This window comes from Sciurus carolinensis, chromosome 10 (assembly GCF_902686445.1).
Source record: "Sciurus carolinensis chromosome 10, mSciCar1.2, whole genome shotgun sequence".
NCBI lineage: Eukaryota > Metazoa > Chordata > Mammalia > Rodentia > Sciuridae > Sciurus > Sciurus carolinensis.
This window is the reverse complement of record NC_062222.1, coordinates 90,877,707-91,021,885: the sequence shown is the minus strand read 5'-3', so window position 1 is coordinate 91,021,885 and position 144,179 is coordinate 90,877,707. Positions and strand designations below refer to the sequence as shown.

Here is a 144,179-nt window from a genome sequence, read left to right as displayed (position 1 = left end):
CTTAAAACACCACAAATCAGTTTTCTGTCTGATTTAAGACACTTAAAATTGTCTTTGTTTAAGTTTTATACTACAGGTGTTTCTCAACAAAAATGTTTATTTAAAAACTACTGAGACAGTTTTTTTTAATAGTAAAATAGCTTTCTGTCCATTCTTTACTCAAAGATTCCAAAAAGTTCATTATTCTATGGTTATATATGCCTGCCATGATTTAATAATACAAAATTGAGTATAACAATCCTTATTAAATTATTTCAACTTCATATCTTCATTCTTATTAATGAAAAAATTAGAAACTTATGAAATTATATCCATAATTTTGGTGCTTAAAACAGATCTCAAGTCTTTCTATCCTTTCTGAATGATCTAAATGTGTAATTTTTTTCTTTAGTTTTTTGATGTTGGTTGGTCTTGAAGTATCTTCCTACTTACACTCAACATTACATCGAAATTAGAAATATATATGTATATATACAAATATGTATATGAATGCCTCATCTTCTTAATTTCTGATTTTCACAAATCTGTAATATAAAATGTATTAGTTCATTGATTATCTACAGTACTGCAATAGTCTTTTAAATATAGTCTTATATTAACAATTTTTTACACTAATTCAGGATGACTCTTCTAATCATGTTATTCTGCTAGAAACCCTACAATGTCTTTTTACTGCTTTAGGATATAAAAAGCAAAATACTTGTCAAAAACTTTCAGTACATTTAGTCCAGGCTTCAGAATCTTCCCTATTCTGTTCAGTGCCTCTAGCCTCATCTAAGCTCTTTTTAATGTGTCTCTCTATTGTTCAATCAAAACGCAATGATAATAATAGTTGAACTTAAATGTGAATGCTTTTCCCCATCTTGAGCTTTGTAACTCTTCTTCCTGGAACCTAAAATCCCCTGCATCTATCTTCTTCAGATCTGTCTTGACCTACCTAATGCCTACTTAGTCTTCACATTTAACATATATTTCAGTTTTCCATAATGTAGTTATACATTGCAATTTAATTTAAATTGCTTATGAATATTTGTATGCTTTAAAAAATTCCTCAGAGCATTTGACATATTTACTTTTTGTTTTAATTATTTGATTAATGTTTGTCTTTCTTCTATACCACAAACTTCATAAGAAGTGGAATTTTGTTTCTTTTGCTTAAGATTTTGTTTAATATAACAAAGGATGGTATTGTCTACATTTTAAACTTTAGATAATAGTTGAATAAGTAAACTAAAATCATTGTGTAATACAAATGTTAGTTTTTTCTCATTTTTGAATAATATAGTACAGCAAGATATCCAGGATAAATACAAAACAGTACCTATTATTATATTAATCAAACATATAATGCATTATAAAACATCTGTATCAATTTTGTTTAGAGATACAGAATTCATATCAGGATATCAAAATAAATAAAACTAATACTAACATTTTTAAGTGATTCACCTAAGGTCACAATGTATAATATACGAAATAATGCCCATACTAAGCATTCAACAAATAAATTAAAAATGGATCAAAATTATATTCTCTGTAAGTGTAGATAGTTTAGGATATAGCTTTGACTCAAAACAGGATATTATTTTAAAGAAGATTTTCATTAAGTTATTTATTTTGCAAACTTGATCCTTGGGTAGGAGCATGCATTTTCTTCCCCTATAGCATTCCTTAGTGGAGTAGTCCTTCCTATGGTAATGAAACTTTCTCAGCTGCAAACCTACAGCACCCAAACCTGCAGTGCTTCAGATCTCTCTTTTCATTGATGAATGAGGATCACAGAGGTTACAGGGGATACACAGCTCATCAGAGGAGAGAAAAATGAAATGTTTTTCTACCACCTCATTTATTCAGGCAAAATATTGAAAGCAAGGTGAATTCCAAGAGTACACGCTGTGTACAAAGAGAAAGCATTAGCATCAAAGGCGCTGTGTAGGAAAGTTGGAGCTAAGAAATAATGAATAATCTACTAGAACTACAATATATAAATTTTAGAAGATATGCTATTAGTTTCTGTTTTTTCTTATTTAAAACAAATTCCATATATTATCAAAATTGATAAGTCCAAATTTCATGTTACTATCTCAAACATAAATAACTAAAGTTTTAGGGTAACTCCTAATCCTTATAAATGGAGTTGCAATGGAGATCATTGATTATTTGCTAATATTTAATACAGATTTTTATTGTTTATTAATTTACTTATTTATCCAATTAACATAAATTGAATACTGATTGTATGTCAAGTTTCATTTTTGGCACTAGAAAAGAATTAAATTTCCATTTTCATGATTTTGATATTCCATGGGAGGAGAGTGACATCAACAGCAATAAAAACATCTGGAAATGACATAAATATACTAATGTAAGTACAGTCTGCTGTACTATAGATGAAAATAAGAAGGAAAAACAAAGAGGAGATATGAAGAGTGACAAGAGTCTGCTTTTATTTTAGGCTGCCTACATACTGGTGACTTTAAGAAGGAATAGCATTTGAACAGAGACCACAATTAAATAAAGAAAGCAGTTAGGTAGCTATCTGACCAAAGAAGACTATGGAAAAAACAAAAACAAACAAAAAAAAAACCCATGGAAACCTTTCCTATCTCCAAGTAATACTATTGTCAGTTGAAGGCAAAGAAGCCATCCTGGTAGGTGACAGTAAGGCTGGAGGACAGTCCCAGGGACTGAGTTCGTATGAGTGACAAGAAGCCAGATGAGTCACAGCAGACACTGGACATGTTCAAGATGCGAGCACTGTGAATAAACAAAATTCATGTTTAAAAAGTTCATCTGTCTTTGTATCATAGGCTGTGGCTTATAGTTATTTTAACAGGAGACAACTGGTGAAGATGAGAGATTACAGAGGTGGGGAGAAAGAAGTGCTGAAAAATATCAAATTTAAGATAAATTTTGAAGAATTTTCTGATGAATGGGCTGTAGAATGTGCAAAGGAGGGGTTTCAAAGACAATTTCAAGATCTTAGCTTGACAAAATAAGCATCATCTGTTAAGAATTCTTTTTTCTAAAAATGCTTGTGATAATTCTCTTTAAAGACATCACATACCTTTTTTGGTCTAAGTCATGTCATCTTCTTGGATTACCAATAATTGCTCCTTACAGGTAATTAGTTTTTCTTGTATTCTCATTAGAAACCAATGAGTAGTATTAAAACATCAATATTTTTCACATAGTGCTCTTCTTTTCTGTGAAGAAAGTAACTCTGTTTAGAGAAGGCTGTCTGAGAAAAAGATCTATTTATACCCAACTAATTCATGCCTTACTCTTTAAGTAAAAGGGAAGGCAGATAGAGCTAAAGTGACAGTATCTGGCAGAAGAAAAGTAGAGCTGTCAGCAGCAAAGAAGACGTGGCAGAAGGTCTTGAAGCCAGTCTCATGAGCTTCACCAAGAGCACCTCAGGTAAGTCTCATGGGATGCTTGGAGCACCTGATGAATCACTAGACAGACACTGCACATCCTGTGTTGATTTATGTTTCATTCAGTTAAATATCAGTAAACGATCTATTATGTGCTAAGTCATCAAATATCAATATATTTCTTCACCTTTTGAACTTGTAGTCTAATAAGAGGTAAGCAAATACAAAGGGTCATCAACAGTTAATTTTAATATAATTTGCTAAGTAATGAGTTAAGTACATTCACCATCTCCTATTTTCCTATTTTTCTTTCTTTATATTTTATTCATTTTCATTTTCTGTAAACATTCTATGTGACATTATTAATCCTTATATACAGTCCTCACAATTACAGTGGATAATTCAAGAATTATATATCTGTGGTTGAGTATCATTTTCCCTTTTCTGAGGCAGGAATAATCGTAGTTACATTTCATTAAGAGAAGATGGAAATCTCATATTAATAAGGAGTCATTACCAGTCAAAAGTTGGTAAACTAGAGCTGGGTATTTGGCACATGCCTGTAATCCCAGTGGCTTGGAAGTCTGAGACAACAGGATCACAACTTCAAAGTCAGCCACAGCAAGTTAGTGAGGCCCTAGGCAACTTAGAGAAACCCTTTCTCATAATTAAAAAAAGAGCAGGGCAGGGGATGTAGTTTAGTGGCTAAGAATCCCCAAGTTCAATCTCCATCACTCTCCCACAAAAAAAATTGTAATTAGGAGATAGCAAGAATAAAAGACCAGAATGCAGGAATGGACATAGGATAAATCCCTTTGTCCTTTACATCCCCCACATGCTACTGAAATGGGACTGAACAGAGGAGAGCATATATCTTCATATGTAAACATACAAATGAGGATTATTGCGGTGGACATTTGGATTATAATAAATAAAAAATATCAAGTTATTGGGAAAAAAAGAGCCATTATTTTAACTGTTTCTCATAATAAGCTATTCTGTTTTTTCATGAATATTTAAAACAAAAATTTGTCTTCTGTTTATTCTGGATTTGTCTTACAAAACATAAACAATATCATCAAAATGTGAAAAATTGAGTATTCTCACCTGGGTAGTACAGTATCATATTTTTATTAATTACAATAATCGCAGTTATAGTTACTTAATTTTAGATTTGTTATGTAAATGTTTATTTTTCTTGCTCAATTCTAAGATCTATAATGGCAAAATTATATTTTACTTGGTTATCATTGTATTATTTGTACTTAGGTACCTGCAACATAGGAAATATTGAATGAATACCTGTGAATCAATGGATGGATAAATTAATTAGTTAAAAAATATTATAAGATTGACATCACAACCTCCATTTTGCAAAAAGACCCAAATTTTAGCTCATTTATATTTATGTATTTATTTATTTTTGCATAGAGCTTTATTGGTTTTGATAATTAGCTATGTTTAGTTTTAATATACATGTTTTTCTGGTTTTCATCATTGACAAAAGCATTTCTGAAAAGTAACTAATACAGCAAAGTCACATTTAAAACTGACTTAAAAATTCAGACCACAAAATTATTTCATTCTATATAATGAGTCTGTACCATCTTTGAATTTATAGACACAGTAAGATATCATCAAAGGTAACAGGGTCATTTAGCTAAAAATAATAATAGCAACAATAATTTGTTGTGTCACCATGGAAGTCAAATTGCCTTGCATAAACCATTATTAATTTTTTTCTTTTTTTCTTTTTCTTTTTGGTACTAGAGGGATTGAACCCAGGAGTACTTAACCACTGAACAACATCTCCAGCCCTTTTTATATTTTATTTAGAAACAGGGTCTTGCTAATTAAGTTGGTTAAGGCCTTGCTAAATTGCTGAGGCTGGCTTTGAACTTGTGATCCTCCTGCCTCAATCTTCTGAGCCACTGGGATTACTGGAATGTCCCACCATACTCAGCTATGCTATATAATCTTACTTTTACTATAATTTTCTATTGTTATCCAAGACTGTCATCATCCTAAGTGCTATTTTCAATGAGGATAAATCTAGTATTTATCAGTCACTTCTTTGTCCTTGTTTTAAAATAAATTTTTATCCCTAAACTATTAATACCCTCTAATTTTCCTACCAACAGCATAGACCTTGTCTGTACTGTATGGCTACATGACAACATGGTGGATGCCACCATGGCGGGAGCTCATTGGAGAGACAGAGCACGGCACACGATAAGATAAAACACAGCAGTCTGGGGGTGGGACTAATCTTACCCTTTTATAACAATCTGTTTTTATGGGAATTAATCCAGTCCTAGAAGACAACATTCACAAAAGACAGCATTAGATCATTCATGAGGATTTAACCCCCATGACCTAATTACCTTCCAGTAGGCCCCATACCTCAATATCACCTCAATACAGCCACACTGGAACCAAACTTCTACTACATGAACTTCTGAGAGACAAATCACATTCAAACTACAGCACTAAGTTATACTTACTTTTTAAAAATCTCATTAAGTTCCTTGATAATTTCTCCCTAGTTATGACTCTTTACAACCCAGTTCTTCATAAATGTAATGGACCTCTTGTCAATATGTTTAACCTACTTGCCCCATCGCGGTGGTGTTTTGTCTATTGAACTATTTACCAACCTACATGTAAATAGTAGATGGATAATTGCATTGGCAGGCAACTACATAAATTTGTAGTATTCAAAGACTGCATCACTGTCCTCTTATTTTGAGCAGATGAGCTTCCTCTTTATGTCTTCAGAAAAAGACGAATGAAGACACCAGTCATTTCTTCTTGTTATTGAAGCTATGTATTTACTTTTATCAGCTTTTTCAAACTTTTGCTTGAAAGAAGCATTTTTCTTAATGTTGGATTGCCTTATACCTTTGTCCTTCTACTCTGTCTTTGTTTGGAATTCACTAAATAAATCATTTATTTTACATGCATAGTAACTCTTCTGATATTAGTAAGGAATCTATCTTGGATATTCTTCTCTTTTCATTTCACATATTCTCTTTGTCCATTTCCAAAAACTCAACATGCATCTACATGTTGACAATTCTCAATATATGTTGTAGCAATGCATTATTGCCAATTAATCTATCTACACACATAAAAATAATTGATACTTATACTTTCTTAAATTTATCTTCTTAATAATACCTTTAATTGAAAGGCCCCATTATTGATTAAGTGGTTATTATGTTTGAACTTTCTATGGCTAAACTCATTTGCTAAGATTGCTTAAGAAGAAAATATAAGGTGGGTGGCACAAAAAACAGGATGCATTGTCTCAGCTCTGGAGGCTAGAAGTCCTAAATGGCAGGAACAGCAAAGATAATTTCTTCTGGCTGCCACTATGACAAATCTGTTCTGCCTCTCCCTGATTGTGGCTTTATTGATACATGCTTTTTCTTGGCTTGTAGAGGCATTCCTTTCTATCTCTTCTTCACACAGTGTTATTCCTACGTATAATTCTCAGTCTATATTTTCTCTGTTTATAAAGATTAAGGTCCATCCTAATGAGTTCTTCTTAATAATTACTTTATCAGTGATCCTATACCCAAACAATGCCACATTTTTAGGTGGTGGCAGACTTTAACTTATGAACTTTAATTTATGGACTCTAAATTATGAACTTATAATTCAACCTGTAATAATGCCCTTCATTATTTTACTTAATTTATATCTAATAATTCATTAAGTCCTATAAAGGTCTAGAATTCACATAATTTTCTTTATCCCCAAAGACCTTTCCCTAGTCCACAACACTCTTGCCTAACTTATTATAATAGCATCTGACTTCAGTCTTACTCTTTTACCACCAGCATGAAATGCATCCGCTGTGAAATAAAAACCTGTTACATTCTTCTATTTTAAATGCTTTTTATTGCTTCCAATTGCTTCAATTATGGTTTTCAAAGTGTTTGCTGTAATTTTGAAGCACATCTTCCCTAAAAGGTATTTATACAAACTCCAACATGCAAAATTTATGCTCCAAATATATAGAACTTATTTATATTCCTCTGCTATATCACGCTGTGTTGTCTCTTTATCATCCAACCTGGTATTTCCATTTCTGTATATTTTTCTTCCTATTATTCCTTACTTGGTTAATGTGTAATTATTCAGCTCTCAATTTAGATTTTGCTTCTAGAAAGTTTTCTCAAGTTCCTCCTGTTCTAATTAGATGCAACTTTTAGAAGCTGTTGTAGAATCCTACATTCCTTCTGCCTTTGCACTTTTCGGTTTTTATTGAAAGTTTGACAACCTGTCTCCTTTACCAGACTGCAAAATTAAATGGGAGTAGGGGCCTTAATATCCTTTATTTCTCATTATGTGAAAAGTTTATTGACTATTTTCTCAGTGGGTTACAGATGTAAAATAGTCTTATTTTTCTTTAACCTGCCTTCTAATGTTTTATTCACTCTTGTATCTGTTTCTTGGGAAGATATCATTATCAGATATAAGAATACATATAATTTTTTAAATTATTACTTTCTGGGATTAAAATATATGGTGTATAGAACATCTATATCCAATTCAATGATTAGTTTCTCCTTCCCCATCCACCACTACATTTTAATTCCCTTGTTTTTCAGTAAGATAGCAACGTGATTGATATTTTTCTATTCTCTTGGTTCTTTCAGTCTCCAAAACATGTGTTTAACTCCACTGAGGTAGGGTACAGGTAAGTGAGGATTAGAAGAAATGATCAATTTTTAAAATTTATCCATTCCTGTTATTTTTATTGCATTTGAACTATCTATCACTAAAAGAACATCTATGCCTTCTGGGAGATATGCATTTAAATGTCACTTTTCTAAGGGCTACATGTTTGCTTGTTTCTCTCCCCAAGGACTTATAATGAATAAAAACATTCATATATGTCCCTTACATAAAAATTATTTATTTTGTTGGTCACTTCTGACAACATTCTCAACTCCTGTCCTTACCAGTTATAGAATATAATTGCTTGCAGACACATTTCTTAGCCCAGCAGGCTGCTAATAAAAAGCAAAGGATCAGACTGTTAAATCAGATTCACACAAATAAGAGATCTTATCAACAAAGTTTTGCTAATTAATTAAAGAGTTCGAGTGATCAAAATGTATAAGCAAATCCCAGAAAAGTTCAGCATATTGAGTGTTTTTTCCCAGGTTTTCTTTCTTCATTGAACACATGGCTTCTGGTTTGTAGTTAAAGATGATGTTGCTAAGTAGCTAGATGTTCAACTTTTCATCACTGTGACCAAAAGACCCAAGAACAACTTAAAGTACAAAGGGTTTATTTTGGTTCACAATATCAGAGGTCTCAGTTCACAGTAGCCCAACTCCATAGTACTGAACTCGAGCTGAGACAGAACATCATGGTGAACACCTCATATCTAAAGCATAACAGATGGTTGTTATAGACTATGACAGGTATGAAACATTTCTATACCCTGGTACTAAATTGATGTGAGAGTTTACTAGGAGTCATGCTCATAAATCCAGATATTCTGTCCTTTAGGAATGTATAAGTAGTTCATTTACTCCTAATCATGACCACTTTTCCAATTTTTCACTCTACACTCTTACTTATCTAAGTAGGACTATAGTTTTATGTATGGGTAATTTGCATTACCCATACATAAAACAATATCAAACATTTTTTGATTTGTCTAGTAGACCTTCACATATCCCCTGAAGTTGTCTTGGCCCATCTTTTGCGATTTAAAAAATTCAGTATTTGTCTTATTGTTTTCAGTACTGGGAATCAAAATCAGAAACTTGTGTTTGCTAGGTAGCACTCTGTCACTGAGCTACACCACCAGTTATTTTTCTCTTTATTTTAAGACAGGATCTCACTAAATTTTTCAGTCTTCCTTCAATCTAGCAATCCTCCTGCTTCAGCTTCCCGAACAGCTGGGATTATAGGCATGCACCCTCAAAATTATTTTGTTTTTTTATTTGGGGTTTCTCTATTAGTCTGTTTCTAATACATTATAATAAACAGATATATTAAAAATGCACCTATTTTTAAACTATGAATTCCATCTCTATTTACTCAGCAAGGCCTTCTAAAATTGAGCAACTTTTTTGTTGTTGTTGAAGTTCAGTTTACCATTTTAATTTTTTTATTTTGGTTCTGTGTATTGAGTTTTTGCCTCTAATGTAAAATTATTTTGAAGTCAAATATTTAAAAAGTCAAAGAGATAAAATAGCAATAAACAACCAGATAAAGAAATAAAAAGGGATCGCTCAAACCCCCAATAAAAGCAAACACAAAATAAAATATAACAATTCCCATATACATGCTCTGAAGGATATTTAAAAAGAGCAGATAGCCATAGGTATGTTATTCACTTAATTTTCTATTTATTGCTTTCTAATTCTATATTAATGCCTTTGGAAAGCTGAGCAAAAGTAATTCCTTGTGTAACATAAATTAGATTAATTTTAATATATATAGGTAATACAGGCTCAGGCATGGAAAATATGGAGGACTGTACCAAATGAGTCTTGGGAAAAATAATTTGGCTCAGATTGTAGGGTGTTTCTATTTAGAATATTATTGTAGAGAAAGCCAAAATTATTTAAAAGTTTGCCTGTCAGAAATTAAACATGTTTTTATTATTTATATTTGATGTCAAAGAGTTATCAACGTGATCAAAGGCTCTTCTTATTATTGGTTATAATCACTCAAGAATTCTTAAAAAAATTGTTAAATTAAGTCCAGCAGTATATTTGAATAGCATAATTTGAAAGCATGTGAAACTAAGTTTAAAATAGAATAAACTGTCCCTGAAAATGAATTAAAGTGTTTCTTTCTGGAAACATTCATTTATGAATATTTAAAATATATGACAAAACAATGATTGTGTTAGAAATTACTTCTTCTTTACATAGTCTGGCTGAACTTTTTTAACATAGTCACATGGCTATGATTTTTTTTATCATAGATTTTAGTTATAGGTTGAAGATTCATTATTATCTCATTGTCTAAATTTACTGTATGTTTATTGCATGCATGTTTTATATGACTCATGAAAACCATGTTCATTTCCTATGTGAGTGTTAGTTTGTATCTTGAAATATACAAGTAATAACAATAGTGAGTGTAATCACTATTATATCTTGAAGAATTTTTTAAAGTTGAGCATATTGATATAAATTAAATAGCATAATTCAGTAAAAACTAGACTTACTAAAAGTGACTTTATCATCTTATGAATTAGGTTAAATAAACTGTTTAAACATTGTGTTTAGTGTTGTGATGATATACCTTAGATCAACAAATTAAAGGAAGAGAGAGGTTTGTTTTGCTCATGGTTTCAGAACTCTCAATTCATGATTGCTTTGCCAGTTGTCTTTGAGCCTTCATGCCTTTGGCACAATATATCATGGTAGGAATCATGGTAGAGGAGGTCTGTTCACCTCATGGTGACTGGAAAGCAAGTGAGCAAGAGAGAGAGAGGTACAGAGAGAGAGAAAAGGGGAAGGATTCTAATATTCCCTTCAAGGATGTGCCCCTAAATTCATACAATTAGGCCCACCTCTTAAAGGATCCACTACCTTCCAATACCATTAGCATGGGGATCAAGCCTTCAGCGCATAGGGACAGTACCGATCCAAGCTTTAGCAAATACATTTACTTTTTCAGATATAATGTATGTCTTCTGCAGTAACCTTGAATAAAGTAGTTTAAAAGTTGGTATGATTTCAACAAATCTCTGTGATTCTATGTAAACATCTTTGGAACAAATAAACTTGTCATACTGTGATAAAAAGCAGTTTACAAGAATAATAGTGAGGTAGTATTTCTGTTTTTACTTTGGGAGAAGTAATGAAGCACCAAGATTCTATGAAAAATATGCACATTTTTCTATTGTTGGTGTCACTACTGGAAATAATGTGCTTAGAACAATCAATGTTTCAGAAAGCATGTACACTCAGGGTCTGGCAGATGTTGGTATAGTAATTCTTTGATGTAAGATAGATTTTCTTAGCTTCCCTTTCTATTGTGTTTCCTCGATGTGCATGTTCCTACAAGTATAAATAGTAAAATTATAGATTTTCTTTTAAGTCAAGCGAACATTTTTTAAACATGCCATGACAGTAACTTCATCTCTTTAAAAAAATGCAACAGAACTGGAAGTAAAGTAAAGAAATTGAACAGGTATCTTAAAAGGTCTTGAGCAGGGCATGGGGGACAAGTATATAACCCCAGTGACTCTGGTGGCTGAGGCAGGAGGGTTGCAAGTTTACAACCAGTCTCAGTCTTAGTGAGACCCTGCCTCAAACATAAGAAATCAAAACAGGCTTGGAAAGTAGTTCAATGATAAAACACCCCAGGTTTCAATGCCCAGTACCCACCCCCAAAATAATGGCCAGGTGATTTCACTTAAAGTTTCTACCGAACACAAGCATATTTCACAATCTTGTCCAAAAAACAGATTTCCAATTGATTTTATTATGCTAGGATTTCCCAAATATCAAAACAAATGATAGTACAAAAGAAAGCTATAGATCAATATTTCTTATAAATTTAAGTGAAAAATATTTAGCAAATCAAATCCAGCAACGTGTAAATGAGTTATAACATTGCTATCAAGTTGGAAGTATATGAATCTGCTTCAACATTGAGAGGTTATTCAATGTAATCCAAGCCATCAAGGAGCCAAAGAATAAAAATTAAATGATCACATGAATTGATACAGAAAAGAAAATGAGAAAGTCCAATACCAACTCATAATAAACACTCTCATCAAAGTGGAAACAGAGAGAAACTTTCTACACATGATAAAGAGCATCTATAAATGACAATTAACTTAATATTTAATATTAAAACCTGGACATGTCCCACTGAAGTCAGAAACTAGTTAAGAATATAGAATCCTATAAGTACAGTTCATAGGAGTACTGAAAGTTTTAGACAGTGATGAATTTTTAATATACTTTTCAAGAACAAACATACCTAAAAAAAAAGTTCTAGTCACTTTATACAGAGATCCATGGGTAAATATTGAACAATGATACACCCTCAAAAATAATCTAATTGTTAACGAATAAGTATTTTAAAAAATTCTGCTTGCTATATGTCTTTGTGATGGACTTGCAAACTTCTTGTCACACAGCACGTTCTGAGAGGGTCACGTCTCTCTTTTCTAGCCCCTCTTCATGCTGTCAGGGAATTTTTCCACCTATGGAAGAAATTGCTGGAAGCCATGCACATTTGGGCCACTGCACAACTTAGGCCCATGGCCTGCTTTCCCATAAGCTTTGGTAACCCCTTTAGGTTCTCAACTAATGCCAACTGGGCAGAGACAGTATTCCAAATTAAGAAAAACTTGCAGCAAACCTGGGCTTTAGGCAGTTTCTTTTGCTGAAATGGCTGTACCAGTTATAGGTTAAGGAAACACACTCAATTTGCATAGAACTTCTGGAGAGAACTACTACAAAGCAACAGGCACATAATTAGGTCATGAAAATGAATAAACACTTCTGCAATGTGCAAACATTGACACATGTCCACAAGCATTGATAGGAAGTTAGAGAGTATGACTTCACCAGACAAGGTAAGGTGCCTGAGTATGTCCCCAGGGATAGAGATATGTGATCTTTCTAAAGGTTCAAAATAGCTGATATAAGAGAAGCCTGGCCAAAGAAACAAAACAAACTAGAAGAAGAAGTCACTTGAACACAAAGGATGATAGTAAGAGAGGAAGAAATCAAACACATGCAAAAAAGTTCTTAGAAGATGATGGACAAACTATTAGTAGTACATTATTATCCATCAACCTTGGATACAAACTGGTTAAAATAAAAAAAATTTAAGGTGACTGGATAAATAAAGACAAAAGAAAAAGAAAACCTTTCTGCTGCCTATAAGAAATTCATTCTTACCTTTAATGAATAAAAGTACAGGGATAGAAAAAATAATTTCAGGTAAATGGAAAGCAAAATAGAAAAAAATATAAAGGAGGAACAAATACCACTACATAATTATAAAATATTCAATTCAATTGTAAACATATACACACCCACTGAAGCATCTAAATTTGTAAAGCAAATATTAATAGGTCTAAAGGGAGAGACACAGTAATAAGATAATCATAGGGGAAACTTCTATACCCCACTTTCAACACTAGAAAGAGAATCCAGATACAAAGCCAGTAAACATTGGATTTAAAGTGCACTTTAGATCAAATGGACCTAACAGACACTTAGAGAACATTCCATTTAACAGGTTTCAAAATACACATTATTCTCAGCATTATATAAAACACTCTCCAAGACAGATGTGTTAGGCTACAAACAAGTCTCAATAAAATTAAGAAGATCACAATTGTATAAAACTAGAACTCAACAACAGGAAAAACTGAAAAGTTTACAAATACATGAAAATTAAACAATGTGCTTCTTAATAACCAGTGGGTCAATGAAGAAATTAAAAGAGAAGTAATAATTAATGAGACAAATGAAAAATTGAATGCAATATTAAAAGACTTGAATACTGAAAAAACATTCTAAGAAGTTTATAGCTATAAATGTCTACATCAAAAAGAAATAAATATTCAAAGAAAAAATTCTAATGATACATCTTAAGGGGCCAGAAAAACAAGAAAAACCTAAACCCTAAGTTAGTAGAAGGAGAAAGTAATAAATATGAGAGCAGAAATAAAGTCATGTTTTGGTTTGGATTTTTGATATCTCATAGAAAGTTCTTGTGTTAGGTAATGCTAGGTGTTCAAGTATGAAATAATTAGATTATGAGGACGGCAACCTCATCAGTAGATTAATCCATTGCATGGATTATTAATTTGAACAGACTCCTGGATGATAAATGTAGGCAGGTGGGGCATGACTGATGGAAGTAACTCACTGGGGCTGGCTCTTGGACTATATCAGTCCCTGGTTCTCTCCTCCTCCTCTTTCTCCTCCTTTTCCTTCTTCTCTCTCTCTCTCTCTCTCTCTCTCTTTCTTTCTCTCCTTACTGTTCACTTCTTGACTGCCATGAGCTGACAACTTTCCTTTGCCATATCCTTCCATTATGATATTCTGCCTCCTCACGGACACAGAGCAATGGAGCCTACTGACCATGAACTGAACCTCCTAAATGAGAACTGTGAAATAAACTTTCTCTCCTCTAAGTTGTTCTCTTCAGGTGTTTTCATCACAGTGATGAAAATTTGACTAACCCAAATGAGACAAAGAAGCACAAGAGATCAACAAAGAGTTGGTTTTCTGAAAATATGAGCAAAATTAACAGTTACACTAAAAGGAGAGAGGATTCAAATCGGAAATGTAAAAAGAAATTATAACCAATGCTACAGAAATACAAATCTTAATAAGACACTATTCTGAATAATTATAATAAGCAAATTGGATAATTCAGAAGTATTGGATAAATTCCTGGGTGCATACAACTTACCAAAATTGAACTAGAGAGTAATAGAAAATCTGAATAAACCAATAATGAGTAAGGAGCTTATATAAGTAGTAAAAAGCTTTCCATCAAAGAAAAGCCCTGATGATTTCAGTGTTAGATTCAGTGTTAAAGGATAACTAGGGCTAAATCTTCTCAAAATATTTTTTTAAAAAGTGAAGAAGAGGAAAAATTTCAAACCCGTTCTCTGAGCTCAGCATTATCTTGACACTAAATCTAGACAAGGGCACAACAGCAACAAAAAAAGGAAACTACAGGTTAATATCCCTGATGAACACAGATGCAAAAAATCATAAATGAAGTGCTGGCAAACTGAATTCAACAACATATTAAAAATAGTATTCACCAAGACCAAAGAGATTCATTCCAGGGATGCAAGGATAATTCAACATATACAAATGCATAAATGTAATACATCACATTAAGAGAATGAAGAACTAAAGGTGTATGATATTTTCAATTGATGCAGAAAATGTATTTTATAAAATACAACATCACTTCCTGATATAATTTAAGAAACTTTAAGAAAGGTATAGAAGAAATGTACTTCAACACAATAAATATACCTCCACACACCAAAGTCCATACATGACAAACCCAGTGCTAACATTAACAGAACTTACTGAAAGAAGAAAACATGGGTTTTCCTCAAAGATATGGACCAAGATAAGGATGCATACTTTCATTACTTCTTTCAATACAGTCTGAAAGTCCCAGACAGAGAAACTAGGAAATCTCTTTTGGAAACCAAAGTTCTCAAAACTGAAAACAGAAAAACTATTTTTTTCTTGTTTGCAGATGATATGATCTTCTGTATGGAAAATTCTAATGACTACACTGTAAAACTCTTTGAACTAACAAATTCAGTAATTTTGGGGAGTACAAAATCAATATACAAATATCAGCCTAATTTCTAGATCTTAATAGTGAATTATCTGAAATAAGAATTATGAAAATAATTTTATTTATAATAGCAACCAAAATATAAGATTCTCAAGAATAAATTCAACAAAGGAGGTTAAAGATTTATACAAAGAAAATGATAAAACTATTAAGGTTCTCCTGGGGAAACACAGTGAACATATATCTATGTGTATGCTTATAAAAGGTGATTTATTAGACTGGCTTACAAGGTCAGAAGCTGGATAAACCTATAGTGGCTGCCTGCAAACCAGAAAGCCAGAGGAACCCGTAGCTGCTCAGACCAAGAAACTGGAGCTTCACAACAATAGGGACCAATGATACAACTGCAATCTAAGACTGGAGTCTTGTGGGGGAAAAGAAGAACAAAACAAAACGGGAGAATTGCTGATGAGAGATCACACTGGAAGTGGAAGGTCTGGAGTTCTACGCACGTGGACAATGGCAGCAGCAATAGATACAAGAAGAATCGAGTTTGCATCTGCTGATGCTACCCTCCCACTTCTGCATTTTCATTCTACCTGGGCCTCCAGTCTATTGGCCAGTTCCATCCAGGTTCAAAGCAGGTCTCCTGCCTCAGTATTTCATCCCACGAGTCAATGGTCCCTGGAAACATACTCAAAAGTACACCCAGAATTCTCTAACTTCTAAGCATTTCCTATCTGTCTCTCAATCCAAACAAGTTAACAATGCAGATTAACCATCATAAAAACAATTATGAAATATTAAACACAATAATAAATGGAAAGATATTCTGTGTTCAAGGATTGGAAAAACTACTATTGTTAAAATGCATATACTACCCTAGTGTTCTACAGATTCAATGCAATCCCTATCAAAATAACAATGACATTGTTCATAGATATAGGAAAAATCATAATGTTGGTGTGGATCCAGAAAAGACTTCAAATAGCCAAGACAATCGTAAGAAAAAAGAACAAAGAAGAAAGCATCACACTGCACACTTCGAAGTATATTACAAGGGTACTGCATAAAAATACACACATATATAAATGAACAGATATCCCAGAAATAAATCTACACATTTTCAGCCAGCTGACTTCAACAAAGGTGCCAAAAGCACACATTGGGGAAAAAAAACAGTCTCTTCAATAAATGCTGTTGGGAAAATTGGACACCCATGTGTTGAAGAATAAAATTAGATTTGTATCTTTCACCATATAGAAAAAGTAACTCAAAATGGATTAATGTCTTAAATATAAGACCAAAGCTCTTCCTGTGACCTGCACAGTGAATAAGCAGTTCACTGCAGGTTGTGAGCCAATTAAGAAATTAAAAGTCTTAACTAATAATAAAAAATTAAGACAAAAGACACCAAAATAGTTTAAATGTGGAGGCCCAGTGGATGGATTGGACCTAATGGGTCTGATCCCTAACAAAGAGAAAAAAAAAAAACTCCAAACTTTTATTTTATAGGAAAACACATCAAAGGAATTTATTGTGAGAAAGTGTTCTTCAAGGTAAACAAAAAGCAAAGTTGAGAAGGAACAGGCTAATTGGAGTTTATTTACACAGTATCTTCTCTAGGCTCCGGACAGCTGGTATCTCAAGGCTATTGATCGTGCCCCAATTTTTTTCACTCCAGGGCAGCAGGTATCTGAATTCAAAGCTGTGTAACCCACAAATTCCATGCCAGGCATGGAATCTGCCCCATTAAAAGTGACCACCGGCAAATGGGTGTGTCTTTCAGCACTGACACAAGGAAAGATTCCCGTAGGCAGCAGTCTCGCTGTCCAAGGCTATGGAGTTCAAAGCAATGACTTATTTGCCACTCCTGACACAAAGGTACTCAATGACTTTGATCAAAATATTACATATTAAATTAATTGTAGATCAGAAAATATTTTTTATTTTATTATAATTTATTCCATCTTCAATATACTTTTTTATCATGTACCTCTAATTTTCTAACTTACACTGTTTCACCCTCCTTAAAGAAATCTTTTAATATTAGTTTCAGTAAGAGTCTGCTGATGAAGAATTTTCAGTTTTTGTCCATCTGCAAAAGTCTTTATTTCTTCTGCACTGTTTAAGGATAATTTTACCAAATATAGAATTCTAGGTCATTCGTTGTTTCACTTTCAACTCATTAAATATATTCCACTCTTCTATTTGCATGGTTTCTTACCAAAAGTTTAATATAATCTTATAATTTTTCTTTTATAGGTAAAGTATTTTCATACTTTTCTAACACGCCCCCAGCTTTTTTTTCCTCTTTATTTATTTATAATTTGAATATGAAACCCCAAGGTATAAATATTTAAGTAATCATTTGGTGCTGTCTGACTTTCATAGAACTATGATATTGTCTGTTTTTTAATTTGTAAATTTCTCCACCCTTCATTTGTTGAAATATTTCTTCCACTTAATTATGTCTTTATTTTTACTCTCATTTTCTATTTTTAAGGAAAATTGACTTTCCCCTGCTTACATATGAATAGTCTCCTCCAGTATCAACAGTCTCTGCCAGGTTGATATAATTGAGAATATGCGTTAACACACAATAATCACTCAATGTCATGTCCATAGTTATGGATCACTCTTGGTTTAGCACATTCTATGGATTTAGATGAATATATAATGATATACAACTGTTGTTATAGTATTACGAATATTTTCATTGCATCAGTAGTCATCTTTCCTCCATCCATTAATTCTTCCCAACCTCCTCAACCATTAGCATCCACTAATCTTTTTATATCACTGTACTTTTTCCTTTCTAGGATGCCATCTATTTGGGAACATGAAGAATTCAGACTTTTCAAAGTAGCTTCTTTTACTTAGTAATATGCAAACTAAGTTTCTCCATGTCTTATCTTGATAGTTCATTTATTTTTAACATTAAATAATAATTCACTCTCTAGATAGACCACAGTTTACTCATTTATTTACTGGAGGACATTTTGGTTGTTTCTATGATTTAGCCATCATGCTTAATCTACTGGGAATATCAGTGTGCAGATTTTAGTGTGAAAATAAGTTTTCAAATTCCTTGAATATATATCAGAGGGTGCAATTGTTAGAGCCTATGGTGAGTGTGTTTTACATTTGTAAGAAACCACCAAACCACCAAATGTATCAAATGTTTTTAAACCACTTTTTATACCAACAAGCTAATAAAGAAGAGTTTTTGCTCTACATTCTTGCCAGCATTTGCTGTTGTCAGTACCAGTTTGTGTATATTAACCACAAGTCTTATAACCTTGGTATAATTGCTTCTTAGTACTGTGACCTTTCTAAAATAATTATTTTGTATTTTATACAAAGATATTCATGTCATTAATAAACAGAGAAAGTTTTATTATATCTTATCAATCTGTATACCTTTCACTTTTTTGTTATACTATATCACTTAAGACTTCAAATATTTTTGAAAAGAAGTTATGAGAAAGGATATCCTATCTTAATTGCTAAACTTAGTGGAAAGACTCAATCTTACCACCATTACATATGACGTTAACAATAGGTGTTTTATAGTGTGTTATCAAGTTGAAAATATACTCCCTATTATTACTTTACTGGGATTTTTTTAATCATGAATGGAATCTGGAATTTTTTCAGCAAAATGATTTTAATTTTTAACATTTGCTTATAATTCTTACTAGAGTTTTATTCTTTGTACTTCTAATACTTTTGTGTGCTCTCTTCTTTTTGCATTATATCTCTTACCATATTAATTACAGTCATCTGATACTTCTCAAATCTGTTATATTTGAGATTGGTTCTTATGTTAACATTACTTCTTCAGGATATGATTTTTTTCTTGCCTTATAGCATATCTAGCAATTTCTGTTGAAAGTTGTACATGAATTTTTGGTAATAAAACAAACATAACAGGAATCAAATATGAAGTTTTATGTTTATTGATATATATACTGGGATTGAACTCAGGGGCACTCGAGCACTGAGTCTCATGCCCTGACATATTTTGTACTTTAATTTGAAACAGGGTCTCAATGAGTTGCTTAGCACTCGACTAAGTTGCTGAGCTGTCTTTGAACTTGAGGTTTTCCTGTCTCAGCCTCCAGAGCCCCTGGGATCACAGGTGTGGGCCATTGTGCCCGGCTCGACTAATATTTTTAATGTGTTTATTTTTGCTTCAGATATGTGGGTTGGGGCTTCAAATCCCTCTGGTGTCTCTCTTTTATTCTTTCTATCTTTTAGAGTCCTGTTGGGTTGGGTTTACCTAAGAGCTAGTTATTAATACTGAACAGTATGGAACAATAATATGTTGTTATTATCCTACAGCATGCTACATTTTTGATACTGTGATAAAGTCTACTAAAGCCTATTATATTAAAAATCACATTTATATCAATACATGTAGAAAATGTGTTTGACAAAATCAAACACCCATCACCCATTTGTTAAAAAAAGAAAAGCTCAGCAAACTTGAAATAGAAAGGAACTGACTCAAATTGAAATGTATCTACCCAAAACCTGCAACTAACTTCATACTTAATTGTGTAAAACTAAAAGCATTCTCCTTGAAAATAAGGAACCAGCAAAGATGTCACTTCTTACAATTCTTTACCAATCTCTTACTGGAAGTCCTAAGTGAAAGAAACAAGACAGGAAAAGAATACAAAAGATATATAGGTTGGGCAGGAATATATAAATCTTTTGTTGTTCCATGATAACATGATGATGATTGGCTATGTAGAAATTCTTCAAGAATCATCAACAACAAAAATCTCTTGTAATGAATAAGTAAGCATAGCAATGCTGTGTGTGTGTGTGTGTGTGTGTGTCTGTTCAAAAGATCCTCCCATTTGCCACAACATGGATGGACTTGGAGAACACTATACTATGTAAAATAAGATGATCGAAGAAAGAAAAATATTATATGAGCTCAGTTTTATGTGGAATCGATAGAAAAATAAAACTGGCTACTACTTGATGAAGGAAAATGAGGAGATGTAAGAAAGATAGAGGTCAAATGATAGAAAACAGCAATAGCAAACATGCGGAATGAACAAGTTTGGATATTTAACATCCAAAATGAGGACTTAAGTTGATAAAATTATATTAGTGATTTTTGATAAATAAGTAGATTTAAGCTGCTCTTGTGACGAAAATCCACCTTTGTGAGGTAATGTATACATTATTCTGTTTCACTGCAGTCATCATTTTACTGTCCATATGTATTCTATATCATCATTTTGTAAACCCCAACTAGACAAAATAAGCATTCTTAAAAAGTCAGTTGCTTTCATATATTCCAGAAAGAATTAAAGTGAAATTTGAAATGAAAACACAAAATAGTTTACTTTAAAACTCTAAAAGATAAAGACCCTAACAAAACACACACATGATATATATAAGGATGACTACAAAACTCCGAGAAAAAAAAAAATCAAAGAACATTTTAATAAATTCAGACATAGCCTTTTTTCTTAGAGAAACATTTTTGAGATATCATTTCTTCCTAACTTGATCTATTCATTATGTGCAATCCCAATAAAAATCCCAGAAAAATATTTATGGACATTGGTGAAATGCTTCTAAAGTTTATATGGAAAGATAAAACTCAAAATAACCAGCACAATGATACAAAAGTACAAATTTGAGGACTAATAGTACCCAAGATCAAGATTCACTATAAAGTCAAGACAGTAGGGTGTTGGTGAAAGAACACAAAGATAACTGATCAGAAGAGATAGAATAGAAAGACCCTCTTATGAAATATCTCCATTTCATAAAAATATGTCAAATATGTCTTTAAACATGATTCAGAATGCTATAATAAATATAAAATTAGGTCTTAAAATTAAATAACAAAAATAATTTGATTAAAATGGTTAAAATATCTGAACAAAGGCTTCTCAAAGTAGATGTAAGGATGGCTTAAAGCATATGAAAGGATGGTGGGCATCATATTTTTTTTCTGAGAAATACAAATTGAAGTAACATTGAAATATCTCTCTACACCTATTAGAAAGAATAAAATCTTGAACACCAAATGTAGGTGATGATATAGAGCAACAGAAACTCTCTTGGCTGAAGGGAATGCAAAACAGTACAGCTGTTTTGAAAGATAGTTGAGGTATGTCTTATAAAACTAAGCATACTTTTACATATGAGCCAGCAATCAATTTCTTTACCTCTACTCAAAAGACTTGAAAACCTCTGACCACACACACACACACACACACACCAAAAAAACAAAACAAAACAAAAAAACCCCACAACTTTGTATTCATGTTTATAACAGTTTTGTCCATAAAAGCCAAAATTTGGAAGGAACTGAGCTATTCTTTCACAGATGAATGAATATTTAACTGTAGAATATCTGGGCAATGGATCATTGTTCAGTGGTACGAAATGAGCTAGGAAATCATGAAAAGACAGGAATTTTATGCACACTAGTAAAGGAAAACAGTGCAAAAATTCTACATATCATGTTTCTATCATACAGCATTCTGGAAATTAAAACTGTGGTGATGGAAAAAGTTGGTTCTTAAAGGTTTGGGGAAAAGAAGAGATAAATAAGCAAAGCATGAAGGATTTTTAGGGCAACAAAACTGCTGTGTCACTACAACGATGGATATACAACACCTTAAAATTAATTTAAAATGCATATAATGTACAATATGAAGAAATAATCCTAGCCAGGTGTGGTGGCACCTGCCTGTAATCCCAACTACTCAGGAGGCTGAAACAGTAAGATAATAAGTTAAGGGCCAGCATTGAAAACTTAACAAGATCATCTCAAAATAAAACAAATAAAGGGTTTGGAGATGCAGCTCAGTGCTTGTCTAGATTATGTGAGGCCATGGGTTCAATGCCCAGTATCATAAATTTAAAAAATCCCTGGTGTAACTATGTATTTGGGTTTTAGCAATATTTCAATACATAGCATATATTGTACCAAATGTACCAATCTGGTACAGGAGAAATTACATGCAAACTAATTTCAGCTCAGTTTTGCTGTGAACCTAACATTATAGCTTTTCGAAAGATAAAGCCTATTAAAATAAAGTATATGACAAATACACTTCACTACTGAGAAAGTTTTAAAGAACACTTTCTATACATATAATTTCATTAATAATGAAATATAAAGATGTCAATATTAAAACTCAATGGTTCTAATAAAAGTAATATAAATGTTACTAATAATGTTATTTATTAGAATAAATATTTTTAATTATTAAATATCATAATATAATATAAAAATCTAATGATTTAATTAATAGCATTAAAGGTGAAATATGCATTTAAATGATATGAGTTCAGTATATAAAATATCAACTATAGAAATTCAGCACTGTTATAAGTAAATTAAATTTCATTACATCAAATCTACAAATGTTAACTTTATTTATTTATCTATTTATTTATTTTAAGCAAGTGAGCAGAATTTTTTTAAAAAGGAAAATGAGAGAAAAGTTCAGAACTCCCAGTACAACATGCCTGGGAGGGGCAAGAGTACCCCTTTAATTATTTTTTAAGCAAAATTTTTATAGTTTAACTTTCTCAAATTATTTGCATCAACATTTTCACAGAAGTTTTCTTAATATGACTATTTCTTCATATCTTGAGAAAAGGACGCTGACTGCCCTTTCTTCTAGACATTTTTCATCAACCTTTATATTGGAAAAGCCTTGGAAAGTAGAGACAGCATCTACCAATAAGTAAATGACCAACACACTAACTGCATGGTCTCATAAAGACAGTGTCTCCAACTACAGCAAAACCCAGACATACTTCTCATTCCAATCGTTTAGGATTCCCTAAAACTGAATCTTCTTTCCTGTAATCTAATCTACTACATTCGGGTTGCATTTGTCCTCTTAGCATTGTCCTCTGGAAACTGGGTTATGGGAAAATATTAAAAAGCGCCCATGCTTTGGCAATTGTTATTACCATAATACACTTCCCCTGACTGAGAAGTCATGTGTTCTACTAACATGCAATAAAATGTGTCATGATAACTTTTTGGCTTAAAAATAGGTAAAAAACTTCATACCCTTTATATCTACTGACAATTTTATGGCAAATTAATTATATTTATGAATTTTTTATAGTTACAAAGTTAATAACACAGACAATTAAATCTGTAAAACTGCTTTGAAAAAATATACAAGCCATGTGTAGAAAGCATAGTGCCATATGATCTCAGTCATATGGAAATGTAAAGAAATTGATCTTGTAGAAATGTAGAGGTTATCATAGGTCAGGAAAAGTAAAAGAGAGGGAAGGATGGAGGAGATTGATCAATGAATGCTATGTTACAGTTATATAGGAGTTAAAGCAATTTTGATATGCTACTACACAGAAGGGGGAGTTTAGATAATGATAATATATATTTCAAAAGAAAAGAAAAATGTTTTTGAATGTTTTCACCACAAAGCAGTGATGATGACTGAATGGATAGATATTTTTTTACCTGATTTATATATTATACAATATATACTTACGTGAAAACACCATATGGTTTCCCATAAGTATGTGTGATTTTTATGTATCATTAGAAAATAAATTTAATTTAAAAACTGAAAAATGTATGCTATATGGTGAAATGAAGATTGAATACCACAGAATAGTATAATAACATTATTCAATGTATGTATAAATTTGTACTACTAAAGACCAGATGGTACTAGGTTAAGGCTTAAGGCTCACACTACTATGGGCCCTCTATTCCTAAAGGGGACTCACATTCCAGTAGTTATATGTGATGCTAGTTGAAATAGAAGTCTGGCAGACTGGAGTTTATGATTTCCCCAGCACTGGAGCTATTTCAGAGCTTCTACCCACAGACAGGTCTGAGAATTGGGGTTGTTAGGATCCGCCCAGTGTGAGGTTTCACCAGTTTAGCACTAAGTTCTTAGGCAAAGTTTTGTGCTTAACTAGCCTGTCTTACCTCCAGTAAATGAGTCTTACATCATGCTACATTGCCTAAACTTGGGATGGTGTTAGGAAAACAGACCCTTAGTCATCTATTCTGATGATAAACTGTGTCATGCTGAATCTCACAGCCACAAAGATCTGCACAGTCTCTGGGGTGCACTGAGTCCCATTCTGAAGCTAGTAGTACTGCCAGCCTAAACATGAGTCTATCCCATTGGGATGCAAGTCTCTTCTGCTGGTTACCTGGGCAGTTCTAAAGCTCAGTCTGTGAATGTTGGTAAACATTAACTGTGCAATCTTTACCACCAAGGCTCGTGTTAATCTGAATCACAGGGACCTGTGCAATCACAGGAAGTTGGTGGTTGTTACCAGGCCCTCTCCAAGGCTGGAACTGATGCTGTAGAAATCCCAGTCTGTCCTGGAGGTGCACAGGCCCTCCCCTGATGCTGGAGCTGCTCTAGAGGTTTTCTTGTGCTCTGACTTGCATTGCAGTGGACCTGGAACTAGGCTATGAAACAAAACCCCAGTCTAACTTTCCTGTCTTGCTTTCCATGGGGTGGAATCCTACTCCCCACTTTGCCAATCAAGGTTGGAGGAGGAGTAACAAAGGCAGTCTTCCTGCCATTTGGCCTAATGCAGTTCTAAGGGCTTTGCCTGCAAACATTATCCTGGCAGTATGGGTCATAGAGCTATGCTTTGTGCAGTGTTTCAACAGGGCAGTTGTGGTACTGAGGATCAAGTCTAAGGCACAGATTAATTCTCTCCTCTCCCCTCAGCCGGAGGCACATCTGACTGCACTGTCTGTCTGTCTGAATTTCTTGGATTTGTGGAATGAGTGATGCAGGCACTTTTCTTCTTGTCCTCTTCAATGTATCTTTGTGTTTGTTATACTAAAAGCAGGCACTATGGTCTCTCACCTGATTTCCTTAGCTCTTGTGCTAGTACTTTGGTGCACGAACAGTTGTTCAACTTGGTGGGTCTGTGAAATCCTCATAGGATTTCACTCAGCCACCAACTTTCTCCACCCCTTCTAAAGCTCCTAAACAATGGAAGGACAAGATTTAGAATTTAGATTTCCCCTGATAGTCTTCATTTTTTACCACAGGCTGGGAGAATAGCTAGTAGGCATTTCTAAAGCTTTTGAACAGACAATTACTTATTCTGATATCCCAATGTTATTGTTTTACACCTAAATAGCAGATCTTATTCTTAAGAGCCAATTCCATTTAAAATTACAAAGGGCATGTCTGAACTTTTGACACAGGCATTTTTAAAACTCACTGAAATAATTATTGCTATAAAATTCACAAGCCCTGATGCTTTTCCTGTTTAGAATTTTTAAAAGCTTGCTTTCTTTCTTTGTGTGGAGAATCCATTCATGTTTAGTTTCTTTGAATTTTCATTACTATTAATTATACCAGTGCAGTATAGACACATCTTTTCTGGTGCGACAAGCAAAGAGTGAAATACTAAATTTGAGCTTGATTTTTCTTCTGATTACTTGTTATGACTGTATTTGTCATATTTAATATGATGACAGTTATTATATTGAAAAGAATCTCAACAAATGTATTAATCAAGACTCTGTGATTACCTATAAGTCTTTTGTGTAAAGAGAGACAAAGCATATTATGATTCATTTTATTGTTTTTTTTCTTTTTCCTTAAACAACTGAATGGTACTTGTGTGCCTTTTTGAAAAGTAAGACCTATAAAAACAGTGTCAAGCATAATATCCTCCAGCATATTTCCTTTGTGTTCACTACATAATTGAACTTATTGAGAAAGATACAACTACAAAAGTTTAATTCTGTTTGGGTGACATGTTATTTTGCATCACAATGTTTCAAATCAATTTTTAAAATAAGAGGCAAATAATGACAATTACAAAGAATTTTTTCCAAAATGCCACAGAGGATAATCCCTTGGACATTTTGTAGTTTTGATAACGTAAGTCAAAATATACTAAATTAATTGAATGAGGTCATGTTGTGTATGCATTTGGCAGTTCAACTATCTCAAGTTCTTCTACTCCAAATATTAGGATTTCTATCACTCTTTAATTTTTCTTTATAAAATACCTGGTAACTGTATGTTTCTCTCTCTCTCTGTGTATGTGTGTGTATGTGTATTTCTAATGAATTTTCAGTCAAGCTTACAAAAATGTGTCAGTACCTGGCAGGCCATTCAATAGATTATAAGTAGAATGTACTTTAACATTTACCCATTAAATTTACAAACTATACCTTAAGTCAGGAAGTGCCTATCAATATTTAATCAAAAATAATCTCTGAGAATAGAAGTGAGCTATTTACTTTTATTTCACCTCCATTTTATTCATGCTTCTTTTCTTTGTTTTTTGTTTGTTCATTTGTTTTCTTTAGCATACAAACATTGACAGCTTCCTATGGAAAGAAACAGAGATGGGATAACACAAAACTGATCTTAGGGAGAAACAATCCAGTAACAAGTATTATTTAAAATGTCTCTCCCTATTCATAGTAACAAAAGCAACTATAATTTTGCTTGTAATATGCTGCAAGCAAGACTTCCAAAGTTTTCCAAATTCATAAACCCATTTTTGAGCTTGTATTAGGTTTGGTTCTGTAGCAGGAGAGCACAGGGCCAGGATTTTTGCTTAAGAAATGTATTAAGGGAGAGGCCTCAGGAGAAGTTGAGAAAAGGAACCAGGTTGGTCGACCAGACCAAGAAACTAAGCAAAAATATGACCTCGAGTAATTTCAAGCGAATCCTATGGGAATAATCTGAAGTACAAAGTATATCCAAGAGTTATGCCCACCTTCAGAACAATTTTGTGACAATGGATGATTGGCTGAAGATGTACCAGTATGTATGTGGAATACATCCTTATAAGCATTATAGTTCCCATTTGGCTACCAGCTATTCTTCAGGAAAGGCAAAAGTTATGAGTTGTCATTAGACAATAATTAGAGCATCTGGGATTTGGTCTATATAAGGTGATAGGAATTGTGCTGGGCACCACTAACATGCACTCCAGCCCACATCCTACATACGATAGAAATAATTGTTTCAAATACTAAGTGACAGAGTCTAGGTCATGCTTTGCCAGGTTTATGGGCTTATGGTTAGAAACAGTTCTGAGGGTATATGCTAGAACAAGATTAAAGAGACCAGCTTTTGACTCTGCAACTCCAGTTGTTTTTAAGGTCTTAACTGACACTGAGGTGCTTAAAACATATTATTATCATGGTTCTCCAGAGAAGCATAACCAATAGAATATATAGATATAGGTATAGCGATATAGATAGAAATATAGATAGATATACATTTGTGTGTATGTGTGTATATATAGATAAAAATATATATATTAATTTATTAGAGTAATTGACTCACACAATTTTGGATGCTAACAAGTCCTATGATGTGCTATTTGCAAATTAGAGAACCAGGGAAGATGGTACAATGAAGTCCAGGTTTCAAGGCCTAGAACAATGGAATCAGGGGAGTTGATGTAATTATGATCCAACGACTTTTGATGTAATTCAGTCTGAGTCCAAAATTCTAAGAATCGGTATATATAAATACAGACTATTTTCTTTTTCTGTTTCTTAAGCTTTTCCATCATTCCCCAAATAAACTTTTATGCCATTTAAAAAGTCATTTTCCATTCTTCCCATTTCTATCCCTGTTTCATTAATCTGTTTCTGTGAATTGACTTATTATGGATATTTCATATAAATGGAATCTTACAATGTGTGACTATTTATGTCTGGTTCACTTCATTTAAAATAATCTTTTCAATGTGCATCCATATGATAGCACATGTTCTTGCTTTACTCCTTTTTGACTGAATACTGTTCTATTTTTTTGTGTATAGTGCAATTAGTCAATCTATTAATGGTTGATGAGTATTTAAGATGTTTTACCTTTTAATTTATTGTGGATAGTGCTTCTGTGGACATTTGGGTACATTTGGGTATATTTCTAAGAGAATTTCTGAGTCATATTGGTAAATCTGTTTAAAATTTGAAGAATTTCTAAACTGGTTTCCCATGAGCATGCTACTTTATATTCCCACCAAAAATATACAAGGATCCAATTTGTGTGCATCATCTTCAGTTTTATTTTATTTATTTATAATTAATACTATTAATGTGTTGCTGGAATTCAAATCTGGGATCTTGTATATGCTAGTCAATTGTGTTAATATTGAGCTACATCTCCAGACTCTTATTTTCCATTTTTTAAAATTATAGCCATCCTAGTTAGCATGAAGTGGAATTTATTTGAGTTTGATTTGCATTTTGCTAATTACCTATGATGTTGAACATCATTTTGTGTGTACTTTGGTCATTAGTACATCTTCTTTGGAGAAATGTCTACTCAAATTATTTACTCCTTTTATAAAATCTTCAGTTATTTGCTTTTGTTGTTGTTGAGTTGTAAGGGTTATGTAGGTATTCTGGATGTTAGACCCTTATAAGATACATGATTTACATATATTCGTCCCATTATGTAAATGGAAAACTTACCTATTTTGCTTTGTCAGTCTTTCAATTATTTTTTTAAAAATTATGATTATGATGAAGTCTAATTTATCTTTTCTTATTTTTGGTCTAGACTCTTGGTATCATATAATTATATTTAGATGTCTTTATCTGCCTTTGGTATCTGGGTAATGCAAGCCCCAAATAATGAAAGAGATTTTTCTATTTTATTTTGGAAGACTTTAAGGATAATTGGTCTTAATTATTGATCTTTGGTAGCATTCACCATTGAAACTACCTGATCTTGGCTTTTCTTTATTAGGTTTTAGGATTCTCTAAAATGAAAAATGGGGCCAATAGAAGTTAGGCTATCTATCTATCCATCTATTGACAATTATTAGGAATTGGATGGATGGTGCTATTATTTATTATAGAGATTGTGAAATTTTAAGATCTATAGTCACAAACTAGAGACCCAGGAGAGATGATGCTATAATTTCCATACATGGTTAAGGGTCTGAGAACCAAGAGAGGTAATGGCAAAAGTTATAGCTTGAGTCTGAGTCTGAAACTTCTTTGTCCTATCTTAAAGACCTTTAACCCAAGAGAGTAGGTTCTCCCTCACTTAACCTTCTGTCCTCTTTGGGCCTTCAATGGATTGGATTTGGTTTACCCACACTGGAAAGGGCAATATCTTCTACTGAGTTTGCCAATTCAAATGTTAATATAATTTGTGAATGTCTTCACAGACACATCTAAATTGTGTTTGACCAATATCTGAGCACCCCTTGGATCAAGGCAATACACGAAGTTAACCATCACATTTAGGATAGTGTTGTTGCCTTTCAGTGGTAAGTTAGATCAATGACAAGAATAGCAATTAGACTGGTCTTGGTGAGACAGAGGTCATACTGTCAAGTCCATGCATGACTTTTATTTCCTCTACTATTTCTATTGATGTGACCCTCAAGTGGCTAATAATTGTAATGTGCTAATGTCTTGTCCATTTAGTTATTTAGGGCCTCTTCTGCAACAGGTATTTTCTTACTGAAATATTCTTGTGATATAAATATTCTTGCACTTATTTTGCTCAACCTCATTGCATTTCATTGTCTCTTCTTCAGAGTCCTTTATTCTTTCAATCCTGATTCTTCAAGGTCATTTTTCAACCCATTCAATCATTCATCCCTGGGCATTGATGTCCCTACCTAGGGTCATTTCTTTCTTAGCAGATAGTGGGTTATTGGAAATACAGTCTAAAACTTTACATTGCATGGTTTAGCCTCATCTTTGTCTTCCAGAGTTACTATTATATAGGGTTGGAAAGAAGTAGAGTTCATTTTTGAGGCATCTTTTAAAACACATAGCTGATAGTTTAGAGAATCAAGCTCTGAATATTTTATTCTTTTAAAATAAACAATAGAAATTTATTTCTCATAGTTTTGGGGACCAAGAAGTCCAAAATCTTTTTTAGCATTTTTGTTATTTGCTCTTGTTAAATATACATGACAATAGAGTATATTTTGACATATTATATATACATGGAGTATAACTTATTCTAATTAGAATCTCATATCATAAACAACCACAAGAGTGGGATTGTAATTGGATATTTTATTCTTAATCAGCCTTAATCAGAAGAATTGTATCATAATATTATAGATTTGAGATGTGGAAGAAATTTATTTACAATAGTGTAGGGAACTTGGACATCTGAACCCCTATGTATGGCAATTTCTGTTTCACTCCAATATTTTACAATGTACTGCTTCTGGGTCTGCTTGACTTATAATTTGTGAGGTCAAATATTATTCAGATCATAACAAGTTTTTTGTCACGTGCTGAATTGATAACCCTTTGCTAGATGTTCAGGTTCTACCAGAGTCCATTAACTTACAGGATTTTATTTTTTAAAACAATTTATAAGGTTCTTCACTATAAATGGCATAAACTTCCATGAAAATTTGATGGGGTCTTTTCTCTGACTCTCTTATGGTTTTCAAATGACTGTATAATATCCTTCTGGCCTATTCAGTATCTTTTCTGTGCAGATTCCTTCTTCCATGGGATATAGTAGACTGATTCATCATGGTTGTTTCAATGACATGTTTCTCAGATAGATGTCTTTCTTCTCTTAAACTCTATCAAAACTAAAATATTTCCATGTCACCTTGTCAGTGTGACATGTAGTATGCCCATCTCAAAATACGTTTAGGAAATGGGGAAATAGTTACTTGTTAGGTCCATAGACTCAGAATGCATAATGTGATAGACCTTGACCTTTCCTTTATTAACTGACCTTCTACTTCAACAAGACCATAATTGCGTTCTGGTGCCCTCAGTGTCTCAGTACATTGTGTGCTGCTGTTACAGAAAAACAAGGAGTAGGTCATTTATAATGAACAGAAATTTTTTCGACTCACCATCTTGGGGGCTGAGAAGTCCAAGATTAAGAAGCAGACATCTATGTGAAGGCTTTCTTATTGCATCATCCCATAGCAGATGGGCTAAGGGAAAGCATGCAGAGAGCAAAAGGAGGATAAACATACTTTTATAAGCAACTCACACCTCAATAATGGGATTAGTCTGACTAATCATCTCCTTTAGTCCTTACTTCCCAATTTCATAGAGATTGTTTCCATCACATTTTTTTTTTTCAGGCACACCTTCAAATCATGACATCAGATATTAGAGATTAATTAATTAGACACTCTAACCACAAATTATTTTTTTTAAAGGGAAAATTTTTCTTTTCCATTGTATGGCTATCTGAATCCCTCTGGAAGAACTAAGGGAATCATGATCCCTATTCTTTTCTGGTTTCTCCAGGTTTGTCTCTTCAGTCGTTGGGTTCTTGAATCAGCAAACTTGGTTAGGGTTAGAAATCTAGCAAGAGTTCATCATTTTTTATTAGACTAACTGACATAGATCTATTTTCATCAATGTTTTATTTTTTTTTAAATGCAGTCTTATGTTGGTTGTCCATGTATCTGTCTTTTAGCAACACTGTATTCTTTTATTCCTTCTTATATGTCCATTGATGCTAGATATTCTTGTCTTCTTTTCTAAATTTTTGACTATTATAGTGTCCATGATTTATTTTACATACTTACCTGAGTCAGCATAGAGATAATGGTCAAAGGCATGGAACTGAATGAAGAGAAACTTAAGCTTGAATATGGTCTATCTCATTCACTAAGTGCTTCATTCTTAACTAACTCAGCAATTATTTATTAGTTAAGTCATCACTTAATTTTTTGAATCCTTAGTTTACCTAACTTTAAATTTAGAACAGATTGTCCTAGTTCAGGCTGCTCTGACAATTGTACCATAGACTAAAAGGATTAAACAACAAACAATTATTGCACCAACACATCCAGCCTGTGGTGAGGGCACACTCTTCCTGGTTTTCAGACATTCCTCTCATTGCTATTGTTTCACATGTAGGAGCATATACAGCTCTCTTCTTATAAAGGCACTAATCCCTTTCGTGAATGATCCATCCTCTGAGTCTAATTATATCCCCAGTGCCTCATCTCCTAATACCATCACACTGAGACTTAAAATCTTATTGTTTGAATTTGGTGAATACAAACATTCAGTCCATACCCCTAGTACATAGTTCACAGAGTTATAGTGAAAATTGAATAAGTTCTTAGTACTTAAATGCAATTACCCATATATATATATATATATAATCTTTTATTATATAAATATGTTTAAATGTGACTTGATTTGAAAGAAAATTTATTAAAATCTTCCATGTATCCAATACAGATTCAAAGTTTTAAAAGACCACAGAGAAAGAATGTCTGGTATTTTACTTTATATATAGGAAGATTTGTTACTTTTTTCCTTTGTAATGGAAAAATGTCTGCAACTTTCTTATTGCAAAAATAATTACCCAAGTCTTTCTCAATTTAAATAATTTTATTTTCCTGTAACAATAAATCTTGTTAAATCTTGAGTCAAATCTTTATTTGATTTATGAAATGGATGAAATCTTGAACACTATCTTTCCATTCTCAATGTGCTAATGAAATAATACCTGTCAGAGATGAAATTTAATAGCTTTTCTGATTTTAATTATTTCTTAATAATGAGTCCATAAAAATACAGTAATAATCTGTAATTTGAAAAATGTATCAAATATCTCTGAAATAATTCCAAAATTATATTTGAAATAGATTGTTATTAGGTAAAAGGCTAACGCTTTCTCTTATCTCTTCTGTGAAGTTATTTATTACTTATATTTTAAAATATTTTTTAGATAGGTATGCTTGTTCATATATGTTCATGTTATTTATTTTCCAATAATTATTTTTCTTCTCAAACTACCTCAGTGTGTGTTGATACAGAAAATATAAACTCTTTCTAATATATTATCTCTTCACTTTCATTTTATTTGCTATTTTTAATATTTTAATGACTTAATGAACTAGAATATTTAATAATTTCCCTTTTTAGACTCTATTTTCAAATCTAAATTGATGCTTTTTCTGTTATCTATGAGTTAGAAAACTAGTTCTAATTTTAATGTATTTCAGTTTTTTAAAAAAGTTATAGACCTTTTGTCATCACATCCTCAATAATGCCTTTTGCATCATGAGTGTAAATATGTTTAAGCTACACATTACTGTAGTGTTTTTAGCTTTAGATAAGTTTTGTAAGATAGAATACAGCTAATTAAACTTCTTTGACCTTGGGAATATGATAAATAGGTTCCACTATAAAATATTACATGTAAAAGACACAGCACTTCAGTCAAGATTAATTTTGAAATTTTATAGTGTTATAAACTTGTTCAGATACATTGTCTTGCAAGTACAGAATAAAGTGGCAAATGTCAAGGTTGACAACAATATCTGAAATATTTGTTTGGTTTAGATATTGCAATTAAAAAGGAACATTGAAAATTATCAGAATTGCTTCAGGAAAGAAAACATGTTGAATTTTTATTAAAGGTTACATACTAAAAATAAAATATTTATGGTAATCCACTTAATATGCAGAATATGCTTATTTTGATATATATCATTTAAAAGGGTTAGATTTGTTCTATGTGATTTATAGAATGGAAGTAGAACCATCAATAGGGGGTTAGTGTTTGGCTTATCAAAAAGGGTATTGGAAGAGATAATCCCAAAAGTGAAGGTCATCATACAAGTTGTAATAAATACCACGTTGCACTATTTGCAAAGATTTGCTAAAGCATTCAAACAAAATGGTAGTTTTTATTTAAAAAATTGAAAAATATTGTTAGATTATGATAGGCTTGACTCTGTCTTCAAATAAATTTCTTATGTTTAATCTTAATCAAGTTAATTACATTTAAAAATTTATTTTACTTAAGAAGCTCAGAGTAGTATTTACTTATAATTCTTACCAAATATTTAATAAAAAGTTTCCACATCATTTATTCGTTTGAATCTTTCACACACATTTACTGAGTATTTCATGTGTATCAAGTACTAATGTAGGTCCTAAGGACAGTTTTGAATGAGAAAGTGGAGTTCACCACAATATTCTAGTAGAGAATAAATGCAAATTAAACCAAACACCAATGATATAAAATAAGAAATTTTGCAGTAAGAAAACTTTTCTTGGTCATTGTCCATTAGTACCATTTAATCGATAAATAAATAATCCTGTTTTAGTCAATTTTATGCTGCTATAACAAAAGACCAGATAATATATAGGAGACAATGATTTGTTCCTTACAGTTATGGAGACTGAGAAGTTCAAAATCAAGGATCTTGCATCTGTTAAGGACCTTCCTGCTTCATCAACCCATGGCAGAGTTGGAAGGATAAGAGAGGAAAAAAAGGGAACCAAAATCAGTCTTTTGTAGTAAATTCACTCCTGCACTAGCAAACTTAATCTATTCATGAGAAGAGAGAACTCATGGTCTAAGCACCTCTTAGAGTCCCACCCCTTAACACTATGGCATTGGGGATTAAGTTTCCAACATATATTTTTTGGGGATATATTCATACAGTAGTAAATTTCACTATTGTCTGTTTTAAAATAGTACCAGATCAGGAATTAGAGCTACCTAAAACCGAATTTAATATGTGGCTGTTCAATTAGCAATTCAGAAGGGTTTGATCATTACATCTTGGATGTTGAGATGAGTGCCATTCTGTCATTTTAAATCAGTCTAGCACTCTGAGTTGCTGTTTCATTAGCAAAGTAAAGTACCTTCAAAACAATCTCTTTTAAAATGTAATTTGAATTGTTTAAAAGGTATGTCACTGCTTTCCTAATATCCTTCTTACATTTATCAGGATTCTCCAGAGAGACAGAATAGTGTGTGTGTGTTTGCCAACATGTGCATGTACATGCAGAAAAAATAATTGAAAGAAAAAAAAGAGAGAGAGAGAGAGAGAGAAAGAGAGATTTTTCAGGAATTAATTCACACAATTGTAAAAGATATCAAGTTCAAAATCTGTAGGATAGACTGGCAGGATAGAGACCCAGAGAAGAGCTGATACGTCTACCTAAAACTAGTCTGCTGTCAGCATTTCCTCTTCTAGAGAAGTCAGGATTTTAACCTGATTAAAAGACTCTCCCTCATATTATGGAGGGTGATCTTTATGTTCAAAGTATACTGATTCAAATGCTAAAACTAATCTATCAAGACCAATATTTGGCCAAATAGCTGGGTATCAAGGTCTATTCAAGTTGATATGTAAAATTAACCATCACAGTTAATAAACATCATTTCAAAATGTCCTAACTCTTTCTTTATTGCCTTAATACTGAAAATACGTTTTTTATTACCTCTTCAGATGTAAAATTACTTACTTGTGATTTTCTAACGTTTTCCTTATTTTTCATTTGAAGAAAATAATTCTAGTCCATTTTACTGAGGAAAAAGTCCCCATGATGTACACCTTTTATCAGAAAATATAAAAGTACAAACAGAAAATAAAAAGGTTTCTTGCTTTGTAATGCTCTTTGATGGCTCAGGTAAGAGATTTATTTGCTCATCCTCTTTTACTATTAGTTTTATTCTAACACAATTTTTCTCTATGGAAGGAGAAAATAGCCATGGTTATAGTTATGGATAAAACTCAAATAGTGTCATTATGTTTAAGACAGAAAAGAACTCCCCTCATGCCATCCTCATTGTTGAAGCTTTACTTACTTGGCAATGCAATATGTTCTTTCTTCCCTAATGTTATATGCATACATTGGCTACTACAACAGGTTCCCTTCTCCCACCCGCTGCCATAAAAACACACAACTTTTGTGTCATTTTCACTATAATTGTGATATAATTCCACACTCATGGAAAAATGAGACATGTGTTTGTAGCCTTGATAACTATCTTCATATTCTCTGCATTAATGATGTCACAAAATACACAATTATTATGTTACCTTCCATTTATTTTCAAAACATTTTGAGAATACATCTGCAAGTGAGCACACAAGAGACTCTCATTAAAAGTATTTGCAGACAAAATATTGACAGTAAAAGTTATCAATAACACTTCTCTTTAATAGTTAACCAGTTAATATTCAAATTGTAAGATTTGCAAATGACTAAGAAATTTGTTATAGTTTCCACAGTATCTCTGGGGACATATCAATTACCATTTTGAAAATGTTGATAAATATTAATGTAAAATGCAAGCTAAATAAGACATTGTAAAAGAAGCATGGTTTTAAATTGGCCATGCTTTGTTTTTAAAATGTTTTTAATATTCCCTGCAATCTCAATTCCCACTTCCCATAAATTTTGGCTCTTCTTGGGAAAGAAGTACTAAAATATAAATCAGAAATTGTCTCTGAAATAAAAGATTTACTTTGAAGAGCTTCAAATTATTCACCAATGACAAATTTTAAAATTATCATTGCTAATTTACTTGGGGGTCATTACCACGCTCCTTTCACATCACATATCATACATACCTCTCTTGTCTCATGCACATAGGCCAGAATTGAATGGTTGAGAATTTCAACAAATATTCAATATCATGAAAATATCAAATGTCAACACCAATTACTCCTCTTTTTAAATTTATTTTTTAATTTGCAGACCATTTACATTTGCATAATAAAAGCTATGATTTGACAGTAGCTGGGGATTAGTTAACAAGCTATCCACTTTGTTATAGAACTGCAAAAAAAATTGTTTAATTCAGTAAAATTTAAAAAAATCAAAGAATTTGTTGTTAATCAAAAAATGCTCTAGAGTGTCCTCTAATGATTTGACACACATACTTAACTTAATATCCCATTTTATTTTCACCTTGGAAGTAGAATACATCTGCTCTGCTTAGTTACACAAAGACCTCTGAATGGAATTTCCAGAACTGTACTTCTTTCACTTGTATTCAAAGCAAGTCCCAGGGGCAGTTCAGATTCAAAGGAAGATTCCAGTATCTGATGGAAGAAGGGACAAAGCTGTAATGCAAACACATAAACAATGGGAAGAATTTTTGTGAAAATCCTTGGAAATAATTTACCCCAAGTAACATGACAAACCAGTGAGGAAAGGATGATGAAATGTTACATATATTTTTTGGAACTGCAGAATAAACAATATTATGACTTACATAAGAGGAGTCCCCCAAAAGCTCATGTGTTGAGACATGAAAGAATGTTCAGAGATGAAATGATAAGTTTGTGAGAGAAGTAACTTAATCAGTGGATTAATCCACTGATGTAGAGTAACTAGGAGATAATTGCAGGCATTTAAGGTATGGGTGGAAGTGGTAAGTAAGTGGGGTCATGCCCTTGTGGTTTGTATTTTGTCCCTGGTCAGCAAAGCTCTCTGCTTCTTAGTTGTCATATCCTGTGCTGCTTTCCTCCACCTCTTCCTTCTGCCATATGTTTCTGCCTTATCCTGGACTCAGAGCTATGAAGTTTGTTGATTGTGAACTGAAACTCTTGAGACAAAATAAACTTTTCCTTCTTTAAGTTGTTCTTGTTAGGTCTTTTGTTTATAGCAATGAAAAGACTTACTAAAATAAACACCTATAATATTTAACTTAGATTTATACTGAACATCTTATATCTATCTAAATCATCTATGATAATGCTCCTTCTAATTAAATATTAAACCTAGAAGTGAATAAAGTGATTTTAAAAGATGACAAAATTTTTTAAAAAAACTACCAAGAACTAAAATTAAAAAGTTGGAAAATATTTGTAAATCATGTGAAGATGAATATAGAACTTCTTGAACTTTCAAATATCATTTTTCAGATCACTAAGTAAAATGAAAAAAAATTGCAAGTGATATGAATAGAGTTTGTAAAATGTAAAATAAGCATTCTTAAACAAATGAAAATAAGCTCAGCTGCAGATATAAAAATAGAAATGCAAATCCAGTTACACTGAAATACATGTTTTATTCCTCACACACTGACTGGAACAAATGTATGGGGAATCTCTTGTATTATTTGTGGGAGTGCAAATTGGTGAAAGTTCTCACAAGAATTATTTGCCAATATCTATCAAGTTATAAATTCTCCTTACTCTGTATTTCCTTCTCTTTTAAAGACAGATATGCAAGCATACACGAAACCAACCATTTAACAAATCATGATCCTATTTTCAAAATGAAAATATCACAATTTGTTTGTTATACTTTATAAAATTTATTTAACAAGGAAAGTAGGATCCAGAATATTTTAAAGCATTTCCTATAGAAACGTGTATTGTCAATGGGGAAAAAAAAAAGGTAACTGTTGAGATTTATTTCTCTCAGTCTGGGGTTTTGGGTAGTTTCTTTTGTGTGGGGAAATTCTCATTTAATATTCCATTATTTTGATTTTCAAATTATATATATGATTCAAAAGAATTAAAGGAAATTGCTTTTAGTTTTCAGTTTTTATTATTCAACTTAAAAGAAATGTCACATCTATGTTCACTCTCAGATGGAATAAATTTTGTATGAATAAGAACATTTTTTATCACTAATTATTACTAAGATATTCAAGACTTGAACAAGATTTGAAATTATGGTAAATAGGGTCAATTGCATGTATTCCATATAAAAATTTGTGATTTTGATTAGTTATGTGATTTATTCTTATCATGAAAGGATGATAACCTATGTGCATATATAATTACATGACCGGTATGATTCTACATCATGTACAATCAGAAGAATGAGAAGTTATATTCCATTTTATATGACGTATCAAAATGCATTCTACTGTTGTGTAAAACTATTTAGAACAAATATAAGAAAATCAAAGAAGGAAGTATACAGTAGTAATTAAATGCACACATTTGTACCCAATCCAAAGGAAATAAAATCTGTATGTTGAAAAGATATCTGCACTCCCATATTCACTGAGGCAGTATTCACAATAGCAAAGAAATGGAAACAACCTCAGTGTACATTAACTGAAAAATGGATAAAAAAAATGAGGTGCATATACACAACGGACTACTATTCAGACATATAAAGGAATGAAATCCTGACATTTACAAAAAACATAGATGGAACCAGAGGTCATTATTTTAAGTAAAACAAACTAAACACATATGACAAGTAGCACATGATCACCCTGATGTAAAATACAAGAAAACTTTCTCATAGAAGTGAAGAATAATATTGTGCTTACTAGAGGCCAGGGACACTGGGTGTCCAGTATGGTAACTAAAAATAACAACAATGTACTAGGTGCTTCAGAAATGTAGGAGAAAGAATATTGAAAGATTTTACCACAAAAATGATAAACATCTGAGGAGAAAAACTACGTACATATGTATCAGACATTATATGGTACCTCTTTGTTGTGTATGACTTTTATATTTTATTTTTAAGTTAAAAAATCAGACATCTTAGTCTTTGAATTGATTTTGTAGTATCAACGTACCTGCCTTTTTTTCCATGTTAAAGTACAAGTAATAATGTATCAACAGGTTAAAAGAATTAAAAAATACAGTTTATATAAAATGTGTGTCATGTGGTATGATGCTATATAGAATTGTACACTCAGTTAGTTTAAGTCAATTCATACTGTGATTACAGATGACCCTCAGTTTAAGTCACTTGAAACCACACCCATGTCCATGTCAGGGACATGCAGATCTCAGAGCAGAGCCAGAAGACAAATATAGAAACCATCCAATGGTTCCTAAGTATCATGAAAAGTTACACAAATTTTCTTGGCCAAATCACATCATATGGTATAGAGGGAAATATAATCTTTCTTTATGGGGAAATCTGGTAAGTGATAAGGCATGTTAGGTAGTGGCAGTAGGGAATATTCTGACAATGAGACAATTTGCTATTCCCAATCAATAAATAATTATTTTATTACTTTGCTATATATTTTAGAATCAAATGCATACTTTAAATTAATAACATATAAATTCTTATTCTAAACTTATTCAGTTTATCTCCTCAATTCTTTTTAGAGAAAAAGGGAAATATAAAATAAAACAAATAGAAGGGTGAGACTTTTCAAAGTCTGTCTTCTAAATTGGCAATGCAGTCACATAAGATTAGTGAATAACTAATTCTGACTTGAACTTTGCAAATGTCCCTATTGCATAAGAAATACAGACTTATAAAAACTCCTAGCTATGAAAAACGTACCTGTCAAATTCATGAATTTTAAGTGAAATACAGTTATAGGTCATGTCTCTGGTGTTTTGTAAAATCTACTATTTAATATGCATGAAATAATGAGAAAGGAAAATAGTCAACTGACACAGTTACACAATGCATAGAGAGATTTTGGTCATTGAGACTCCCAGGATGTTTCAAATGAATTGAGGCAAATACAATGCTGAGCAGGTAAGTATGTAAACAAAACTTTAAAGGTGTAGTTTCTGAGTATTGCTCCTATTCTTATGCTTAAACCCATAATTAGAAGTGGTTGGTTCAGCTTGGTTGTGCTACCATGATCCCTGATTTTCTCCTACTCTATAGTTCTATATAGGGTTCCCTTACACACGGAAAACAGAAAGTAAAAACTCAATGTTTTGACTTTGTGAAGAAATATAAATTGCCTTCTGGTACTACTTTTATCTGTTTACATTTATTTTCCACCCTGTCTCATTAAGACTTCTCTCAGGGCTTCTAATTTTATTTCTGACTATTAGGTCAAAGAGTATATCAAACCTCCCTTATGTTTAGTCTCTACATATCCCAGCAGATCTTATTTATCTTACCATTCTGTAATGACAGTTGTTTATGTTGTATTATGCAATTTTAAAATGAATAAATTACATATAATGCCATTCATTTGAAAGCAGATCATAGCAAAACAAAAAATTTACTGCTTATGACTTTTAAGTATATATTTTTTCTTGCTGTGCTTTTTGCTTTACATTAATGAGAATATGCTCAACTACAAATAATATATAACTCAAACTGCTCCAAAAACATATTAGAATATGTGATAGCAAGGTAGCTGCAGTAATTCTGCTCTTTACTTTCACATATAATGCGTTTCATTTTCTGAGCCTTAACTAACAGAGCAAAAAGATTTGCCATTATTTCTTAGCAAACACCTGCATTAGACACATTGTTTTTGATCACGTGGTCATCATAAGCCAATCATTTGCAAGGTGAATGGAACTACCTGTGCACTAATCAGAGCCACTGCAGAAGCTGAACATGGAGACAACTTTAACTGAACATATGGTGGGATTCTGTAGGGAATGAAGAAGGAAAAAGGCATGCAGGATGCATGAACAAAAATAACCACTCTAACATTTTTTTAAAAAATATTTCTTTTCTTTTACTCCCTTCCATTACTATTTTTCTTTTAAATGTTTCTACAGTAAGGGGAAATTATTATTATGAAATGCATTAATTTAAATATTTCATTGTATAAAATGTTTTCAAGTACATATTTTATTGAAAGTATCAATTTTTACTGCAAACAACTTTTTAAAAGAGCAATATACCATTTTCTTATACTGTGTCAGAAGAAGATATGTCTTTGATAGTAGAGACAAAGTCATAGCATTCAATAAAAGAGAAGGATAAATGGGTTGGGGCAGTGGCTCCATGGTAGAGTGCTTGCCTAGCATGTGTGAGCCACTAGGTTTAATCCTCGGCACCACATAAATAAAGGTACTATGTGTTAGGTCAGATGTTAGGGGCAGTTTTGGTTCGTGGATAACTCCCAGAAAAACGCTCCGCAGACACAGGTCCCACAAGAGGAACTTTATTTTATCGCGCCTGCTCAGGAAAAAGGGGAAAGGAAAAGAAGAAAATGGCCCTCAGTTATCGGAATTGCGCGGGCTGGGAGGAACCAATCGCGGAGGAGAATTATTATAGACTGACTGATGGACCAATGGCATATTAGAACGTAATGTGGAAGGCAAGAAGATTATGGCAACGTAAGCCAGAAATTCCTGTTAACCGAGAGGTGGGCGTAATGCAGATTGAGGGGTGGTTGGGAGGCCGGGTTCCTGTAATGGGAGAGGCGGGCAGTAATGTAGATTGACGGGTGGTTGGGAGGCCAGATTCCTTACACTATGCCCATCTACAACTAAAACAACACGTATTTTTAAAAAGAACAGTATTAACACTATATAACATTGACATTAGAAAAGATGTGGTTATTTCAATGACAGTAACACAAATTTCTAGAACTATTTTCTTTTTTATTTCATAAAAGAACCAAAAGTTCTCTAGATCAATTATTTTTTTCTGATACCACTTGATTTGTATCAAATAAAATATCCAAACAAAACATTACATTTTGTCTTTTTTTCCCCAGAGTAGACATTCAGGGCTTTTTAAATGAGGACTATATATAATATGCAAATACTGAACATAATTCAAAAAGTACATTATTCTAATACTATTGCTAAAAGTAATGTATAAATTTCATACTTAAAATATAATTTAAATTAAATATGAGCTGTGACAAAAAATCATGTCAAAGAAAATTTATTGACCTAACACTTCATTATTCTTCCTTCAGTTTTTGAGTTAGTTCATGAGTTAGATGAGAATAGAAGATATTATGGATCCTGTTTTGCAGGTACATTAACAATATGAGATATGTCACATTCATATGACAGGTAGCTGAAATAATGAGAATTAATATAATCTTACTTTTATCTGACATACTTTTAAACTCAAGAAGGGATATTCATGAGATAACTCAATTTGGTTAGTGTAAAACAGTGTAAGTATCATAAAATGATCAGTAGTTGTTATGGTTAGATATGGTATGTCCCCCAAAATCTCATGCCTGAGACAATGCAAGAAACTTTAGAGGTGAAAACTTTATAGGTGAAATGATTGGGTTAAGAGAGTCTCAACTTAATCAATGCATTAATCCCCTGATGAGGATTAACTGGGTGGTAACTGTGGGTGGGTGGGTGTGACTGGAGAAGGTGGGTACCTAGAGTGTGCCTTTGGGGTTTATATTTTGTCTTTGGTGAGGAGAGCACTCTCCTCTCCCTTCCCCTACTTCTCTTCCCTCTCTCTCCTCCCTCCTCCTCCTTTCTTTCTGGTGGCAATGTCCTACACCACTTTACAACTCTACTCTCTTCTGCCATGATGTTCTGCCTCACCTCAGGTCCCAAAGAAGGAGTCACCATGGACTGAGACATTGAAAATCATGAACCCCCAAATAAACTTTCCCTCCTTTAATTATTTTTGAAAGTTATTTTGATTGCAGTTGCAAAAAAGCAGACCAAACTGTGGTTATATTTTATCATTTTGAACTGACACTTTTTCATGGTGAATTGAAAGAAAAACATTTTGTTTTATGGGGACTATGTAGTTTACTTCTAAGAAGGTAAATGCCGAAAAGATAATTAGTAAAAAATTTTTCTTTTTAACAGTCTTTTCCCTATTATTGATACAGGAAAGACTTTAAATAAAAAGAAAAGTGAGAAAAGGTATTCAAAAGGAAGTATAACCACACACACACAAACATTTTGAAAAAAAATCATCTTCTACATTTAACATGTTTTCCCCATATTATCCAAATATGCATGTTTGGATCATCCCTTTTAGCCTTACATCATGACTAAAAATATACTAAGGGCATTTCCTTTGTCTTTGGTACTTTTAAAACAAACCACATCTATGAAATAGGATATTTAAGATAATTCAGATTTTAATTTTATATTTTATATAACTATTTCATGTAACATCATTTTTTGTGTCCATCTCAATAAAATAAATAATTTCAGAAGAAATGGGTGAAATACGAATCATTTTTTGTGGAACTAAAAATCAAAGTTTTTTTCTTATAGCATTCATGTCAATTGATTCATTTGCATAAATTTCTGAGATGGCTTTATTTCATATACCTATGACAGTGATAAGTATTTTCACTTAAAAATATAAAATTTTGTGTCATTTATTTTTGGTGAGAATGAAAATTATATTGTATATTTACTTTCTAATATTATTACTTTGGATTCTATCTTCATATTTAATATATATTTTGTTTGATACTTTTATTTATTAATTATTAATTATTAGACATTAATATTTAACTTAGCAGTGATAAAAATTTGAAGTTATTTGGGAAAAGACAAATTAAAAAAAAATCATCTCAGAACTTGAAAATTCTCAATAGAGACTTTCTCCTCATTTCCCATGATATATTAGTGGAGGATTTATTTTTGAGAAAAATATTTATTGTTGTTTTTCTCATTTGTATTTATTTTTCAAGATTTTGCCTAAAGCAAAGGATAACTTTTTGCTGCATTTACAAACATCAGTTAGATTACTAATTTTTGAAATTAGTTTATAATTTCTGAGAAAATGAAAATAATTATACAAATTCAATTAAAAAGAAATAACATGAATCTTGATAAATCAGGAGAGTTACTAAAATTCCAAAATACAGGTGTATTACCAATAGAATTATTCATAAGGTCAATTGTGACACAATCTTCATTTGAAAAAAACATTTAATTCAAATTAATTGTTATAAACCATTGTTACATTTTTATGTAGACAAATTGAGAAATATACTTCTGTCCATTAACTTTTTAGATGAGATAAAAATATTTAATATCATTAAAGTTTACATTTATTATTATAGGCAAGGGGATACTAATACAGTATGGAATTTTACAACTGATTAGTTATGAAAATACCCTGTACACTAATTGTTGAAATTACTATCCTTAATATGCATAATTTTGTAACAACAAAGTATTGGTATTCACTCTTAATTATGATAAAATGTTTTAAGAAATGTGTATGCTTAAGCACTCTTTTTAATTCAAAGATTAAAGATTGAGCATGCTTCTCTACAGTCTGCAGCCACATTTCTATTGTTATTTTATATTATTTTTCCTTTACAAATTCTAGTATATATAAATATTGAAAATAAAATGTATACTTCAGTATAGAAATATATAAATAAACTATGTCAGATGGGCATTTTGGCAATTACTCTAATAAGATTATTTATTTTACTACAATGTCTAGAATTTTAAAATCCTTCATTTGCCAGATTTCTTTCCTGTAAACATTCTGAATAGTAATTTTTCTTTTCAAATAAAGTGTTCTAGAATGTGATTTGGAAGGCAGCAAAAAGATAACATTGTTATTGTAGAACAGCAAAATATTGGTAACTTATTTTTTAATTTTACAAAATATTTTTTTAAATGTATGTGTTTTAGCACTAAAGGACTTTAGTGAAAAATGACATTGTCATAATTGTTTCCTTAACTGTTGAAACCCAGGTTGTGGGGGAATGTCAACCCACAAATTGCAGGGGCCACTATGAGCAGTCAAGTGTCTACGTTGCCATCATTCTAGGTACACAAAAGGATGGATAGGGCACCCTCATCCCTACTTTGCTGGTCATCGGATCATGATTGTAATACTGTTTTCTTGAATTTAAGACTCCCAGTGGTTGTATTACTGATTGCCAGTTTTTCGGTTCTAACGTCCAATTCACTATAATGGTATTCCGTTAGTTCTACAAATCTGCTTGTATACAATATGCATGAAGAGATCATATGTCCTTTTATATTTGTTATTTACATAATATCAATGTATTATACTAATTGCTCTTTAATTTCATAGTAGATGTTTCTTCTAATCATACAAAGCACTTTCAAATAATTTCATGATATATATGGAACCAATGGTAGAACAACATTTTAGTCATACTTAAATAAAGGACCATATGATTTTCAGCCTTTCTTAGCCTCAAGATTTTACAAAAACCATTCTTAGTATTTTGCCAGTTACTTATGAGAACTTTATTAAGTGGTTTCTCTAAGTAGTTTTAAAGAGTTTCATACCTAAAGTGAACATATTCAGGGTTTTGTTTTTTCTCTTTTCAGGCTGGTCTTCAGTTGTCAATCTCACTGGAAGATTCTTTTCCATAAAAATTAAAGTCATACACAGATTCCACTCTCATCTTCTTATGGACACCTTGACACTTGAATCTCAGAATTCCTAACTTAGACTCTGGATGAGAGTGAAGACCAATTTCTTGGCTATAGCTTTGAGCTTTTCAGTGGATTTGTGTGCCTTCTCTATTATTTATCCCCAATTTCCTGGTGTGTTCTTGCTGTTATTTCTGGTTCACTGTGGCAGTGATCTATAGACACATCTTCCATTGCTGAAGTCAATGCTGATCTGTTATTTCCATTTTGATAATCCATAGATTCCTCAAAGACTGTATTTTCCAAATGAAACTGATCAACCTGCCATCCCATATCAATATTCAGCAGCTAAGATAAATTAGCATATTTCAAGTAACATTACCACCATTCATTTCACAGTCAGAAAATGTTTTACTATCCTTCAGCCCATGTTCTTCATTCATCACTTTTCATACACTGTTTTCATTTTGACTCCTAAATTCTTCCCTAATCTATCAATCACTCCCTTCTTCATGATCACAATTCTAATTCAAGTATCAGTGAACTCAGTTCATTGATTCTTTCTGTCATGTGTTAACATTTAGAATCCATTATCTTAGGTAGAATGAATATGTTAACCTGGCCATTTTACTATTCCTGAAAGTAATTAGAATTAATATTTATGGCATTTGAAAAATGTATTTAAGGAGCTGTATATCAATTTGTACTACTCTTAGGTGCTTCATATATTGTGGTTTTTGGCAATCGTGTATAGTAATTTAAGGTTTCCGTTGTAATCTTTTATTTAACTTAATTAATGGTGACATTTTACCTTAATTCATTTTTCTTTATATTCTTTTCAGTATTTATCAATAAAGGAGTTTTTAAGAAAGAAACTGAATAACCACATCAGTCCAAATGTGCAGTGGCACATGCCAGTAATCCAGCTACTCAGGAGGCTAAGGCACCAGCATCCTGAGTTTGAGGCTAGACTGGATAAGTTAGACTCTAACTCAACATAAAAAAATTTAAAAAGCTGGAGAAATAGCTCATTGGTAGAGGGCTTGCTTAACAAGCTCATGGCACTGGTTTTAAAAAAAGTATTTATTATTCTTCACCTACTTTGAATGAAGTTAAAATTAGGTATACTTAGAATTATTAGGGAACCTCTATTTCTTCATTAATTGTTTCCATCCTTGTTGTTATTAGTTTGTACTCTTATTTGCACTTCTGCATTTTTTCTACCAGTTATTCAGAGATGTTTGCAAAAAGACAATTACCTCTTTGAATTTTATTCAAATAAAAGAGAACAGATATATTTTTTCTTACAATTTTCAATTTATTTCTTTCTTTAAAAATGTCCAGTTGATGGATCATATTCAAATTATCAAAAGGCCCAAAATACACAAGGCACGTTCATTTTTATGACCATCATCATCATCATCATTATCATCATCATCAACATCATTATCATCATTATTTTGGTACTGAGTATTGAACACAGAAGTGCTTTACCACTGAGCTATATCCCTGGCTACTTCTTTCTTTCTTTCTTTCTTTTTTTTTTTTTTTGAAACAGGATCTAAGTGGCTGAGATTGGCCTAGAATTTACAATTCTCCTGTCTGTGCCTCTCAAGTTGCTTGGATTACAGGCATGTGCCACCACACCCAGTAAACTGTGTTAACTTTATTTGGCTTAATACTCTAATTAATATGCAGATAATATAAGTTTATGCCTATTTTATTAAATCAGTGGTGAGATATTTCTAAATACTCATTTGTAGAATCAAACTTAAGACAATTTACTTCATGGTATATTTGCAATTAACATGTCTTTACTACTCTATGTTTCCCATGTATTTCAAGATATAAGCAAATGTTGAGTATCACACTGAAGAATTACATCAAAAGGTTAAATGAGAAGACGATATGAATGAATACTATAGTATAAGGTCACCAACTTTGAAGGCAAACTTAATCAGAAGTCAAACTCTGTAATTTTCTTTAATTATATACTTGGACAATTTTGAATATTTTTCTTATCCTATATTTCCTCAAGAATGTATACATAACTCATGAAATTGTATTAATTAAATAATATGATATATGTAAACATCTCAGCTTTACATAACATTTCACAATATTAAAATATGAAAGCTATGTATATCATTTGAATTAATGTCAATATTTCTGAATGTGTCAATTTGATTTTGAAATTCTATTATTAGTTAAGTGTGGTAGAAAAATGTTACTTTTATGCATACCTACAAACCTAAAAAATAGCAGCAAAAAAACTGAGAAAAAATTAGAGAAAATAAACCATAGTTTGTCTACCTGTACCTAACAAGCTATATTATAAATGTAAAAAGTTAATGACATTGGTTTGCATTATGTATGTACCACATAGTAAGCACAAAGGATGACATTAGTTGATATTAGTATATGTTTTAGACCCTAATCTGTGTGTATTTTACACCAAAATTTATATTCATTCCAATATCATTCATCATTTATCAAATATCAAGCTGTCTATGAAAAACTGTGTAATGATAAAGAATTAGCAATGATATGCTTTTATAATTCATTTGCTTTAGTCACAGGTGCAATATTATTGTAATGAATTATTTCTTTGGGTTTTTAAAGCAAAGAGTATTTAAAATCCAGATGTGGGCTTTCACTAGTATTGGAAAAATATAATGCCTGTCCTTAACTTTGCAATTTAAAGGTTTAATGAGCAGTGATTATTACTTGCTCAAATTTCTACATTTTCAAAGACTATGCCAAAATGAATTCCTACATCTGTTCTATAGTATTTACTAGAGCTTGGGGGTGTTTATAATACTTAATCACCAGTATTTCTCTAGTCCTTTTTACTAAAAATCTATACCTACTGATTTTTGTACAATCTAGCACATTTAAAGAGGCTCAACAGGAAAAACAATTTAAGGAACTGCAAATTAATCAGTGGGAGGCAAATTTATGCTAAATCATAGCACCGAGTATGGAACATTAAAATTATCTAGCTTATGTCATTATTTTAAAGCAAGGGATATTGAAGACCAGAAATATTAACTTCCTTACTGCAGGTTACATAATAAATTAGTAGCTGAGACTTTCAATTATTCAGTGTATTTTTCTCTTTTAATAATTATACAAAATTACTTATTTTGACATATAGCATATGATATAACAGATATGAATTGGGTTGAAAAAGATACTGAATCTTCATACCATGCATTTCTTGCCTACAGTTCTAAAAAGGTATCAGTAAATAGAAAAATAAAATGCAATTATATTTTTTATTTTAAATTTTATTACATTTTCAAGGGTACATGGTTAAAAATAAAGCAAAACAACTGAAGCAACAGGAAGACAAAGGAAGTGAAAAAAAACAGGGAGACAGAAGCACACTTCTGGAAGGTTTACTGTATGATTAACTCCAGGGTTGTGAGCCACAGTGAGGAGTACTTACAAGGGTAGAACTGGTTATAAGTTATAGTAATTCAAGGGCTCTCAGGTAAAAGAAACATCTTCCAATGAGACTCATGTACAGGCAGAAGGCAGTTTACTTTAAGCAATATTTTTATGCTTCCATAGTCAGCTTTTTATTAATCTTAGACCACATTCATTGCATAATTCATTCCTTCTTTTATAGGACACACATTTTTCTGAATTTTAATGTAATTATAGTACAAGTGATTTCTAAAACTTAATATTTTGTTAGACTGAAATAAATAAGAAATGTATCTACAGTAGATTTACCCAGTGAAGGGTTTATTTTTTCACCCCGGAAGAAGTATAATGTTAGCTAATATTGATCTGTATAATTACATCAATGAACTGGGCCCTGTCTTTAGTGAGGGACTTTTATCAGCATAGTTATAGTATGTGTGTTCCGGGAAGGGCAAAAAGATAGAATTTAAGGTCAAAGGTGCAAGGTGCATGCCCTTTGATTCAAAAGGGTGTGTTCTGTAGAAGCCTAGTTAAGTAGGCTCTTCTCATATATCACCAGTCAGGGTTATTTATACAACCACCTATAAAAAAGATATAGGCTGATTTAGTTAATATTTTTAAGCTTGGTACAGTGATACAAGGAACAAAGTTTATGTTTCATTAGAAATAAAGAAGACTGTCATTGGTAGGTGATTAGTAGTATCTACCACTGACAGCCTCATAAGGAGAGAAGCCTGGATTTATGAGTATTTTTGGATAAACACCTAAGAACCAAAACCTAAGCACACTGGAGGCCATGTTAATCAAGTTGAACTTAATTTTACTGGCAATAGAGTGTAACAGGCAGAAACGATACACAATATCATTACATTGTCTTCTGTTATCCTAATCAAAACCCTTCTTATTTCACAAATCACTTCAAAGATGTAGTTTCCTCTTTGATTTGTTAATATAATAGGGCATTGTTCCTTACATATTTAGTTAAAATAAAATATATTAGAATATATATAATATATAACACATATTCATAGACATTCATTTCTATGACTGAAATTGAAGATAATTACTACATTAAGAAAAGAGTATGAAGAAATATTAATGGGACAGAAAGACATATTAACTGATGTGTATAGATGAAAAGTTTTAAAAGTTAAAGTGAAAATTACAGATTATTTAATAATGCTTTGATATAGCATTATTTAATTTAATAACTATTAAAAAGAAAATGTTTTGTACTTATAGATTAAAATGTATTTAAACTAAAAAAGTTTTCTATTAAAAATGCTAGAAAAACATAGTATATTAAAATATTTTTTAAATAAGAAATAAATAGAAAATAAAAATTACAGATTTAATAAAATAAAGCAAAGAGGGCTTTTTAAATGGCCAAAGAACTAGCTCTTTTTTGCCAAATTTACTTAGGAAGATTAGAATTTCAAATGAATTAAAATGAATAATAATTCCAGAGAGTGTGTTTAAAATGATAGTAATATATGCAATGTTATGGAAATAAGTTGAAAAGTCAAAGTTAAACAGTTAAAGAAAATAAATATGTCTAAAATAAGAAATAAGACACTATTAAAATAAAGACCTAATTACTGGAGAAAAATTAATTTGGGATTCAAATATCTATTTATCAGCCAACCTGATTCAGGAAACATTCTGGAACCCAAACATATGAGTTCAATTGTATACTCTTCTTTACAGAGATAATCCATTTTCTATTTTAAAAAGAACATAGTCATCTAATACAGACATTGTATAGATGTGAACATCTACTTTATTCGTTTTACAAATTTTGTGTCATGCAAATAGTAAACTCTCAGAGTTTGGGGCCAAGAGAGAAAATCAATTGACCAAAATATTTGATTAGTATTTTGTCAATAATATTTCTAGCATGCTAATAATGATTTAACAACTTTATATATGACATCTAATCCAGCATAGTTTAGAAACAAAAAATGAAAACTGGATCTAAGTAAAATATATCTGCCATGTTAAAATGATTTAATTTAAAGATAATTTTAATATGTTAATTTTATAAGGCAATATTAATATTATTCAGTAGTTTAACAGGTTAAAGTGCAAAACAACATATAAACACATACACCTGTTAAAGTTATTTCTAAAAACAATGGTACAATTTTCTGATCAAAATCAATCTTGGTAGCTAGACAAGGTAATATATATTCCCTTCACTTGGTCATAGCTTTCTACCTTATGCATCTCTCTCTCTTAATAAATTCCATGTAAAAGTCATGGGTGACTGATAAAACTAACATTTCTTGATGTTGTACTTATGCCATAAAATTACTTACATTAAATAGAGTTTGAGGTAATGGCCTATACAATGGATTAAAATATTTTTAAACTTTCAGGAAGTACGGGACAAAGTGGTTTTATTTTCAAACAGTATTCATCTATTTAGAATATCAGAGAATATTAATTTTGCAGCATAAAAGAGATCAACCCTCAATGACAAAAATAAAATTAACAAAAACAATATGATTGATATATTGATATCCAGTATGATGACAACATAACATACATATATTAATAATATATATCAACCACACAAACATGACATAGAGAACAGATATTAACATCTGAAGAGTGGATACCTCAGGAGAAAACTGAGGGTGGTGACCAGTTAAGTTTTCTTGAACCATCTCAAAATGAACTTGTCAACAAGAATGATTTGACCAGAACCGGCAGAACTGCAGAACTGCCTCTTTCAGTTTTCCTCATTTCCAGTAACTGAGTTAACCACCCATCCACTTCATATAAACACCTGGATGACTTAGTTCCTTTACTTATCTACTGATTCATTAAAAAGACTACATTATTATCTATAATGTGTACTGTTTCTCAAGAAGGGCATTTGCCTACTTCAAGGCAGTTGTACTCTATTCCCTCTTCTTCAAATTTTCCTACTCCCAGCCTTAATCCCTTTTAAAATTTTTCTGTGTATTGTTATCTATTCCATGAGGTCTTTGCTGGCCACCATGCTTAAGATTGAAAGAGCTGTTTACTAGAAACTCCCTGCCTCCATTTGATTTCTGCTCTTTCATAGTTTTTCTGACATCTAACCTGCAATGTACTCTTCTTAAGTTTTAGCTTGTCTTTCTCCCCTCAGGAATGTAAGTTCTACAGCCAAAAGAAGTACACAGTATGTACTGTGTGCTAATGTAGTCTTTGTTCCCAAACATAATTTTAAAAAATCCAGTCATGCATTATTTTTCAATATAATCATAGGTTTTTAAGATGGATATAAGTAATTTTAAATTTTTCTTAGTGTTGTTCTAGCTTTTATTTTCTATGGAATATATTTTAAATTTCTTAAAAAGCCCAGTACTTTTGATAGTCTTAAAACTCTCTGAGCCATGAAAAGTATAAACCAGAAATTTATAAAGTATATTGAAAGGGGAGTTAATGCTTCTTTGGAAACCAATTGGCAAAGATAACAATTGATATTATGATTTTATGCAAATCAACTCACAAGCTATAAACACAGATATTCAAACAGTATTTGTTTCTTACAACTTTATAAGCACATTAAAGTCTTATATATGATTATCAATGAATTATCATTAAACAATCTGAACTATTATAAGTCTAGTATAATAGTATCATGAGAAAATGAAAGACAAAAGAAAATTTATGAATTTCCTTGTGTGGCTGTGTGAGGAAACTAGAGAGAGATGTCTTTTTTAATCTTATTTTTAATCTTATTTCTACTGAAATCTTTGATTTATCCAACACTTACACAGATAGTAAGCTCATTATCAAGTATAAATTGAAATCATAGACACTGGAACAAAGTGAAGGTCTATAACCTGTCATCAAAGTCTTTTCATACAAAGTATATTTGTCCTACTTGATTTTAGTGAGCCTGAAAATATATTGACATTTTTCTGTTCATTTTCTTTTCCCATAAATTACAAAATACCTTATCTGTAGCATTCTTAATTATTCATTAACTGGGATTTCACCTTAATGTTTGTGAAACTATAAAAAAGTATGTACTTGAGGTTGAATGAATTTGGTTTTAAGGTACTTTACCATAATAGAAGTAGGAAAATTTTGTGTCTATGGAATATGTCAGCCACATGAATTATTCCTCAGTTAATTCTCTATCTTCAATTCTAAATAGATAGTAATTTCCATTATGACAAATTTTCAGAAGGCAGCTATTCTTACATTAAAATAATTATTTTAAATATTAATTATTTATAATATAATAATTATAATATTATTAATATAATTATTTTAAAAATTATAATATTTTAAATAAATAGGGGAAAAATTGTGCAAGTATTTAGTGAATAAATCTAAGCTTCACATGTGCCTAACAACACTATTCTGAATAAAACTGATAAGGGTGGCATCCATGTGAATTTTAATACAAGTGTATTATTATTATTTGATAACATAGCTTAAGGTAAATTATTTGACAAGTATCTATGAATATCAGAAGTACAAACAAAAGTTTATCACAAGGATTTTTAAAATGTCAGAGATACTCTTTGATCATTATACTCTGTTTACATTATAAATACTGTGGTGCTCTTTGCTTGTTGACTTATAAAATGTAAGAGATTATTACCTAAATAGAAGAGAGTTTGTAATGGAACATGCTGTTGGGGTAGAGTCTGGGAGACCACAAGTAGACCTCAGAATGCACTCTGACATCTACTTTGCTTCTCAGTTACATGACATGTGTGAAATTAAAGCTCTTAATGCTGAACATCATTTTCCTTTGTTTACTTTGGAAGGAAAAGAATAATCTTTGCTGTTGTTTTATAAACTAACTCTTACCATACTTGGAGTTTAGTATTCCTAATTTATCTTGTGATTATTACAATAACTTAAGATGCATGTAGTTGTCATTCTTAAAGTTTAAAATGGAAATGTCAGAAACGTCATGTGGTTCAACATAATAGGTTTTGTATTTTTTTCCTGTTATCTGCACATTTCCATATGTATGTAATTGAGGTTCATAGGCAATGTTATGAGTATGATTTTATCATTGTCAATAATTAACAATTAAGAACTTAGAAAATAAAAATGACCCGCTTTAAAAATGTTAAATTTCACTTTATTTGCTAAAACATAATCTCCTCTGCCAGTTAATGAGACAGTGATATTCAGTATTAAATCCATTCTTAGAAGAGGCCCAAAGTGTCTAAAGTTGACACTAAGTCTTAACTTCAGAAGATTACTATGTAGTTTTCAAAAAATAAAACTACTACTTTATGTTATTTTCCTAGGTAAGTTATACTACATAATACTTGATGCTGCAACTTGCATGACCATTAATTCAGGAAACTGAACCAGGTGGTGAGGGGATGAAGAAAAAACAGACACACAAAGAGAGAAAAAGCTGGGACTCAGTGGTTCACTAACAACCCCAATAGGGGTAGTGACCCTGAACAAGCTTGGTATACTTATCATATAGGTTTAATAATTAAAATGATTTATTATGAAAAAGTTTCAAGATAAACAGCTGAGACTGAGGGTATATAAACAGCCCAATTAGAACTATTGGCTTGCACCCATAATTCTCTACACGGGGGCAGCTAGCATTTGAACCTAGGTCATGAACTGATAATTCCATGACTGGCACAGAACCTCCTTTTGAACAGGACATGACCACCTCAGCAGGCAGTCTAAAATTGACACCTTTGTGCTGAGAGTTCCCAGGAGGGGCATTGCCTCTGTCGCCAGACAGCTCAAGGACCATAATTCATTTGTCCCTCTCAACAATTTGATGCTAATTTATCAGAAAATAAATTCGTTGGATAAGTTAAATTCAATTTTGACAAATTTCTTTAATTACATGCTGAAAATTAAAAACTATTTTCAAATATGATTAGAACACATAATCATAATTTTCATATTTTTACATATTTTCAAATAAATTTAATATTTTAACATTTTTAAAACACAAAAATAAATCTGTAAGAGGGAGATCAGCATTATTTCCTCAGAATAGTTTTAAATATCTTAGATAAGTGGATTTATATACATGCATATATATGCACATACGAATACACAAATACACTGTTATTAAAGTTTGCAATAATGCAAATGGGCATTTCCATCATTTATGTCAGACAATAATTGAAGAAAATGGTAGAAAATTATTTTAAAACTGTAAAAACTATTTTAACATGAATACTAAGCAAGAAATACATTTTACTTTTTTAGTTGTAAAGCAGACCAAGGAATTAATATTCAGATAAAGTAGAGTCATCACTGTCATTAAATAAATTGGCTTAATTGGTGGTATAGCAATTTAAATGACACACTCAAAGTTCTCATAAATTAGAAATGCATTCTTATGAATAATAAAGACATTATCCAATTCTTTCTTGCTATTTTATTCCCACAAAATTTGCTTTATAAAAGATGAACTTAAAACTCTTTTCTTTGATTTTATAATGAAGAAAATTTGTTATGTATGAAGTGCTATTGTGCAAATAAATGACACTTCATCGTGAAATTTTATGGACACATTCAAAACACAATTATTTAAATCACATTAAATAGTACATGATTTATTTTTCTAAATTTTTGACATTGCTATTGTTATGTGAAGGCTATTTGCTAAACAGAAAACTGCATAGAGCAAAAATTTTAAAATACAAAATATATAGAATTTTAAGGAATATAATTTTGAAAACTTCCCATAATCCACAATAAATATTTTCATAAATTGTTTATATAAGCTCTGCAGCATTAGCCAATAAAAATATAATGTATGTCACATATGTAATTTTAAATATTCCTCTATACATGATATATAAAGAGATAGTTGAAATAAATTTTGGTGATATATTTTATTTTACTCAGTATATACAAAATATATATCATTTTGATGGCTAATTGTATGTCATCTTGACTGTACTAGGATACTCAAATATTTTGTCAAACATTATTCTGAATGTTTCTGAAAAGGAAATGTTTAAGATGAGATTACCACTTAAATTAATGGGATTTAGGTAAATATTGTTGCCTTTCATAATGATTGGTGGGCCTCATCTAATCAGATAGAGGTCAGAATAGAACCTGTTCCCTCAACAACAGATAGTCAATGACTCTTCCCAGGACTTCTAGGCTTCTGAGCTACCCTTCCTATTCTGGACTTCACAGCTTACCATAACTACGAGCCATATGCTCACACAGGTAGGAAAATGGATGCTCACCTATACACACACACATATGTGGGTATGTGTGTACAGCCTATTTTTTCTGCTTCTCTGAGAAACACCCACCAATCCCATACATAGTTATTATAAAATATTGAGTTGTTTTGCATTCCTTCTTAATACGGTTATCAAATTCTTTTGTGTAGTTAAGATTTATAACATATCTCAATTCAAAATAGCCACTTTTTAAATGCTCAATATCTGCATGTGACTAGTGGCTGCTGTAACAGATGGCTTAAAGCTTATCTTTGTTTCTCCTTGTCTCCATTCAATATAACTATTTCTTTAGCATACTTGTGAAAATATCATTTTGATATCTATCTAGTATTCTATTTATCCTCTGTAATAATTTTTATTACTTAAAACTTCTCACTTTTTAGTTAAAATGTTGTTTTGGCATCAAATTTTGTTTATATAGTTTTGTTTATCTCTGATTTGTGCAAGATAAATTCTTAGTAATAGAATTTCTGGGAAAAAGATTATCAACATTTTTAATGTTATTGATAGATATTGAAAATGGATGTCAATGACCATTTTCCTGTAACTCTTGCAAGACTATAGGTTCAAGAATATTTATAATTGTTCTGATATTTAATGGCTTCAGATTACTATAATTGTATTAACATGTTCTGAAATTTGATTGGCAAATTACCGTTTAGTAGTTTGATACACTAGCTATTATTTGGTTATGGCTATCTCAGACTTCATCGCACATAAAAATTGCCTAGGATTTGTGTAAAATGCAAATTCCTGGGCCCACCAGCTACAGATCTTCATCCAAAAGGAATGAGGAACTCTGTAGGCAAAAGAACTGATAAACTCCTATTGTGTTAAATGTAATTTAATGCACTTTCAAGCTGTTCCATGGAAGTCAGTTTTTACTTCTCAGTGTTAATAGAAATGACTAGTGAGTCATAGCAGATGCTTTCAGGGAAAACAGTGCTATTTTTTTCCAACCTTCATATTTGCAGTCTTAAAATGAAACCTAGTTTAGGCTAATGCTAAGTCACAAGCTACATTTAAATAAATAAAATAACTACATCTATAAAAATTGAGAACCTCAATTAATTCCTTCTGATTCTTATCATTTTGAAAATTCTTGATTTTGTTTGAACCTGAAGATACTTCCGTAAACTGTTTCAAAGTCAGGCTTTTTTTTAATCACAAGACAGTTTTCTTGTGAGATTCACATAAGAAGGCAAATTCTTCAATTGCCAACACTGCATACTTATTTAATAAAAGGTTGGAGAAACTATGTATTTTTGTTTCTGCTTTGCAATTATTTAAATATAACATTATTTATTTGTATTTGCTATTTCCAATTTAGTAGTCTAAGTAAAAAAACATGAGTTGAGTTTCTTAAAAATTGTATATAATTTTTTATCTATTCCACATATACCAAACATTGAAGAGAAACTACCTTTGATAATGATTCTTAAGATTTACTGAACATTTCTTTTGTAGGCCTTTGTCTGGCTTTTCAAGTACCATTAAGCTGAATAAAGTGTAGCTATTATGTACATTTTATTTCTTCCCAAATATTTCCCTACAGACATGCATTTTAAAGTTGGGCTGAAATGTTGCAGAATCTCCTTAAGCATTATTCTTGGTCAATCTTTTATCTGGAATGCTTTTTATTGGGTAGTTTTGTTTTTATCTAGTCCCCCCCTTGCATTGTTCTTATATATGTTTTTTATTATCTGTTCCACCACTATTTTCTACACCAATTAGTACCACCTGGATGTTTTGTTTGATAGCTACTTTTAAATGTTCTACACAGGGTAAATGACTACAAAAAGAAGTGGGAAAACATCCTTATTATAAAAGCATTACAGCAATTCTGTACGAAGAAAAGGGCAATTTAGTCATTCTTTGCAAAGATTTTTTTTTTACAATATGTGGTTGCAGAGTAATGTTGATTCAGGCTAGTTAAGAGGCTCAGGCCTCAGGTGATAACACAAAACTGCACAACCTCTCAGCCACAGATGGTTTCTCAAGCTCATAACACATTAAATATTTACATATATGTCAAAAAAGATTTTGTTATTGCAAAATAGCGGCTTTTATCATGTCCTGTTTCTAAAACTTCTCGGTGCTTTTTTGTTCTTTACTTTGCAAAATATATAAGTTTTTGATTCAACAAAGGCTTTTCTAAAAAATTTCAGCAGAAACAGGAAAGAACAAAAACTGACAACTTTTCAGTTACAGTCTACACATATTTAAATGTAAATGTGTATATGGAATAATGGTAACAATGAATCTAAAGATCATGTATATCATTAAATAACAAATAGAACTTAATTCAACAGGCAATGGGAAATATTTAAAGATTTAAGCCAGAAAATTGAAATGATTAAAATTGAGTTTTACAAATGCTAATCTTCTAATTCTAATATTCCTCCTCTATTTACAAGTTAGAATACATTTTTTCACTTACTTTTAATTCACCCCTTAGTATCAAAAGTAAAATAAACTTTCTTCTTCTTTTTTCTTAGTTTACCAATTTTCTACATTCCCAAATCCTTCCCTGGAAGAAATTGTGGTTCACAAGCACACTATGGACTATTTAAGATACATGCTCCCTGGATTTTTCATTGCTAAGTGCAGAAGACAAATTTACTAGCATTTATTAGCTTAACATTTTCTATTTAAGGTCAGATGTGTATATATTTGACATTTGTTTGTAGTTTTAAAATTGGAAGGATAAAAATGTAAAAATTTTAAAGATGGTTGTCTTTTGAGAAGAGAAATTGACTGGCAGGAGGAAGGAAAAGCTAGACTTTTTAAATATCGTTTGTTTCCAGCATTTGACTTGGAATTATTGTAAATTGTTACTAACTAAACAAGTATAATAAATACTAAGGTAATTTCTAAATATCAAAAGCAAACAAATGAAGGAAAATGTGTACTAAGTGGTGCACTAAACAGAAAGGGAACACTCCATGTTTTGCTAGGAAAGAATACAATGTTCTGCATTTACAATGGTATAAAAACAAAAAAAAAGCATTCAGCAGAAATTATTTTGAGTTATAATCTTTTCTCCAGGTTATTCAGGTCCAGCAGTACTTCTCCCAATACTGGGTATCAGCAATGAACTGCAGCTCCTGGTGAGCCATACCATCATCAGGATAAATAGGTGAAACTCTTCAGTATGCTGTGTTGCAGTAGGTTAGGTGCACAAAGAAAATTTTGAATGCATATTTTCAATGTATGATGTCTATCATAAAGCAATCTCATTCTAAGTAAAAGAAAATATTGACTTTTATTATCAAATGTGTTTAACAATTTTATACGTATGCTGCAACCTAAAAAATAGCATCTTTTAAATAGGAGAATCACATAATTGAAATAAATCAATTAATTTATTTCTGATTTGATTGATAGGCAATGGTTCATTTATATTTCTGTAACTCTTCTAATGGACATAGGAATTCATTTATTTGTCTTGTTTTCCATGTAGCTTTCAGTAGTGCTGCAAAAATTCTATAACAATACTTTTTAAAATTCTGCTAATGATTGATTTTGACAATATTAGACATACCAAGAAGTCCTTCAGACTTATTTTTTTCTTCATGAGACATGCTCCATGAAATTGTCTGTCTCCTCTCTGATCTTATAACTATCATGATTAATTTTACTTACCAACTTGCTTCCTATACTGTTTTGATTTTCTTTTTAAGTTTACTTCTTGCTTTTAGTGTGACTTTTCTGGTAAATTACTGAAAAAGGGACACTTGTATTCTTATATTTTTGAAAGATCATAGGCTTTTAGGATCATAGGGAGACAGATTTTCCAGGTATAAAATTTCAATTTGAGAGCTGGGCACCATGGCATATTCCTGTAATCCTAGCAACTCTGGAGGCTGAGGCAGGAGAATTTCAAGTTTGAGGCCAGCTTGGCAATTTAGCAAGACCCTGTCTCAAATAAAAATGAGAATGTAGCTCAGTGGTAGAGCACCCGTGGATTCAGTCTTCATTATTAAAAAAAAAATACAATTTGGAAATTATTGCTCTTATAAAATTTTGAAAATATTGATTTATTCTTCAGCTATTAAAAAATCTGGTATGCATATTCAGCTTCATATATTTTGTATGTTATTTGTAATGTTTCATGAGTTATATTTTAGACCATCTATTTGAAAATGGAGTTCTGAAATTTTATTTAGATGGGACTTGGTATGGCTCCTCTTCCTCCCATCCCTTCATAAGCCAGATGTTTTTAATTTAAAACATAAAATAAAAACAAAATTTTTCTGGGGAAAATTATATTATTTCTTTGAATCTATCAATTTTGATTTTATAGGCTTTACTTTGGGGAATATTAAGTAATCATACAATGAAATTCAGATTTTCATCTTTTTTACTAGTTTTGAATTTTTTTGTATTTTTGTATTAGCAAGTATGCTTGACTTTTCCTTCAAATTATTTATGGAACTTTGGAGGCTTATTAAATATCCCCCTTCCACCTTTTGGCTGGTACTTTTAGATCATATCTTTCTAATCAGTTTCAATAGTGTCTGTCATATATATGATACATCTGTACATATACATATATACATATATATATATATATATATATATATATTTACACTTATAACTTTCTGTTTTCAATTCCTTGTTTGGTTGGTTTGTTCTCTTATTTGAGCTTGTCTTTCTCTCTGTGCATGTGTGTGAAAGATAATTTTCTTTGAATTTATTATTCTTGATTTGGGTTCCAAAATTTATATTAAGACAAAGGTTTTCATTAAATAATGGAAACTCCTTCTTTAAGAGAGAATTGCTGAAATGATGATAAGTTTTGCAATCATGGGTATTTTAGTTATAACAACAATCACTAAAAATTATTTCTTCTCCTCTCTTCCTTCTCCTTTCTTCTTTTCTTCTCCCTCTTATTTCTTCTTCTGACAACGTAAGTTCCTGTGATTCTTCCTCTTCACTGTGGCGGAAATTTTTTTATTGTGCAATTCTATCTTTGAGAAAGTATTTTCCTCCTTACCCTTTTTCTGTATCCCTTGTTTCAGTGAAAGTTTCATTTGAGTTTCAATTTCTTTATGTAATAAAGCTTCTATCTTCTTCAGTTTTGAGTCAGTTTATTCCTACAGATAGATTGGACACTGAAAGACAACTCGGTGTGTTGATGGTTTAATTTTGAACACTCCTGCTTTCTTTATTACATTCCACCTCAACCAGATCTATTGTATTGTACTTTCTAAGTCTGAAACTGTCCTTGGTTATGTGGCACTTATTGGTATACTTTTCATTTACATCCCCTTCTATTGGCAATTAATATTTGGCTTTTTTGAGTTTGCTATCACATCCATCTGCTGTCCATCTGTCAATAACTTCACAGACTTTCTTTCCCAAATATTTTTCCTTCAGGTTTATCCTTTTTCTCTATTTATATTTTAAATGGATTTAAGTACAGAAGAAAGGTAAAGATAATGAGCAAAGTCCAAATCGATCATTTTATCTGATAGTGGTATCTCTCTTACTTACAGTTCTTGGTATTGTAAGATTTTTTTTTACTCTTACAACACTTCATCATAATTCTTCAAATTTTGAAATTTTCTGTAGTTATTATAAGGAAGGAATCTAGGAAAAGTCATTGTAAGGATATTACAAAATGAGTGCTATTTTTAAATTAAGTTACTCTAACTTACTCAGTTAGCATTGTTACCTATCAAAATACCAGAACACAACATTTAAAAAGAACAACAGCTTAGTAGCCCACAAACCTAGATTCTGATTTTGCATGAGCTTCATTAGATGTTCTTTCTGGTCTGGGCTCAGCTCAGCTATTAAGTGGAACCTCAAACTAAAGACATTAAGATGACCAAAAACCTCAGGTGTCCTCCTCTTTGTAAGCTCATCTTCCAGCACGATAGCTAGGGCTTCTTTACATAGTGATGGGAGAAACTGAGTCGCAAGAATGTAAAACTCCGATAATTGAGCCAGTTAAACTATTTCTATTTAATTTTAGGTAGAGGAGATTGACCAAGGTGTGCTTTGCCACTGAGTTTTTTTATTTTTATCCACGCTTTTTATTCTTATTTTGAAACAGGGTCTCATTAAATTAGTGAGACTGCCTTGAATCTGAGCTCCTCTTCCTCACACTCTGAGTGGGATGGCAGGCATGTGCTACTATGCTCAGCTCCATTACGTTTTCTACTGTCACTTGGCCAAAGAAAATTACAGTGTCGAGCCTGGTCTCAAAGGGTAGAGGAATAATGTCCACCCTTTAGGTAAGGTTTTTCAGAGTCACATTACAATCATAAGCAAGAACATGATGGCAGTTTTCGCAAACATACCACAATGATTACATAACTATATTTTCAGGCAAATACGTTTCCACATATTTTATTTTCAGGAGATTGGTATTTGCATTAAGATCTAGTTGAATAATAGAAAATCATAGGAAATGTTTATTCACAGAAAACCTGAAAATTGATCATGGAGGCAATGTGCCATTCACTTTTCAGTATGGATGGAGTCTACAAGTGCAGAGGGAATTTAGGTTCTCTATCCTAAGCATAACACGAGACAAAGGTGAGATATGAACTGACTAACTTATAGGAAAGCAGGTAACAAGTTTCTTCCTTGGTAACATGTTATAAATCTTGTTTTAAGTATTTGTGCAAATGATCAATGTAAATAAAAGAAAATTCTATGCTCTTCCATTGAAAAATTTCCCAAGTCATATTTGAGAAAGTAGCAAAAGATTCAAATGAAATACATACTTATCTACAAGTTGCAGAAAATAAAATATATCAAATAAGCATAGAAATAATATGGTTGTATATATAAAAGTAATTATGTTCATGTTACAATATATTTTTGTTTTGTCTTTTTATATTAAAACTGATTTCCTTAGGACAATGTGAAATATACATCAGAGAGAGGACAACCAGATAACCAAGATATAATTAACTTTTAAGGATACAAAGATTCTGGAAGTATAAAAGAGGATCAGATAAGGCAAAGTGACTTTTCCTTAAAATGTTATGAAAAACACTATAATGGTATGAAAGATCAGACATATAAATATTCAGTTAATTTCAAAATCAATCTTCAGTTAGCTGCAGAAACATAAGACTGAGATATTCCTCAGAAAATATCACTACAAAATATTTTAATTACTGAGTTGGTTTTGGTGCAGCAACCAAAGTGATACCAACACTCATTTAATAGTGATGAACTAAACTTTCAATATGTATATTGGTTTTCAATTTAAAAATTACAGAGGCAGAACAGTGAAATATTTAAGAGATATAATATGAATTGAAATGAAATATGTCTGTCTTGTTAGATGCATAATCAAAATAATGTTAGATTTTATAGAGTTAAGGTTAATTCTTTTTACTATATTCAATATGCCTAAAACATTTCCTGGCACAAAATAAACACTAATTATTGTGAAATAATAAATAGTCAACTTTTATGTATATGCACACTCTTTGACTTTTTAAAATGTATCTTATCAGTTAAAACTTTTTCAAAACGTATTAGGCAGACAAGTAAGTATTGCCAATTCATTAATGATCAGTTTCAGGTAGAACTTGAAATTTAACATTGCTCTTTCCTATGTATCTATTTTAGAATTTTCTGTGTGATCTGAATCTACATAACCATTCTTACATGCCATCCCTTTAATTTTCCATAGAGCATATGGAATAAAGCTGCGCTTATCTCCTGGTACTTCTTTTTTAACTTAGCAAGATACAGCTCATCTCATCCTTGAAATTCTTATCTCTTGATTTATGGATTCTGAGGGGAAAAAGAATTTGAGTTCTTAAAAGTTTCATAGTTTTTTAACTTTATTTTTAAAAATTATAATTGATATGCCTTGTTTAAAAACAAGCTGAACATTTTGAATAATAATATGTAGTTACAAAAGGATGTATATATATGTGAAAATCTCAGCACAATCAAAGCAAGGTACATACCTAATATTCCCCCAAAATTTCCACTTCCCTCTTACTATTCCTTTCACATTCCCAGTCATTAATCTGCTTTCTGTCATTATGTATTAGTTTGCCTTTTCTAGAACTTTTAATTTATTATCTGGAGTCCTCTAATATCTTCAGGTTTTAATTTTTTTGTGTTTTATTCATTCCATCTTAACATTGAATGCTCCTTTTCATACTAGAACTAGTGTAACCTTTAATATTTGTCATCTTGACTTGAAAGTGTGAATAGAAAATAAGTTCAAAAGAAAAATGTATCACTTTTTAGGTCATGTATGAGAGGTGAATTAAAAGTAGATTCGTAAAGAAAAAAAAAAAGATACTAGAATATACCACTTGCAGAAATCAAAGTTAGAAATCCTCATTATATTGATGAAACAGTAGAGTCTGTGTTGAAGAAAATTTTTCTTTATTATGAAAATGAATTCATACAGGTTTCTGCTTTTCAATAAGATTGAGGTGAGATATACATATCAATCAGAGAACCCCTGGAGAGCACTACTGAAATTTTTGCAGTTAAGTTTCATTGATTCCATAACTTGCTAGTTTCTCTATATCCTAATGAATCAGGGAAGCCTCAGGAGATTTCCAAAATGCTGATCAACACGATTGTAAAGACTTTAAAGTTCTAAATTGTCTGATGTGTATCTTTCATAAAGAAATTTTAAAAACTTGTTATCCAACAGTGACTGTGTGTGCACGTGCACACACACAACACATTCATTGTCCTTTAGGTTTTGGAATAGCTCCAAATTATTTATGCCAAAGATGTAAACCCTATTTGACTAATGACACCTGTATGCAGCTAGGTCCTGATCCAAACAGGACACCTAATTATGAGAAATAAAGTGACCATGAAGTCAGAGTTCCTATCAAATGATTAGTGATGCAGACCAACAAATTGTTGTAAAGCTTGCTGGGACCAGTAATCATCTAACTGACAGAACTCACACACCCAGAATTAATCATCAGCAGAGAGAGTAAACATAGGATGTATGAACAAGTGACAGGGATTGGGACTTTACACTACTCACCACCTCATCTGTTAGCCTGTTACTCTTGGATGCTGACAGAAAATATGAGATTCTTACACAGAGAAAAAGGACTTTAGTATTCATTGCACAACTAGCAACATGAAATCTATGTTAGCACTGACATCCTTATCCCCACAAGTCCAGGAGGGCCTACGCAGAAGCAGCAGATGCAGACTGTGACTACATTCAGTATCACAGTGCAGAAATACTGATGGGGGTATTCAACTCTTTCAAAGCAAAGCCAGTTTCTGTTCAAGAAGAAATATTACCTCAGCTTTCAAGGGCTTTTGTTGTTATTGTTGTTGCAAAAGTAACCATGAGGAAAGCCACAAGCGAAGAGTGGTCATTGCCTTGCATTCTTGACATATCCAGGAGAACATTCCAGAGCGTGAGTGATTCATGGAAGATTTTATCTCCCTAAACCAGTTGTTCAGTACACTACATTATTTGTGTCAGGTCACGTTTACTCTCACTTGGGGAAGTTCTTTATGACTAGTTGATAAAGGGAGGGAAAAGGATGAGCTTGACTCATACCCAAACTGGTTGCCCTTTTGGATGCAGATTAAAAAATGAACTACTAGTCCAAAACGGCTTAATTTAGTTATGCATCTGAAAGAGCAGTCAGAAAAATCCACATAATGGGCACAATTCCAAGCAGTGCATGTGGTCATCCACTTGGTATATAAACAGAAGTGACATTAGGTAAGACTGTACACTGACTCATGATCAGTGATGAATGACTTGGCCCACAGATGAGTGACCTGAAAGAAAAAAAAAAATTAAATTTTAGCAACTAAGAGGTCTACAGATAAACATACACATGATCATGTGAAAAGTGCAGTAAACCTGATATTTGTATCACATGTTAACATCTATTATAGAACATTCAACACAGAAGAAACCCAAGTCAATACAGTGACTTGACTAACTGATGTTAGACAACTTCTGTCATTCTTTCCCCACTCACAGAGTACAATGTGTTCTGAAACAAGGTAGACATGGGAGTAGGGATGGAAAATATTTGTGGGTGAAAGATCATGGGTTCATGCAACCAAGGTTAAATGGTGTCCTCCTTTCCCTCCATCAGCATGGCTACATGGAGTCCCATTTTCCATCTATCAACATGGATAAATGTTCAGCACTACCTGACTATAAGTGGTTTTCAGTGATTATTTGCATGGAGGAGATAATGATTTATCTTGTGTGAGTGACACATATTTGGCATATCATTTTTCCTACAGAACCTCAGCTAGCACTCTGAGGTGCAAATGTTTGCTCCAGTAGCATGAGATTTCTCAGAAAACAGGAACAAACAAAAGAACCCAATACACAGGAAAAGAGTTGTTGCAGGAAACAGACAAGGAATCAATTGACTTTGTAATATCATATACTACTTGGAAAATTCCAGCCTCATAATGATATAATGACCTTTTGGAAGTTCAGTTAATAGGCAAGCATGTACATAAGTGTCAATGAAGTTGTATTGTCTTCATCAAGTATATGTTATCTGTCTTAAAAAAAGAAAAGGCACTTTATATGGATTGCTCCAGGAATATAGTTTGATTAGGAGTAACCCAGGTTCCAAAATACCCAGGACCCATTTGGAGGATATGTGTTCCATCTTCCCATAAATCATAATCTTATGGCTTAGTATACTTGGTTCTTAAAGAGATAACCAATCAACCATCTCTAGTCACTGAACTTTGAGCTACTGTCTCTACCTGGTCATTCTAGGAACCTCATTGTACCAAAAAATTAGCAGTCAGTGGACAGGGTGATTTCCTGGTAGAATTTCAGGAAGTAGGTAATGAAGTTGCTATTAAATAATGGGGACAGAAAAAAATGCATCTGAAACACAATTGATCCACTGAGGCATCTGTTGATTCTGCCTTATCTAATTTTGATGAAATAAAGTCCAACAAAATCAACCTGAGGAAGCTTGATGACCAGGAATTTAAACATTTTAGGGATGGACCAAAAGGGTGTACCACTAAGAGCTACTTGGTTACAAACATGTGCTTGGAGTGATGGCTAATCTACATCAACTTGATTGGATTAAGAGATGCCTAGAATTCAAAGATTTATGGATTTACTGAGAAGGATGTTTCCAGAGTTGATTGGCATGTGGGATAGCAAACTAAGGGGAGGACCACCCTGAATGTGAATGGTGCAGTACAATAGGCCCAGATGGAACAAAAGGACAAAGAAGGAGGAAGCTCCCAAAGATGCAAGATCTATTCTTCAGCAGGTTTGTCCATTGCTTCCTCCACTCCCTGGCCAAGGACATTGTTCCAGCTTCCAATATTGACTGTGATTAATGATCCTTCAGGAGTTCTCAGGTCTTCCGTCTTGGACTGGGGCTGCATCGTTGGTCTCTCTGGTTCTAAAGCTCCAGTTTCTTGCCATGAGCAGCTATTGGCTTCTTTGTTTCGCCAGCCTTCAGACGACCACTGAAACTATCCAGCTGATCATGTAAATCAATATAATAAATAATCATATATTTTCCTACACTGTTGGTTCTGTTCTTCTTCTAGAGAAACCTAACTGATATGGTTGGTATAAACACAAGTAACATATGGCCACTGTGTATTGACTGACCCCTTAATTGTTTACTACTTTACTGCTGCCTAAGACCTATTAGTTCAAAGACCATTAGGGCAAATACAATTTTTTCAACATCAAATTGTTTTAAAAATAGCCCCCAAACAAGCAGATTTTGTATCACTGAGAGCCTACTGATTTGAATATCCCAGGAAAGCTCACATAGCAGCTATTGCCCATTAATGAGTTAAGGTCTCAAAGTGCTGCACCTGCTATTTAGAGCTCTCTGACCAAAAGACAGGGAGTTCAGGATTACCCTACTGCATGACATTATCTAGATACATAATCCCTTTATTCCATTTTTATCTCCACCGTTTTCCTACCTTCTGGAACATGGTGCCCACATTGTAAGCATCTGGACTATTTCATCCTTTAACAATTTGTTTTCTTGTGCAAATTTGCCAAGCACAGCCTCTTATGGTCCTTTGAAAATGAAGCATTCCCCAGTCCTTCAAACTGGAACCACATACAGTGCTAAACTCCAAACAAAAAGAGGATCACTTAGATGGCATAGCTTTATGCTTAGAGGGAAGATTCACCACTGTTAATCCAGAAGGCAGAGCTTTAAATCAGAGGATTAAAGTCAGATGATGATGATAGTGATGATTCTGCTTCTTTCTCTTCCTCTTCTTCTTCTTCCTCTGAATTCTTTATGAGTGATATTTCTTTAACAAAACCAAATACATAATGCAATCAATTTAATAACCAAAATATAGCATATATGAATATGTCACAATAAGTGTCATTATTATGTATAGTTGTGATGCAGTAATAAAAACACAGTAATCGAGAAGAGTGCTGGTTGCCATGGCACAGCTCTGTAATCCCAGTGGCTCATGAGGCTGAGGCAGGAGGATCATGATTTCAAAGCCAGCCCCAGCAAACGTGAGGTACTAATCATCTCAGTGAGACCGTGTCTCTAAATAACATACAAAATAGGGCTGAGGAGGTGGTTCAGTGGTTGAGTGTCCCTGAGTTCAATTCCTGATGCAAAAAAAAAAAAAAAAAAAAAAAAAAAAAAAAAATTAAAAATAGTACAGAGGATCATTCTCAGACTTAAAACCTAAGCTAATTTTCTCAATTTCAGACTTCTTTGAATCTGGTGAACCATTTCTTTCTTTCAGTCTCTGTTTTGGGGAAGAGGGATGTCTATCATCTCTAGGTCTCAACATTGTATTTTGGAAGCAGATAGCTTCTTTTCTGATATCATAGGTCTATAGGTAGGTAATAATTCTCACCATACTGGATCATATCCAGAGAATTACCCATACTTAATTCAGATGGTTTAGATAATGTGATTTGGATTTTAAAAGTTATTTTTAGGTGAGATTTTTTTAGTTAGAGTTGATGCTGGAATTTTTTAAGTTTTAAGAAATTGTGAGGTGAATATATTTTGCATATTTTGTTATAAATTAAAGGGATGGATACAGAAAGCCGAATACATGCAGTTGTTTGAAAAGCATCCTCCCAAAATACATGTCCATTTGGATATAGAATTTTACAGACATGATTATGAGAAACAGCAAATTGAGATCATACTGTTAGATTAAGCTGGGCCCTAACTAAGTTCGTAAAAGATATCCTCACACAGAAAAGGAGACACAGAAACACAAGGAAGAAAATCATGTGAAGGTAGACACAGAGATTAGAATTAAGTTCCACAGACCAAGAAATTTCAGAAGTCACTAAGATGTAGAGGAGGTGAAAGAAGGATTTTCCCTTGTGATCCTTTATAGGAAACCTAATTCTACCAACATCATTATTACTGACTTCTGGCCTCTACAACTTTGAGAGTAAGTGCCTGTTATTTTGAGCCATTAAATTTGCGGTTTTGTGCTATTATAACTCTAAGTAACTAATGCAGGTCCACAGAAAGGCAAAGTAAGGATTAGGGAAATTTCCATGTTTGTCACAGAGAGGTGATGGATCTTGTTTGCTCTCTTTAAATCAGTTGCAGAGAACAATGGTAGTTTTTTGATATTAATGTCACACTTTTAAGTCCACTCAGTACCTAGGAAACAGTTAATGGGTTTAAGGACTGCAAGGGAAGACCTTAGTGAAAGATATTATGCCCAACCCTGATTTCCTTTTTAGTACTGAAATAATCTTGGCTTCAATTTAAGACCATTGTGAAAACCACCTCAGGTATTGAACTCTTCAAAAGATAGAAAAGCTAGATTTAAATTTTCTTAGACTACTTTTAATAGTCATACATTTTTTTCTTTGAACTAATCCATATAGAAACTTGTGTTCTATGATTTTAATATCATTTCATGCAATTTTAATAATTTAAAAATTTTAGTAGAAAACAATTAAGACATTATTCATAATGCAATTATGAATACATTTATGAATAATGGCAGTATTTATAAACTTTTCTTTTCCCCTACTGATGGTGGAATATATAGAGAATGTTCTGATTTTGAACCGTTACTTCTTAGTAGTGCACCTAAGAAGCAGTAGTCCTATTCACTGCAGTCCTCTTTCTAAATACTTGTCTATTGTCCAATATGTGGCCTTTGGGAAATTATGGAGCCATTGAGGTAATGTTTAATTTTCAGCTGTGACATTAAGAATTTCAAGTATTTCAGGAGAGGTTCTCTAGGTTTGTTTGGAAGAAGGAAGACAAACAAACTCCTATTTTTTTAGCATAATATTCTATAATCTTTCTCTCTGTGGATTCCTGCCTGCTCCCCAGGAAAATAGTCTGTGTTAGTCTTAATGCCTGTTGGATCTTTCATTGTCATAAATTAATTGGACAGCCTATTTTGAGTATTTTATAGAAACTATCATAAAATATCCCATGCCACTATTAAATTTATATTTTAGTGGTAAATTCATAAGTTTATGTGTTAAAACATAACAATCAAAACAAAGACACGTTTGGTAAAATATAGGTATTTCTAACATTGAAGAACAGTCTTAACTATATATTTGTAAATGGATATGATATTTCTCTATTTTAAACAATTTTATACAAAAATATAGTCTCTGAGGAAAATACTGTGTTGTCTTTGGACTAAATCATAGGTTGAATTCCCCTAAGAGATCATCTGGATCACTGAAGCTTTAAAATGTAGGCAAATTCCCTAAAAAGAATTTGGGGTCCCTAGAGTTTTAGAAATGATTTTTTAAAGGATTTTATTTAACTGTTTTCTGAATATACACCAACACATGGTAATAATAATAATTTAATTTTTATATATAATTTCACTTTGAGTAAAACTTTGTGATAAACTAAAAAGAAACAACTGGAAATATTTGCACTTGTGATTTTAGATCTGAATTCCATGCCACATTCAATGGCAGATAACAAGAGAACTAATTATTATATACATTTAGAATAAAGATCAGAATATATTGTTCTAGATATTAGAAGACTATTGCATATCCCTCACTGTAGTCACAACTGAAAAGGATATGGGGGTTACTATCAAGTCAATTTTCTCACAAAGATGAAGAACACAAGTTATTGAATAGATGAACTCATTCTGTGAGTTAATAAAAAATATATATAACATGATCAAACTACTAATATTTCATTATCTGCTTTTAATGTTGTTTTAATTAACCTTTTGTTAATACTCAGTTAATCTCTATCAGAAATTTAATTCAAAGATTGGGTTTAGGTTCTTATAACCCAATCATTTCACCTCTAAGCCTTCTTAAATTGTCTTACACATGAGTTTTTGGGGACATCTCAAATCCAAACCATAACAAATGTACATGTTAAGGACAATAAAACTTATTATGACCATTAAAAATGATAACCTATGTAAAATAATTAGTTCAGTACCTGACACACATGTAGATGTGGAAATTGTCTTAAATTAGTTACAATCAACTTCTTATGAAATATCTGGCAGGCAAAATGACTAAGGACTTGAAAACTTTGATGATATGCAAGGCTTATAAAGGTTGTGAAATTTTCAAGAAGAGTTCAGAATAATTAAAAGTTTTTAAGTTCATAGTGATATTTTTCCTAAAATATAAACTTATTGTTTAAAAATATATTTTAGGTAAAAAAAAAAAATTAAAGATGACCTTACCATGGAAAATAATTTTATACCAGAGAACTGACATAAAAGTCTAGCTATGGAGACAAAGTGGAAAATGATGAAAAATATGGGCTACATTTTATTCAACAGGGAACCAAAACAATACACTTAAAATGCCTATTGGCTATGAGTCATGACAAACTGCTTCCCCATCCATGAATCAGTTTTAATGTATGTGGTTTACAACACCATGTAATACAGTGCATACTTCTGAAACCCACTTACCTTGTGAGTTTTAAAAATGTTAATTTATGACTCATTCAGACTAATTCATGAAACTTACACTTATCCCATCTTACATTAAAATAAACCTTACATGTATGTGGTTTTAATTTTCACTTACTTTCTTGTTTCTGATGCATTAATAAAGCTACTGTGGCAGTTATTTTCAACTGAAGATCTGTAATATAACAAAACTCTCTTTTGCTCAACCAATTCTAACTGAATTGGATGGAGGAAATAAAAACATATTCATACTATGAAAACATCGTCTCAGCAATTTCTCTGAAGTCAGGTGGAATGAATCTACCAAATGAAAGAATGTGAGCCACAGCTGCTGCCCCAAATTGATCTATTTAGTAGAACATATCTGTTTAATTTTTCATGATGGATCATGACACAAAAAACATCTTGACATGAACTGAACTTGACATTTGCCAAATTAATTTCTCATTTTCTCTCCAGAAACAAGAAATGTTGTTAATTTGCAGCATATTCACATCATACACTAACATTTATGTAATTATATAACATATGGCAAATGATAAAAAAGGTCTATGGGACATTGTATTAAAATGGTTATTAATTCAAATAAGACTTAACTATTCAATTTCATCTTGGTACCTGTATTTGTGATTCTAGCAAAATACATGGTTTTGAGTATTTTAATTATTCTTACTTTTTTATTTATCTAACTCATCAGTAAGTTTGTTAAATTTTATCAACACACAAATAAATTCTTATATTTCCATATTTAATGAAAGTATAAAGGTGAACAGTAAAAAATAATATAATTAAAATACTTTTAGAATATTTTGGTTTTAGTTTAAAAACATGTTACTAGATAAGAAATACAAAGGCATTAGACCAGTTTTTATTCAATTTTGTTTGAGGACTGGGATAAGTGTTAATTCAAAACTGAATTATATTGGTAATTGCTAAGAATGAAGTAAAACAGACATCTTTGCATAACTTTTTAAAGAAAGATATTATATCCAATGTTCCATTAAAAATGTAATTCTGGGTGTTATGTGGTTTAAAGATACAAATAAGTATGAAATAAGAGGAAATAAGTGTGTGATTTTTTTAGGTGGGAAATGATATTCTATCTATGGATTTTACTGAAAATACAAATATTTTATAGAAAGAGTGAGGAAATTGAAGAGTTAAATTTTAAACAAGTGATTTTCAGATACTGAAATTTGAATTTTCAAAGTTAAAAAAGCCATGTGTTCAGTTAGTATGATTCTCAAGGGAAAAAAGTATGAGAATACTATACTGCATGGTTTCAGTAACTGAGAGTAGGTAGGATTACTTAGGTAGAAATAATGCCTCTTTATTTTATTCTGGGTGACACAGTCTCTCAGATTTTCCATTAGCAATTTTGAAGCTGTCCATTTCAGATACCTGAAATTACATGCACTAATACGCATCCTGTAACAGTGTTTTATTGGGTGGTGGGTATTTTGATCAAGTTAAACCAAAGAATTTCCATGCCCAAATACACTGTTTCCAAGAGATTATACTTGAAGATACACTGTCGCAAAAAAGTGTGTTGCTTCTTATCTACTTTATCTTATGGGTTTGACTCTAAATAACCTAAAATTTAGTTTGAGGTAAAGTAATGCAAATGAAAAGAATATCATTTGGCCATATCAAAATATCTTATTTCTCTTTCAGACAATAAATAAGTAGGTTTTAACAGGCCAAGTGTTCAGAGTTTGGATCTGAAGTTTTCTCTAAAAGTTTATATGCTAAAGCCTTGGATTCCATTCTATGGTGTTACAGAAAACTGGTGGGGTCCAGTGGAATAAGTTAGGTCATTGGGAGCATGCCCTTTCAGGGTATATTGGGACTCTGGCCCTTTCCTTTATCCCTCCTGTCCACATTGCAATAAGCAACTTTGTTTTACCGTGATGTTTGACTCACCACAAGCTCCAAGGCAAGGGAGCAAAATAACCACATTCTGGAACCTCTGAAACTGTGAGTCAAAATACATCTTTCCTCTTTTTAAGTTGATTATCTCAGGCATTTTGTCCAGCAATGGAAAGCTAATGCACATAACTTTTTCTATAAAACAAGTCTAAACTGTGGAAAATTATTTACAAAGAAAGTTATGTGTTAGCATTTGTAAATAAAGAAAAAAGAACTGAGCCAAAAACAGAAAAGAAATACACTCATGAAGAAGAGATTGAGATTTATGTTTATGAGAATTCCTATTTGAGAGTGTTTCCTAAACTACTGATGTCAGAGAGAGTTGTATATTCAAGCAGAATGTCATGGTTTTATTCCAAGTATAGAAAAATATAGTAGTTTGAATTGCAACCAAAGCTGAAAGGTAAAGATAAAAATCATAAAAGAAAGAAGCTAAGATGGAAAAGCAAAAGTATTACGTAAGTTACCCAAATCCTTGACTAACTTTATAAACTATACATTTAGAGAGAATCCAAGGAGTCGGTAGACATCTTGAACTAAATGAAGATTGTGTCTGCTGTCCACTGAGAGGGATAATTTAATTTTGAATTTAAATCTAGCCAAGATAAAAACTTATTAGCATGGAAATCAACACAATACAGGAAAAGATGACCGAACATGTTATTAATCACAATATCATGGTTAAAAATAAAATTAAAAAATAATAGGCTTGGAAAAAATGGGAATATTAATGTATCTTAAGCAACCTAGAGTTAAAATTAAGCATTGTCTTGCAATGTTAAAATTACAAGACAGGAATATTAGAGTATTAGAATATTAGACAAGAATATTAGAGTATATCAAATGTGTATTCAACCACTTGAAAATAAATATGACTGTAATTAATGAATAATAGGAAATATTAGCAATGAAAAAACTAATCATATAACTTATTAAAGACACAGAGCAGAGGACAGAAAGAATGCTTCTGAGTATTCCAGAATAGGACTGATAATAGAACAGAAAAAATATCTGAGCCAAATATTGACTATTTCTCAAATTTGACTTAAAATATTTTAGTTTATAGATCTAAGAATCTTAGCCCAACTCAAGGAGGAAAAACCACAAGTGAAAAAATATACCTGAGTTAATCATAGTCTAATTACTCAAAGCAGAAAAATCAATAAACTTTTTTACATTGCCAAGAAGAAGTGTGTGTGTACATGTTTGTGTGAATACACACACACAAGCACATGCACGAATACACATTCTACATAAAGGAATAGTCATACCAAGGAGCCTGACTTCTAATCAGAACAATGGGTGTTAGAAATTAAAAATATTAAAATAGTCTATTCCTAAACTACAAGGAAAAACCTCAGCATTATATATCCAATAAAATGACTTTGCAAAGATAAAGATAAAATACAAACATTGTCGTGTAACTCTTAACAGTAAAAATTATTCCTGGCAGATTTGTACACTGTAAGTTACTTATAAGGAAGTTTTTCAGGCAGAAGAAAAAAATAGGTGAAAATTCAAATCTTTGAGAGTAAAGAAGAGCAGTTGTTGTGACAAATTAAAAATCACTATACCACATTGTTATTTTTATAATGTATGTGAATATGATACTAATATATATGACAATAACTACACAAAAGACAGGATGTTAAAGGAAATTGTATTACTAAAAGTTTCTTAAATTTTAAGTGAAGTAGGTAGTAAAATACTCAATAGATTAACACTGCATAGAATATGCCTAAATTAATCACAGAAAATAAAGTATGTACATATGGCTTAAAATTTAACAGAGTAGTTAAGATGCAATATCTCTTATTTATCTAGAAGAAAAAGAGAAGGAGCAACAGAGGAACAGAATTTTAAAAATGGAAAACAACAAAAAACAGTGAATCTAAAACCATCTCTGTCAATAATAATATTAAATTTAAATGCATTAAACTTTCTAAATAAGATAAAGGACCTAAGTTGGGGAAAGGCAACTTCTACATTCAATTTAGTGTGAATATCATTGTCAGTTCTCATTATTCACTGAAATATCTTTCATTCTTCTTATGGTGTTCATTGTTAAAAATGAGTAATACTGCAGAACTTATTTCGTAGGATGAGTTTGTGAATTATGTTAATGCATGGAAAACTTGATGAAAACCTTGTGGCAGATATCAAATAATTAATATTTGCTATTATTATTAAAATAATATATTATTCAGGTTTATTCAGAGAAACAGAACATATATATATATGCACATCTTATTGACACATCATATTACATATATATACATATATATGTGTGTGGGTGTGTGTGTATATATATATATATATATATAGAGAGAGAGAGAGAGAGAGAGAGAGAGAGAGAGAGAGAGAGAGAAATGAAGAGCAATTTCAGCTTTTTCACTTCTGTGACCAAAAGAACTGAGGAGAACAATTTTAGAGGAGAAAGTTTTTATTTTAGGGTTTAAAGTTTGAGGTCTCAGTCCATACATGACTGACTCCATTCCTCAAGCTCCAAGGGAAGGCAGAACTTCATGGCAGAAGAATGTGGCAAAGGAAAGCAGCTGGGAACATGGCACCAGGAAGCAGAGAGAGCTCTGCTCAACAAGAACAAAATACATACTCCTAAGGTATGCCTGTAGGAACCTACCAGCCACATCCTACCTGCCTACAGTTAACATCCAATTAATCCTTATCAGGGTATTAATACCCTGATTCAGTTAAGGCTCTCATAACCCAATTACTTCACCTCTAAACTTTCTTGAATTGTCTCACACATGAGTTTTTGAGGACATTGTGTATCTAAACCATAACGGGAATGGGAAGAAATCTGCTTTAAGGAATTGAGTCACACAATTATGGAGGCTGGAATTCTAAAATGTGCAAGCTAGACAGGTTGGAGATTGAGTAGGGAACCAATGTTTCAGTTGAAGTATAAAGAAATTCAGCAAGCAGAGTTTCCACCTTCTGGAGTGAGGTCAGTCATTATTCCATTATAGTCTTTACCTGATTTAATTATGCCAATTTGCATTGTAGAAAACTATCTATTTTACTAAACATTCACTCACTTAAATTTTAATCTCCTCCAGAAAACACTCTGTGTGACCACACTACCCAGTTATGTGTACAAAAATAAATAAATAAATAAATAAATTATCACAACTATACACTATTTCTTTTGTTGAAGTAGTTTTTCTTTGTAAGGAAAAGTTTCCATCTTTTGCATTTGTCCTATTTGAATATGAAGAAGCATTTGAAGCATCTAACTCTCCTATAAATAGGGATAGAGAAAAAACAAAATTCTTTATTTCAATACATTAATTTGTCTGTTCAGTTGTTTAACCCATGAGAATTACTCTTAGTTTTTATATTTTTATTAGAGTTTAATAGTCATACAAAGTATTTGGGTTCATGTCTACATAATCATACATGAATGGAATTCTACTTCAGTTAGTAATTTCCCACTTTTCCCTAACTCCCTACTCTCCCATGTTCTTCTTCCAAAGAAACCACCAGAATTATTCTACACCATGTACAAAATTGGTTTTATATTTTTCAATTCAAGTGTCATACTGAATATATTTGCCAATTGTAATGTTATAACTGACATTATTTTTTGTTTGAAATGCTGAAATATACTGGCAGGATGCCACTATGCACAGGGGCTAAGTCTTTGTTCTTTTTAACACAGTGATGCATATGTCAGATGTCAGAAGGAAGGATAATTGTATTGGATTTAAAAAAAAAAACATTATACATAATATCTCAAATGACCGTTTGGAAAATGTAACAAATTCATATTAAGATTAGAACAAGAAATCAAAATCATAATTTTTCAAAATTATAAAGTATACAAAATTTAATAATAGTTTAAGTTTAGTAGATGAAGTATTCTAAGTTACATTATATTTAAATTAAGAAAAATAATTGTCAGTATAAATATAAACATCACATTCTTGTCACTCAAATATTTGAAGACATTATTATTACATTTAAAAGGAAAATGACTTTAAGATGTCTTAAGTTTAAGTAAAATAATCTATGCCTAATTAAATGTAAAGCTAGCTTCTCCCAAATATTATAAAGTGAACCTCTTTCAATATTAATTTTCATGGTCCTTAGAGTTTTGTTTTGAGCAAGTTGAATTGAACTTTTTTTCCATCATTGCTTAACAGACTTTGTTTTGAATCTTACTTAACAATCTTGCCTGAAGCCATGTAACTTTAAAGCTTGATTGCAACAAGAAGTATTTAGTTTGCAGGATATGATGGAAGAAAACAAGCTGTTAGCTTGGAGGCAAGAATTTTCAAAGAGCCTAATTAGTAGAACTGAAAGTTGTGTTTTAGCTTCAAAAACTAACAGTACCAAATTATTAGCTTTGAGTTGAAAAATTTAAGATGAACTCTTGAACTCTCCTGTATTAATGAAACATTTTTAAATATTAGATAATTATTCACTCTATATTCATTACATATACAAAATATTGTATATATGATTTTATATATATTTATATACATTATATACTACATTATATACTACTATAATACATCACAGTTATAAGATAGATAACTTCATGCATGTAATCTGGCTACTGGTTATATATATATATATATTTTATAATATATATTATTATATATATTATATTATTAATATATATAATATATATTGTATTATTTATTATATATATTATTTATTATATATATTATTTTTTGGTACCAGGGATTGAACTCTGAGGTGCTTAACTAATGAGTCACATTCCCCAGTCCCTTTTTCTTTTTATTTTGATACAGGGTCTCTCTAAATTGCTTAGGGCCTCACTAAACTGATGAGGCTGGCTTTGAACTTGGGATCCTGATGCCTCGGTCTCTTGAGCTGCTGGGATTACAAGTGTGTGCTACCATGCCAGGCTATTGTTTATTTTTTGTGTTAGATATTATATTTTGGACTTTAGCCATATTCATATTTAATAAATGGTAAGAGAAAAAAAAATTGAAGAATCCACTAAACAATAAAACACAATTTTTTCTGTATACATATACTATATCACCTTTCTTCAGCTTAAATTGTATTCAAGAATGCTTATAGTGATCCTTTGTCAATCAGCAAGATCTTGAAAAAAAATTGATGATCTTTCACTAGCCACCTGTATAAAGGTACTATTACTATGTCCTTTTTTACTTTTCCCTCCCTTCTTGTTTTAGTCAGCTTTTTTGATTTTGTGTTCAAAAGACCTGACAAGAACAATAGAGAAGGAAAAGTTTATTTGGGGGCTCACAGTTTCAGAGATCTCAGTCTATAGATAGCCAGCTCCATTCCTTGGGGCTCCAGGGAGGCAGAACATCATGGTGGAAGAGTGTGGAGGAAATTAGATGGAGACATAGTACCAGGAAACAGAGAAAGACTCTACTTGCCAGATATACAATATATACCCCAACAGCTCACCCACAATGACTTACCTCTTCTAGCCACACTCTACCTGCCTTCCATTACCACTCAGTTAATCCCTATCAGAGGGTTAATTCACTGATTATGTTAAGGCTCCCTGTTATGATTTAGATGTGAGGTGTCTCCCAGAAGCTCACATGTGAGACAATGCAAGGTTCAGAGGTGAAATGATTGGGTTGTAAGAGTCTTAACCCAATCAATGAATTAATCCCTGATGGGATTAATTGAAGTTCTAGGGTGTGACTAGAGGAGACTGGAATTGGGGTGTGGCTTTGGGGTATATATTTTGTATCTGGATAGTAGACACTTTCTCTGCTTCCTGATGATGCCAGCTGCTTTCCCCTCCATTCTCTTCCACCATGAGATTCTGCTTCACCTTGAGCCCTGAGGAATGCAGCCGACCTTCTATGGACTAAGACCTCTGACACCGTGAGCTCTCAAATAAATCTTTCCTCCTCTATAATTGTGCTGGTCAGATCATTTAGTCACAGCAGTGAAAATGTTGACTAAAACTCCCTTAAGTCAATCACTTCACCTATAAATCTTGCATTTTCTCACACATGAGTTTTAGAGGGACATCTCATATCTCAAGCATAACATTTCTCTACTTCCCATCACCAGCTCAAGAGGACATAAATATCATTTTTTGAGCTTGGGAGCAAAAACCTTGGTTATCATGCAAGGTTGGAGTTCTACATAACTTAATAAGAGAAGTATTTCTATATCAGATCTGTCACAGTGCTTCGTCTTTAATGAGGGATTTGAGAAGAAAGTCAGGAGACATTGGCAGCCAAGAAAGTAGATCCACACAGAGAGGAACAGAGAGAAATAGTGCAAAATGGAGCACTCTTTGCCCTACTCCTTATTTAGGTGCTTGGTTTCATCTCAGGATGGAATGTTAAACAATGAAGGATGCCAACTGAAGCAGAGGCTCTCACTGTCTATGTTCTTTTGGTCCTCATGATTTCTCTGCACACTGGCCTGACTTACCAACTGCCAGCATCTGCATTTCATCACCAGGAAATTTTCTTTTACTGGCAAAGTCTATTTTTCTTATTTGGACTAGTAGTCAAATATTGATGAACTTTTCATGACCAGGAGGAAGTCCTTAAATACTGCAAATGGGCCTTAGTGTCCTGCAGAACTCGGTCATTTACATACAGTAGTAACTTTGTTAAAAACTGACTTTAAGAATTTCTCTTCATTAACCTTTCTTTTTTTTTATTTATTTATTTATTTTTTTTCTTGTCTAATTCTGGATTGCATTTGCTTTCCATGAGTATTTTTTTTTTTTTACATTTACATAGGGTAATGATGTTTATTTTATTTTTCCCCTCCCCCCAACCCTCCCACCCCTCTTTTCCCTCTGCACAGTCCTTCTTTCCTTCATTCTGATATTTCTTTGGATCCCTCTCAAAGAAATATCTTGTATACTCCTCTTATTTCCGGAGAATGCCAACTAAGAAACTGATTTCTACCCTATGTCGTAAAGGATATATTGATGTTTTTCTGGGAAGGTGAAATTCCTGAATTGAATTCCTTAGTTAATTTGATACTTTATTTCTCCTTCCTGAATCACAAAGATGTATTTAAACCTATCCTGAAGCGATGCGTAGTCTTATCACTGAGATCTAGCCAATGATTAGTGGGCATACATGATTTTCCCATTCCCAGACCATAATTTTTGTGGTAATCACCTACATAATTCCATGGTTTTTTTGTATCCTTAAATTGAAATTTTGAATAATCAATTTACTTAAACTAAATTGGATAACAGCAAGTTGTTTTTGTTTGTCTATGTCTTTAATCCATTCTTTTGTCCAATAATTATTTGATAAATCTGAGACTTGGGTTACAATTAAGAGCCTCCAGATGAAACAGAAAACAATTCAGACAAAAGGTAGAAAACAAACGTAGACATTTGTTCAATGTGTGGAAGTATAATGCAGTTTTCTCATTGTGACTAACAGGTTGGTTTTTTGAAGAAGGCAGTTGAGAAGGCCTTTCTTTAAAAGTAAATATTTCAGTGAATACTCTGAAGAACAAGAAAAGTTAACAGTACAATCATCACTTTGGAAAAGTATTCTGTGCAAGCAACCAATCCAAGAATCATAAGAGTGAGAAGCAGTAAATAAAAAACTGATAAGAAGCCATTATAGCTGAGGTAGTGGAAAAAGAAAAACAAATCTAATGGAAAATGAACTCAGTGAAGAAAGAATAATGCAAGGAGTTTGAACTTTTATTCAATGGGAATACTTTTGGAAGGTTGTAAGAAGTTGAGTTCAGTATACATTTATAGCAGGTTATTCCAGTGTTTGATGGAAAATGTATCCTAGAAAGACAAGGGCAGGCACAGACAGAACGATCACAAGTTAATACAATTAAAGTGACATAAAATTTATTCTAAGGTAACTGTTGCCTAAGCAGAGGTAGGTGTTTCAAGAATATATGTTTAGAAGATTGTTGATATAAATTGCTAAAGGGTTCTATGTGTATTCACATGGAAGTAGAGGAATCAAGGATAAATTCTAAATTGTAAGCTAAAGCAACAGGATGATGTTGTTACTACTTAGTGAGGTGAAGAAGACTGTTGAAGTAGGGGTAGGATAAAAATCAATAGCTTTACTTTGGTCATGTCCAATTTGTAAAATTAGCATACTATAGTGACACGGTCACATCATTGTTTATAGCAGCTCAATTGACAATAGCTAAGCTATGGAATCAATGAGGTGTCCTTCAACAGATGAACGAATAAAGAAAATGAGGTACATATACACAAGGGAACATTACTCAGCCACGTAAAAGAATGAAATTACCCACATTTGCCAGTAATTGGATGGAACTGGAGATTATCATACTAAGTGAAATAAGCTAATCCCAAAAAACCAAAGGCTAAATGCTTTCTCTGGTATGTGGATTCCAACTCACAATAAGAGGGGCATAGGGAAGAATAGAAGTACTTTGGATTAGACAAATGGGAATAAAGGGAAGGGAGGGGGAATGGGAATAGGAAGTTAGTGGAATGAATTGAACATTACTATCCTATGTGCATATATGATTACATAACCAATATAATTCTACATCATGTACAATGAGAAGAAAGAGAAATTATACTCCATATACATATAATATGTCAAAATACATTCTACTATCATGTATAACTAATAAGTACAAATTAAAAAATATAAAAAATTTGTGTAGGCTATTATTAAAAGAGGTGAGCCCAATTTTTTTTTCTGGTGAGGTGTTGGAAAATTAGCATAAACTCTTTTATTTGGATGTGGATTATTAGCCATAAATTTTCATTAAATATTATTAACAACCATGTATTCATACTGAGTCAATAATAACTATAGGACAAAAATTATCATAAAGAAATGCTAATATATATTTAGAGTTTCTGTATCTTACCTGAACTTACATATCTGAAAAGCTTTGAATAGAGACTCTTGGGAATGAGATTTAGAAAATTAATTCTAATTAATCAAGTAAAATGTTCCTACCATTCTTATCAATTCTTTATGCTGAATACAGAAGTTTGAACTAATTTTCCTCTTAGACTTTTTAAGGTAAGCAGTAACATAACTGACTTTCCTCTTACTCAAAAGTAATCTAAGATTTTATTGGTTAGAATTGCAATGTTCACATATCCAAGAAGGCCATGTGACAGAAAGGTTTCAACAATTTATATGTTATTTTCATTTATTACTCAGTATATTCTATGTTACTTGTCAAGTAAAATATTATTTGTCAAAAACAATGCAATTTTATGTAGGCATGCTTCCTAGGGATCTATAAAAAATAGAAATTTATTTTAAAGAAAAATTTTAAATAAAAAATTTATTATGATATGTTAAAAGGTATCTAATGTCTAAGAATTTAATGTGATGACAGACATTTTAATATCAGAGGGTACATTTAAGGATGCATAAAGAGGAAAGTTCATCAGATTAAGTGTGTTTCTCTCCTATTTGTGGTAGACTAAGACTCTGTAAACCAAATGTGGTAGAATGATATCATTAAGGTCAGTAGTAAGTGAAGATGGTGATATATACACTATTTTTAATTTCAAAAAAATTTAAATTACTTTTTACAGTAAGCAAGACAAATATATAAATGATTATCATCAATAATGTCTCTTTTCAAAACAAAATCCTTTACAATTTTAGTATTAAGGAGAAGAAAGAAGCAAGATGTGACAAGAATAGAGTCAAACACATTATGAGGAATTGTAACACAGTTTGATAGCAAAAAAGAATTGTGTCAAACAGGAACCTTATCATTCCAACAGTGTGGGTTTTCAGATATTTTTAGTATTCAGTGGATCTAATAATAGAGGCATTAGGGAAGAAACCTTCCATTATTCAAGAGCCTAACTTTTTCTTGTTTCTCCGTTGCTTATTTTTGTTCCATAGGCAAAGTTTAATGTGTTTTTAAAATACCTGAAGATGTATATATCTCAATGAAAGTATATGTGTGCTGTATCAGTTAGGTGTTTACAAATAATTAGAACATTGAATGAAAAGACTATCGTTCTATTAATTCATTTGATTTCTAAGCTTTGTATTGTAATTATTGGTTTATAGAAAATCCCTTATACATTTTCCCTTATTTATCAGCTCTATTTCATTACAGGAGTTCTCAAAACAATGTGTGTTTTTTTCACATTATGTGATTTAAAGACACTGAAAACATAGTATTGTGGATATAGAATGAATGATCATTTTTAAAGAAAAAATAATATAAAATTGTATTATAAGCATTGGAAATATGACAGAGAATAATACATGTATATATAATGAGCAAAAAAATATACAGTGAAAATTATAAAAAACTGAGCCTGAGTTGATTAATGCAGATAGATGGGGGCTTAGAATGTGAGAACTGGAGAAAAATAGTCATTGAGGATAGCAGCTCTGAATTGGTTGGTTTTTGATGAAAGGTGCCTGAAAGGTAAGTCATCTGCTACCTCTAGGAATTAGCTAACCCAGGAAAAGGTGAGCGAGTTCAACACTGTCAGAGTATAAGAATATAGGAAGTAAAAATCATGCTTATCAGAGTGAAGCACTGAATATAAGGTCATATCTAAAATAATGCTTTCTTAGTTTTTAAAAAATATTTTGGCAACTTTTGTTTAAAAACTGACCTACTCAGAGATATCATAAGGTACTAGAAGTGAACAGATCTCACTTTGAAAAGTAATTAGGTATGACCCAGAGATATTTCAAAGTGTATGTTTTATGCTTTGGAAGTCCTATTTTCAGTATAGAACATACACAAGACATATATGCAATGTTTAATGACTACATTTAATTATAACATGTATTAGATACCAAATTATTATCTATAAATAATTTTATAATTAAAATGATCAATATAATGAATTGAATATAGGAGTTGAAAATGAGTTATAAAAGAATACAATGAGTTTTAATAAATACACTTATGTATATGTAAAAGCATAAAAATATTTGGAAACTATTCATATTGGAAATGAGTTTAAGTATATTTCGAGTAGAATACAGAAGAAATAAAAAGAATTTGAAGGTCAGTGACTGCTCAAAATGTATAATCAAATTTTTTACTCCTTCGATTATGTAAAGCTTAAAGCACTTGTGAAAATAGTAATTATACTCAATTCTTCTTAGTAACAATATGGTAGTATTTTCAGTTATTTTCTATATCATCATTGCTTTTTCATCTATATTCAAAAATTAAAATGCATACATATATCACACACAATTGTAGACCAAGATCAAAAACCAAACAATATGTAAGATTCAGCTTTTGAAGATGTTTAATGTACAATGTTTAAGTTGAGGAACAAATGCATTAGCCACCTTGTCAAAAATGTGGTGTGGCAACGTGAAAGATGGATGGGATAGGAGCAGAAAGAAAAATTATTGCTAAATTCACAGAATTCACATGAATCACACAAACTAATATCTTAAAAGAAAAACATTTTTCCTTGAATTTTGCTATTATAAAATCATTATATATATAAATATGTATTTATATGTATACTTATAGAACTAATTTCCTTAAGAGCTATTATGTGTATATTTCATATATATACTTTAAATATATAAAGAATATATATATATTTCATATATATAAAAAACTCATCTCCTTATTAAGGAGAATGTCAGTATACATACACAGCTAATCCCTTATTAAGGAGAATGTTAATGTCCTTAATGTAAGTAAAAACTATCTTGACACGGGAAGTTAATTTTGAATAAAAAATTATTTTAAGGATAAAATTTTAAAGCAAGTTATTTTTGGAAGCATTCAATTTGATTAATATCCAAGAATTTTTCCCATTTTCTTTTCATTACCATTTATAAAAAGTAAAACTAGTCAGGCACAGTAAAGCAAGCCTGTAATCCCAGTGACTGGGGAGGCTGAGAAAGAAGGATCACTAGTTCAAAGCCAGCCTCAGCAGAAGTGAGGTGCTAAGTAACTCAGTGAGACTGCTCCTGAGTTCAATCCCCAGTACTATCCCCCAAAAAGTGAAAATAAAACAAAGAAAAGAAGATTTGCATATTTAAAACAGACTGGAAGCACAAAGAGCTAAATATTCTTCGATTCTGACTGAACTTTTGCATTTCTAAAATTAGTTGTGATCCTTCATTTACTAAAAAGTAATGGCAAAAATTGTAAATTATTCATTAAAATGATAAATGCAGCCAGGTGCAGTGACACACACTAGTAATCCCATCAGCTTGGGAGACTGAGTCATGAGAATTGCAAGTTCAAAGCCAACCTCAGCAACTTAGCTAGACCCTAAGCAACTTAGTGAGACCCTGTCTCTAAATAAAATATAAAAAGGGATGGGGGTGTGGCTCAGTGATTAAGCACTCCCTGGGGTTCAATTCCCAGTACCAAAAGAATAAGTAAATAAAATGAAGTGATAAACACATGTAACACATTGAAAGTAAAAAAGCAGAGCTTTAATTAACAATTTAAATAAATAGAATTTACAATAATAGAAGACAAAAACAAATCATAAATAAAAATGACTATTTTCTAACGCTACCAGAAGACATAGTTTAATATATATGAAAGACATACATCTTTAGTAAAGATAAGTTACTATATTGAATAGTTTCAAAGATTATAGTTTCATTGTATAGACTTAATGAAATATTGTTCAGTCAGGATATAAAATGATATCCTATCATTCACAGCAAAATGGATAGAACTGGAAGACATTATGTTAATGAAATAAGTCAGATGCAGAAAGACAAATTCTTCATGTTCTCTCATATGTGAATGTAAAAAAAAGTCAAAGTCAATCAGAATGTGTAATACTGATTAATAGAGACCAAGAAAGGAAGAAGGAATAGTGGGAGGCTAGATAACAGATACTCAAAAACACATAGGAATAATGATTTCCAATGCTGAGCAGTAAGTTCACTACAGAACAGTGTGAACACTATAGAACAGTGTGAACACAATAGTTTACAATAACCTACTGTGCAATGGATGAGTTAATAGAAGATAGCAGCTTAAAACTTCAAATACAAAATAATGATAATGAGATGGAAATATTAATTATCCTGATTTGATCAGTACATGTTATATACATATATGGAAATATAACATTGGTCCTTATATATGTATGTCTATTATGTCAATTAAAAGATTTTTAAAAATGTGTAGGAAGATAAAATTGTTAATTATCCTGATTTAATGATTATACACTATATACATATATCAAATTATCATACTGCACTCCATATACTTACACAGTTAAAATTTATTTTTTTTAAAAAAGATAATTTCTGTGTTATTTTTTTTTCACTGTGATAAAAATACCCAACAATAATAACTTGGAGGAGGAAAAGTTTATTTTATATATGGTATTAGAGGTTTAGTCCTTGCGGGGGCTGACTCCATTGCTCTAGACCTATGTGAGGCAAAACTTCATGGAGGAAGGGCATGGTGGAAGAACACTGATCTGTTCATGAGAGCAGGGAAACAAGAGAGAAGGGGCAGCAGGGCAGATGAACCCTTCCAGGGCATACCCCCAGTGATCCACTCTTCCAATTCTTTCCTCCTGCCTACAGTTACCACCTAGGCAGTCTGTTCAAATTTGGATAGACTGATTAGTTTACATGTATCACAATCTAATCAATTCACCTTCAAAAATTCTTGAATCAACACAGGAGCTTTCAGAAACACCTAATATTCAAACAATAACATTCTATCTGTGGCCACCAAAAGTTTATATTTAAGTTGTAATGCAAAATTCCCTTAGTCCATCTCCAAGGCTCCCACAGTCTTAACAATTCTAGCATTGCCCAAAAGTTCAAGTTCAAAGTTCCATCTGAGACTCAAGGAAACTCTTGGCTATGTGCCCATGTAAAAATCAAAAGCAGATAAATGTATCCAATATATAGCGGCACAGATAAACACACACCCATTCCCAAAGGGAAAAATAGGGACAGAAAAAGAAGAAATGGAACCAAAATTAGACTGAAACCTCATCAGGCAAACATGTTGCATAAAATTACATACTGAATTTAGGACACGTGGCAGTGAGATGTACTCTCGAAAAATACCCTACCCCTTGGGACTTACTGCTTTTAGCCCACATGTCTTCTGTTTAGCCTGGATTCCTCCATAGCCAGCAACTTTTGTCAGTAGACACTTCATGTTTCTACCAAATCTTAATTCCTAGGGTCTCCATTCCAATTTTGGGTTTTTTTTTCACAGTTTTATGCATTGCCCTTTGAGGTAGCCTACGTGTATTCTGACCCTAATAAACTTTGCCTCGTTCCACAAATCTTCCTTTGAAATCTTGGTGGAAGTCTCCATGATTCCTCAATTTCAGCATTCTGCTTTCCTGCAGAACCAGCACCATCTGGATGATGCGAAAATCTACTACCAACTTTCACAATGCTTGGGTTCCCTTAAATCATGATTGCAGTGGCTTCTGAATACCTGGATGGGTGAGCATATTGAAATAAATTCTGACAAACCCTTTTGCAAGCATGACTCCCCAGTGACCTCTTCTCAAAGGCATTAGCTATTCTAATATACTACAGCCTGCAATGGGTGTGATCTTGCAAATTTCTGAGATTCCTTAAAGCTACTTTTTTTGTTTGATTTGTACAAAGTACTTAGTATCTCTTCAGTGGCCATAATCTCTTTAACAACCACATTTTTCTTTTCCACATGCATATTTTTCTGGTCCAAGTACAAAATTTTAAAAAACCTTAAGCTTTACTTTCTGCTCCCAACTCTTACTGTAAACCTGTCCAAATCTGCCAACAGTATCCATGTCACTGACTGAATACTATAATACATTGAAATTTCCTTCACCAGTGTAATTAGTCCATCACATTTAAATTCAACCTCACACAAAGTTTCTGGATATGGGAAAAATGTAGACAAGATTTTTGCAAGAATATACTATGAGTGTCCTCTGGTCCTGTTTCTAATAACAATTTTCATTTCCCTCTGAAACCTCATGAGCACAATCTGCATTTCTATTGTCATTTTGGTTTTCTGAGCTTCCTTGAGAATAACACATTAAGCTCTGCTTGCAATAGTCTAAGAAGTTTCCAGTCTTCATCTACAAAACTTTCCTAATTCATCCTTCCCACAAACCAAGTCCAAAAACTTCAGGACCACATGGTCAGGTTAATCACAATGACCCCACATCTCAGTATCAATTTCTTTGTCAGTTTTTCCTTGCTTGTAACAAAATACCTAACATGATCAACTTAGAGGAGGAAACGTTCATTTTGACTCTCAGTATGAGAGGTTTAGTTCATTGTGAATCAACTCCTTTGCTCCAGGTATATGGTGAGGTAGAACATCAAGGTGGAAGGAGGTAGTGGAGTAGTGTGCTCTATTCATGGCAACAACAAAGCAGAAAGAGGGAGAAGGAGCCACCATGGCAAATGCACCCTTCCAAAACGTATGCCCAGTGATCCAACTCCTCCAACTATTTCCCATTCATTCAAACTTGGATGGAATGATTAAGTTACTGTTCTGATAAACCAATCAGTTGATGGCCACAGTATCATTTTTAGTTGGACAGGTATGTAAGTAATACAGTATTGATGTTACAAAATCTGATTATAAATTAAGTGTAATTAACCATGAAACCTAGAAATGTTCTTGGAAAAATTAATATTTGTAAGTAATATTTATAATATATTTGGTATCATATAAGGAAAATAAGAAATAAGAGGAGAAAAATGAGTAGTGGTTGTAATGCAAATCTTTCATCAAGAAAATGTCTAAAATATATTATTTATTTGGTTATTTATAACATACTGATTTTTTTCAAGTTCTTGTGGGTGTATATGATCTGATCAGTATCTAGTATTCACTTACATTGTGACACAAATCACCTTCAATTGCTTCTAGTTTTGTCTTTTGGAACATGTAAATGTTTAATGCCAAGTTGAGAGAGTCTAGAAAATAATACAGAAAGTTCTAGTTATATTAAAAATCTTAAAAATAATAGCAGCATAAACAACAACAAAAAATAAAACTACACATGGAAAACTCCAGAGATACTGTATTGAATAATTAAAGCTTGATAAGCAATCAAATATTTAGATCATTTGGCATCTAATTTGTGCTTATATATCCTAAACCTATACTTAAAACAGTATCTCTTATATTTTCTGTTCAAATTGAGTTGTCAAGTTATGGAAATAATTTTGTTTTCTACTTCAACTCCAAATATAAAACGTATTTGTAGTTATAAGTTTTATACATGAATGAATTTAATGAAAATAATAATGTATTTACCGTGGGTACACAACAAACTTATGAAAACAAAAAAAAGTCAGAAAAATGATGTGCTATATCATGTTCTTTCAATTTAAAAGGTATCTTCTCATGTCATTCTTAGTTGTCCATATCTTGACAATTCATCAAGCAACTTATAATTTAAAAAATGATGTATTATATTTATTTTCCTCCCCTCCTTAGCAAAACATGAACTATTTGTGCATATCTTATTATAAAGCATCTCAGAAGAAATTGTATTCAAATTTTAATTAGTGTGAGATTAAACTCTGTGGAATTTAATTTCTAGAACCTTCTTAATTTTACTTAAAACTTTTCTATGGCTACTACTCTAAATTCAATTGCAACTTGAGGTAATAATTATGAAACATGAATAGAAATATTATAAAATATATAATAGAAATATTAATAAAACAATTGCAAAATCAATTTATAGCTATAAATTTAGCATATGTTATGATTAATTTAAGATCACATTCTTCATAAAGAAAGCATAAAGGCAAATGAATATTATTTAAAAATTAAACATCCATTGTACTAATACTGTGTATATATTGAATTGTAAGACTGATTATTCTTGGAGAAAATAGTTGTAGCATCATCCTTAATAATAGACACATATGAAAACAACATATTGGTCTATAACTGAGTAATACATTTTTAAAAAATGTGCTCTATTCATATAACACACACTCAGTCAAAGGAATGACATTGATATGTGCTGCAATTTTGATGAACATTGGAAACATGCTATGTGAAAGAAACCATGTAAAATATATGCATAAGCATTTATTCATGTGGAATATCCAGAATAGGTAGATTTTTTGATACAGAAAATAAATTAGTGGCAGGGACTAGAAGAAAGAAATGTAGGATGGCAACTAAGTAGTATGAGATATCCTTTTATGGGTAATGAAATATCCTATTTGATAGTGATAATTATTGCATAACTTTGCAAATACATTAAAAACTACTGATTATACATTTTGAAAGGAAAAGTCATGGTATTGTACCTCAATAAAATAAGAAGGGAATTATCATCTTACTGTATTAAGAAATGTGTTTATAAAAATAAAAATTTCAGGGCTGGGGAGATTGCTCAGTTGGTAAAGTGCTTGCCTTGCAAGCACAGGGCCCTGGGTTTGATCCCCAGCACCGCAAAAAATAAATAAATAAATAAAATAAAATAAAATAAAATAAAATAAAATAAATAAATAAAAATTTCAGTTAGGTAAATTACATAAAGATATTTATAATTTTTTTAATATAAAATATCAGGAAAATATTGTCTATTAAGTTAATTACTCTTAAATAATAATTGCAAATTGTCTTTCATAAAACATTTTATTTTTCATTAAATATGAACTTGATGGTGTTGGATGCTGAAATTTGAAATTCAATCATTAAATTTATAAATCATATTACTTACACATTGTATTTTCAGTGGAGAAAAAATAATTCACAAAAGAAGTACAGACCCTCTTCTCAGATATTTTATAGACCAATGTGAGAAACTGTCAAATTAATGAAAGAATTGCAGTAACTATGATCAGTGTCCAAATCAGAAAACACACTGTAATGTTGGAGAACATGAAAGGGTTTATATAGTCCTTTCATAGGGTTGTGTTAACAAATTATCACAAGTTGGTTAGCTTATAACAACAGAAGTTATTTTCCTATCATGGTTCCAGAGAGTGGAAATACCTAACCTATGAGTTGGCAGAACAATGCTCCTTCTGAAGTCTTTGGGAGAGGATAATACCCTGCGTCTTTCTAGCTTCCAGTGAAGTCAGACATTCCTTGGCTTGTGGCAATGTAACCCAGATATCTGCATCCATGGCTGTCTTCTCTCTGCATACTTCTGTATATCTTTTCACATTTCATTCTTTTTTTTTTTTTTTCTTTACAAGGACACCAGTCAAACTAGATTAGGAGACAACCCTACTCCTATATTGTGATAGTTAAGTTAATGTATCAAATTGACTGTACCTGGGATATTTGGATATTTAGTTAAATAGCATTTCTAGATGTGGCTGTGATCTAGAAGAGATCAGCTTTAAATTGGGGAACTTAGTGAAACAGATTGCTTTCCCCAAGGTGGATGGACGTTATCCAATCCTTTAAGGGTCTGAATAGAACAAAAAGCTGAAAGAGGGAATTTTCGCTATCTCTTTGCCTGACTGCTTGTGCTGACCTTGGTCTCCCAGTTCTCTGGCCTTCCAACAGACTAGAATCTTCATTATCAGCTCTCTTGCTATCAGTCTTTCAATCCACACCATTGGCTTTCCTGGATCTCTAGGCTGCAGACTACCGATCATGGGAATTTTCAACCTCCATACTTGCATGAACCAATACAAATTGTAATAAGCCTCTATCTCTATCCTTTTGGTTTTATATCTCTGGAAAACTGTATTACAAGAGGAAGGGTGGACCACACATTCTGCAGTAGTAGGAGTTAGTGTAGGGTTTCAGCATATCTTTTTGTAGGGCAACATGATTCAACCTATAATAATAATCTATATATGATGTCTACTCCACTCGAGTATAATAATTTATTCCTCACTTAGACAGCTTGGTAGCTTGCCCCAGGTCACATCATTAGTGTGTTAGAAAAAAGAACTCAAACAAAAACACAAATTCCTGCTAAGTCATACTCCCCATTGATGCAACAGAAAAATGAATCTAATGTTGCCATTCCTTTACAAAATTGTGCAATGGGAAATACATGAAATTCAATCTCTTTAGATGGTTAGAGAGTCTGGCATACCACTTATCTAGTCTCATGAGTTAACTCAGTTCTTCCTTCTTTGTTATAAGTATAAGAAGCATTTTTTTTTCTCTTCTAAAACACACTCCTTCATTACTTGGGTTTCACTCCAAATTTTGCTTTTCTTGTGAAGTTCTTTTCCAATTCATCTGTCCAAATCTTCTTTCAGTTCGACAAGATTTTTTTAAGCAAAAAGATCTTGCTGAACTTTCTTAGGACTAGTTTATTCAGTTTACCAGACCTATATCTTCCACTATTTAGGATGGGAACAGTACCACAAATTCATCCTTTAAATTCCTTATTTGGTGTTTAGCTAGCACAAAATATGTGTGATAAAGTGGCTTTGGAAGTGTGCATATGCAGCAGATACCTTTCAAAAAACATTGAGAGTTGATGCCAAATATATATATATGTATATATATAAGTATAAAATACATAAAACAACAATCTGTAATGTAGATACTATAACTATTATTCTCATTTACAAATGAAGAAATTGAGGAAGGGACAACCACCTGGTATTTGACAGAACTGGAATGTGAAGCTAGCTATCTGTCTTCCAGCAGAATGCAAACAATTCAAATGCACTGTATTTCAGTGGTTACATTCCAATATGGGAATATCAGACAGGAAGTTTTTACCAAGACAGTGACTCAGGTCAACTGAAGATCTTGAAAGAATGGGGGAGGGAGAGAGAAAACAAAATATAGACAGACATGGTAACCTCAGAATGTATAAGTAAAACATTTCAGTTTTCTTTTATAACAAGTACATAAGTTTTCCTGTTTTTGTTGTGGAACTAAATTTAGAGAAAGACTTTTTTCCATCCAGTGAAAGGAATATTTTACTCTTTGCTCTTCACTGTTTTTCACTAGCATCAAATATTTATTTTAACCATCCATTTGGGATGCCCGGGCATACCACATGATAAATCAACTTTGAGCATCCTCTGGGACTACATAAAAGTCACTCTTTATTCTTCTCCTTGGTTTATAGGCCTCTGGTAGCTCAACATGATATTCTTTATAGAGTGGAATCATACTAAGATCACATCTGTTCAAATCACTTTCTCTTTTGTTTGAAGTTACTAAACATAAAATATTTGAATATGAATTAAACTTACAATATTGCTTTAACAGCAAAATACATTTTCATTTTCTGCATATTCTATTTCTTTTATAAATTCATCAGGTTAATTAGCAAATTTTCAATATACAATACAATTTATTGAACTACAATTCTCAGTGTGCATTAGCTTTCTAAATTTAATTCTTCTATATCTTTTAATTTCTTCTATATAGATAAAATGATGTTTGTAATTTAACTAAAATGAGAAGTTAATGCTTGTAGTAGAATGGACATAGTCATATTTAATTTTGATTTTAATGTTAATCTTGTAAAAGTTGAACTAGTGTGAATTCTTCGTGAATTTATTAGTATTGGCAAATGATTTCTCCCCTTTACTCATGAATGAAAATACCAGCTCATAGCTGCCCAATAGCACTATATTTTAGAGTCTTCCTTTAACAATTGAAGTTGTTAAAGAAAAAATTATTCTCATACCTGGTAATTAAAAAGAAGACTTATTCATGATTAATGCAATAGAGGTATTACAATAGGGATGAAGACTCAGGCTCAACCCCAAATACAACAAACGAGTGCAGATTCATAGCCAAGGAGCAGGCAGAGAGAGCTAGTGGAAGGAAAATAATTAAGAGAAGGCACCCTAGGGCAGAGGCATGGTATTAAACTGATCTGTGAGAATTTTTGCTGCAGATAAGCCAAGGACTTATACATAATGGATGGTGACTTGATAAGATATTAAGGATAGGGGTTCTCAGTAAACTGATTTACCAGAATTCTTGCAAAGGCTGGACCAGGCAGGGGAAAAACAAGACAAGTCCCTGAGGCCTAGTCAAGAAAAGTTCTCTGAAAAGACTGCATAAAGTCTGGTTAAGAACATCTTTGTCAAAGATGTAGTTCTATTTTCTACAAAGGAAGGTAAGAAAAGTGATAAACAGGGCTTATAGGAGCATATCCTTAGGAATAAGCTCTACCTTGTGTATAACCCTCCCCTTTCCTTAAGCCACAGCACAGTTGTGCATGTGATCCAGTTTTAATAATGCAGACAATGACTCTCCCTTATGAACTGACAAAACAAACACCCAAAGCCAAACAAAAATAGCAAGAAGAAGAAAAAGTAGGAAATCTAGTTTTCTGAATATTAATGTGAACCACAGCACTCCACATTAGAGAAAATAAATTTCCACCTTAGCATTACATTTGGGATCTCTTTGTAGGAGCAGATCAACATATTAGGATGGGATTGTCCTACAATAATATATGTTCCAGTTTATTTGCCTAGAGATCTAACAGCAGGAAATGAGAAGACAAAATTGCAGGTGAGAAAACTGTCAAAGAAACAAATCAGGTAAATGATTGCAACTAAGTGAGTGGCTTTAGGAGACATAGTCGAAATAAAGAACTATTAGTATAGTGGCACTTACTGAATGTGTAGTGTGTAGTGCTTTTAGCAAAGTATTAAAAAGATAAAGCACAGTAAGTTGCCATGACCTGCATGACCATTCATTCAGAAACCTGCAAGGGTTGTTGGGGGCTGAAGAAAAGACAGACAGACACAAATAAAGAAAAAGTTGGGGCCTGGTGTTTCTCCATCCCCTGATCAGGAATGAACCACCCAGAGCCAGCTCAGCACTTGATTGCATAGTTTTAACATCAAAGGGGTTTTCTGTGAGAAAGTTTCTTCAAAGCAAGCAGGATCAAGGTCAAAGACTTCCAGTCCAATTATAATTATCAACTTGTGCTCATAATTTTCTACCCCCAGAAGCTGGTATCCAAATTGAAGGTCAAGACTGGGTCCCTTGGGAAACATGAAAACCTCTTTTGAACAGGGTGTCACTGCAGCAGCTGGGCAGTCTCCACTGTGCCTTTGTACCCGGAGTTCCCAGCAGAGGCACACTCCTGTTGCTGGATAATCAGAGACCATGATTCAAATCACAGATCCCAACAGTAAATTGCAAGGAGAGATCAAAGAAAATAGAGCCTAGAGATTAGGAGATTCAAAGATTATAGAAGTCCAACTATCTAGGATTCAAAAAGGTATAATAAAATTTGCCAGCACCAACCTTTCAAATGGCCTCAAACTGTCATTACCATGTGAAAGGAAAAGTATGTTACTCTAGCTATATAATAAGACACCTTACAGCTTGATGTAACAGCAATGACGTATTAGAATGCATAACCTTGTGGGTTGCTTAGCCTGATCTTTTCAGTGTCACAGTTGACTTTCAGAAGAGGAGCATTCCTAGAGATCAAGTCCCAATATGAAAGCACTTGCCACGCCTCTGTAATTACCTTCTCTTGCCTCATTGGTCCATGAAGATTGTCAGGCGAGTACCAGAATCAATGAGGAAAGATTTTACATCATGTAAAACACTGAGCTGTACTTTATTAGGATTTGACAGAGGTAGAGTCATTTAAAAACAGAATAAGATAGTGATAAGAATGATGTTTATTCCACAATCTGACTATTGTGAATTGAGCATCTATGAACATTGATGTGGCTGTATCTCTGTAGTATGCTGATTTTAAGTCCTTTGGGTATAGGCCAAGGAGTGGGATAGCTGGGTCAAATGGTGATTCCATTCCAAGTTTTCTAATTGATGAATGAATAAAGAAACTGTGATATACACACACACACACACACACACACACACACACACATATATACACACACACACACAATGGAATATTACTCAGCCATAAATAATAATAAAATTATGTCATTTGCAGGCAAATGGATGAAGTTGGAGAATATCATGCTAAGTGAGATAAGCCAATCTCAAAAAACCGAAGACCAAATGATCTTGCTGATAAGCAGATGATGATACATAATGGGGGGGTGGGAGGGAGGCAAGAATGGAGGAAGGAGGGACTATACAGAGGGAAAAGAGGGGTAGGAGGGGTGGGGGGGAAGGAAAAAATAACAGAACAAATCAAACACCATTACCCTATGTAAATGTATGATTATACAAATGGTACACCTCTGTTTCATGTGCAAACAGAGAAACAAGTTGTACCCCATTCGTTTACAAAAAATAAATAAATAAATTTTTTAAAAAATGATGTTTAGAAAAAAATACTGTGAGTCTACTAAGTTTCTAAGGAAAATCTATTTCTTTAGAAAACTCTGTCCTACAAAATCCATAAACAACAATTGGATTGACAAATTTTCACTAGCAGGGAGGAGTATTCAAAAGTTATATGACTGAGACAATTTGTACACCACAGTGTTTATTTACTTCAATTACATTTAAAGCATAATTTGAGACAGGGAAATGCCCTTTGGAAATGCCGGGACCACAGAAAACACGGAAATGGGATTTCCTTCATTCCCTTCCTTTCTCTCCCTCCCTCCTTTCTTCCCTCCCTTCCTCCCTTCCTTCCCATTAAGAAAGATAAATATAATTTTTCTTCAGAAATATTAAGATGAAGTCATAAATCCACAGAATATATACCAGAAAGAATGTGTTTTTATCATTCTTGAAATGTCATCACATGCAAAATAACTTTTTGGAAAATCTACTATCTGCACAAATGTTTATTTAACTTTTCTGATCCTGTGATTTGGGTTTAAGGATTAACATAATTAACGAGAAACCTAGATGTCGTTATTTTCTTAAAACACATACAGAACATTTGTTGCATGCAATAAGAATCATTATACAGGAAAATAATTTAGTATTATTATATTATCATTTCCTCAAATCATCACCTTCTGATATTGAAAAAATGTTTAAGCAATATGAGTTTTAGTTCTATGATATATTTACCTTTAAATGTGCTATTTGCAGAAAAAAGTAAGCAATGTCTTTGAAGACATATAAATAATATGACTAGATCCATTTGGAATTGATGCCTTAAGACATTAAATTAAAATTTTCCTATAGAAGTATATTTTTAAACTTGTATTATAATTTATGAAATTAGAAAAGTTAATTCTTAAGATAATTATATTTTAAATTTTTTTAATGTTATACTCAGAAACACTGAGGAAATGATCTAGTTTTAAAATATATGTGAAAGTAATTTCATTAAAAAAATAGCATAAAGTTGTTTTCATTTTATCACTGCAGCATTTAGTATGTTAAAATTGTGTTGGTAATAAACAGAATTTTTTCTCTCACTATTTTTAATAAAATATCATTAACTTGCATTTTTACTTCAGGCTCAAATTATGTATCTACTATAAATCCAATTTTCTATAAGTGAATTCTACTACAATGTCTTTCTAGGAAGTTTTATTAAGCTTATTTATTTTAAATCATTAGAAATTATACTCAAAGATAACAATACAAGAAAAGAAATTCATTATATAGCTAATATTTTCCTCTTTCAAGCTTTTTCCCAAATATATGTAAGGATTAAGGACTAAGGACATAAAGACTTGCAGAACTCAAGGCTCTCTTAGATTCTTTTGTATCTCCTAAAACAGCTGGAAATATCCTTAGTTCTGTTTATACACATGAACATACTTAATGAAATGAACTTTAAAAAAATCACAGCAAATCTTGTCTTATACATTGCTGATTATACTGCACTTATCATCTATCACTGTTAATATCTTTTATCTTTAATTGAAATGTTTGTTTTATTAGATTTTCTAATTATAAATATTGCTACTATTTAGGTAATAGCACAGTTCACATTAACTCTTCCTTGAACTGTCCACATGAATTGCACTATTAAAACAATATAAAACTACTCTGCACAGGAAAGATGGTTGAGAGAACTCATCAACACTAATACACACTACTAATACACTCTGTTGTTTGGGAATAAACTTCTTACACTGTATTGTTTTATTCTACAAATTTACAAAAATGATAACAGATTATGATCTAGTGATTTACCCAATCAATGCAAAACTGGTCCAAATCTGGTAATAAGTCAATGTAAATCATGATGATAAGGACTAAAGAACAGTTCTAAGATCATCTCAGAAGATGCAACAAAACATCTGATAAGACTTATGAGTTTCTAAAGGTTAAAAAACTCAAAAATTGGAAATAAAGAAAACTTCCATAGACTAATAAAAGGAATCTACAAAATACCTACAGTTATCATCACCCTTAACAGTAAAATAATTATTTTTTACTTTCTAATAGAAACAAATATAGGGTAAGCAATATGACAAGAAAAAAAAATTCAGACTGTAAAGGAAGAATTTAAATTTTCTGTATTGAAAGATAATATGATTGCCTATGTAGAGTGTAGAAAATTCTAAATAATTTATATATTAGCTCCTAGGACTAGTAAATAAGTTTAGCCATGTTGCTATCTACAGAGTTAATATAAATAATTTCTATTTGTACATAGTACCAGTAAATTTTAATAATTTAAATTTTTGAAAATTTGAAGTTTTAATAAATATAATACTCATAACCAATTAGTGAATAAATGTAGATAATAAATGCCATGGAAAGGACAATTAAAAAAAACATTTTTAATCTAGATTCAAGTACACAACAGGTTTTTAAGGAGGAAATCATACTGTATCAGTGACCAAAGAAAACCTTACAGAAAGATAAACTCCCACTCATTGTCCTTTATTTGACTGTTCCACTTATCCCTTAACATCTATAAGAGAAGAAATACTTCTGAATTGATGACAATGATAATAATCTAATATATTTGCTTTTTTTGTTTGTTTGTTCAGTTAACTTATCACTCTGCTATGCTATCTTGGGAGAAAGAATGAGGAAGTAGATAAAAGTAGCTAATTTAGTCTAGGCCAAGTACTATGTAACAGAACAAAAAATTACAACTAAGGAAATCTGATTATAGAAACACAATTTTTAATGATGTCCAAAATAATTTCTTATTATTTCTGTGTAGATCATATCCTCAAAATTCAGAAATAGAGGAATCCTTTAAATATGATATTTTAGTTTGATCAGGAAAAAAATTTCAAAACTAAATTATTATGGAGAAGTTATGGAACATAACTTTATGCTAAAAAAGTATTTTAAATATCCACTTATTGAAATGATAGGTATAATGACAACCTGAGCAGAAATTAAAAAGAAAAGCCCTATTTAAAATCTGCTTGAAAATATATCAGTGAGATGCAGACCACAAGGATTTAAATAATTAAGATCCAAATAACCACAAATAAATGCCACGGAAGTGAACTAAGAATGTGGAGTCACATTTTTCTAAAAGTGTCAAGCTGTTTCTTTTGAGAAGAGAAATAGTTGTACATATTTTTAATAAACTCAGAAGGAAATTTAAACAAAGTTTGTAGATCAAGTTTCCCATTAAAGAGAGTCCATTTTTCTTATTTGTAATTTTCATCTTAAAATATCAAAGGAATACAACAAAGAATAATAATAAAACAGAAATAATCCAACCCTTGTTAGGAAAAAATTCTGAATGGGTAATGTGACCATTATTACCAAAGGCCTTGCTAAGTGGTTAATATCCAAAATATGTAAGGAATCTAACTCAATGGTTTAGAACACACACACACACACACACAGATTTTAAAATAGACTAATGAACTGAGCAAGAATTTCGTCAAAGAAGACATAAAAAAATGTTCAGTATCACTAATCATTAGGAAAATGCATATTAAAACCAAAAAGTGATATCAACTCATATCTGTTAGAATGAATTATATAAAAGAAAACAAAAAAAATTAACTGATATTGATAAGAATGGGGAGGAAAGGAAACTCTTCAACATTGTGGTTCCTGAAGGTTGGTATTCTCAATAGCAATTATAATTATCATTATTTGGGGAGGTCTTAGCAATTCTTCTATGTGACTACTACTATTTCATTGATATTTTAATTTTCAGTTCCTCGATGACAGATTGTTGGGAATGCTGGAACTGAATTATGCATCCTGAACTGTCCTGTGTCAGAGGTGATGCCCCTCTGAAAAACTCTTTGAGGGAAGGAGCCCATGGAGATAGTATAGTTGCTATGGTAATGCCCTGTTCAATAGGAGGTTCTGTGCCAGCCATGGAGCTATTCAGTTCTTGTCCTTGAGGTTCAGATGCTAGATGCTTGGGGTGAAAAGTTATGGGTGTAAACTGATACTGGTAATCTGGCTGCTCCTACTCATGATCTTGATTTTGCTTGCTTTGAAGAAACTTTCTTACAATAAATCCTTTTCATGTTTAAACCTATATAATATATAGATATAGATGTAGATATATAGATATAGATATACACAATGGAATATTACTCAGCCATCAAGAAGAAAATAATTATGGCATTTGCTGGTAAATGGATGAAGTTGGAAAATATCATGCTAAGTGAAATAGACCAAGTCCAAAAAACCAAAGGCCGAATGTTTTCTCTGATAAGTGCAATATATGATGAGATGGGGATGGCGGGGGGTGGGGGAGAGAAGATTGAAGGAACTTTGGATGGTGTTGAGGAAAATGGGGTGGGAGGGGGTGGGGGACAGAAAAATAGTAGAATAAAACAGACAGTATTACCCTATGTATATTTATGATTATATGAATGGTGTGAATCTATATTGTGTACAACCATAGAAATGAAAAGTTGTACCCCATTTGTGTACAGTGAATCAAAATGTGTCTGTAAAAATAAAAAAGATTAAAAATAAATAAATAAATATGATGAGCTTGTTCTTGGACAGTCTTCCTCCATCACTGGTTGGTGGAACCACTGGTACCAGATTTTTCTCTATTTGTGTGTCTGTTTGTCTTTTATCAATCCCCTCATGGCCCGATTTCGCAAGATGAATAATGGGCTGTACAGTCATGGTAAGAGATTATTCTGAGTATTTCTATATTATATTTTCATTTGTATATAGTTGTTGACCATGCCATCTGATCAGATCTTTTTGCTGATTTTTAATTGGGCTGCTTGTTCTGTTATTGTTAAATTTTAAATATAGTTGTATATTTTGAATTTAATTTATTAATCAAATAAGTGTTTTGTGAATACTTTCTCATAGTATGTAGATTGGCTTTTCATTCTCTTGTCAGCATCTTTTTGCATGAAAAAATTTTTAATTTTAATAAAGTTCAACTTACCAATTGTTTCTTTCATTAATCATGCTTTTGTTGTATCAAAAACTCATGGAAAAAACAAAAGTCAATTGAATTTTCACATACCTTTTCTTCTAGGAGATTGACAATTTAGCATTTTGCAAATTTAGCATTTTGTATATTAAAAATGAATTTTGAATTAATTTCTGTGTAAAGTGTGAGTTCTGTAGCTAAAACTCATTTTTTTTGCTTCTATAAAGAAATCCAAATTTCCAGCACCATTTATTAAATTCTGTCCCTTCTGAAGTGAATTGTCTTTGCTGTCTTTCCAAAGATCAGTTGAATATATTTATTTCTATCTTATTTAAGAGAGTTTTGTGAATTTCTTCTCATAAGTCATATGAAGGTTTTACTAAACATACCTACAGATTTCATTTTTGGGGCAGATATAAATGTTATTACATACCTTTTAAATTGAAACTCCAATTGTTCATTGCCCATATCTAAGAAAACAATTGCTTTTTTATTAACCTTGAATCCTGTTACTTAGGTATACTTAACTCATAATTATGTTTTGTAGGTGGTTCTTTGAAGTTTTCCATATTTGTAACAATGTCATCTGCATACATGACATTTTTATTTTTTCTTTTCTCATCTGAATATTTTTTTATTTCTTTTCTTGTCCATTGTGTTACCCATGACTATGTGTTCAATTTGAGAGTTGGGTGAGATTTTATCTGATCTCAGAGTGAATACAATGAGATTTTCAATGTTAAATATGATGTTAGCTATAGGATTTTTGTTTTTTTGATACTCTTCTTCAAATTGAAGTTGTTCCAATTTATGTTTAGTTTCCTGATAGTGTTTGACATGAAAAAGTGATAGATTTTATTAAATGCTTTTTTGTGTCCACTGATATGATAATATATGAGCTTTCTCCTTTAATATGTTGATGTGATATGATTAATATTTGAAAGCTGATTCAACCTTGTAAACCTGGGATAAATCTCATTGTTCTGGTGTGGAATTATGTATATGTTATTATATGATTATCTAAATACATGGAGAAAAAGCATTAGAGAAAATTACACATCCCTTCATCATAAAATTACTGAGTAAATTAGGTACAGATGAAAGAAACTTCAACCTATTATAGGCAATTTATAGTAAGCAAATATTTAACATTATATTGAATAGGGGGAAAAACTGAACCTTTTGTCTTTAAGATATGGAACAGGAAAAGGATGAACACCTTCACTACTTTTATCATTCAACTTCGTATTAGAAGTCCTAGTTAGAGAAATTAGGCAAAAGAAAGAAACAGAGGCACCCAAGTTGAAAAAGTCAACACATGACAGTGACATGATTTTGTATTCAGAAAACCACAAAGATTCCACAAGAACCTACTAGACTGAATAAACCAAATTTAGCAATTTTGCAGGAAACAAAATTAGTATAGAAATCCCATCATAAAAACTAAAAATAAATGAATAAATAAAATAATACCATAGGAATAAATTTAATCAAAGAAGTAAAGGATCACTACAGTGAATATTATAAAACATTGATGAAAAATGTTGAATGGAATAGAAAAATGGGAAACCATTCCAAATTCATAATGTAGAAGAATCAACATTTTTGAAATGTCCATACTACCCAAAGTGCTCTACAGATTCAATGTAATCATTATCAAAATGCCAAAAACTTTATTCACAGAACTAGAAAAAAAAATCCAAAGACATTTTAAACAAAATGAACAAAGTAGAGTCAGCAAGGTCCCTGAATTCAAGATTCACATTGTTGTAATAATCAGAACAATAAGGTATTGACATAAATACAGACAAATAGAAAATGAAACAGAATAGAGATTCTAGAAATAAATTTATGTGTATCAACTGATTTTTTGTTGTTGGAAAGGTATTTAGAAAATAAGCTGGAGAAAGGAAAGTATTTTCAATAAATGATGCCATGAAAACTGTGCACATGCATGTGTGGGAATGAAACTAGACTCCTGTTTCTCTTCAGTTACCAAAACAAATATATATATATAATATCATATTGGCTTAAAGGCTTAAGTATAAGACTGAAACTACACAACTTTTATAGAAAAGGACTTCAGGACATTGGAATAGGGAAAAATTTGCGGGAGGTGGGGTGGACAAGACCCCAAATACACAGGAAATACAAGCAAAAATGGATAGTCAAGATTGTATCAAACTAAAAATCTTCTACTTGATAAAGGAAATGATAATAGTGAGGACACAACTTACAGAATGGAAGAAAACTATTTCTAAACTATATATCTGACAAGGGGTTGATATTCAGAGTATATAAAAAAATTCCAAAAAATTTTAAAATTCAGGCAATAAATCTAAATAGACATTTTTCAAAAGAAGAAACAAAAATGACCAATAGGTATATGAGAAAAATGCTCTGCTCTATATCAGTAATCATGAGAGAAACAAAATAAATAAATAAATATATAAATAATTAAATACCACAAGGTACTATCACCCCGCTCCAGTAAGAATGACTACTATTAAAAAAAATAATAATGATAACAAGTGCTGGTAAGGATTTGGAGAAAGGGGGACACTTGCACAAAGTTGGAGGCAGTGTAAATTAGTATAACCTTTATGTAAAATAGTAGGGAGGTTACTAAAAAAAAAATAGTATTACCATATGATCTAGCATCCCACTCCTAAGTACATATCCAAGGTAAAGACATGAGCATGCCAAAGAATCTTTCAGACTTCTATATTTACAGTATCTCTATTCCAAACAGAGAATACTATGAAAACAAGCTAAGAGTTCATCAACTGGTGAATGGATAAACAAAATGTGGCACATATGCATCATGGAATATTATTCAGTTATAAAATGAATAAAATCCTGTCACTTGTGACAAGAGGAGCAAAATGGAAATCAGTGTTAAGTAAAATAAGATAGGCACAGAGAAATGAGTACCACATAATTACACTTATATTTGGAATCTAAAAAGTTTGATCTCAAAGAAATTAAGAGGAGAGTTGAGCATAGTGGTGGTTGCCTATAATCCCAATTACTTGGCATGCTAAGGCAGGAGGATCACAAGTTCAAAGCCAGCCTGGTTAACCTAGACTGTCTCAAAATGAGAAAATTAAAAAGTCTGAGGATATAGTTCAGTAGTAAAAAAAAATAGTCCAGCATAGAATGGTGGTTACTGGTACCTCATACTCTAGGAGGAGATTAATGGGTATTACAGTTAGAAGAAAGAAGTTCTGAAGTGCATTGTGTAGTAGGGTGACTATGGCTAACAATAAAGAAATATGTATTTCAAAAAACTAGAATAAAATATTTTGAAAGGTTTTACCATAAAGTAATAATAACTTCTGGATGAAAGAGATGTATTTACCCTGGTTTCAACATTACACAATGTATACATAAATGGAAGCTTCACATGGCATGTACATTAATATGTATAACTTTATTTTTTATGTCTCGGGTAAAAATAAATTAGCTTTTGAAAGAGAAAGACATTATTTCTAGATTATAAGAATACATAAAAATTTGATTTTAAGTAAAGAAAATTGGGAAGGAAAAAAAACTGCTGAAAACAACAAAATCATAAAAGCATCATAAAGCAGTCTTGAGAAGAAAAAGAGATTATGTTTCAAAGAGCAACAGTAAAACTGGCTATGTCTCCTTGCAAAAACAATATAAACCAAAGAAAAATGAATTGAACACATTCCATTTCTGAAGATTGCCTTTGCAATGTGACAATATTTTACATTGCAAATATTATGGTTTTGTTGTTTGCAATTGCAGAAATACATTTCTCTAGTTTATCTTAAAACTATTAACATTATTACCATGTTATAATTTCAAACATGAATTTATCTTCAGAAGGTTCATTATTACCCTCTTTCATCCGATACAGAAGAATGGTATCTAAAATAACACTACATTAATTGGATCAACATTAAAGATGGCAGTTTGTCCTTAAAGTGTCCTTAAAAGCATGTATACTTCAAGACATGTTGTGAAATAATGAAAGAAAAACTATGTGACTATTATAAACTTAATAACTGCATGAAGTTTGGGGGAAGTTCAGAATAGGTTGTTTAGCAGAAGCTAGGCAATGTGCTGGTTTGGTAACTATAATTTTATAGGTTGGACAAATTTTACAGGACCTTTGAAGGTAACTCAACAATTTCTTAAATTGCTATGACTTCCTCCTGAGATTAAGAAAGTTATTTTTAAATGGCAATTCAAATTCCCTACCATCATTATAGCCTGTTAAAGGGAACTACAGATGAAATCAGATAAGGAAGGAACCTCACATCTGTCACAGGAGAAAGACCTATGAGTTTACTCAAAACAACTTGTCAAATTTAGCCTCCATAATTATCTACTATGGCAATGTTATCAGTAATATTATTCTGGAATATACATAACATTTTCTTTTACATATAAAGACAAAGAATTCAAGGGTTTTGGTAATTAATTTTTCCAAGGTTACTTATGGAAAACGTTAGGGTCTGTGTTATTCCCTCTGAGTTACTAGTTAATTATGCTTACCTTTCCTTCCTTAAGTTTTAATTCCTTGGATAGTCTAATACACCTGGAAGTTTAGGGTAATTAATCCCTGTGATTAAATGACTCAGGTAGGTTCAAACAACCTACAATAGATGATGCAGAAAACTTTTCCTTGATTTCTGTTCAGTTAGAGACATGCTAACCTTTGCCTAGCCATGCCAACTGCTGCCTTCAGAAGCTTCCCGTGTCTCTTAAGTAATAATGTCACCTTCATACTTTTGCATGTAACATAACTAAGCAATCAAAATTTCATGAGTTTATATATTTAAACAGATGTGATGATTTTTTACTATCTAGAATAGTAGATCTCAAAGATGGAGTCATTTTTTCACTTAGTTCAGAATGTTTGTTTCAAAGTCTTTTGCGGAGAGAGAACTCTATTTTGTAACAACTTTCCTAAAATTTTAGAGCCTTTTTTTCAGAGAACACATTTCTGCATTTGGTTCTTCTATTAATAATACCAAACTAAATCAAAACCACAGTTCACATTTATCTATTTATCAGTCTTAACAATCACAGGACTTATTAACTCCAAGTCACAAGAATGGTTCTAATTCCCTTCATTTTCGTATCTACTGTGTGTGAAGTTAACTCTGCATAGGAATAAGTCATGGGAGATGATTGCCAGGCTTTAGTTTACTCTTCAATTTTTTGTTTCATTTGTTCAGGTCATCATCATAGTTTCACTGTTGGTTTGAAACGGATGTTTATGTGGTTGCAGTTCTAATATAATATTTTCATTTAGATGTTTTCACTGGAGAAATTTAAGATAGTTACTCATAAACTCAGCAACTGAGTGGAAACCTTTTTCTGAGAAGAAGAAATTAAAAGACACTGCTGGCTATCTGACTTCCTCTATATTCCATTTTTGCTCTAACCTATGGTTCATTATGAATGCTAAACCTCACTAACACCAATTCTAAGTGCATCACAACCTGTGGATGCCAAATAACAATGGCTTGCAAGTGCTGAGTTGGGTTAAATTTGTAGCTTTTTAAATTTAAATTTGTAGCTGCCTTGTCCAAATTCGCTGCCCTCTCACTGGTTCTGGCTTCTGTTTTTCTAGCAAACATTTTGGTTGAGATTACGATCAGATCATTGTTATATAGTTAATCTCTGTTTTTAATGGTTGAGATATTAAATTTACACAGCTCGATTTCCAAATAGTGCACAATATTTATCTTTGTTTGGAAATACAGAATTCCTCTTACATAATGTCATCAAATTAAAATAGTCATAATAGTCATCAAATTAAAATAGAAGATTATATTCAAAAATACTTTCTTTTATAAGATGTTTTGCTCTTGAGTCATTGTCAAGCAATTAGTGTTATTTGTGCTGCTGTTATTAGGTTCAAAGCTTAACACCTGTACAGCCGTTTTAAATCCTTACCTCTAATTTAAAAAATGTTTCACTTTCCCGACCTAGATAGGTGCTTGCAGAGAAAACAAAAGTTAGCAGCTCCCCGTCCCTCTCACCACCTGTTAACCAACATAACTGGAATATCTCCTTGTTCTCCTAATAGCCCACCTCAAGGTTTTACAGACAGCTGGTACAAGGAACGGCTCACTGCAAGCCTTCACACAGCTCATGCGAGCTTATGCAACAGCCCTATAAAATACCCCAGAGTTAGATTTTTCCCTGCGCTCTAGCACCTATTCTGAGCAATGGCCTTTGTCAGACTTTAACTGACAAATAAAACTTTCTACTGGTGGATCTCCTTGGCTGGTTTCTGAGTTGCTCCTCAGATGGCACTTTCCTTTCATTTGGTGTCGTGACTCGGATCCTCGGATCTGGCTCCCCAGCGTGCTTGCTCCCCTTGTTCTAAGGCCTTTAGCTGTCTTGGGACCCCGGCTCCCCGGCGGTAGTGCATTGCTCCTTTTGCTTCAAGGGTTGGAGCTGCCCTGGGACCTGGGGCGACCCTCTGCGGAGACCAGATTCCGGCTCACAGAGTGCTCCCCTTCACATCCCTACACCTACACTTCCTCCTGGAGCTTTTGGTTAATCGACCCGCAAGACCTGGGAAGCGACTGTTGAGTGTCCGGCACTCTCGAGGCTCTCTGCACAGGTAGGGGGACCCCCCAGCCACGGTTCTTACAACTACGGCTGAATCCCTGTACTGATTGCTGGGGGAGAGCTCCTATCTGACTAGGGACTCTTTCCTGAGAGTCGGGGAAAGCTCCAGACTGACGGGGAAATTCTTTCTTGTGGACTGCATCTTGCGAGACCTACTCTAGGTCCTGGGCCTCATCTCTACGTTCTCTATAAAAACCCCGCCATGGGGCACCCAGGTACCCTCCTCGATGCTTACCCAGTGGTGGTGACGACTCCCTTGGTAGCCCGTCCTCCACCCAGGTGATTCCCTATGGGCCCAGGGACGCCTCACGTCTATATTCACCAGATCCTCTCTCACAATGGGCAGCTCACTCTCAATCCCCACCCATGGCCTTCTTGGTTGCCTCTTGGCTAATTTAGATTCCCTCCACCTCACCCTGGACCTCAAACTAAAAAGCTCATCCATTTATGTAATGAAATTTGGCCATCATATACTCTAGAAATAACTCCAAATAGTTGCTTAAGGGCACTTCAGATTCCAACATTCTTAGGGATCTTTTAAAATTCTGTGAGTATTCTGGGAAATGAAAGGAGATCCCTTACATTCAGGCTTTTTTTCTTTCCTGCATTTTAAACCTTCTCTTTGCACCTCCAGATGCTTGTTCAAGCCATCCATACAGTTTCTGCACTGGGGCCCCAAGTTCCTCTGGTCCTCAAGACTGCCAAGACCTTGTTTCAAATGTGGTCAAATGGGTCACTGGGCCCAGGCATGTCCCAAGCCTTGCCTACCCTGAGGACCTTGTTCTAAATGCCAACAAGAGGGACACTGGGCAATCGATTATTCTTCAGCACATAGTGGCTCCAGGCCTTCTGGCCCCACAAGTCTTTCATTCCAAAGTTTTAGAACAGGCCACTGACATAACTCAATTGGGACCTTGGGTAACTCTCAGAGTGGCAAGTAGGCCCTTTACTTTCCTTTTAGATACTACCAGGGCCACATACTCAGTCCTTGCAGAATATTGGGGGCCTACCTCTCATTCAATGTCCTCTATTGTTGGGGTGGAAGGCAAACCTTCACAACCTTTACAAACACCTGCCCTCGTCTGCACCTTTGGGTCCTTAACTTTTACCCACTCATTTCTGGTAATTCCAAAATGTCCCATTCCCCTTATGGGTAGGGATATCCTTTTCAGATTGGGGGCTACAAGTTCCTTTGCCTCCAGCATGGCTCCCTTCCAGACTTGCCTGTGGCCCCTCTACTCCTAACCCTCACTACTAGTCCCTCTTCACCAACCCCCACTTACTCTTTCCCTTTAACTCCCTCAGAGGTTGATCTCATTGGATGGGATGTCTCAAGTTCTTCCCTTGCTCGATACCATGACCCTATACAAATCCATCTCAAGGACCCCTGCCACTTCCCAGCGCAACCCCAATATCCACTTTCCCAACAAAAACTCCTGGGTTTACTGCCCATTGTCGAATATTTCTTACAAAAGGACCTTCTTAGACCCAACAATTCCCCATAGTATACCTCAATCTTAGCAGTAAAAAAACAAATGGCTTCTATCGCTTAGTTCAAGACCTTCATCTTATTAATTCAGCCATTATACCCATTCACCCCATAGTCAACAATCCCTGTTCCCTTTTATCCACCATCCCCTCAGGCACTACTCACTTCACTGTACTTTACTTAAAGGATACATTCTTCTCCATTCCTTTACAGCCCAACTCTCAAAATATCTTTGCTTTTACATAGACATATCCCCACTCTCATGCCTCTTCCCAGCTGACCTGGATCCTGGATCGTTCTCCCACAAGGATTTAAGGAAAGTCCACACCTCTTTGGACTTAGCTAGGGATCTAGCCCCATTACCTTTTAGCAAGTCTATGGTATTTCAATAGGTTTATGATCTCTTTAGTCCCTTTTATGGGGAGAGTTATGAGGACACTTGTAAGCTTCTTAACTTTTTATCCTCCTGTGGCTATAGAGTATCTCCCTTCAAACCTCAATTATCCTCAACATCGGTTACTTATTTAGGCCTCCTCTTAAGAACAACTCAGAAGGCCATTATGTTGACAGAAAGTACCTTATTGCTAACTAATCAATTCCCTCCATTAAGGAAGAAATCTTTCTTGGGAATGGCAGGATTCCTTCACACCTAGATCCCCATCTACTCCATATTAGCCAAGCCCTTATATGCCGGAACCCAGGGCTCACTCTCTGAACCCCTATTGCAACCCATAACCACAAATTTTACTAAACTCCAGCAATCCCTCCTTCACGCACCTGCCCTCCATTTGCCTGAACTCTCATGCTCCTTTCTATTTTATGTAAGTGAAAAACAAGGATTTGCTCTTGGAGTTTTAGGACACATGCTGGGACCAACTTTTGCCCCCATGGCCTTTCTATCAAAATCCACCACTAAAGGCTGGGCCCCTTGCCTGCGGATGTTGGCTGCTGCCTCTTTACTGAACAATGAATCCAAAAAGCTTACCTTTGGGGTCCCATTAATAATCCTGACCCCACACCACCTTAAAGAACTTCTCATTTACAAGGGACTACATTCCCTACCCCCTTGTCACATCCTGACTATCCCTGCAGGTATCTCTGTTGCAAGACACAAACCTCACCTTTCTCACATGCCCTTCATTAAACCCTGCTACACTTCTTCCTGTCCCTCAGGCTCCTCTCACCATTCATTCTTGTATCAAAATCCTGGAAGAGCTTCTCACACATCCTCCTACACATGTACATGAAGGATCCTTACCCCAAGCCACTCACACTTGGTTCACCGATGGCTCTTCCTTCTTACATGAAGGAACCCGCCTAACAGGATATGACATAGTTTCCCTAACATCATTTATATTGGCCTCCTCACTTCCCAACAACACATCCAATCAGTGGGCTGAACTTATTGCCCTCACTAGGGCTTTACTTTAGCCAATGGTCCTCCCTCAACATTTACACTGACTCTAAATATGCCTTCCACTCTTATTCAGCCATCTGGAAGGAATGTGGATTTCTCACCACCATGGGCACCTCTATTATCAATGCCAGCTACATCACAGTGTCGCCACCCATGGCAACAATTGCACAGGTATTTATCGGAGGGGCCTGGAAATAAACTATTTTTCCTATATTCACTAATTTATAGAGGAAGAGAGACTTTGAGAGAAAGATATGCTTTGCTTAGAGGAAGAGAAACTTTGCTTATCAGGAAGAGAGACTTTGCTTAGAGGAAGAGAATTGCTTAGAGGAAGAGAAACTTTGCTTATCAGGAAGAGAAACTTTGCTTAAGAGAGAAAGTTTTAGAGAAAGAGAGGCTTCTACGCTTATCAGAGATCTATTTCTTCTTAGTTCTGCTGCTTCTTCTTAAAGGTGCGTCCTGCATCCTGTGAACTAAGGGTTCGTCTATCTGAGGTGCTTCTTAGTGATGCGTCCCACGTACTGCGATCTACCTATCTGTGATCTAGAGGTGTGTTCTCAATTCTCAGCTCCGTAATCTGCCTTCCCCCACTGCCTGCTGCTTCTCTCTGCGAGCTGCTTCTATCTGCTTGCTGCCTTTTCTTCTTCCTTTCTGCTAGTGATTTCTACTTCGCTTCTTTCTGCTAGCTGCTGCTCTTAATGCTGCTCCTTACTGTCACGCCCCTGCCCACCGCCCGCTTATATTTCCTCCAGGGAGCAGAGGGAGGGGCCATGTCAGTTGCGATCAGGCGAGGAGCCAGCTGCCCTATCACAGCAAGGGTTAAAACGAGCAGGCCCGAGCAGGTACGCTCAGGAACACCTGTGCACGCTGTGCGCGTGGACTTAACTGAATACGGCCAGTGATAAATCACCTGAGTGTGCTTATGTTAATTAACCTCCTCACTGCTGATGTGGTCAGGCACAGACCCCAACATCACAGATATGCTCCAAGTTTCATACCTTCCCACTGCCATTGGCATCTCTCACTGCAGGTCTCATCAACCTGACTCCTCCTTTGTCTAGATAGATAACAATGCAGAATTAGAAGCTAGAGCAGCTGCTCTCCAGCAGACTCCCAAACACCACCATCTAGCCTCATTACCTTTTAACAATTCTATGGTATTACAAGAGGTTGATGATCTCCTCTTTAGTCCCTCTTATGGGGAGAGTTATGAGGACACTTGTAAGCTTTTTAACTTTTTATCCTCCTGTGGCTAACTCCCCCATCTCCTTCCCCTACTCTCCTCTATTACAACTCTCTCATCATATCCTTCATTTAACACACAGCCAACAACCCAACAGATACTTACCTCCATAAGCTCTTCCACCCAAATACTGTCACTTTATAGCACTTTGTTTCCTCCCAACTCAAGCTTTCTCTCTAAGATTCTCAAGTCCTTTCTAACCTTTCCTCCTCCTGTGACATCTGTCAAAAAAACAATCCCACTTCCAACCTTCTACCCCCTGCTTTCCCATCACATTAGGTGAGGGAACATCTTACATGCTCTGATTGACAGTTGAACTTTACTCACTTGCCTCCTGTAAAGTGACATAGATATCTCCTTGTCCTAGTTGACACTTCACAGGATGGGTTGAAGCCTTCCCCACCACCAACAAACATGCTTCCATGGTAGTCACTACCCTTATTACACACATAATTCCTCAATTTGGCTTCCCTATATCTCTTCAGTCTGATAATAGTCTGGAGTTTACCTCTCATATTTCACAATTGGTAGCCAAAATTCTCAACATCTCCTGGCAGTTCCACATTCCTTATCATCCACAGTCATCTGGAAAGGTGGAATGTACAAATCATACTCCAAAAACCACCCTCACCAAACTATCCCTTGAATTACACCTAGAATGGATAAAGATCCTTCTTCTAGCCCTCCTCAGACTATGTGCTCTTCCACAGAAACTTCTGAACATCTACTCATTTGAGCTCTTATATGGTCGATCTATCTCCCCCTGAATCCCCCGGCCCTAGAGTCACCTGTGCTCCCTCACCTTCTTTCCCCTCTGCTCACTTACATTAGGAACTTTCTCTGGAAACATGTGGATAACTTTCTGGCTAAACCTAACGCTGAACCCCATTCTCTTCTAACTCTCTCACCTGAGAAGATCTAGTACTTCTTAACCATCCTAACAAAACCTCCCCCGCCTCTTCTCACCTTACTCCAAAATGGAGTGAGCCTCCATCAAATAATACTCACAACCTCCACAGGAGCTTGCCTTGAAAGCATCCCCCACTGGATGCACAGTTCTCACCTAAAATTATTCTGTTCCCCTTCATATTTGGTCACATCCACAGGGTCCCTCAAGCTGTGGCTCTCGAAGACCACTACTCCAAACCTCCCTCTGATTCCCAAAGATGCTGAGGTCAAGGAACAAGGAGTTGAAGGGTCTGTTAACATTGACTGTAAGATGAACATTCCACATGGTTCTATTCTCATTATAAAAACTTATAATCAAGAAATGTCCTTAGCTAAAATCATTAATGTACTCAAAGACACATCCTCCCATCTTTCCCAACAATTGTCCCCCCAACCCAAATCATCCTGGACACAACTCATTGAATCTTCTCTTATCTTCCTTCACCAGGTTGTCAATGACTCCTTATATAAAAAGAACTGTTTTACATGTGCGCCATTAAACCACAACAACTGCATACCACACCACAAAGGGTCTTCCAAAATATACCTGTCTACTCTTTAGAAATAATTGGACCATGTTTGTACACCCTCCAGGGCACCAATCAAGACTCCACTCTTCAATTTCCATGCTCCACAAACATCACCCTTAACTCCACCACCTCCTCCTCTAGTCCATCAGGCACCTACTCCTTATGCTCACAATCCCTAAGTACTTGCATCAACTCCTCTATTATAGGACCCTGCATACTAGTCATGCTCTCCCCTCAACTTGACAAAAATGTGAAGCCTTCCTCCAGCTTTGGTAGGCATTACTGTAGCCACCTCTGTCACAGCTGTAGGACTTTCAGGGGGAATGTAGGACATAGCATAGACCTTGCTAAACCATTTGAACAATTGAGCAATGAGGTGGCTAGATCTATCTAAACCTCTACCAAGACCATTAACATCCTCAAAACCCAAATTTCCTCCCTAGCAGAGATGGTATTACAAAATAGGCTTTGGACCTCTTCACAGCTGAAAAAAGGTGGAACCTGTTTCTTTCTTGGGGAACAATGCTGTTATTATACCAATCAAGTCAGAAAAATTGAAAAAAATATACAAACCTTTCAAGATCTGGTCACAAAAATCTGACAAAGGAGCTTCACACCTAGTCTCTCCCTTTCCTCCTCATCCATTTGGAGCCCTTTTATGTCTTGGGTATTTCCCCTCCTAGGTTCATTAACAGCAATATTAACTTTGGCTTTCTTAGTTCCCTGTCTCTTCAGATGCCTCCAAGAGACCATCCTGTAGAGAACCAAAATCTTCACAAGTCAAACACTCAACCAGATGCCCCTTGGGGAATATACACACCTATCTGAAAATGCTGGGTCCCTCCTAATGTCACCACTGCCTCTCAGTTGAGAAGACAATGGATATCTCCCAATGTCTCCATTGCCTCTGGGTTTAGATCTTCTTCAGTATCCTAATAACCTCCCATATCCCTTAGAATGATAACAAGAATTTGAATTAGGGGACAATGCCCCACTCCAGCTGGAAATAGTTAGAAGAGCAATCTTTATCCACATTCCCAAGGGGTCCAATACAAAACAAAAAAGGGAGGAATATTAGATCCAAAGCTTAACATCTGTGCAGTCATTTTAAATCCTTACCTCCATTTTATAAAACGAGTTTCACTTTCCTGCCCTTGATATGCGCTTGCAGAGAAAACAAAAGTTAGCGGATAGCTCCCCATACCCCTCACCACCTGTTAACCAACATAACTGAAATATCTCCTTATTCTCCTAATAGCTCACCACAAGGCTTCACACAGATAGCTCATGAGCTTACACAAGCAGCCCTATAAAATACCCCAGAGTTAGATTTTCCCTGCCCTCTCTTACCTTTTCTGAGTGATGGCCTTTGTCAGACTTTAACTTACAAAACTTTCTACGTGTGGATCTCCTTGGCTGGTTTCTGAGTTTCAGTTTCCTTTTAGCTGTGATTATAATGACAGACACAGGGAAGTGGCATATATGGAATACATGGACTATTCTTAGTAACTCGCTGTGTTCTGATTGATATGATGACAAGTTGTTTATCTAATCAGTTTGAGTAGTTCTATAATAGAATGCCATACATTTTTAACCTTCATTCTACATACATAAAAAGAACCAAAATATTTTTAGAAAATAATTCTGTATTATGATCCAATTCTGTCAAAAATAATAGATAAGGAAAATAAACTTTGTTCAATATCTACTCTGGAATTCTGTCCTAAATTCACTAAGCAGAATAATTGATGTATTCTTAAAGATTATAAAATTGCAGGAATGGTACAACTATTTTCATCAAAATTACTTTATATTATAACTATTCCCTAGTTTTTATATCCTGAATCTAAAAATAAGAATTTTGAACATGTGTATATGATACTAATTTGTGTACTTCTCAATCCAAGAAGTATTTTTAAATTCTAAGCATGTGTTTGGCTGAAAAAGTTTGATTGTTTTAGGTTTCTCTAAAGAAATGCAGAGATTTTTTTCTAGCATATATTATTAGTGATGATTGGCTAGTCAGTGGCCCATCTCTAGTATAATTTTAATTTCAAAGTAGGCTAATAAGAGTTGACTGATGCCTGCCTGTGCACATTTTTAAGCGATAATAAGTATAGAATTACTCGTCAATAGAGGCTTATGTCATAAGCTGACTGTCTAAATGATGAATATATAATGAAATTAAATAGAATTGAGACAGATGGTTGTAGCTTTTGATAAATGTGCATATCTTCATAATCAGATAATAAGTCTGTTGCCTGGAAGATCAATTGGGATATAATAACTTTGAAAACTAAATCATTTCATTGTTTGGCATTTATGAGACATGGTAAAAAGCAAATTCCATTTTAATTTACTTAAAATATTGCATATTGTCTTCCTAAGCAGTTGATTAAAACTAGAAAGGCAGATATTGTCATTTTGTTTCCTTCTCATACAAAATTATTTATTTTGTTCTATAGGCAAGAGCAAATCATCTCAAAACAAAGTTTTATAGATTAATGACTTCTTCTGCATCAAAAAGGGGAAATAAAACATTATAAATTAATGTAATAGAAAATGAGAATAAAACTGTAAAACTTATCTGAGATTCTTCATTTCCTTTACATAAATTGGTGAAATGGAAAGAGAGTCGCATGACTGATTATTCTGGGAAGCTATTTGGATATTTGGAAAATTAGTGCTTGCTTTTTTATGCTAATTTTTTCAAAAAATACCCACATGCAAAATTTTAGTGAGACTATGTGTGAAATTCAAGGTGTTTGGTTTACAAATCTAAATTATAAGAAGATTATTTGGGGGAAATATTTGTTTTGCATTTAGGTTGCTTAAATATGAATAATTTTAACTTTCTTATACACCAATAATGCTATAAAATACAAAATAAATTTAATGATTCAATGTCATTTTTGATGATCTTTCATATGATTCTAAAAGTACAACTTTACTTTGAGGAACATGTTGTTGTTGAGATGTGGAGTTGCATGATTTATTTAACTTCTCCATTTGCCCAATACTTCATTACAGAACTTACGTTTTATTTTCAACTTAAAGTACAATTGTATTTAGAAATTCTTATTTTTCAAATGAGTTGCATCTAAACTATTCTATTTTTAACAACCAGATTGACAAAACAGATACAAATTAACCTCATTTATTGCTAATGATTATTAAATTAACAAAATGTAAGGGCTAGCTTGGTTATTACAAATATTTCTTTTCTTCTTTACAGTCTTGCTTTACAGTCTTGCTATTTTTCACAACATAAAAATTTCATTCTTTAGAGCATCCTTACTAAATCCTAATCATTCAAGTTAAATGAATCTCTTCTTTATTCACTACTTTATAGGGAAAAAAGTGATAGGCATAAGTATTTAGTTTTAAGTCATGAAATTCAATGTTTTAGGAGTGTAGTCTTTCTAAATGAGGAAATATAAGAAATACTGGTAATAAGAAAATAAATGCAAAACATGAAAATATTCTCTACATCTACCTGATAGTAATGATGGAAATTAGACAAAGTTAGGAGTCAGAGGTGTTACTCTGTACAGGTATAAGATGAGAAGAATTCTGAAAAATGAGATCACTGCACATTAGTGAAGACCACCCTGCCTCAGAGTATTGCTTTGTTTCTGAGATAACAATTTTGTTCTCATTGCTCATTATATATATTTTTTTAATTCACAGTGATTACTTCATATTTGGGAAGATGTTGTGATGATTATTTGTAGTCACACAAATTAGTTTTGTTCTAATTCAGTTCTTTTTTAAAATTTGTTTTAATTTGTTCTGGTGCCCAAGTCTTTGACCCACTTTGAGTTGGTTTTTGTACAGGGTGAGAGATAGGGGTTTAATTTCATTTGGCTACATATGGATTTCCAGTTTTCCCAGCACCTTTAGTTGAAGAGGCTATCTTTTCTCCAATGTACATTTTTGGAGCCTTTGTCTAGTAGGAGATAATTGTATTTATGTGGGTTTGCCTGTGGGAAGCCATCCTTATCTAGCAGAATCAGATGAGGTTGAACCTCATGACACAGAGGCCTGACTTCTCGGAACTGCCAGACAAGGAGATCTGTCCGATTGCAAGGGGGCATGTGGCCCTATGGAAATGGTTCCCTGTCCGCTCTAGAATAGTTTCCCTAAGAAAATGGCTCTCCTAACTCCATCCTATCCTGTTCATCACAGAAGAAAAGCTCCTCCCAGTCTTGTCCCCCTTTACCTGTGTGATCATAAATAAAAGAGTGTTGGGCTACTCCATGTTGATAGAGGACAGATCTTGTAGAGCCCAACACATCATGTCCCTCTCATTTAAAAAGAGTATTGACTCTTGTGTTTGTTGCTTAGATAAGTTTATGGGTAACTGATTGATTTATAGCCAACATTGTCCTCCGGCAGTTAGCCCTTTTCTCATCCATAGGAGACTTGGCGAGAAAATCCCACTTTTGTCTCTGTCTTTCATTTTGTACTATCAGTCTATGTATCTGTTGGTGTCAGACTAGTCCATCTTTGTTACTATGGTTCTGTAGTACAGTTTAAGGTCTACTATTGTAATGCTTCCTGCTTCACTCTTCTTGCTAAGAATTGCTTTGGCTATTCTGGGTCTCTTATTTTTCCAAATGAATTTCATGATTGCTTTATTTTAAATTCATTTTTATTGTAAACAAATGGGATACATCTTGTTTCTCTGTTTGTACATGAAGTAGAGGCATACCATTTTTGTAATCATACATTTACCTAGGGTAATAGTTTTTGATTCATTCTGTTATTTTTTTTCTCCCCCCCACCCCTCCCACCCCTCTTATCCCTCTATACAGTCCCTCCTTCCTCCATGATTGCTTTTTCCATTTCTATGAAGAGTGTCATTGGGACTTTAATAGGAATTGTCTTAAATCTATATAATGCTTTGGGTAGTATGGCCATTTTGACAATGCTAATTCTGCCTATCCAAGAGCATGGAAGATTTTTCCATCTTCTAGAGTTTTCTACAATTTCTTTCTTTAGTGTTCTGTAATTCTCATTGTAGAGATCTTTCACTTCTTGTGTTACATTGATTCCCCAATTTTTTTTTTTGAGGCTAATATGAATGGGGTAGTTTTCCTAATTTCTCTTTCAGTGGGTTCATCACTGATGTATAGGAATGTGTTTGATTTATGAGTGTTGATATTACTTCCTGATATTTTGCTGAATTCATTTTTTAGTACTAGAATATTTCTGGTGGAATATTTTTTGGATCTTCTAAATATACAATCATGTCATTGGTGTGGTGGTACACATCTGCAATCCCAGCAGCTGGGGAAACTGAGGCAGGAGGATTAGAGTTCAAAGCCAGCCTCATCAATGATGAGGCACTAAGCAACTCAGTGAGACCCTGTTTCTAAATAAAATACAAAATAGGGCTAGGGATGTGGCTCAGTGGATGAGAGCTACTGAGTTTAATCCCTGGTACTGAAAAAAAAATAAAAATAAAAAAAATAAAGAAAATAATTATGTCATAGGCTCATAGTGATAGTTTGAGTTCTTCTTTATCTATTTGTATCCCTTAATTTCTTTCTTCTTTCTAATTGCTCTGACTAGAGTTTCAAGGATGATATTGAATAAAAGTGGTTAAAGAGGGCATCCTTGTTTTGTTCCTGTTCTTAGAGGAAATGCTTTCAGTTTCTCTCCATTTAAAATAATGTTGACTTGGGTTTAGTACATATAGTTTTTACAATGTTGAGTTATTTTCCTACTATCCCCAATTTTTCTACTGTTTTGAGCATGAAGAGGTTTGGTATTTTGTCAAGGCTTTCTCTTCATCTATTGAATGATCATATGGTTCTTGTTTTTAAGTCTATTGATGTGTGATGTATTACATTTATTGATTTTCTTATTTTGAATCAATTTTGCATCCCTGGGATGAACCCACTTGATTGTGGTACTCTATCTTTTTAATATGTTTTTGTATGTGATTTACCAGAATTTTATTGAGAATTTTTACATCTATGTTCATCAGTTATATTGGTCTGAAGTTCTCTTTCCTTAAATGTGTCTTTCTTTGGTTTTGGTATCAGAGTGATACTAGTGTCATAGAATGATTTTGGAAGGGTTTCCTCATTTTCTGTTTTATGGTATAACTTGAGAAGTATTGGTATTAATTCTACTTTGAAGGTCTTGTAGAACTCAGATGAGAATCTGGGTCCTGGGCTTTTTCTTAGTTGGTAGATTTTCGATGGTGTCTTTTATTTCATTGCTTGAGATTGAGATGTTCAAATTGTGTATGTTCTACTGATTCAGTTTGGGTAGGTCATATGTTTCTAGAAATTTGTCAATATCTTAAAGATTTTCTATTTTACTGGAGTATAAATTTTCAAAATAGTTTCTAATTATTTTCTGTATTTTAGTAGTGTCCATCATGATATTTCTTTTTTCATCACAAATTTTAGTAATTTGAGTTTTCTCTTTCTTTTTGTTGGTGTGGCTAAGAGTTTATTAATTTTATTTATTTTTTCAAAGAACCAACTTTTTGTTTTGTCAATTTTTTTATTTGTTTCTTTTGTTTCAATTTCATTGATTTTAGCTCTGATTTTATTTTTTCCTGTCTTCTACTGCTTTTGGTGTTGATTATTCTTCTATTCTTAGGAGATGAAATATTATGTCTTTTATTCATTGACTTTTTATTCTTTAATTGAATGAGCTCAGTGCAATGAACTTTCCTCTTAGCACTACCTTCATGGTTTCCCAGAGATCTTGATATTTTTTATCACTATTCTCATTTACCTCTTCCTCCATGGTGTCCCAGGGATTTTGACATGTTGTAGCATTATTCTCATTTACCTCTAAGTATTTTTTAATTTTATCCCTGATTTATTCTGTTATTCATTTGTCATTCAATAGCATATTATTTAGTTTCCAGGTATTAGAGTAGCTTGTATTTTTTATTCTGTTTGTTGATTTCCAATTTCATTCCGTTATGATCTGGTAGGATGCATTGTATTATTTCTATTTTTTTTTTTTAATTTTGCTGAAGAGTTGCTTTCGGGCATAAAATATGGTCTATTTTAGAGAAGGATCCATGTGCTGCTGAGAAGAAAGTGTGTTTGCTCATTGATGGATGAAATATTCTATATATGTCTGTTAAATCTAAATTATTGATTGTATTCTTTAGTTCTATAGTTTTTTTGTTCACTTTTTGTTTGGAAGATCTATTCAGTAGTGACAGAGGTGTGTTAAAGTCACTCAAGAATCTGTTTGATTCTTGAAGTTAAGAAGGTTTTACTTGTTGTATGTAAATGTTTCATTGGGGCATAAATATTCATGATTGTTATGTATTATTGATGTATAATTACCTTAAGTGAGGTGAAGTGTCCTTCTTTGTCCCTTTTGATTAACTTTGACTTAAAGTCAACTTTATCTGATATGTGGATGGAAACCCCTGCTTGTTTATGTCATCCATGTGAGTGATATTTTTTTCCCATCTTTTCACCTTCATTATGTGAATGTCTTTGCCTACGAGTTGAGTGCCTTGGAGACAGCATGATGTTGCATCTTACTTTTTAATCTATCTGCCAGTCTATGTCTTTTAATTGACGAGTTTAGGCCATTAGTGTTCAAGGTTACTATTGAGATATGATTTGTGTTCCTGGTCAATTTGGTTTATTTCTAGTTTTTAATTTGAATTAATTTCTTCTTTGACTATTTCTTTAGTGTAGTTCCTCCCTTCACTGGTTTTCACTTTTTTTATGTGTGTTGTTGTTTTTATTTTATATTCATGGAATAGTTTGTTGAGAATATTCTGAAGTTCAGGCTTTCTACTTGCAAATTCTTTTAATTTTTGTTAATCATAGAAAGTTTTCATTTCATTTTGGAATCAAAACTTAATTTTGGTAGATATAGGTAGAGGATTCTTGGTTGGCATCCATTTTCTTTCAGAGCTTGGTATAGGTTATTCCTGCACCTCCTAGCCTGAGGGTCTGGGTTGAGAAATGGGCTGAAATCCCTATTGCTTTCCCCCTATATGTAATATGATACTTTTATCTTGTGGTCTTTAAAATTCTATCCTTATTCTGTATGCTAGGCATATTCATTATAATGTATATATAATGAGTAAAATGAGGTGGATCTGTTTAATTTTGCACATTTGGGGTCCTATAAGCCTCTTACAATTGATTTTCCATTTTGTTCTTTAGATTTTGGAAATTTTCTGATATTATTTTGTTGAAACAATTGTGCATTCCTTTTGTTTGTATCTCAGTGCCTTCATCTCTCCTGATAAATCTTAAATTTGGTCTTTTCATGTTATCCCATAATTCTTGGAAGTTCTATTCATGTTTTTTTAACATCTTCTGTCCATGGTCAACTCAATTTTCAAGATTATATATTTTGTCTTTATTGCCTGAGGTTCTCTCTTCCAAGTTGTATAGTCTTTCAGTGATGCTTTCTATTGAATTTTTAATTTGGCTTATTGTTTCCTTCTTTTCAAGGATTTCTGTTTTTTGTTTTTTTTTTTCAGAATTTCTATCTTTTTATTGAAGTGATCTTTTACTACCTGTATTTTCTCTTTTACATCATCCTCTGCTTTTTAGATCATTTTAAATATGTATATTCTAAACTCCACCTCTGACATTTCTTTCACTATAGTGTTGATGGATTCTGTTATTGGAGTATCTTTGTCTGCTTGGGGCATAATTTGTTCCCTTGCTTTTTCATGTTTTTTGTGTGTCTACTCATCTAACATTATGCATATGAGGCAGTAGCCTTTCTCCTCTGTGGACTTATATGTGGCGAGCCGCCTCACCACCATGATAAGATGGCGCTGGTTTCCTGAAGTGCTTTCTAGGTAAACAAGCCCATATTTGGTTAAGCCAACTGTTGCAAGTGGGAGCACCTATGAACATAGGCCAAGTGGCAGGAGTAGATTGGCTATTGCAAGAGTATAAAAGTTTATGAATTCGGCTCAAGAGAAGGAAGAAGAAAAACCATGGTTTTATAATATTAAGGTCCTGATTAAACTGCTGAAGGAAGATTCCTGTGTCGTGCTTTCTTGCGGGCGAGGGACACGACACTTATAGTGTCCCTAAAATTTTTCAGTACCTCACTGTTTAGGGGGAGACAAATAATTACAACAACCAATGCAAACAATTTATAGCACTAAACCAAACATTTTCTACTATGACGTCTATGATGTTAATTATCACAATAAACAGAAATGTTATGATCAGTTATTACCTATAATAAAAATAGCAAGTTTGCCAAAGGGTTTACATTTTCAAATGTTGGTCAGGGAGAGAACAGAAGTGATATAGAAAGTGATGATTGTGAGGGAGGAGAAAAGAAGACAGAAGTAAAATATTAAAGGAAGAGTGAAAGGGAGAACAAAAGAGATTGGCTGTTAGCAGAAGAAAAGAGAGAATCAAGGGAAACAGGTAGGAGAAAAAAATATATATAAAGCGAAAATTTTTAAAAAATTAAAATAAAAATAAAAGAATGCAAACAAAGCTAAAATATACTAATCAAATATCCTAGTTAACAAAAAACCTAATCCATGTAATCCATGTTTCAAAAATGCCAGAAATGAGAAAAATTTTTAAAAATAAGACACTGTATGCATGTCCATGTACCATTAAGGTCACAATTAACAGTGAAAAATAATTAAAAAATAAGAAAAGAAAAGAGAAAATCTTGATCAAAATTTAAAGAACTCTTTCCTTTGGATTTCAAAATATTCTCAGCTGCTCTTCTCAGCAGATTTAGGTGGGATCTTCTGGCGTGTGATGCTCCACCCTCTGCATTGCTTGAGTGAGAGAGGTAATCCCATAGGCGGAGTTCCTGGAGGCAGGGTTTAGGCTTGTTGGCTCCAGGCTGTTTGCTAAATGCCAATTATTCTGGAGATTTTTAAATCAGTGAGTCTCCAGTGCCCAGCACTTGCTGGAAGACTTCGTCCCAGGGATCTCCCTTTGGTTCCACTAGTGTGGTGGGGGAGCCAATTCTTAGTCCCCTGTAACATGTGTGGACTCCATTTTTACTGGTCTGAAGTTCAGTCTCTAAACAATCTCTCCCACCCCTCTTCTGAGGTCCCAGTCAAATTCATCTGTCCCAACAGGTTCTGAAAGCAGTTGGAGTGAAGGAAAATGGGTAGAGCCAGGTGGGTTTCTGTGACCAGTTGTCCTCTATGTAAACCTCTCTCCATGTTTCATTTTATTCCAGTCACTTAAGTCCACTCTATGTCGTGCAGTGTGTGCTAACTGGGTCTGTGTTGGGAGTCAGACTTGGGTTTGCCAGGAATCGGCTTCCTTAGATGCCAGTCCCCTTGCCACAACTGCAAAGTGGTTCCTTCTTTGTCCTCCACATGCTGCCTGGAGAAATGGAGCTTCTTTTCCTACATTGGGAAGCAGTGCATCTTTCAGGTTTGTCAGGCAATGTACTTGGTCTTCAAACACTCCATACCCAGACACTCCTTGGGACTCCTCAAAATGTGGGTTCCTTTTATTCCCTCATCACTCTACTATACTCATGGAGGGACCTTTCTGGCTGGAACATCCAGCCTGGCTGTGGTCAAAGCTGTGCCACTGGGAATTTTTTCCTTATTTTATGTATCCAAACTTCTGTGTCCTGGTCTGCTTTGAATGTCCACTTTTAGGTTTCAGTGAAGTCCCCCACCTTTGGTTTACTCACCCACCTTGCAGAGAAGTTGCCTGCCTACCTTCTTGGTTTCATGCCATGGAGCAGCCAGAAATTTGACCTCCTCTATTCTGCCATCTTGGATCCCTTCCAAGTCATCTTGATTTCTATACTAAAGCCTTGAACTTCCATAACTAAGCCACCAACAAGGTGGCTTTCCAATGTACTGTGTCACAGTTCTGCAGGTGAGAATTATGAAATCAAAGTGTTGTAAGGACCAATCTCTCCAGGGAACATGTAGGAAATTCATTCTTTTTCTTTCTTTAGCTTCTGGTAGACCTAGAGTTTCCTTGGCATGTAAACTCATACTCAGATTTCTGTATGTTATTCTTTTGTTTCCTTACAGGTCCTTCCTTCTGTGTGCATCTGAGTTTGTGTCTAAATTTCTTTTTCTTATCAGGACATCAGTCATATTGAATTAAGGTCCACTCTAATGTCTCCATTTTAAAATTTCCTCATCTTAACTTGACAACATCTACAAAGACTTATTTCCAGATAAGGTCAGATTCTGAGGTATTACAGAGAAGGACGTAAGCTTGTCTTTTGGGAGGACATAATTAAGCCCTTAAAGCATCCAATAATTTAACTACGGAAGTGTTACTTTTCTTCCATTTATTTCTAGCCATTGTAATTTTTTGCTACTAACCTTATGCATTTACTGGATTCTCCACCCTTTCCTCAAAGATGATGTTAATATTGGTTAATGTTGATAAACTCTAAGACAAGTGTAATATAATATGACTTCTGTTTTATTTTAACATGTATTTTTCTCCATGACTTAAGTTGTGTCCTTAAAAAGATGATGAAGGAATAGAAGTTTTCTTGAATTCCTTTTGTAATTATAAAAGTTTATTATCAAGAAAATATGCCTATCAATATGTTTAACTTTCAGCTAAAAGCTCTTAAAGATATAGTACCCATCAGTACTTATTCATTTAGTGTCTGCTGTATAATTCAGGTGCCAGGGATATAGTAAATAAGCAGAAAAAGCTCACATCTCATGAGAATTTAGTTTTATTACTGCACAGCCAGACATCTAAAATTAATTTATTAGATTGAAAAGTGCTAGGGAATAAATCACTACATGTAATGAATGGTGAAGGAAGTTTTCCCTACTTTTATTTCTAAAAAGTTGTTGAAAACCAAGGAAGTAGGGGAACTAATGAAAACACAAATCCATTATGAGCAAAACTCATTTAGTTCTAAAGTACAAATATCTTGATAAAACTGCCAAAAGCATAAACTTGTGGGACAGGCTTGCATAAGAAATAAGAGAAAAAGTTCCTGGTTTTAGGTCTTAGAAAAGATCTGCTAAGGGAAGTGCTAAGAGTCAGAATTAAAACATCAGACAACAATAAAGATGGCTAGGATGTGGGAAAAAAGGTATGCTTGTACAATGTTGGTGGGACTGAAGACTAGTACAACCACTGTAGAAAGCAGTGTGGACATTGCACAAAAAACAAGGGATGGAAGCACCATATGACCCAGTTATCCCACTCCATGTATTTCCCCAAAAGAACTAAAATCAACATACTATAGCAATATAGACACATCAGTGTTAATAGCAGCTCAATTCACAATAACCAAATTACGAAATCAATCCACGGCCCATCAGTAGATGAATGGATTAAGAAATCATGGTGTGGATCCAAGATGGCGGACTAGAGGGAGGCTGCATTCCTTGTCACTCTATAACTCCAGTTTCAAGCAGAGGATATCTGTTGCTTGATGAGGCAGTTTTTGCTACTTATCGATCTCCTGCTATTTACCCCATTTGTCTGCTGTGATCACCTGCAGTCTGCCAGCATATCAACGCCTTTTTTGATTGTAGATTGCTCACTGTCAGGAGCCTATCATCCACCATTTGCCTGCCTCTGGCCTGTCCATCACCTGCCTTACACCTATCCATCACGCAACGCACGAGGTTCACCTCCCAATCCTCCGACAACAGTCACCCAAACTGATCACTGACTGCCAGTGGAGCACCAGCTGCCTGCTGTTGCCTGGAAGTTCACTGTTACAGTACCTGCAGGTTTGATTACACGTGGCTGCTGCCATTTTGAGACAACAACCAGGCCCCATAGGCCCCCTGGCCAGACTGACTGAGCCCCGTCTCTAGGATCCCTCAACCCAACCAATCACTCCCCACTTCTGGGGCCCTCACATCAACTGACTGCTCCCTACTGCCAGGACCCCCAGACCAACTGATTGCACTCTATCACTGGGACCCCAGACCGACTGATTGCACCCAGGCTCCAGGATCCCACAACCACACCAAACACACCCGACCTCCAGGACCCCTGCCTGACCAACCGCACCCCTGCCTCCAGGACCTCCAGCTGACAATGTCCACACCCTGAGCTGCAGCTCCCCATTTGCCAACACATTTGGGAGACAGAGCAGCCATCTTGGATAATCCTGGAAGCCGTAGCTCCAATCTTTGGGTGGGGCAAATCCCATCCTGAGATCCCTGCTGGAGACTTGAAGCTCATTGCCAGATACCTCTCATGCATCAGGCTACTGAACACTGGGAGGTTTCATTACTATATGACTGTTATACTGTAGATTTTCTTTTTTCTCCTTATTGAAAATTTTAAGTTTTTATTTCTTTACTTTTCTTGCTCTCTTTTCCTTTTGTTTACCTGTTCCCTCAGAGACTCTTTCTCCCTTTTTTTCATGCTAACATCCAATTTCTTTTGATTACACTCTCACCCTTTCTATTATCTAGACCTTATATATACACTTCTTATCCCACTAACAGCTACATTCTACATCCCTCTGCATCCTCTTTGTCCTCCATTAGAAACTGCAGACCTTATTGAAAATCTGTTTGTTTTACTGAAGATAATAATTGAACTCATTCTGTTTATTATGACAGTATTGTTATTGTCCTCATAGGGGCTATTTGGTCTAGGATTGCATAGTGTCTGAATGGGGCACTGCTAATATTGATCTCCCCTTAAAGAAAAGGTTTTGGAAATCTATAGGGCCACTATAAGCCTATAGGGGGAAATCTGCAATACCCCAGATCTGCACTGCTAGATGGGAAGATACATGAACAACATGAAAAAACAAGGGAAGAAAATGATCCAAACAAATCTAGGTTCTATATTAACAGAATCCATTGACAGTATGTTAGAAGAAATGTCAGAAAAGGACGTCAGATTATACATGATTAAGATGATTCGCAAAGCAAAGAATGAGATAACAGCAAATGCAGACAATGAATGATAATACCAATAAGCTGAATGAGCACCTGCAGGAAGCAAAAGATCATTTCGACAAAGATATAGAGATTCTCACAAAAAACCAAACGGAAATCCTTGAAATGAGAGAAACAATAAACCAAATAAAAAACTCAATGGAAGGCATCACCAAAAGACTAGGCCACTTGGAAGACAGAACCTCAGACAATGAAGACAAAATATTTAATCTTGAAAATAAAGTTGCCCAAACAGAGAAGATGGTAAGAAATCATGAACAGAATCTCCAAGAACTAAGGGACATCATGAAAAGACCAAATTTAAGAATTATTGGGATTTAGGAAGGCACAGAGATACAGACCAAAGGAATGAACAACCTATTCAATGAAAAATATCAGAAAATTTCCCAAACCTGAAGAATGAAATGGAAAATCAAATACGAGAGGCTTACATAATACCAAATGCACAAAATCACAACAGGTCCACACCAAGGCACATTATAATGAAAATTCCTAACATTCAAAATAAAGATAGGATTTTGAAGACCTTGAGAGAAAAGCATCAGATTACATATAGGGGGAGACCAATATGCATAGCAGCCGACTTCTCAACCCAGACTCTAAAAGCTAGAAGGGCCTGGAACAATGTATTTCAAGCTCTGAAAGAACATGGTTGCCAACCAAGAATCCTATACCCAGCAAAACTAACCTTCAGATTTGAAGATGAAATAAAAGCCTTCCATGATAAACAAAAGTTAAAAGAATTTACAAATAGAAAGCCTGCACTACAGAATGTTCTCAACAAAATATTCCATGAGGAGGAAATGAAAAACAACAATGTAGGTCATCAAAGGGAGGAACTACCTTAGAGAAAAACCACTCAAAGGAGAAGCCAACCCAAATTAAAAACCAAAAATAAGCCCAAATGACTGGGAATTCAAATCATATCTCAATAATAATCCTGAACATTAATGGCCTAAACTCATCAATCAAAAGACATAGACTGGAAGAATGGATTAAAAAGAAAGACCTAACAATATGCTGCCTGCAAGAGACTCATCTCATAGAAAAAGACATCCACAGACTAAAGGTGAAAGGATGGGAAAAAACCTACCATGCACATGGACTCAGTAAAAAAGCGGAGGTTTCCATCCTTATATCAGATAAAGTGGATGTCAAGTCAAAGTTAGTCAGAAGGGATAAAGAAGGACATTTCATACTGCTTAAGGGAACCATAAATCAGGAAGACATAATGATAGTAAATATTTATGCCCCAAACAATGGTGCATCCCTGTACATCAAACAAATCCTTCTCAAATTCAGGAATCACATAGACCACAACACAATAATTCTGGGTGACTTTATTGAACCACTGTCTCCACTAGATACATCTTCCAAACAAAATCCAACCAAAGAAACCATAGAACTCAGTAACACAATTAATAACCTAGACTTAATAGACATACATAGAATATTCCATCCATCAACGAGCAATTCACTTTCTTCTCAGCAGCACAGGGAACCTTCTTGAAAATAGACCATATGTTATGCCACAACGCAGCCCTTAGGAAATGCAAAAAAATAGAGATACTGCCTTGTTTTCTATCATATCATTATGGACTGAGAGTAGAAATCAATGACAAAATAAAAAACAGAAATTACTTCAACACCTGGAGACTAAATAATATGCTATTGAATGAAACATGGATAACAGAAAACATCAGGGAGGAGATATCAAAAAATTCTTAGAGGTCAATGAGAACAATGATAAAACATATCAAAATCTCTGGGACACTATGAAAGCAGTACTAAGAGGAAAATTCATTGCATGGAGCACATTCCAGAAAGAATGAAAAGTCAACAACTAAATGACCTAACATTACAGTTCAAAGCCCTAGAAAAAGAAGAAAAGAATAACAGCAAAAGTAGTAGAAGACAGGAAATAATTAAAATCAGAGCTGAAATCAATGAAATTGAAACAAAATAAACAATTCAAAAAATTGACAAAACAAAAAGTTGGTTCTTTGAAAAAGTAAACAAAACAGACAAACCCTTAGCCACACTAACAAAGAGAAGGAGAGAGAAAACTCAAATTACTAAAATTCATGATGAAAAAGGAGCTATCACGACAGACACCACTGAGATACAGAACATAATGAGAAGCTACTTTGAAAATCTGTATTTCAACAAAATAGAAACTACTGAAGACATTGACAAATTTCTAGAGACATATGCTCTTCCCAAACTGAACCAGGGGGACATACACAATTTAAACAGATTAATATCAAGCAATGAAATAGAAGAAGCCATTAAAAATCTACCATCCAAGAAAAGCCCAGGACCAGATGGATTCTCAGTTGAGTTCGACAAGACCTTCAAGAAGATTTCATTCCAATACTTCTCAAAGTATTCCAGGAAATAGAAAAAGATGGTACCCTACCAAACTCATTCTATGAAGCTAATATCACTCTCATATCCAAACCAGGAAAAGACACATCAAAGAAAGAAAATTTTAGACCAATATCCTTGATGAATATAGATGCAAAGATCCCTAACAAAATATTGGCAAACAGTATCCAAAAACATACTAAGAAAATCGTGCACCACAATCAAGTGGGGTTCATCCCTGGAATGCAAGGATAGTTTAACATCCGTAAATCAATAAATGTAATCCATCATGTCAATAGACTTAAGGATAAGAATCATATGGTTATTTTAATTGACACAGAAAAAGCGTTCGACAAAATACAACACCCCTTCATGCTCAAAACACTAGGAAAAATAGGGATAGTAGGAACATACCTGAACATTGTAAAGGCTATTTATGCTAAGCCCATGGCCAACATCATTCTTAATGGAGAAAAACTGAAACCATTCCCTTTAAAACGGGAACAAGACAGGGATGTCCTCTTTCACCACTTCTATTCAACATTGTCCTTGAAATTCTAGCCAGAGCAATTAGACAAGACTAAAGAAATTAAAGGGATACGAATAGGAAAAGAGGAACTTAAGCTGTCACTACTTGCTGATTACATGATTTTATATTTAGAAGATCCAAAAAACTCCTCCAGAAAACTTCTAGACCTCATCTATGAATTCAGCAAAATAGCTATAAAATCAACCTGCATAAAAATAAAGCTACAAAATCAACATGCATAAAAATAAAGCATTTTTATACGCAAGCGATGAAACATCTGAAAGGGAAATGAGGAAAATAACTCCACTTGCAGTAGCCTCAAAAAAAAAAAAAAAAATACTTGGGAATCAATCTAACCACAGAGGTAAAAGATCTCTACAATGAAAACTACAAAACATTGAAGAAAGAAATTGAGGAAGACCTTAGAAGATGGAAAGATCTCCCATGTTCTTGGATAGGCAGAATTAATATTGTCAAAATGGCCATACTACCAAAACTGCTATACAGATTCAATGCAATTCCAATTAAAATCCCAATGATGTACCTTACAGAAACAGAGCAAACAATCATGAAATTCATCTGGAATAATAAGAAACCCAGAATAGGTAAAGCAATCCTTAGCAGGAAGAATGAAACAGGGGGTATCGCAATACCAGAACTTCAACTCTACTACAAAGCAATAGTAACAAAAACGGCATAGTATTGGCACTAAAATAGACAGGTAGATCAATGGTACAGAATAGAGGACACGGACACAAACCCAAATAAATATAATTTCTCATACTAGACAAAGGGCCAAAAATATGCCATGGAGAAAAGATAGCCTCTTCAACAAATGGTGCTGGGAAAACTGGAAATCCATATGCAACAGAATGAAACTTAAACCCCTATCTCTCACCCTGCACAAAAATCAACTCACAATGGATCAAGGACCTTGAAATCAGACCAGAGACCCTGCATCTTATAGAAGAAAAAGTAGGTCCAAATCTTCAACTTTGTTGGCTTAGGATCAGACTTCCTTAACAGGACTTCCATAGCACAAGAAATAAAAAGAAGAATCAATAACTGGGATAGATTCAAACTAAATAGCTTTCTCTCAGCAAAGGAAACTATCAGCAATGTGAAGAGAGAACCTACAGAGTGGGAGAAAATCTTTTCCACTCATACTTCAGATAGAGCACTAACTTCCAGAATATATAAAGAACTCAAAAAACTCTACATGAAGAATACAAATAACCCAATCAACAAATGGTCTAAGGATATGAACAGACACTTCACAGAAGATCTACAAGCAATCAACAAACATATGAAAAAATGTTCACCATCTTTAGTAATAAGAGAAATGCAAATCAAAACCACCCTAAGATTCCATCTCACCTCAATTAGAATGGCAATTATCAAGAATACAAGCAACAATAGGTGTTGGAGAGGATGTGGGGAAAAAGGTACACTCATACATTGCTGGTGGGGCTGCAAATTAGTGCAGCCACTCTGGAAAGCAGTGTGGAGATTCCTTAGAAAACTTGGAATGGACCCACCATTTAACCCAGCTATCCCACTCCTCAGCCTGTACCCAAGGACTTAAAATCAGCATACTACAGAGATATAGCCACATCAATGTTCATAGCTGCTCAATTCACAATAGCCAGACTGTGGAACCAACCTAGATGTCCTTCAATTGATGAATGGATAAAGAAACTGTGTTATATATATACACAATGGAATATTACTCAGCTATAAAGAATAATAAAATTATGGCATTTGCAGGTAAATGGATGAAATTGGAAGATATCATGCTAAGTGAGATAAGCCAATCTCAAAAAACCAAAGTACGAATGATCTCGCTGATAAGCGGATGATGACATATAATTGGGGGTGGGAGGGGGGCAAGAATGGAGGAAGGAGGGACTCTATAGAGGGAAAAGTGGGGTGGGAGGGGTGGGAGGGGTGGGGTGAAGTAAAAATAACAGAATGAATCAAACATCATTACCCTATGTAAATATATGGTTATGCAAATGGTATGCTGTTACTCCATGTACAAACAGAAACAACATGTATCCCGTTTGTTTACAATAAAAATAAATTTAAAAAAAGAAAGAAACTAGATAAGAAAAAAAAAAAGAAATCATAGTGTATATTCTGCCACAAAGAATAATGAAATTATGGCATTTATGGGTAATTGGATGTAAATGGAGAACATCATGTTAAGGTAAAAAAAAGTAAGGCCTGGAAGCTCAAAGATCAAATGTTTTCTCTCACATGTAGAAGATGGAGTAAAACAAAGAAAAGGAGGTGTTAAGGGAAAGTAAGCTTCCGGAGGGCCACAGTCACTGTGAAAGCATGTGCTTTCTCTATAAATATAGAGAGATTATATGAATAAAGCTCTAATAAAAATATTTAAAAAGGGGATTGAGAGGCAGAGTGGAGGAATGGGAAAGGGGAGGCAATGCAGAATAAATTCCTAAAAAATCATGTTAGGAGCAAACATAAATATACCACAGAGAACTTCACCTTTCTTTGTAACTAAAAAGAACCTGTCAAATATAAATAAATGAATGAGCAAAAGGAAGTCTAACTGAGTAGAAAAATAGGAGGAGGGGAGGGAAAAGGGGGGACTCATGAACTGAAATCAAATTCCACGCATGTATGATTATGTCAGGATGAACCCAACTAGTACATATAGCTATGAACCTCTAATAAAAATATTAAGAAATCTCATCAAATTATGAAGGAAAGACAGAAAGAAAAGGAAAGAAAAGGAAGGATAGACAGAGGGAGGAAAGAAAGAGGAAGGGAGGAAAGAAGGGATAGAAAAAAGAAAGAGAATAAGTAAAAAGGAAAAAAAAAACACCTGAACAATTACAATACGACAGTGTGTTAAATAAAAGTACTATTCATGCTGGTGAATATCTGACTGTAAATAAATCAACTGTGATAATGGCCAGTCCGTACATTCTAAACTGGTATGGAGTTGTTATTTTTCTCTTGTTCTGTATTTCTTTTGTTCTTGTTTTAGTCAGTGAAATAAGGTAGTGACAGTATTTCATAACTTAATTCTAAAGGAAGGAATTGTTTTAAGAAAACGCATATACTAAGTCCAGAACTCCAAAGATACTGTGATGCAAGGCTCTCCTGAGATACATGGCCAACCTCATGTCAGAAGCACCAATGTCTGTGTATGTGCTCAGTCTTATTTTCCCTTTATCAGCTCCCTCTGCTAATTACCAAATTCTCTTCCTTTACAGCTTTGTTTGTGGTTGGTCTGCCAAAGTCTGTCCTCGTCCATTTTACATCAAAATCTTTTAAGTACTACTTCCAATACTGCTTGTTTCATGGTCTAAGGACTTCTTAATATAAGCTAATGAGAAATAATTAGGTTTCTCAGGTTATGTTTTGAGATAGGTGACTTTATAGTTTATGGGACAACTTATCCATTTCTTGTTCTTTGGGTAAGGTATCAGCTCTGATTGATTCAGCTGCTCTTAATGTGGATAACACTAAGTAAATATAGAAGGTAATATAACATATTTACTAAAAACACATCTTAAACTTAGTAGAATATACACTTTGTTCCAAAGCATAGAATGTCAAAAATGCAATCACTTACATATTGCCAGTGAATCTACAAATAGGCACAACTATGGATTTGGCATCTACTAAAATTTCAAATGCATATATATGCTCTGATTTAGAATTTCTATTTCTGGGATCCTCTAAAAGCAATCATGCCAGTGATAATTAATATGTACAATTTGAAACAGTTTATAATATGAAAACTTGGAAAAATCTAAATTTTTACTAATCACAGCCTCATTTAATAATTGATGCTTTATGCATTTAAAAGAATATTCTGCTTAAACAAAATATATTAATTTTTTAAAATTATGTATTTAAATTATCTGAAAAGTTAAATTATTTTTTAACTTTATTAAAAATCATGAGGTACAAGTTCTGATGCAAATTACAGAAATATATATATAATTTTTTTTCTTGTATATATTTAAGTATTTTAAATATAAAGAAAGTTCCAATATTTGTTGTTCTCAGTTGCCACTTCATGTGACTGGGAAACAGTTATCTGGAGAAATATGTAATTTAATTTTTAAATTTTTGAGTGTCATTTCATCCAAATATCACAAACTATTTGAACACTATATTGATAATTTTTAAATATCACCATCGAAGGCTCTTAAAATCTTGAGATATGATGTTCTGGATATGCCAGCAGATTTAAGACATGAGTAAAATTGTTACTATTTGCATAAATTTGCTGATTTGCTGGATATAGGAGAAATGTGAGAAAATGGGAGGAACCAACTGTTATTCTCAGAGCTTTGATTTGATCAACATGATGGATGATGATCTTTCTTAAGAGACTGGAAAACTTAGGGAGATAAGTGTGACAGAGAAGGTAGAATAAAACAATGTCACCTCTGGAGATGAGAAATGGATTATGGGGGTAATTACATGCATGCACAAATGTCCCATATGATAAATCTGTGTGCCTGGGATTGCCTGATACACTTTATGACAGATGAAATATGAGCAGAGCAGTCATGCACATGCTTTCACAGTGACTGTGACCCTAGGCAGGTGCTAAGGGGAGGCTTACTTGAGGAAGACACTAGGCTGGAGAGAGACCATGAGCAGAAATTGACTAGAGTAAACAAAAAGCCTGAAGGTAGAAAGAAAAAGAATAATATGACTGAAGTGAAGAGGAAGGCAGGAGCTATAAAGAGAAGGATCCAAAAGCCACAGAAACATGTTAATACTTGTTTGACTTTTTTCCAAGTATTTAAAAAATAACAATTCTAACAGATACCTGCATATATATATACATGTATTATATATATAATTTGCATATATATTTATAATGATATTTCACTATTTAAAAATTTTTGCAACTATTTTATTTTCATATTTAATCATTGATTTTCTTTGAATAAGTACTTTGCAGAAAATTACAAACAAATATAATTAAGGCAGCTTTATGGAACAGCAGTTCTCTCAACATATTTATTTTTGAAAATGTAGAACTTTAAATTCTAACTTGAATTTTAAATTAAAATGATACACACATGACAAATGAATCAAATTTTGTTTGGGAAATATCAGAATAATGTGAGTGTTAAAAGTGCAGGCATAAGGGGAGAAAAGTAATTTACAATGACATCTGTATATTTTTATGTTGTGCTTCAGAACCTAGAGTTAAGGGAGGAAAAGAATTACCATGAGCCTGAACCTAATTAAATACAAACAAAAACCACAACCAAGTTACTTCACAGCATAACTGATGTAAACCAAAGATAAAGAGATTTATTTTTAAAGGCACCAAGAAAAGTTTCTCTTATTTACATTGTTCTTGCTCCTTGACTTTGTAAGCACCAACTCTATCAGAATCCTACAAAAGCAGTTAGTGTTCCTGACATTGTTTTTAACCTCATCACTGTATCTAAAAGTCTTCAAAATAGTTAGATATTTCCTTTTCCCCAGTGCACTATTTCCCAGGGAAAGAGATGCAGATATCTTTAGATATAAGTTGAAGAACAATGTATTAAATTACTTGCAGTATTTTTAGTGTTTTAATTTTCTTTCTTTCTTTCTTTTTTTTTAACTGGGGACTGTACCAAGGGTCTATTTTCCCCTGAAAGACAAATTTCCCCTATTCCCAGCCATTTTTATTTTTTATTGTCAGACAGAATCTCACCAAGTTTCCGAGGGCCTCACTAAATTGCTAAGGGTGATGATCCTCCTTCCTCAGTCTCTGGAATTGCTGGAATTGCAGGGGTGCCCCAACACACCAGATATACCTGCAGTGTTTATTCGCCTTATTTAAAGGACTCAACCTCCAGTCCAGTCGCTGTGTCTGTATCTATGAACTGTCTCAGACCTCGAATGGAGCAAGAGATCAAAACTTTCCCCTGGGTTGATCAATAATGTCCTTTTTCTCACTTTCTTTTCTTTCTTCCTTTTTTTTTTCATTGTATAAATTGAGTAAAACTTTAATCCTCTAATCAACTATTTTAACATTTGAACCTGATCTGTTACCCAATGCCAGAGCTCTTAGTCAAGACATCCTTAATAGCAATTCCTTGTTACTCTAATTATGCTGCTTTGCATAAAATGACAGGTGGCCTGTACACTCTGAGATCCTGGGACCACCACTAACATCAGGTATTTCGAATCCATTCAGCAGCTTCCCTGTCAAACTGGGAGCAAAGATAAAGTTCCTCCCAGTTTCGGAAAGAAGTGACTCAGACCCAAGATGTTTCTAATTTTCTCAATCTATTAATGTCCTTCTGATTTATTTTTCCTGTTTTTCCCTTATTAGTATGCAAATGTGATCACAATTTAACCTAGTTCATTGTTGAACTGAGAAATTATTTTGTTTTTAATTTCAAATGAATGCTGAATTTTCTGTACCTAGAGATTCTGACTAGGTTTTGAACTTATTTCTCTTTTTCTAGACAGAATAAAACTAATTCAGAGGTGATATCACTATTAGATTACTAGTACAATGTTGAATTTGATAAGCTTATTAAACTGTGTCAAAGGACCACACATTAAAATCACGTACATTCTATATAAATCTTTTCTGCAAATTATTTTGGGCTAATTCAGGGGTCTTTTTTCTAAGTAGATTGTTCAGTTTCACTCAATTTAATTTGGCAAACAGTTTCAACCGTAATGATTTCTATTTCTTGCTACTACCTCACTTTTATTAAGATCTGTCTCAAAAATTGCTCTTGAAGGATACATTTTTACTATTAAACTATAGTTTGCTCTTGCTTCCTTTAGGGGTTTTCTAAAAAAATTGTGTTTGTGGTATACTGTATAACATTGCAAGATTTGTAGCTAATTGACCTGTATTTTGGAAGTTCTTTCAGGCTTTTTTTGAAATAACCTCTACAGAAATGAGTTAAGCAACTAATTTGACTCATTTTTATACTATTTGCACACAAATCAAATATTTCACCTCTACATGAATCTCTTCTTTGTTTCATTTTCTTAGTTTAGGTTGATAATCCACTAAGACAAATAAATACATCTGTCATCCTGTGTCCTAACAGTTATAAGTTATAAAACAAACACGAGATTTATTTAATAGGTAGTTTATACAGTTATTTTTAAACTTATTTAAGGTGTACTTCCTTAGTATAGAAAGAACAGTGTTATCTAATTAAGGTGCTCCTTTCTGAAATTCTTTAGTCATTAGGCACATTCTTTCTCATATATGTTCATATGCACGTTCCCTTTTCATTTCAAATTCAGATGGAAACTATGTTTTTAAATGGTAAAACAATTTTACAACCCAAATAATGTTAGTCTATGTGGTACTTTATCACAAATTTCAGATGAAAACTAATAAATGTTTTGTCACCTTACTTAAATTTAGCTCTGAAATATTAATCTCCTCATTTAATAAAAATTTAAGTGAAAATCCAATGAAAAATAATCACTAGTCAAAACTTATGAATATTTCGTGTTGATTTAACTGAAATAGTAACACCTTATTCTAATATATTTCAAGTCAAAATAAATATGACTATTATTTTACAGAACTTTATTATTGTCCATACATTTATTTCTGTTTATTTACTCTATAGAAGTTTGGGTTTGGGCTCTATTTATACTTTACTAAATAAGAAAAAGAATATTAGAAAAAATATTTTGCTAAATTTCTGAGGGTCTCACTAAACTTCTGAGACTCACCTTAAACTTGCAATCCTTCTCCCTCAGTCTCCTAAGTCTCTGGGACATGGGAGGAGGTGTGTACCACAATGCCTGGCTAAATCACAGACTTAAAATCCTTGTTACTCGTATTTTTGCTTTCTTAGATTCTACTGTATGCAAAGTTCCACTTATGATGTTTTCTTATATTATCTTTTAGCCTTCATGAAGTAGTTTCCTTAATCCCTTTTCTATTATGATTATGCAATTCTGTTCTTTTTTCCACAGGTAGTAATAGGGATACTGGGAAAGGATTGGAATGGAGAAGAGATTAATGAATTTCTGCTAATGAAGAAGCATAGTACAATCTTCAAGCAGACACCAAAGAAGTAAGGGAGATTAATATTTCAGTTAGACTTCTACCATATAAACTAAACTATGCAATTTAATGGGAGGATTTGATCTTATATTATTAACCAACTGGTCAAACATTTTATGGTCCTTCTTCATCTGGCTCAGTCCAAATTTAGAAAGATAGAGACTTGTAAAAGTAAAAGGAGTAGGACAAAACAAGGAACAATTGAAGTCCATAATAACAAAGCTGAAAACTAATTTGTCTCACCCTGCCTTCAGTTTTGCAGACTTGGTGATGAAGGTAACCTGCCAAAGCAGCTGACCACTTCCATCACAGTATGAATATGCACCTGGTCCACATTCAAAGAAGCTGAAGAGAAGATGGGCATTGCTGTGTGGATCTCAAACCCAGATGTTGTTGTTTCAAATCAACAGAGTGAGATAGCATTTTATCAGAAAGTTCATGAACTAAAATAAGCTCTGGTGACTACATCTACCTTCCCAGCATTGCTGGGACTTCCCTACAGTCTTCCAAAATTTCAAGTTGACTCAGCCTGTGCTCACTCATAAAAATTTATGGAAGGTAATTCTTAAAATCATAGCTTCAGTTGAGTTAGGTTGACATAATGCAAGTCTACCATCATTGTCTTTATCCTAAAATTCACTGGATGCATTCAAGTTTGTCATAAAGATACAGGTTCTTCCAGAGGATCTTTTCTCCATATACTTTTATGTCCATATTTCCTATTCAGATCCAATGATCTTCAATTAAGTGCTTTCCCCATCTCCATGTATTTATATTCTAAATCAAATATATTGTTAGCATACCTTTAGAGTTCATTGTGAAATCTATTATTATTTTGGAGTTTAGGCTCTTAAAAAAACATTCCAAAAGAGTTGGTAGGCATTTGACAAAAAACATTTGCCTATGGGACCACAAATTACTCAGGATATAAGGAGTTATCATATATACTTACCCATTAAAAACATTGAGAGAGGGTACACAGAGGAAAGAAAGCAATGATAAAACACTCAACTGTGACATTGTTTATAAGGATAGTCTAACCAGATATTGGCTGCCAGACTACTTTGATCTCTGATCTTTTGATCCTGTCCATTGATCAAAATTGACTTGTCTTGATATCTATCAGGACACCTTTTTCATCTCAGGTTTTCATAATCAATTTTAATCTAAGGCAGTTAATGATGAATTCTTGTTAGACCAGCAGATTTTGAGAAGTCTTTACCAAAATAGGATGATTGTGATCTACTGAGCCAGTTAGTTTTTTTCTCTTTTGTAGAAAATAAGGTTCAAGTTAGTCATTTAGCTGATTTTTATTGGGGGTGGGGCAGAGAAAGAAGCTAAAAATCACAAAGAGAATGTAATGAGAAAGCAACAGAAGACTTGTACAAACAAAAACCATGAATATATAATGAGAAAGCAAAGGTTTAAGGAGAGAATACCTCATCAATAACTGTAACTCAGAGATTACTTGCTAAGCAACTATTGCTTTTATTTGCAAGTCTAGGGCAAAGTGTGAATGTGTCATGAATAGATATTATAAATGAGTCTAATTTAAGGCTCTGTGAATATTTGGGGTTTCATTTGTTTCATGAGTACTTGATACATATTTAACCCTTTTACCTCTTCTAAGATCAGCAGGCATATGAGTTACTTATATGTTTCTTACATCTTTTATCATTTTCTTTATTCTATGACTGTTTTCTATATTAGAATTAGATAGAGAAATTGCATAGTCAATATAAAATACAAACATATTGTATATATTTTTTCTATTTGACATGAATTGTACATTAAAAGACAATTTTCCATCAGAGAAGGACAATATGTAGATTAAAAAATATGTTTAGTTCTTAGTCATACTAAACATAATGGTTAAGAGAATGCTTTAGTTTAAGGACAAAATTTAGTTTAAAGACTAAATGCTTTAAAGACTGTAATTTGGAAAGTGGCATACTATTTCCAGAATGCTGGGGTAAGGGGCTCTGTAAAGCCATCTGAAAAATTAAAACACTGGAAAAACAGTCAAAATCAGCACTTTAAGAATGCTACAAATTGCTGGGTGTAATGGCCCATGCCTGTAATCGCAGTGGCTCTGGAGGCTGATGCAGGAAGATTGTGAATTAAAAGCCAGCTTCAGCAATTTAGTAAGTCACTGAGCAACTCAGCGAGACCCTTACACTAAATAAAATATTAAAAAAAAAAAAAAAAGGCTGGGGATGTGGTTCAGTGGCCAAGAACCCCTGGGTTTAATCCTCAGTATCCCCCCCACCTCCAAAAAAGAAAATACTGCAGATTAATCAAATCTTGTAATAACCTCAGGAATGCTTCTTAAAAAAATAACTGACTATCACTAGGAAAAAGAGTTTTGTGAATTTTTAACTTGCTTTATTACCAACTCTCTCTCTCCAGATCTTTGTTAGCTCCCCAGAAAAGCCCTATCCCTAGAAAACTATCCCAATATGAACTGTATGGAATCCCGCTGGATAAATCCCACTCAAAGGACTTTCTTTATTTGAACCTGACTGAGAGATCATTCTGGAGAACTCTCAAACTATTCAGCCCCTCAAATGGCTGTTAGGCTACTGTTTTTCACAGTTGCCATATTGTAATATTGCTATTTTCCAAAGCTAACAGCTGTTATTACAGATAATAGTAGCCTATGCTTCAGAAAAGCAGACAATTTTTAAAAATCGATCTTTAACCCTGATACAAATTCACTACAAAATTGCCAAACATCCAATAACTCTTTTTCAAATAATGAATATTTTTTAATATATTAGATTATGATTATTTTAAAGATTAGCATGCTAGTTAATGTATAGTATATGTGTGTATATATAAGGGCCTCTTTAGAGAAATTAATAATGTCAACTAAGATAAAAATAAAGTGATATGGCTTAGGTAAGTAGGGTTTTGGAGAGACATTTAAATCTTTAAAAATTTCTCTCAGACTATATTATGTAACATACATTAATAACTGCATCTTTGCGTTGTTTGGATTTTTCCTGAAAGACTTAGAACTATAATACTGTGAAATTCACTTACACTGTTTATATATAGGCTGATATCTTGGGAGAAAGAAAATCATTTAGTTGGCTGGTTTGGATCATCATCCCCTGCTGTTTAGTAGTGCAAAGATCACACTGGAATAGCTGTTTGCCTACTTTGCCAATTTGAGTAAAAATATTGTATTAAAAAACACAGCCAAAAGGAGTGGGAAAAATCTCACGTGTGTCTTAAATGTTATTATTGGAGTGAAGGAAGACAGCACTCTTATTGCTCCTAAATTCCTTTTTATGTTATCTGAGCTCTCCTCTGTGCACTCTCAAGCTCAGTAGGGACCTTCAGAAAGAGGCGATAGAGAAGAGACTTGATAAACCAATATATGAATAATTTAGGTGGCACTAAGGAGACCTGGGGATTATTAAAAGTGGTGATATCTAGGAGCAGGAGCCTCAAGCATTTCCACTGTTAGTAAGAGATCCAAGGAAAGCCAATCAGGGATCTCTTATAGGCCTGGAGATTAAACATGGAGCATAGCTATTTAATAAAGGCCTCCAGTGGTGATTAAGCTAAACCTGCCTTTAAAATGCATCCAGAATTACTCACAAACAATGGAAGCATTTATTTTTCTTCTTCTCCTCTTTCCCTAGTGAAAGGCTCTATATTTTGAGTAAGGACCAAGGCCTGTCTTCCATGAATTTCACTGTCTGTGTGCCAGGTTTGTAATCTCCAGTGTTGACATCCTCCTGCTCCTCCTCTTCATCAGCATCGTGGCATTATGCAGGTCTTAAAATTATGGAGTAATATTATTAAAGTTGTCAAAAACCTTCTTTTCTGACTTTAACCACCTGTTGTTACTTCGCATAAAAGAAACAAGTGTTTATATGCACAGTGGTGAATCTTGTAGGAAATGGTAGAATTTATCAAAGCAAATATGAGAAGCCAAAAAACTCTTCGTGGTAAAGATGTAGGGACAAGTGGAAGTTGTTTTTACTCCTCTCTCAGGATAGCGATAACTAAAAATGCTGATATCTTTGGGCCAGTATTAGCACTTGTGCCTCTTTAATTTGAAATTCCCTAAGGAAATCACATTTAAATTAAAACCTATTTGCATTAACAGCAAGGTGTGAAAACAGACATTAGTGACTACAGGCAAAATTAACATTTAATTGAGATTTTGTTTTTCTTT

The 144,179-nt window shown here is 33.1% G+C and overlaps 1 long non-coding RNA gene across 1 annotated transcript; it reads right to left on the bottom strand.

Annotated features, from left to right (window-relative positions):
* Positions 1–65,401: 65,401 nt before the first annotated feature.
* LOC124994873 (uncharacterized) lies at positions 65,402–116,642 on the bottom strand. Its single transcript, XR_007110565.1, has 3 exons — positions 116,510–116,642; positions 90,641–90,720; positions 65,402–66,799 (listed from the first exon to the last, which is right to left on the bottom strand). It is a non-coding gene; the product is annotated as an uncharacterized LOC124994873 (long non-coding RNA).
* Positions 116,643–144,179: the final 27,537 nt, after the last annotated feature.